The sequence below is a fragment of the Abramis brama genome, assembly GCF_963993115.1.
Source record: "Abramis brama genome assembly, chromosome: 16".
In the NCBI taxonomy this organism is placed as follows: domain Eukaryota; kingdom Metazoa; phylum Chordata; class Actinopteri; order Cypriniformes; family Leuciscidae; genus Abramis; species Abramis brama.
In genome coordinates, this window is record NC_139978.1 from 18,884,579 (window position 1) to 19,028,757 (window position 144,179).

The 144,179-nt window shown below is 39.4% G+C and overlaps 4 protein-coding genes, 1 long non-coding RNA gene and 1 pseudogene across 10 annotated transcripts; 4 read left to right on the top strand and 2 right to left on the bottom strand.

The window, feature by feature from the left end:
• The first annotated feature begins 11,632 nt into the window (after positions 1-11,632).
• LOC311066142 (beta-1,4-galactosyltransferase galt-1-like) lies at positions 11,633-16,343 on the top strand. The gene is made up of 2 exons (XM_084087152.1): positions 11,633-11,841; positions 14,409-16,343. Exon 2 carries the CDS (start codon positions 14,409-14,411, stop codon positions 15,771-15,773), a length of 1,365 nt encoding a protein of 454 aa, XP_083943278.1. The 5' UTR covers positions 11,633-11,841; the 3' UTR covers positions 15,774-16,343.
• LOC311098516 (hemicentin-2-like) lies at positions 15,818-83,219 on the bottom strand (annotated as a pseudogene). The gene is made up of 44 exons (XR_014609515.1): positions 83,206-83,219; positions 82,948-83,107; positions 79,445-79,544; positions 79,064-79,311; positions 77,341-77,356; positions 76,773-76,960; positions 76,505-76,597; positions 69,109-69,190; positions 68,886-68,986; positions 66,371-66,401; positions 66,132-66,275; positions 65,859-66,016; positions 64,960-65,084; positions 64,752-64,880; positions 64,528-64,625; positions 63,849-64,127; positions 63,511-63,704; positions 63,321-63,402; positions 41,812-41,948; positions 41,591-41,732; positions 39,971-40,113; positions 39,752-39,879; positions 39,490-39,646; positions 39,149-39,270; positions 38,714-38,878; positions 38,495-38,602; positions 38,252-38,386; positions 33,486-33,620; positions 33,097-33,366; positions 32,410-32,600; positions 32,071-32,321; positions 31,388-31,469; positions 30,240-30,410; positions 29,289-29,441; positions 22,025-22,162; positions 21,767-21,888; positions 20,576-20,816; positions 20,408-20,467; positions 20,159-20,286; positions 19,820-19,898; positions 19,350-19,674; positions 19,102-19,221; positions 18,847-18,973; positions 15,818-17,555 (listed from the first exon to the last, which is right to left on the bottom strand). The product of XR_014609515.1 is annotated as a hemicentin-2-like (transcript).
• A 4,361-nt stretch (positions 83,220-87,580) lies between these two features.
• Positions 87,581-100,174, top strand: LOC311066255 (ras-specific guanine nucleotide-releasing factor RalGPS1-like). Its single transcript, XM_084087311.1, has 6 exons — positions 87,581-87,718; positions 87,913-88,018; positions 88,932-89,024; positions 94,623-94,791; positions 97,720-99,315; positions 99,596-100,174. Exons 1-4 carry the CDS (start codon positions 87,621-87,623, stop codon positions 94,758-94,760), a joined length of 435 nt encoding a protein of 144 aa, XP_083943437.1. The 5' UTR covers positions 87,581-87,620; the 3' UTR covers positions 94,761-94,791; positions 97,720-99,315; positions 99,596-100,174.
• On the bottom strand, positions 95,281-107,642 carry LOC311066256. The gene is made up of 4 exons (XR_014603047.1): positions 107,479-107,642; positions 106,402-106,569; positions 97,734-97,774; positions 95,281-97,644 (listed from the first exon to the last, which is right to left on the bottom strand). It is a non-coding gene; the product is annotated as an uncharacterized lncRNA (long non-coding RNA).
• A 181-nt stretch (positions 107,643-107,823) lies between these two features.
• Positions 107,824-118,476, top strand: LOC311066253 (uncharacterized protein). Of its 5 annotated transcripts, none has more exons than XM_084087307.1 (4): positions 107,943-107,960; positions 108,389-108,470; positions 111,981-112,030; positions 112,284-118,472. In XM_084087307.1, exon 4 carries the CDS (start codon positions 112,284-112,286, stop codon positions 113,613-113,615), a length of 1,332 nt encoding a protein of 443 aa, XP_083943433.1. In that variant the 5' UTR covers positions 107,943-107,960; positions 108,389-108,470; positions 111,981-112,030; the 3' UTR covers positions 113,616-118,472. The 5 variants fall into 5 exon arrangements, 3 of the variants coding, with proteins under 3 accessions (XP_083943434.1, XP_083943433.1, XP_083943435.1); XR_014603045.1 differs by lacking the exon at positions 107,943-107,960 and having other exon boundaries at positions 108,343-108,470; positions 112,284-113,720; positions 114,266-118,476; XR_014603046.1 differs by lacking the exon at positions 107,943-107,960 and having other exon boundaries at positions 108,348-108,470; positions 112,284-113,830; positions 114,266-118,476.
• Positions 118,477-120,947: 2,471 nt separating this feature from the next.
• On the top strand, positions 120,948-129,185 carry LOC311066254 (beta-1,4-galactosyltransferase galt-1-like). The gene is made up of 2 exons (XM_084087310.1): positions 120,948-121,385; positions 124,611-129,185. The coding sequence occupies exon 2, from the start codon at positions 124,611-124,613 to the stop codon at positions 125,916-125,918; it is 1,308 nt and encodes a 435-aa protein (XP_083943436.1). The 5' UTR covers positions 120,948-121,385; the 3' UTR covers positions 125,919-129,185.
• Positions 129,186-144,179: the final 14,994 nt, after the last annotated feature.

A 144,179-nucleotide genomic window follows, 5' to 3' on the forward strand; every position in this document is an offset into this window, starting at 1 on the left:
AATCTCCTTTTGGACGCGGTCAGCCAGCCCATGCAGGAACATGTCCCACTGCGCTTCCTCGTTCCACTGGCTCTCCACCGCTAAGGTTCGAAACTTGATCGGAAAATCCGATACAGATCTTTCTCCTTGACGTAAATCGGCCAGCATCCTTGCGGCTTCTCTCCCGGCGACAGCGCGGTCGAACACTCTCTTCATTTCTGCGGAGAGCTCCTGGAACGAGGAACAACACAGGTCTTGATTCTCCCACACCGCCGTTCCCCATAATGCCGCTTTCCCAGTCAGGAGGGTGAGGACAAAGACGACCTTGGAACGTTCATTATTGAAGGTTTTGGGCTGGAGGGAGAAATGCATGGAACACCGGGTTAGAAAAGCTCTGCAAAAATTGGGTTCACCTGAGTAGGGTTCTGGAACTGGTAGGCGGGGCTCTGACTGGGATGGGCCTTCCGATGGTGTGGGGGGAGCGGCTGGTGTGGGCGGCGCAGTGGGAGCTCGCATTTGTTGGATCTGCCGGGTGAGCTCGGACACCTGCGCCACTAAAGCCTGAACAGCAAAACCAGTATCGTTGAGGTTCTTTTCTTGAATGTCCATACGCGCCATGCTGTTGCTGATGTAATCCTCCATCGATGGTGCTGTATTACTCGCTGTTTCCATGTTAGGTCAGATCGTTCTGTCACAACAGAACCGAGGAAACAGTATGCAAGTAAAAACTCTTTATTTGGATAAAGTGATGATGATGATGATGATGATGAAAGTCCGAGATGATGCGGCGCAGGGACTTCGATGGCCAGACACGGTGTGTAGACAGAAGTGCAGGGTGCTCTGAAGTGCCGACAAAATCCTGACTTGAAACGATATCCACAAGACGGTGACCGGAACACAGGAACTCAGATAGGAGACGATGAACAGGAACAGGATCAGACACAACACGAGGACTTCATACAACGATCTGACAGGGGAGATGAGAAAGTGGTGAGTTTATATATTGTTGATGAGATGGGCTGCAGCTGATGATGGGTGATTGCAGCTGGATCGCTGATCAGTGATAACAAGCCGGACACACCCACTCACGCGCTCACACACATGTAAACAAACAAAGCACGGGACGAGAGAGAGACATTGGATCTATGAACCGTGACAGTTTCACTACAACCAATGATATCAAAACTTTTTCCTGTGCTAGCAAGAAGTGCAACAAGATCGTCATGATGCTTTTTAAGATTTCTAATATTTAGATGCATTACAGAAAAGGAAAATTCATTATTTTGTTTCAGATCTTTAGGGTTGTAATAATCACAGCTTGTATTGGTAGAGGTACAAAGGTAATGTTCAAATTTTTCATATTCAGTACTACAATTTATGTCTATCACACCCATTGTTTTATACTAAAATTATATTTTCGGTTGCAAAAATACATTCCATACAGAAAACCTAGGACCATACTCTTCTTTTTTATTGAGGCACCCTGTGTATATGAGAAAAAACAAAACAAAACAAAAAATAAAAAACAACAACATGAAAATAAACAAAACAAAAAAAGTTGGACATCCATCCAAACATTCACAATGTCCAGTTACCAACTCTCCATTTAGGATGTAACATATATTGTATAACACCCACTGTGCCCCATTCACGCATAATTGTCCGTAATGAACTTAAATGGGGCAATAGAGCACTCATAGTCACATTAATAAAGTAGAGGCTACTTTACCAGTCAAGTGAGGGTTGAAAGAAAAGCTTCAGCCTTGTTTGGGTCCTTGAATGACTTCTGCGCTTCGTTTGCCTTAAAGAACAGGGTAGCTGGATAAGCCATCCTGAAGCGTATGTTCCTTCTAATAAGTTCAGCGCAGACCGTGTTGAACGCCCGTCTTGAAGTGCCCGTGTTGAAGTGCCCATCTGGCACAATGCGCAGTGGCCGACCCTCATACTGGAGATTCCCAAGGTGTTTCACTGCTGCCGTTATCTTCAAGACGTCTCTGGAGTGTTGGAGTTTAATGACCACAGCACACGGGCGATCCTCTTTAGGTACTCCAAGGCCCCGATGGGCACAGTCAATGGATATAGTCTGGACGGGTAGCTTCGGGAGCTTGGGAATAAACGCCTCGAAAAATGCGACCGGGTCACTCCCTTCAATAGACTCCTTCAGATTTAACAGCCTGATCTTCTTCCGTCTTTGCCGACATTCAAGTTCAGATACTTTGTCTTTCAGCTCCTTGATCGCTTTCTCCAACGCGTCCAGTCGATCTTTTATCGGAACGATGTCGTCCTCCAGCTGGGAGATGCGCGTTTCAGCCTCGGCTTGGTAAGCAACAAGTGCCGCTGTCGTAGCCGCGACATCATTAATGCGCTTCATCATGTTATCCACTTTAGTCTCAAGTTTCCCAAGCGACTCGTTTACAGACCGTAGGATGCGCTGTCCCTCCTCTGCAACCGCCGCAGAAATACTCTTTAGCAGAGCCTCAGTCATCAAGAGAGGAGTTCCTTCAGGGCTAGCGTTAGCATTAGCACCTACAGCCTGGCTGGCTGGTAGCACTATAGTTCTCTGAAGCATCGCGGTCTTTGGGCAGTTGTTTTGGTGGTTTGGGCATTTTTGCAAAATACCTTAGTTAATTTCCTTGGCACTTAAGGTTAGAGTGCAATCAGTAGGTAAATAAAGTTAGATGAGTAAAGTTTTGGGTGGAGAGAGGTATCTGGCGTCTTACTCACGCCGCCATCTTTAATCTCTTTTAATCTCCAGATTTGAATCTCTTAATCTTCTGACCAGCATCCATAATACTGCCACATTTGTTTTATACTTTGTTTTATAGTTCATGTTTATAAGTCAAGAATGTCTCTAGGTTTCACTGTTGCAAAACAGTGGCGGGCATCCATCGACCATTTGCTTGTTGAAATTGAACATTATCCCCTTGTGCCAACATTGACAATGGCTTTGCAGTGCGATCATAGTTCGGTCTCTGTGTTCCTTGTTTTAGCTTTCTTTTTGCATTCACCAGTTTTTGATCCACAACCTGAGGCTGTAGCTGTTTTTCTGACGTGGGCAGGATGGAGCAAAGACGTCTACTCATCAGCAACTGTGAGGGAGACTTAAATCCGTCAACAGGGGTGTTCCTGTGTTCAAGTAAGCTGAGGTAAAGGTCCTTCTTCTCAGCCTGTGCTTTGCTCAGTATGGCCTTTGCTGTCTGCACAGTCTTTTCAGCGAGACCATTGCTTTGCGGATAGTGTGGGCTAGATGTTATATGCGCAAAGTCCCATTGAATTGCAAAGTCTTTGAAGTCATGTGAGCTGTAGGCTTACTGTGGGCCATTATCTGAAATAATTTTATCAGGTACACCGTCCCTGGCGAAGATGGCCTTCAGCTTACGGATGACTGTTGATGATGTGGTCGAGTGGAGTCTCTCCAGCTCAAAGAATCTGCTATAGTAGTCTACAGCTATTATATAGTCATCTCCATTCCACATGAACAAGTCTGTTGCAACGATCTACCAGGGACATTTTGTGTGAATTTGTGCATCCATATCCTCATCCAGTAATCCTTGTTCAGATCATTCTCTGAAGGCGTGGAGGCGCGGCTGCAAGAGGCTTTCTCAGGATGGGTTCTAAAGGTTTGTGATCAGACTTGACAATAACCCTTCTGCTATAGACATGCGTGAAAACGTTTGCATCCAAACACCACAGCGTACAGCTCCTTTTCGATCTGTACGTAGTTTTATTCTGCTGGTGTGAGGGATTTTGAAGCATACGCAATTGGCTTTTCGTTCTGGAGCAGCACGGCGCCTATTTGACGCATCGACCTGCAGGCGGAGCTCTTTACCAGAGTCATAATAAGACAGGACGGGGCCAGGCTCTTGTGTGAATGCTTTCATCTGAGTAGCGTCCCACACAAACTCACTACTCTGTTTCAGGAGCTGCCTCAGAGGTGCGTTTATTTCAGACAGATTTGGTGCAAATCTGGACAAATAATTAACCATACCTAAAATGGTTTCCAGTTCTGACTTATTCTTTGGAGGGCTCATGTCTCTTATTGCGCTGATTTTTTCTGGATCAGGTTTGATACCTTCTCACGTTAGCTTGTGCCCGAAATAACTGACTTCAAAAATCACACTTTTGTCTGGGTTGAGGCGTACTTCTTTTTCACTGGTCCTTGTTAGCACAGCGCGCAAGTTTGCATCATGTTCCTCTTTTGTTTTCCCAAAGACGAGTATGTCGTCTACAATGGCTGCAACATCTTCATAGATCTCATCTATCTTTCTCTGAAACTCGTTTTGAGCAGAGATCAGTCCAAAAGGTAGACAGAGAAATCTGCCCACTACAGTATTGAATGTTGTCGAACATGAGCTGAGCATGCTGACGAAATCTCCGCCATGCATCCAGCAACTTTACTGAGTACCAATCCATTTTCGGCGTAGGAACCCCCGCCGAATCCATCATGCCACAGTAAATAAAGTTCTGAACACCATGTATCGTTCTTGTGCAGTCACTAAAAGTAGTGTCGTACCAAAAAATAATTAAGAGCACACACTTTACTGGATCAACACTGCTGTCTCATTCAGAGAGATAACAACCAATCAGCATTCAGTATGCAAATCACCACACGTGGACCGATAACATTACACCCACAATAAAGTGTCTTACCTCGTAGGTGAAATTCTTAGACTACAGTGAGCTTTATGCTATCTGCGCTCACCACTTCACGCACACAACATCCCTTATGACAAACATATATTTAGACCGTGATCTGTGACTGTGAGAAAAAGCAATAAATCAAGCGATTCACCAGGGAAAAGCAACTAATAAAAATATAAACCCCGATGACTTGTTTTTATAAAGCCTCTAAAACCTAATGCGCCTCAGTAATTGCGCTGCACAGGTGTGCTAAATGTCAAGACGCTGCACAACCATCATGTTTACACAGCGCACGCCGCACACAAACCTGTGCACCTCACTACCGATTTCTCTCACCATGGGGGCAGAAGAGTTGGTAGTCAATAAATGGGAAAACAAAGTAACTTGCATTACTTATTTTAGAAAAAGTAGCAGATATTGTGTTGTAAATTTAAAAGTAATGTGTAACCACTTGTTACAACCGAGGTCTGCAGAAGAGCATCTCTGAACACACAACACATCGAACCTTAATGCAGCTGGGCTACAGCAGCAAAAGACCACACCAGGTGCCACTCCTGTCAGCTAAGAACAGGAAACTAAGGCTACAATTCGCACAAGCTCACCACAAATGGACAAATAATACCCAATAACACATAATTTGTTGCCGCCTGCCCAACACGAGTGTGTTCAAAGGTGTGCTTATGACAAATGACTTATTATTCTGCAAAATAAAAATAAATAAACTGGTGACTGCGATACAAAAGATTATTGAATTTACACTATGTGTACTGTCACTGAATTTGGGGAAAATTAAAATATATTATATGGATTTGTCAAAAGAAAATATTATAATACTCCGATATCAGATCTCAATAATAATAAAAAATCCAATGAAAAAGTATCTGTGAAACAGTACACTGTGAAAGCAAATACATAGCAAAGTTCACTCATCAACACTTGGAGGAATGTTTTCCACGTGGGCCTCCAGGGTGCTGGTGCCCTCCACGGCATTCTCTGTAATATTGGCCTCTAGAAATGCCACTCCAAATTCTTTCTCATTAACCATGCCTATCAAACTGCCCTGTGTACGCCGCGGAGATTCCCCTACTTGACAGAGAAGAAAGACAGTGTATCAGGATTCTTGAAGTCTGTAAATAAAATGGATTTTTATTCGTTTTTCAATCTGCTTAAGTTACGATGAGTAACGGCATATGCTACAGTGAGTGCTTTTGAATATTGTTTGATTCTGACAACAATGGTATTTTTCCACAGGCTTTTGCATTATTCTAGAAAATAAGGGTAACAATTTAGTTTAGGGTCCAATTCTCACTATTAATTAGTTGTTTATTATTACATTTTCCCTGAAAATTTGAGTTTGAATAGTTTGCAAGAGTGTGATTATAAACACAACAAGGCTGTGAAAACTACTGATGATGTTCTTAATGACTACTGTGCCATTTAACCACTTGTTAGCAACCCGCCTTATGCAAAATCACAAGTAGGGTATTACCGATGCATCGTAGAATAAAGCCTCCTGGGACTGCAACAGTACAGAATAGGAATTACTCAACAACAACAACAACAACAACAAAATATATATATACACACATTTATCTTTCAAACACATTTCTATTATCAGAATTTGCAGTGGTGAGCTGGTCAAGAAGCATTTAAAACCTTGAAAAGCCATTAAAATATTATTCAAGCATTTTAACATTGTACCAACATGGTTGACAGATTGTCTGACAACATGGTGAAACATAGATGTTCCTGCTTAATTCTGTGTTAAAAAGTACCGTAGACTTTAAGGTCCATGCCCCGATGGTCTGACCCTGCCTGATTAGATACACTGCAATAATAACGCCCAGCGTCGGACAGCTGCACTGTCGCAATACGCAAAGAGCCCTCTGACAGCAAGGTGAATCTGTGTGCAGGCAAAGATTGAATTCAGTTGGTGGCACTTTGAGATCCAATAAATTAAGGCCAGGATTAAATGCTGATGTTCACAAACTTGCCTAACATTGTGAAGTGGGACTGGACCTCCATCTTCCCTCCATAAGACAGAGGAGGAAGGCCCTCCCTCCACCTCACACGGCAGCACTGTATCCTGATTGAAATGTGCTATGATCAGTGAGCTGCCCTCTCTGATGACCGGCGGCACGGCAAGTGAACATGATGAATACGATATTTATTTCCTGACTGACTCATTAAGAATTAAAGGTGCAGTATGTAATATTGACAGCTAGTGTTTGAAATGGGTACTGCTGTCTAAATTCTAAATATCGAAGATGGTTGTTTCCCTCCGCCCCCTTCTCCTCAGACTCAACGCTCACACGGCTTGCCAGTTTGAGAGCACACAACAGGAACTAGCGCAATGGACAATGGAAGGCGATGAGCAATTACACTGTAAATTCATGAGATGATTAATCCATGTTTTAATATGCCTCTGGACATAGAGCTTTTTAGATGGATGCCAAGGCTTTTTAGGTCAGGTAGAATCTGCAATCTTTGACCTAGTTCCTTTGCTGGCTTCCGTGGCTACAATACGCTGTGTTTTCCACCAGCTGGCAACCTGGGGTGTCGAAATACTATTTGGTAAATTGCCAGTGGGCGGGACCACACAGACCAAAAAAAAAAACCCCGGACATTCTGACACGGAACGCATATTTCAATGCGTTCTTATATTTCTTTCTTATATGTGAACTTAGCATGTTTCCTAAATATCTTAAACATATTATGGTATTTTTCATATTACTAAGATATCTAAGGATATTACTCTCTCCCAGTTGAGCTGAGGACCCAACTGGCTATGGAGCACTCGAAGGGTAGGACTCTGTACTGATACTTCGAACCCTCAAACGCAACACGCAGGATGGCCTGTGGTGCGGAAGGCTAGAGATCTGAAGTACATGTCATTCAGGTCAAACGCTGCAGACAAAGTTTGGGGGCGGGGCATTCTGAAAAATGCCTTTCTGTGTAGCAACTTGGACAGAGGCTTTCGAGAAAGGGCCCGTTTCAAGTGACACAGGACCGAGATGGTCACGACCCACCACATACTAGGTACATGAAGAACGAGTTTATAAAACCTGGCCTTCATATCGGCTGGGAGGACTATATCGCATCCTTCACCAGTAGGACAGCGACATGCGAGCACAAGACCGGAGCACTGCTCAACACTAGGTGTGATGAATATCACTGAGCTTGAGCAGGCGCTGAGCGATAATGAGGTGGGGCAGCGAGGTGGAGGACAGGGACCCGGCTAGGAAGGCCCGGAGGTGGCCCGAAGCGGGGTCTGAGTGTGCGGTGCAACACTTAACTGTCAGGGTCGCACACCGCCAGCTTTGACTTCTTACGACCCAGGGACGGAGGAATTTGCTCTCTTAACAATTCAGGTACCACTGGACTCCGGGGAGCCAGTGACGGAACACAGTAACCATCTGAAGAGCTCGTCCCCCCATCCCTGGGTGGCCTGTCTCAGGGACACTACATCTGACACTTGCCCCCTGGCTTGGCAGCGCCTGAGACAGACCGGGCGGCCTGCCTGCTGCTGGCTCTATGCTGGGGCCTGGGTGGAGGCTGCTGCGGGGGCCCCACGGAACCGGAGGCAGCGGCAGGGGACGCAAAACTGCAAAAATGTTTTTCTTAATGGAGAACTCCGGTCAATTTTTTAAAAAAAAATTTAAATTTGGAGTGCTGTCAGTACAGAGAACAACGACAAAAATCGGTGTTACCTACACCGTGTTATCCTCTTTTTAAAATTTGCACCCTGTTGACTTAAATGGGGCAAGTTTTAAATCTGCTTTTAGCCTCTTAACATCCTTGATGTGTCATTACAAGTGCACAGCCAATGTGAGTGATTCCTTCAGAGTGAACACGGTGAATCTGACTGCAGTAGATGTGAAAGATATGAATAAAAATGAAGTTAATTCAGCCAGCGCTCATACCTGTATTTACTTCCTGTTTTCGGTCGAAGTCCACAGTAGTTGATTGTCGAGTTCACGCAGTTAGTTAGTTACCTATGATCACGCGTGTGAACTCGACAATCGAATACTGTGGTCGATTTTTTACCTTTACAAATACCTTTATAAAATAAATAATGTTTTAAATAAAGAAATGTTCAATAGAGAAATATGCAATGATTGTAAAAACGAAGTGATGCTTTTAAATATTAAATTAAATCCACCAGTAGGTGGCAGTACGTTACTGTCTTTATGATCGAGTCATCGATTCATTCATTAAGTAATGAAGCAAATGGCTGTAATTATAAATGAATCATTGACTCACGATTTGTTCAAAGCTGCAGATTCGTTCACAAACACTGATGTAGCTTTCATTGGAGCTATTGTTTTGTTGCAAAAAATATGGATAATACCGTGTTTAAAATGAACATCACTTAATATTAATACCTATCGTTTATTGAACTGTTGTATAAAATCAATGTCACATTTGAAAACGTGTGGATATTCGTATAATGTGATCAACATTAAACACAGGAACTCACACAGGGTATGTTTTTTTTTTTATTGAAGAGAGTTTGAATCTTAAATCAATCTCTATGCACAGAGATCTGTGTCTCTGTCTATATTTGTTCTTCGTGCTAGTGCTAAATACCCACTTTCAAAAAGGTACATGGTCGAGAACGGCAATACAACGCGTTTTACCAAGACAGCAAAAGATGAGGTAATTTGATCGGATGTCACTATTTACGGCATTTTTGCGTAACCTTACCCCAGTTTGAGAGCTACTGCCTTAACCCATATTTGTAAAGCAACCTTTGGTGTTGGAAAGGTGCTATATAAATAAAAATCATTATTATTATATTATTATTATTAATGACCACTGTGCTCTGTGAAAAAGTCAGTAATTATTTAATGGCAATTTTAAAAGGTTGAGGTATTCTTACACAAAAACAAACTTTGCATTTGAAATTGAACTCAAACTGTTTAGTTACCTTCTCAGATAGGTGCTTCATATCCCTCACTTCTGCCTATGCTGGATCTGTCCATGTTGTTTTAAAAAGTAAGAATGGAAAGCAAAATAAGGCATTAGCATGAGTGCATGACCGCATCCAGCTAGCCAGACCTTTCTAGTGTACCAGCTCCGAGAGAAGCCTCGCAGGCTCATGCGCACTGCTTCCCTTTATCGCTAGCCTGCTGTCTGAGGCCCTGTCCCAAATGGCCCTGTCCCTCCGGACTTGTGGACTTCCTCAGAGTCCACACTTTGGTGACGTCATGTAGTGCAGACCTATAGGGCCCTTGGTGCGAGTCCACGAGGGCGCATTGAGAGGTATTTTTGGGACAGACTTGATCGTCGCGCCGGAAATAACGGTCTGGTTGTTGTTGGACAGGAGAAATCCAGGGGGCCAATGTTTCGTAAAAATTTGAAGCTTCCCCGGGCGCCGCCATTGATTAGCGGACCCCCACCTGCTGTTAGCATTCCATTGACTCCCATTCATTTTGGCGTCACTTTGACAGCGAATAACTTTACATCTGAGGCGTTTAAAGACTCCATTTGTCTTTGGACATTTGTCTCCATTTGAGACATTTGTCTCCCGTAGAAGCAGTTTTTTTAAAAATAGGCTAACGATTGCGTCATAACCATGCGACTCTCTGTCGCACAGTAGAGAGATTACCGTATAGACAGGAGGAGAAGCTCGCGGGCAATCGGGGGGACGTGGAGGCAAAATGACAAAATAATTAATCAGAATACTTAGCAAAAGTTTCTCCTGCTCCTAGCTCGTGGACACCTCCTACTCACACTCTCCGTCTCTGCAAGTTTCGGAAGGGAATGATTCAGATTTCTCTTGGCACAGCTACTAGAAGACAGAGGGGTTGCTCACGTCACATCTACATCATCAAGCTCAGTTTGAGTCTGCGCAGTACGGTCAGCCATCAGGAAGTGAGAGCTTATAATTTGCTTCACCTTTCTCCATTGAAACCTATGGGGTCGCTGTGTCCATTTTATATACTGTCTATGGAGAAATCACATTTTTGCTCTCCGACGTCTTATCTCCATGTCAGCTACACAGCCTACTTTTACAGTTCTATATTTTGATATTGTGTAAGCCACTTGGGCATTAGACAATAGATACATCATGCTTATTTGAATGATGTATACAGTTGTACATAATAATACATAATGTTCCATTTGAACTAAGCCTACAATTTCACATACTGAAAATGTGCATGCATTTCAGATGAATTTACAGGTTTCAATATTCATACTATATGTTTACATATGACTCAGTAAAGCCCTGACATTCAGTTCTATTTATTTGATGAATCATAATGCGATAGTATTATTCAACGCGCTATTATTATGTTTGAGACATCAACCACTGGTCGATGACCATAATGTTTGTATAAACTGTAGGTAACAACTGGTCAAATGTACATCTAGGTCATAAAATGTACATCTCCTCCCATCCGTTGTCTGATTGGCCTTTCGCAAGGATTCCTGGGTAGTTAAAGTGTGTGGAGTCTGCAAGGGTACAAAGGGGGCGCTGCTGGGCACACTTCAGAGCATTAAAATGCTGAATGGGACGGCCTACGGACTCGTAGACTCAGCGAGCACACGCAATTTAAGTCCACGAGACCGAAAGTCCACATGTGCGCCATTTGGGACAGGGCCTGATAGAGATGGGCACCCATGGGAATCACCCATAGCTGACTAGATTTGAGCTCGCTGATTGGCTACAGATTATGTCAAACATTTATTTCTTAAATCAGCAATTGGCTAAGCTGCTCCACAGACCCGCCTCTCTGGGGCGATTTCTCTAGCGCCCCAGAGCTGATGAGATGTGCAGCAGGTGGAGGAGACGTGTAGAAAAAGCAGACATTTTTAATTTCTATCATATTTTTCACATATACTGGGAGGGTGCATTTAATATCTCAAACACACAAATATTGCCAATTTGTATACATGATATATGTATGTATTTACTTATTTAGCCTACTTATTTATTGCTTGTGGCTCTTAAACTGTGGGTGGCGCCCTAGCTTTAATGTGCATTGTGTACTTTTCAATCTAAGGTACTAAAGGGCTGTTGCATCAAATGAACAAGTCACAGATTCCTAAAGGCTCTTTGGTTTCAGATTACGTGCAGTACAAGAGTTATGTGGATCTGTAACTCAGAAACCGGTTTTGTTTTTCCAGATTGTTGTACCGAATTGTGTTTATTCAATTTTCGTACCTCTACAGAATACATCCTAGGGTACAGGACAACGTTTCCATATCGTAAAGGTACTGTTACTATTTCGTCTATTTTTCTATTTTAGTTTATGAGTAGCCTAATTATCATCACGAGGGATAATTCTGCAATTTTGTTGACTTCGGTGAGGGAAGTCAAACAAACCTTAGATTAAGGATGCAACTAATGTTTACAGCGTATTGAAACGTGTTTATTTTTTATGTAGGCTTATATAGGGGAGAGCGGGGCACAAAGTAACGCTTTTTGACTTTCTCAGTTTGTGTAAATCTACTTATGGTTCAGAGTATTTATTTTTTCCCACATTAATTTCCCACGTCTAGTACAATTATGTGTTTTTGTTTTATTAATACAGTATATACTTTTTTCTTGATATGAGATGACATATGACAGCTTAAAATTGTATCTGATCTAATAAAAAAAATATACAAAACAAACTAAAATATTTTCTAAATAAAATACAATTAAAAAACTTTTTCATATAAAATAATGGCAATTTTTAAGAATTAAATATAAACTCATTTTTGAGTTTTGACTACGAACACATACAACATAATTCAAAACAAATAAATAATTAGTAATTTCTGAACATTGACTCTCAGTCTTTATTCAACTTTTTCTCACGTTTTCTCAATAAAATTAATAAAAGTATAGAATATAATAGCATATTTCTAATAGGGGCACTTTGTAACACAGTGTTACAACAAGCCCCCGCCTGCACAACTGGGATTTAAACCCTGCTAGTGTCTTCTGCTAGTTAGCGAAGCATTAAAGTATTAACTTTTCTTGCTGTTAATACAAATGTCCATGTTCATGTTAGTTCACAGTTAATGAACTGTTATATGTTATTTAACAGTTCTGTTAAATAACATATTGGAGATTAAAATAATATCAGATTTGTCTTATTTTAAATAAACACAAAAAATAGAGATGAAAAATTAACTTAAGAAATTTACTTTTGCTATGGTTTAATAAATGTCTATGGATATCTTCCACAAAAAAAAAAAAAAAAAAAAAAATTGGCGGAATTTTTTTTTTTATATATAGTGTTGATATGGCAACTAGTAAATACACAAAGTTTCGTCATCCAAGCATGTGCGGAAGTATTTAAAACAAGCGTGTTAAAAAAGATATCATAAAAAAAAAACAAAAAAAAAACAAAAAAACAAGCGTGTTACAACTAGCCCCGCGTTAGGTTGTGCCCCGCGCTCCCCTAAATATATTTTGATTAATGAAGTGTGAGGTGATAAAAACCTTTTAAAGAGAAATCGGCAACACTTTACAATAAGGTCTCATAATAAATGCATCAGGAAACATGAATTATAACCTGAAACAAACTATTTTTACAGCATTTATTAACTTTTCTTGCTGTTAATACAAATGGCCATGTTCATGTTAGTTCACAGTTAATTAATGTTAACAAATAACATTTTTGATTTGTAAAACACTTGTAGTTAATGTTGAGATTAACATTAACTAAATTTAATAAATGCTGTAGAAGTGTTGTTAATTGTTAGTTCATATTAAATAATGTTAAATGATGAAACCTTATTGTAAAGTGTTACTGAGACATATATATTTTTTAAATCTACTTGTAAATGTACTGTTTGTATTCATTTTGGTTTTAAACCAACGTCTATATAGTTTTCTATAAAATGAATGAAGCTAAAATGTGACATTTACCATCAAGTAAAAAATACTTGAGTTAGAGTTGAATTTTGAGATGATTATTAAGATGTGCTATTCTATCTGATCTGAACAAAACTTGTCTGTCTTCTCAAGTTCAGCCTCTGGGTTTCTTGTCACATGACCTCAAAATAGCTTCCTTGTTACATATGAACTATATTTTAAACATAATTGCTTTACTGTTTATTACATTTTTTAACTAATAATAATCATAATAATAAATTACCACTTTTTTTGCAATAGTTTACAGACAGTTAAACCACCTACACATTTTTTATCTCGAAATGATCAAAATTTCTTTATTTTTTCTTCTTCGTCTTCAAAAAAAATACATTCCTCTGTAAGTGTACCTCTTGAATAGCCTTGCAGATTAACGTACCGTGGAAGTAACAATGACATAAACCACTGTAGAATCCATAATGAGAGAACAGTGTCTTCAGGAAGTTCTTTGTTGTTTATCATCAGTCTTCATCAGTTGTTTTACGCAAGATTTTTTTTTTGTACTTGTTTATTGTTGATAGTACGATGCAAGACCATGACACTACATACTTTAATCATTTTTGGTGAAAATAAAACTTAAAATATGTTGCTTCATTGACGCCCCATTGTGATGCTCCTCCTCCTGTAGCCTAAAGGTGATGATACACAGGGCAACTTTTTGAGCAATGTTGCTGGGCAATGTTGCCGTCAACGAGCAACCAGATGAGACACAAGGCCCATGACTGATAAAAATTATCCAGATAGAAATGTATTGTCTATTTTCAATGGGAAAGTGCCCAAGCAACAATCGCTCGGCAAGATTGCCCAGCAACATTGCTCAAAAAGTTGCCCTGTGTATCATCACCTTAAGAGTTTTTGTGTGTTTGTTTTTAACATTTTGCATTTTTTTGACACATTTTTTTGCTTTTTTCTACAGATGGAAAAATACAGATTTAAGGCACTTCTTTCACTATCATTTATTGTCATTGTTTTTGGCATGCTGGTTTTGGTGTACAAGAACAGTCCTACAAATTACATACACTACACTCCTCCAAAAATAAGAGCTCCTCCAACAAATAACAAATTCAAAATCCCGGAGGTTTCAAATTCGATAACGCCCATCAATGGCTCAAAGCATTTCATGGTGTCTGCGTTTATCGACCACAGACTGGACGGGGTCATTCGAGTCATCAGCATAATCAACAGAAACAGTCTTCAGCCACTTTACTGTGTTTACTGCAGCACTGAACATGTCTGCAGAACTGTTCAGGCAGATGTCCAGATACACACTGACCATTTTAGCTTTCCGTATGGTGCCTCAGATGTGATTTGTAAAGGTAAACACATGCAAAATTCAACACATGTCCTCATACTGTCTCAACTGACCACTGTCCTCAATCTGTCCTCAACTGACGAGAAAGATTCAGTTGACCCCAAGATGGAGTATCTGCCAATTCGAAATAAGGTGGCAAGAGAGACTTTCAAGTTTAACTTCACGATTTGCATCTCCAGCCTTTTTGGTGAATACAACAATGTACTGCAGTTTGCTCAATCTATGGAGATGTACAAGCTTCTGGGTGTACAGCATGTGGTCATCTATAAAACAACATGTGGACCAGACCTGGAAAAGCTCTTAAAACATTATGAAACAGAGGGGATACTGGAGATTGTTTCATGGCCTATCGACAAGTTTCTAAACCCGTCAGCGGGCTGGAACATCCAGACGCACAACGGCGATGTCCAATATTATGGTCAGATAGTAACACTCAACGAGTGCATTTACAGGCAAATGTATCAATCCAGGTACGTTCTCCTGAACGATATTGATGAGATCATCATGCCGTACAAACACACCAATTTACCATCTCTTATGGAGGATCTTCAGTCTGCTCATCCCAGTGTTGGGGTGTTCCACATAGAGAACCACATATTCCCCAAAACACAGTTTGAGGACAGTGGGAAGTTCAAACGAGCAGAATGGAATAATATTCCTGGTGTCAATATCATGGAGCACATTTACAGAGAACCTGATCGAAAGAACATGTTCAATCCCAAAAAGATGATTGTCAACCCAAGGAAGGTGGAGCAAACCTCAGTGCATTCCACTTTGAAAGAGATTGGAGGTTATTACCATGTACCGTTTGATGTATGTAGGATTGTTCATGTGAGAGACCCACTGCAGGGGCATCTTACCAAAGACCAACTGTTTGTAGACCAAAGAGTCTGGGACTTTGAGCAAGAACTGATACCGAACGTTGACCAGACGTTGAAGCTGTCGGGTCTTCTGAAGATTTCCAGTTGAAATGTGTGTATTAATGTAAATAAGACCTAGGGCCCTATTTTAACGATCTGAAATGCAAGTATCAAACGCGAAACACAAGTAACTTTGTGGGCGGATCTCGGACGCAAATCTAAAATGGGTTGGTCTGAAGAAGCTACATTACTCATAGGTGTGGTTTGGGGCGTAACGTGAAATAAACCAATCAGAGCATTATCTCACATTCCCTTTAAGAGCAGGCGCGCTTGTTCCATGTCGGGTTGCTATTATAACTGCGGATTTGCGGAGAAAGAAAAAAAGGCTGCTTCTGTAAAAAGTGGCAACATGTTAAATATTTGAAATTTGCATGTGATTATGTGGTAAAACTGTAATGTCGAATGAGTATGTCTTTAGTAGGCTTGAGTAGACTTTATTGCAAATGTGATTCAAGTGGATTTTTTTCTAATGTTCATAAACAACAACATTGAAAAATATAGCCTGCAAGGTATAACTTGTGCACATTTTTGTTTCTTGTGATCTTAAAAACCCTTTCATCGCAATGCCTGTGCATGCTTGTAATTCATTTTTGTAGAGAAATAAAATGCTAATGTGCTTATGTATGACTTTTTTTTTGCAAGAATTTTTCCCACCCATGAGTTGGATCAAATAGTTAAAGGAAAGCAACCACCAAGAACACTGGAAAAGCACACTTGTTTGATACTTGATCTAGAACAAATGTGGCTATTAAATTAAAAACATACCCTTTTTTAAAGCAGGAATATCCTAACATATTTTGTGCAACGATTAAAAAGGGATGATGTTTAGGGGTGGTCTGCTTGACTAAAATATATATATATTTTTTAAAGAATTTCATAATCTACATTAAAGTTTCAAGGAATCATGAGCAGCAACCATATTCATGTTCACATACACATCACAAACACACTTGCAGTGATTCATACGCACACACACTCGCTTACATATAAGAGTACTCTCATTAATGTACAAGAACATACCAATACAACGTATGAAAAATATTGTTAGGTAAATACATCTAAACATACCAGTAATTCATTTTAATACAAGAAATTAGCCAGTGATCACGTAACGCTGAAACTGAAGTCTAGCCAAAATGTCAGAAATGTTTTTTTTTTCTTCTGCTTATTTTTGCAGCAGATTTAATACTGGATGCATGACTAATATCACCAAAATGCAGAAATAACTGCACAACAGTGAAAACAAAAGATTTGAAAGCTACTAAAATATTTTTTAAATAATAGTAATATTAAAAGGTGCAATGTATTTATTATCTTAATGATAATTCATGAATCCAACATTCCACTCCACAACAGGACACATAAATAGGTGGGAATTGAGTTCATTTACAAATGCTTCTCCTATGTCCCATAAAGCAACAGTACATCAGGGACTGAGTATGCAATATCGCACACTCAGTAGGGGTATTTAGAAATGGAGATGTAGATAATAAAGATACTCTGGTAGGTTATGCGCCCCTGGTCTGACAGCGTAGTGGCTTGTACTCGAAGTCGCACCAGGCCGGGCCAGTCTAAAGGCTTTACTGTGAAAATTATGCCTCTTCCTGCTTCGTCCTTGATGCCAAATGGCCTCTCTCCATTTTCTCCTCCTTGCTCCAGGATAGTGAAGGAGAGGTCTTGGAGAACGCCTGACTCAGAGAAAGCTGACAGACGGGCCACGTTGTGGTGAGCTGGTATGCCCAGAGGAAGAGTGAGGAGCTTGTACTGGAGCAGAGGAAAAGAGCCTGCGGAGCCACAGTCCAGTCTGGAAGTGCAAGGTCTGTAGCAGGTGCTGGGGTTAAAGCAAGACAGCAAATGGTCAATAAGAGTGTCCATGATAAAAAAAGGAAACATCTTGTGATATAGCATGTGGCAAGTACTTAGAATTGTTCTCTTTTTATTCATGGTCGGTTTTAATATAGTTTTAAAAACATTTACTATTTTTAAGGAAAACTTAATGACTAAATGACTAGTGTGTATACAACCATTCCTTAAAAATATTTTTCAAAGTTTTTTCATTGTTAGATCATAAATATCAGTTTTTTGGGGAACCACTATTACTACTACTACTATTAATTACTACTACAGTGACAAATCGAAAAGGCAATGGTATCTCCTTTGCCAATGATCTGAATTTATTTTTTTACACGCTTTGAGAAGCCAATTTTAAGCCAGTTATTGCAGGTTTTAAACAAACACTGAGTCCATCTGCCTCTGAAATTGTATGTTCTTAATGTGACTAAACAGCTGAAAGCTACACCTTTTATCAAAGCTCCTGGACAAGATGGCATCAGTAGTAGAACCCTTAGACCTGGTTTCAAAGACAGGGCTTAGATTAAGCCAGGATTAGATCTAAGTTCAATTAAAGCATTTAAGTAGCTTTTTAAACGTGCCTTAGAAAAAACAAAAAACATTACTGGTGTGCATCTTGAGACAAAACAATGGCACTGACACATTTTATGATATGCTTTTAGTTAAAACAGCTCAAACATGCATTTTAGTCTGGGACTGGGCTTAAGCCTTGTCTGTGAAACTGGGTGTAAATCTCTGTGCGGAGTAACTCAAGTGTTTCAAGCTGCATTGGATCAGGGTCCTCAGCTATGGAAAACCATATAGTCCCCCATCCCTAAGTGTCTCACTCTATTAATGATTCCCGGCCAATTGCATTAACCTCATTAGTAATGAAAGCCTTGGAAAGGGAGGTTAAGTTAAACAAGTAAAGTTAGACCCATTCCAGTTTGCATATTGTGCTAAAAGAGGCATGGATGATGCAAAACTGTTCCTGATGATATGGGAGGCACTTTTGCCAGACTGTTTGTTGATTTCTCCTCAGCGTTTAACAAATCCCATTATTTTAGCAAAAAAACAACAACAACTTGATAATGAATTTAATGTCAATCATGGATGAATGGTTATAGATTTTGACTTTTTGACAGGAAGGCAGCAAAGGGTCAGGGTAAATGGAGACTTATTGAACACTTTATACATTTATATGGCATACATTTATATACATTTATTCATCTTTTCAATAATTTCATACTTTTACTCTGGCTTTGAGTAATTACATTTCAAACAGTTCTCACCCTGGATTGCGTCCTCTTTGGTAGCTGGTGGGGCAGGGTGTGTCAAGACACTGGTAACCCCCCCGTGTGTTAAAGCACATTTGATTTGGTCCACACTGGACACCTTGCACAGTGCACTCATCAACATCTGCAAGGAAATGAGATTTTCAGGCTGTTTATTGCATGTAAAAAGCGTTATAAATCGGAATATGTCTGAGTTTATGAAAGCCATCATTTATCAGTATCATCAAGCATAAAAAAATGTTAAAGACTCACCTTTGCATGTTCGGCCATTGGATAAAAGTTGGTATCCTGGCGGACAGGTGCATTGGTAGCTTCCTATTGTGTTTCTGCACTCATGCTGGCAAGGCTTTCTAAATGCACATTCATCGATATCTTTGAAAAAGACTTTTTTTTTTTTAATTCTGTTAAATTAGTCTTAAATATATGAATTAAAAATGAAGCATAAATAAACCAATAAAATTAAATAAATAAAACTAAATAAAAGTTATTATGTTACACACCTATGCAAGTCCCATCCTTGCTGGTATATCCAACTGGGCATTCATGCCTGGGACGACGTGAAGATCCGAGGTGCTCTGGTAAGACTGAGAGGCGAGTGAGGTCTCTCTAAAGTGGATACCAGCTGGGGCCGCAGCCTGGCTTGTACCCGAGTACTGTTGGTAAAGATGTGCCCTCTCTCAAGCCCAGCACAAGAGCGACCATCACCCAGAAGAACAGACCCTGGTGGGCACAGACAGCGGAAGCTGCCTGGAACATTACGACACTGAAAAGCACAAGGGCCAGGCACCTGCGCACATTCGTCAATATTTGCAAAGCCAAAAATGACTTGAATTAGTCTTACTTCAACAAAGCTGGACATGTGAGTGTCAGTGAGTGTCAGCCAATTCACTGACTTCCACTTCTTTGGTAATATCACATTGCACTGTTAATGTATATGTGTGGCATTCCTTGATTATTTTATGAACTTCACCTAAGCAAGGTCGACCCAATCCTTGAGAGCGGTAGCCTCGAGGACAAACACATCCATACCCACCAAAATTCATCAATATCTGAATCCAAACAAAATCATTCAGTACATAACTATTCTATTTAAAAAAAGAAAAGAAAATAAGTATTCCATAACATTCCAGTTTATTTTGCTGATATCATCTAGGAACCTTTTAGCTTTATTATGGATAGTGCCATCAAAATACTGAGTTTAAGTTAAGCTCAACAGACAGTACAGATGCTTATTTTGTACTGAACCGGAACATCTCCTTAACAGATAATTTACATGTGAATTTGACTAAAAGTCTAATATAAATTAGACCATCTGACCTTGGCAGGTGTTTGACTCGGTAGAGATGGTGAATCCAGACGGACACGCGCAGGAGAAACTGCCCATGATATTATTACATGAGTGTGAGCAGGGAGAATCAACAGCACATTCATCCTCATCTAAGAAGAAAAAAAAAATCATTCTGATCACATTCTGTAACAAGTTTTGTATTAATATAGGTGAAAGAATGTGGACTTTTATAGCTAGTATGCAGCAGCATATGATTTTTTGGGAACATACCGGCACAGTAAGATGCTGTGTCCAAGACAAAACCTTTTGGACATGTCTCTCCATCGCCCTCTACACAGAAATGAAACATTGATTATGTAATTTTGAATTGAGCTATGATTTATTAAAAAAAGTGTATATTATGAAAACATATTATGAAAAAATGTACCATGAACTGACCTGGTATGAGTAAGCTGGCAGTCATCTTGAACTCCAGGCTGAGAGTGAAGAGACTGTAGGTGCCACTAATTCCTGTCAGTCTGAGGAGCTGCAGCAGGGGCCCCTGACGATTCTCTGGCCCCTCAAAAACCACAGAATGATTGCAGCGCAGGGTCATGGGAGCCCCGTCCCATATGTGATTCTGTGAGGACCAGGAATAAAGCTGCCCAGAGCCTGTCTGCACATACGACTCGTCAAACTCCTAATGAAAAGAAGAAAATAAAACAAACTTCATTTTTGGTTAACTATCCCTTTAAAGGCCAATTCACACCGCACAGACAAACGCCAACAAACACGCTTGTTGGGTTTTGTTGGATCGGTGTTACCCCTGTTGGTGTCTGTTGCCCTTGGTCAGGGAATGTTTTCACCCAACTGAACATGTTCAATCAGTGTTTGTTGGCATCTGTTGGGGCAGTGTGAACATTACAGTTATTTTTCATACAATTCTAATCTAATGACCAACTTGATTGTTCTTTTGTCAAACAAGAACAAACTTGTTTGTCTTTGCGATGTGAATTGGCTTCAAGAGTGTTTCTAACTACACCCAGGTATTTAGTTCATTATTATGAACTACTTTTCCAACTATATAATGTACATACACTACCGTTCGAAAGTTTAGGGTCAGTAAAAAAATGTTTTTTCTGTTTGAAAGAATGAAATTGATGCTTCAATTTAGCAAGGATGCAAATGTATCAAAGTGACAGTAAAAGACATAACATTACAAAAAGATTGTTTATAAAAAAAAAAAAGCTGTTTATTTAGAAATTTTATATCCATTAAAAAAATGATCATGACTTCCACAAGTCTTAAGCAGCACAATTTCAATATTGACAATAATAATAAATGTTTCTTGAGCACCAAATCAGCATATAAGAATGATTTCTGAAGGATCATGTGACACTGAAGACTGGAGTAATGATGCTGGAAATTCAGTTGTGCTATCACAGAAATAAATTACATTTTAAAATATATTAAAATAGAAAACATTATTATCTTAAATTATAAAAATATTTCACAATATTATACAATATTTCACAAAATACTGTTATACAGTTCAAATAAGTCAAATAAATGCATAAGAAAAACTCTTTAAACGGTTTTGTACCTAAATAAAGTCTGAAAATCTTACGTCCGTGAGTGTGAAAAACCAACCTGTAGATTGAGATTAGAAGTCAAAAGCATAGGAGGAACAAAGCCGTTGATAACAATGTCCACTAAAAGAGTCCCCTCTGCATCCAGACCTCTGGCCACATGAGTCAGCTTTAAGACCTCTCCTGTCATTCCAAGGCAGAAGACACATTCAGTGGGTGGAATCCGAAATGCAGTCCCCTTAGCAGTAATTCTGTCCCATTTACAACCACAGATATGTTAATTAGGCTCTTCAAAGTAGCATGTATGGAAAGCTGTAACCTGTGTCAAACTCCAGTTGAGATTCCTGTCTGAACTGCCCTTCAGTGAGGGAGAAGCCGTTCTGGGTCTCCGGTGACTGATACACAGTCGTCCAGTAAATAGGGGCAAATACAGACACCAGTACTCGCAACAAAGGACCTGTAATACAGGAAGAGTTTAAATAATAGATTCAAAAATAAAAAAAGTGTTTTATTGCATTAATGTAACATGTTTATGGCAGAGAAACAACAATGGCAATTCAAAGTTGCTGAAAACAGAAATGCTGGTACTTCTTGGATTTCCTTTTCATGTTATCAAGGACCAGGTTCTGCTTACAAAAACATTTCATGTTCTTTAGTTCTTAAGGCAATACTTTTTTAATGGCTTGTCAACTTTCCATTCCTCCACTGCGTGATTCTAGGATTGTTGTCAGCGCGAAACACATTTTTGAGCATGTGGATGCTGATTCTTGTCAGCGCTGGATTCTAGTCAGTGCCATTCTAGTCGTTGCAAAAGAAACGATACATAGCAGCTGCTTACATGTCGCATTAAACTAGCAGATTTTAGAATGTTGTAGGCAATTATTTTACAAGTAATTACGTTTAATCTAGTCTTGCCTGGATCTTTGGTGTAAACTCGTGAACGCCCCCCATGAACACCTGAACGTTCACCCTTTCAAAAATCTTGCTTCCAGCGCCCCCCGTTGTTCTCTGAACGCCCCTGTTGAGAATCACTAGATTAGAGTTTGGTTTGGGTTTAGCTTGTACTTATGCATAATTTACTGTTATTACTATAGTAAGTACATGTAACAAGGCCACTGTAAAATAAAAGTGTTACCAGTTTTTGTTCTAGAAACGGAACAATTAACAAGACGATTACGGGCTATTCATGTATCTGTTGTGACAACACTTCCACAAAACCGAAATTAATTTTTACCAACACACCTTCATGATAATTTGTAACTATTTTACATTATGGTGAATTGGGATTCATTTCTACAATTCTGTCAGGACCACTATCGTCAAATACGATTGACAATTAGCATACAGTTAGGATTGGCGGTATGGTTCTATTCTGGGCAAGAACTCCCTGCGCATCCATGCAGCCTAGCATGAATAAGAGCAGGGAAAGCAGCAGTAACCACTCTTAGGGTAAACAGAGCACAACCAACATGAATGTATTGCAGATATCATTAATTCAAGGTTTTAAAGTACAACATAATTCGAGAATTTATTCTGATTCAAAGGGCACTCAGAAGGCCAAATACAGACTGCACAAGAGGTGGAGCTGGGGATGGAGGAGGGTAAATCGCTCCTGAGAAACGCGATAGCTGCTGATAATACTGAAGGAGCTTATATATGTATACAGTGATAGGCGTCATATTACTATAGGTTGTGGTGGATTTTTAATAGATAAAATTGTAAACTGTATATTAAACTAACCATGTTTCTAACATCTAACCGTATTTCTCTTTTTAGGCCTAACATGATAACACTTTGAAACACAATGTACTAAAACGTTCTGTCCTGTGTTTTTGAATGTTGTATGTTGTGTTGCCATACCCCTTTGACTTTGGTTGTGTGAGTGTAAAAATAACAAATTTGGGAAGTGTAAAAATAACAAATTTGGGAAATGAAACTAGACAGATGACTAAGTTTGAACCTTGTGATTAACAATGAAGTAATCATTAAAACTGTAATCTGTTACCTAGTAACAGAAGGTTCTGCATATGAAGAACCAATCAAATTCAAATCATTTTGCCATAACTTCCTATTCTATAAAAACTGTTGTACTCGTGTTAGCTCGTGGGATTCTCAATGGAATTTATCTGAGATCCTCCGGCCTTGCTTCTTCTTGGGGGAGATTCTCTGAGAACTGATCGAGAGATCCTCCGGCCGTGATTAAAGCATTTAGAGGACATTTGCTGAAGTCTGTTTGTCAAGTCAAGTCAAGTCAAAGTCAAGTTTATTTATATAGCGCTTTTCACAATACAGATTGTATCAAAGCAGCTTCACAGTATTAAATTTAAATAATACATCAATGCTTGTTTCTAGTGGAAAATGTCCACGTTTGGTAATGCTGATCAATAGTATTGTTGATTGATTAATTAAATTAAATATCCCAAATATCCCCAACTGAGCAAGCCAAAGGCAACAGTGGCAAGGAACCGAAAAACTCCATCAGGTGACCCAATGGAGAAAAAAAAACAACCTTGGGAGAACCCAGGCTCAGTCGGGGGCCAGTTCTCCTCTGGCGTTTATGAACTAGAGGTTGGATTTAACTGTAAGATTAAAAGTATTAAATGAATGCCTGGCTGAAGAGATGCGTCTTTAATCTAGTTTTAAACTGGGAGAGCGAGTCTGAGCAACGAACAGTATCAGAAAGACTATTCCAGAGTTTTGGAGCTAAATGTGAAAATGCTCTCCCTCCTTTGGTGGATCTGGATATCCTAGGTATGACCAAAAGCCTCGAATTTAGTGATCTTAAAGAGCGCGATGGATTATAGGGCGATAGAAGATCCGTTAAATAGACTGGAGCTAAACCGTTTAGGGCTTTATAAGTCAGTAGCAATACCTTGTAATTAATACGGAACTTTATAGGTAACCAATGTAGTGATGATAAAATTGGTGTTATATGATCATATTTTCTTGATCTAGTAAGAACTCTATCGGCGGCATTTTGGACTAACTGTAGCTTGTTTATTGAGGATGCAGGACAACCGGCTAATAAAGCATTACAGTAATCTAGTCTCGAGGTCATGAATGCATGAACTAATTTTTCTGCATTAGAAACTGATAGCATGTTACGTAGCTTAGCAATTATTCTAAGGTGGAAAAAGGCTGTTCTTGTAACATATGAAATATGATTTTCAAAAGACAGGTTGCAGTCTAGTAGGTCTTTTACTGTAGAGGATAAAGTAACAGGACATCCTACTATGTTAAAGTTGTAGTGTGAGAGGTTTTGTGGGCGGTTTTTTAAACCGATGATTAGTACCTCTGTCTTGTCTGGATTTAATAAAAGAAAATTGTGCGTCATCCAATCTTTTATATCTTTAACACACTCTGTCAAATTGAATAATTTAGCGTTTTCATCTGGCCGTGATGAAATATAGATTTGAGTGTCATCAGCATAACAATGGAAACTAATTCCATGTTTCCTTATAATATTTCCAAGTGGCAGGATATATATTGAGAATAATAGAGGGCCTAACACAGATCCCTGCGGCACTCCATAGTTTACTGGAGTTATGATCGATTTTTCTCCATTTAAATAGACAAAATGGTAGCGGTCAGATAAGTATGATCTGAACCAACTTAATGCTTGTCCTTGAACACCAGTATAATTTTGTAGTCGATCTAAGAGTATTGTGTGATCTATAGTATCGAACGCAGCACTAAGATCAAGTAAAACTAGTATTGAGATACAGCCTTGGTCAGATGCTAAAAGTAAGTAATTTGTAATTTTAACGAGCGCAGTTTCAGTGCTATGGTGCGGTCTGAATCCAGACTGAAACTTTTCATAGATGTCATTTTCTTGCAAGAAAGAGCCCAGTTGAGCGGACACCACTTTTTCTAGTATTTTAGACATAAAAGGAAGATTTGAAATGGGTCTATAATTTGCTAGATTATGCGGTCTAATTGTGGTTTCTTAATGAGAGGTTTTATAACTGCCAGTTTAAATGTTCTTGGAACTTGACCTAAAGATAAAGATGAGTTTATAATATTGAGGAGAGGCTCTTCCACTATAGGTAACACTTCTTTCAGTAGTTTAGTTGGTATAGGATCTAATAAACATGTTGTTGTTTTAGATGAAGTGATAAGTTTATTTAACTCTTTTTGTTCTATAGTTGTAAAGCACTGTAATTGTTCTTGCGTCGTGATAATTGAGGCTGATTATAAGGCGCGATTGAGGATTGAACGTTTACATTTGTGGTTCTGATGTTTTCTATTTTCTCAGTGAAGAAATTCATGAAATCATTACTACTAAACTGTAACGGAATATTTTGTTCAGGTGACATCTGTTTATTTGTTAGTCTAGCCACGGTGCTAAATAAAAACCTAGGATTGTTTTGGTTGTTTTCTATTAGTTTGCGGAGGTGCTCAGCCCTGGCCGCTTTAAGGGCTTTTTTATAACGTGACATACTGTCTTTCCATGCGATTCTAAAGACATCTAAATTAGTTTGTTTCCATTTACGCTCTAAATTACGGGTTAGTAGTATTATTGTACCATGGTGCTTTACTTTTCTCTCTGACCTTTTTTAATCTAATGGGTGCAACAATATCCAATGTTCCAGAGAGAATGGTGCTCATAGTGCTAGTTAATTCCTCTAGTTCATTTGTTTGTTTGGGTTCACTGAGCAGCTGAGACAGATCAGATAAGCAATTTGAAAAATTATCTACGGTGGATGGAAGGATTGTTCTGCCTGATCGATAACGCGGCGCAGCATGATATATTACAGGAGTACGTAATATGCAAGTTACCATGTAATGGTCAGTGACAGCATCACTTTGTGGAATGATATCTATATCGGTTGGATCGGTTCCATGTGATAATCGAGTGTATGATTAAAACGATGAGTTGGTCCGGTAACGTTTTGCTTGACCCCAAAGGAGTTTAATAAATCTGTAAACGCAGCCCCTAACGCATCATTTGGATTATCTACGTGTATGTTAAAATCTCCAACAATTAATGCTTTATCGACATTGACTAATAGGTCTGAGAGAAAATCTGCAAACTCTTTTAGGAAATCAGCGTAAGGCCCAGGCGGTCTATATACGGTAGCCAATGCTAGAGATAATAGGGAAGTTTTTCTAACATCTAATAGTGTAACATTTAGTACAAGTACTTCAAACGAAATAAACTTATAACCCGTTTTCTGACTAACATTGAGAATATCTCTATAGATTGTTGCAACACCGCCGCCACGACCAATCAGACGGGGCTCATGCTTATAGGAGTATCCTGCTGGGGTAGACTCATTTAGGCCGAAATAATCATTTGGTTTAAGCCATGTTTCAGTAAGGTAAAGTACATCGAAGCTATTATCTGTGACTATTTAATTTACAATAACTGCCTTAGGTGTGAGTGATCTAATGTTTAGAAGACCTAGCTTTAGAAATTGTTTTTGTTTACTAATAGCAACATTTTCTGTTTTAATAACAATTAGATTTTTCCTAGATCCTGCAGTAAATTTATTATTTGATCTCACTAAACGAGGAATAGACACAGTTGCCACGTTCTACACTAGAATTTATATCAGTTAAATTGGAGCAGCAAAGACTATGATTTGGACTTTTGGTTACTAGTCAAAAGGTATTTAACATTTTGGAGATGTTATCCGACAGAAGATCCGCTCCGAATCTGCTTGGGTGTAAGCCATCAACACGGAAAAGCCTAGGACGCTCCCAAAACAGATTCCAATTATTTACAAAGAGCAGTTTGTGCTCACTGCACCATGACATTAACCATTCATTTAGCGCGAATAATTTACTAAACTTTTCTTGTCCTAGTCAGTACGTGGGAAGCGGTCCTGACACAATAATCGTTGTTTCAGGCGATGTGCTGCGTACCGTATCGATCAGATTCCTGAAGTCTTTCTTCAGAACCTCCGTCTGGCGCAGCCTGATGTCGTTCACTCCTGCGTGCAGGACCACAGTTCCGACGCGCTTGTCACCATTCAGAATCTCGGGAACGCGAGCAGCGATTTCAGAAACACGAGCAGCAGGAAAGCAGTGACTATACACCTTACTTTTACCTAACGTAGCGTGTACGTGCCGAACGATGGAATCGCCGATGATCACAGCATCGTGTTCAGTTTCGCGAAGAGGGGAGAAGCGGTTTTGGGTGGATATCTCGAAAACCGGGAGGGTTGGAGAGAGTCTTCTTGGTCTAGACCTGACTCGCGTCTTCCGCTGCGGAACCATCCAGGCTTCGTGGTGGCGTGTTGGAGCCGGAGTGAACGAGACCATGGCTGATCGCGACCTCGGCGCTCGGGACCGATGTTGAGAAACGTACGGAGTAGACGAGGTCGGAGTTAGCGGGTTAGTAACGTTAATCACTGATTTGTGTGCATCGGCGCGTGATGTTTCAAGAGCTTAACGCCGGTCTATCAGCTCGGCTTGTCTCACTAAAAGGTCGTGGATCTGTTTCTCAACAGCTTCCAGCTCAGACTGTAATGCGTGAAGCTCAAATGTGTCCTCACCTGCACCAAAAGGTTATACTTACATCTGATATATTCGCCATTTTAACAGATGGTCAGTAAGTTAGCAACGACGCTACCAGTGATGCTATCAATATTAATACTAATTTATGACTGAAGTCTTGGATATAATCCGTCTTTTTAGTGGTACGGGTGTAGAGTAGACGCACGATAGGCGAAAAAATGTTTGTTTGTAAGTGAGTGTGGAGAAGACGCGTTCAGCCGTGATCCCCAGGAGTAACCTTTAAGAGTATCCGGCGTTGGATCACTAAAAGGCTTGAGACGCATCTGCTCAATAGTCTGCGTTGTGACTATGAGGTTTGAGCAGCAGTGCTTCTCAGTGAGGAAAAGTAGAAAATGTTCGTTGTATGTGAGTTTAAAGAGAAAATCAAGAATTATAAATCAAATCGATGGAGCTCCAAAGACAACAACAATGCGTTCAGACGCGACGCATGCGCATTCGTCAACCGAATTCGTCAACCGCATTCGTCAACCGCAGGAATAATTGTCGATTATTCCTGCGCAGGAAGTAAGATAGTTAGGGGAACAGGGATTAGCATCCAGCTGATGTCGATGTGTAGACGCGCTAGCTAGGGCATAGGGTTAGACTCGGCCGACATCAACTGTAGACGCGCTAGAGTATAAATATTATAGGACGTAGTTACATTTAGGGAAAAATCTACGACAAGGTAGACGTGGATCAGCTGAGAGTCAACTGATGCGAGCTTGACTAATGTGACCTGCCAGAACTGACGCTACGCTTGATTATCATTTGTACATTTTTGTAGAATCTGCTTACAGTATGTCCCATTGATGGTTAAGTTTAGGGGAGGGACTATCATGCTTATTTTTCCTAATTCTTTTTTAGTTTTTATTCAAATCAAATTGGACAAATTTATATAAAACATAAAATTGTTATGTTTTCTTCATGGGGTTGCTTTTACTGTTGTCTGAATGACAGTTTCTGCTGTTCTTGTAAGCTTTGATTGAACATTGCATTGATTAAGCGTGACTGATTGCTTTAGTACACTCAGGCACATGGCCAGGCTACACTGTGAAAGCAAATACATAGCAAAGTTCACTCACCAACACTTGGAGGAATGTTTTCCACGTGGGCCTCCAGTGTGCTGGTGCCCTCCACGGCATTCTCTGTAATATTGGCCTCTAGAAACGCCACTCCAAATTCCTTCTCATTAACCATGCCTATCAAACTGCCCCGTGTACGCCGCGGAGACTCCCCTACTCGACAGAGAAGACAGACAGTGTGTCAGGATTCTTGTAGTCTGTAAATAAAATGGCTTTTTATTTGTTTTTCAATCTGCTTAAGCTACGCTGAGTAACGGCATATGCTACAGTGAGTACTTTTGAATATTGTTTGATTCTGACAACAATGGTATTATAAACTACATTTTGGTAGCGTTTTGTGGTTGGATCACTGAAAAAAACACCTACTCGCCACCCACTCACCAAACACATGATCGTTCTGGGACGCGTTATGATGAAAGTGCATCAAAACAAGTGATTCAAATGTGCTGCATTGTACCAAACACACAGATTTATTGCTGTTATCCTTTAATCCCTTAATTAGCTGTACGGAATCTGATCGAAAGTGGTCACATGAGACACATTTGAAACATATTCTAATATCAGCTGGAAATGGTAATCTGTCTCGGCTGACCACTTGTGATCTGATGACAAAACACATGTTACTGCAAGGTATAAATTGGATCTAGGAACATCAGGTTCCCTCAACAAAAACCCAATGGGATTTTTCCACAGGCTTTTGGATTATTCTAGAAAATAAGGGTAACACTTTAGTTTAGGGTCCAATTCTCATTATTAACTAGTTGCTCATTAGCATGTATATTACTAGGATATTAGCTGTTTATTAGAACTTATAAAGCACATATTAATGCCTTATTGTGGGTAAAATCGTTTCTGGGTTTTGGTCTACAAAAATACATGGTCCCTGCAGCAGTCTATTAGGATTTAGAAGTACATGGTTTATTATTGTTATTTCCATAAACAGAAATGCACCTGGACATAGTGACGCCTGACATTTCCTGGAATCCATGTTTGGAACCTCACATAAAAGGCCGCCATTGGCTGGTGGTGGGTTGTTACAGAATCTGATTCTTTCTTGGATGCCTTGTCCACAGGTGACACTGCACGGGCCCCACTCCTCCCAGTTTGAGTAGCCTCCTGGGACTGCAACAGTACAGAATACGAAAAAAAAAAAAAATAAAAAAAAAAAATATATATATATATATATATATATTGTTTTATGGTGTGTACTTTACTCTTAACACCTTTTACCTATTTATTTATTATTCTCAGGTAAGGTAAAGAAAGTCAAATCTGACCTAAACCGTAAGCATTCAAAAGGTACTTACAATTTGGTCAGAAGACTCCCCTGTGGTATGTTCGCATTAAAAGTCTTCCAGCATCATAAATCTAAGTCTCGGTAGGCAGATTTTGTAATCAATTAAATTTAATTTAATTGGTTACTTTTCTTTTATAATAAACAAAAATATAAAGGCAAATAAAACTTCATCGTTTAAGTATAAAATACAATAATCACATCTTGAATCAAAGGTGTAGTAAGCTCTGGGCTTCTTCTCTTCTGCTTGGGGTTTCTTGTCCTCAGCTCTGGGCTTCTAGGCGTCGGGGGCACACTGGCGTATCAGTATCCCCCCGGGCAAATCAGTTCTTCAGTCTTTTATACTTCTGTTGTTTATAACAGGCGTTGGGTTGTCACTCCTCCAAAGTTTCCCAGATCCTTCTCCAGGCAGGTGCAAGCGGTCCACCTCTTCATGTCCTTGAACTACAGTAAACTCAGCTAAGATGGCTGAGTTCATTTAAAGTTCTAGGAGTCTAGCGCACACACATAATCGCACTTTTCTGCTCCTCTTAACATGGGTTGGCACAGTCACATATACATACATAACCAATTACTGTACATCTATGCCAAAACAATATAAGCCATCTTTTACAAACAAAATAAATAACAACATTGAATGCAATGCATTATATCCAATACATTGGCTAAATATGTGTAACAATAAAGGCATCTATAATAAACAAGGAGGCAGGTAATTGCATTTTCTTGATATTATACAACAATATATATATATGAACATAATAATATGGATAAACATGACATAGGCTCTAATAAAATCATTTACCTTGTACTTTCAGAGATATTGTTCTTTCCGCAGTACCTGCCTCACTTTCAGCAACACATCTGTACTCTCCTGAATCTCCAATCTGGAAAACACACACTTATCTCTCAAACACATTTCTATTATCAAAATTTGCAGTGGTGAGCTGGTCAAGAAGCATTTAAAACCTTGAAAAGCCATTCAAGTATTATTCAAGCATTTTAACATTGTACCAACATGGTTGACGGATTGATTTTGCTCCTCTTTTGTAAGATGCTTTGGATAAAAGCAATAGGCTGTGTGTCCATAAAAGCATTTTTTCCCTAAGGCTAGTGTATTTTTCCAATTGTTCCAGCAGTGTGACAAGGCGCTGAGCATATATTTCATGCTGAGTGCTGGCCGTTTTTTGAAAAAAAAAAAACGAAGTTGAAAAATGTTCGACTTTGGGTAAAACGCAATGCTCGTCACTGTTACTTTTTACCCAGCCATCCAATCACAGGAGGAGAGGCGGAACAAATACCACACCGACCAACCGCCACATCCTGCTTGTACAACGGCAACAGACGACATCAGAAGTGCGCCTGCCGTTTTCAGCTGGCTAAAAAATCTTTGTTGGACACGCAGCCTTAGTGCAATGAAATACAATGTAAATGTACCAGAAGTACTAAATAATGTAGCCATTGTTCACAAAGATAATGGGTGGTTACCGCAGCACTGTAAAGAGCCAGAGAGCCATTACGGAGGGGATGAGGGGCCTGTTGTTGGCAGTCCAGGATATGGCAGGGGTTGGAGTTCCCTGAGCATGGCAGGATAGGGTGAGACTTTGACCTTTATTCAACGTCACATCACCAGGTAACTCTTTAAAAGCAGGTCTCATGTTGACAGACAGGCGAATATCCCGTCGAGCTGTTCCAGCAGTGTTGGTGGCTACACAGGTGAACAGACCTGTATCACCAGGCTGCAAACAGAATGTAACATTATGACTTCAAGGGTTATTTTAAATGGGCATGCTGGTCATTTATACCTAATTTAAAACATATACTGACCTCTGCCCTTTCAATAATCAGTTCTCCTGACCTCAGCAAAGTGAACTTGCCAGGCAGGTTTTGCACAAGGATTCCCTGTTTCTCCCAGCTCACCCTGGGCTCTGGAAGACCCTGTGCTGCACATGGCAGCAGTGCTTGAAATCCCTGGATGACGGACATCTCTGACTGACCAACAGAAATATGCGGTGGGGCTAAGTGAAGAAGCACATAAAGATATTTATGACCAAAATGTACAATATATCATCAACAGGTTTAAAAGCGTAATATATTTAAGCATATATATATATAAATATAGATTACAGTGCCAAAAACATTTTCTTAATGAATACTTTTGTCTATTTATATATATTTTTTAATGTCGTATAATGTTAATACTGGTTGATTTTCCACATTTACAAAATGTGTTTTGGTTGTTTTAAGCATAAATCTCAAAACACTGCAATTAGCATTAATTACTAATGCTTAAAACAAAAAGATTAGTTCAAAAAAGTTAGTTCAACTTAGTTCAAGGTATATTTCTTATGCAGTTTTGTATAAAGTAAATGTATCTTGTTGTAAGTGTATCAATACCACAAGTGAGAAAGCATGAGGCAAATAAACAAATTAAAGGGAAAAACCCTGTCATGGACTTCATGTGATAGAAAGATATCACAAACAATGATTCTCTTTGTATTGTGCGGAACTCACTTTGCAGAATGAGTCTGACGTCATGGCTGGCTCTACCAACGTTGTTTCGAGCCGAGCAGGTGTAGATTCTTGCATCACTGCGTTGAGTGGCAGTAATGTGCAAGGTCCCATTGGAGAACAATCTCAAGTGTGTACCTTCCACCACTGGCCTACGCTCCCTGTGCCACGTCACATCTGGCTTTGGCTGACCGTCCGCAGTACAATCCAGACTGACCGGCTGGCCAAGAACTGCCGTGTACTCCAGACGAGGCACAGACAACACTGGAGGAACTGTCATTGAAACAGTGAGATAGTCATTACACAAAGACATTGACTAAAACACATGAACATGTAGCTGAATCTTTAGTTTGAGGCATAAAGGCAGACTTCCTCCAATAAATGTGACGTACCTTGTAAAATGAGGTGGGTCCTTCCCATAGCTGTTCCTGCTTCATTCTGTGCTAAACACTGATACGTCCCAGCATCTCCAAGAGTGACCCGTGAGAACTTCAAAGCTCCATTGGAGAGCACCGTCAGTCTATGACCTTAAAAAAAATCAACACTAAAATATCATGCTAGATCATTTGTTTAGCAGATGATCTTTTACTATTATTCTTATCTTCTATTACTATGCATCACACTTTATTTCTTCCTCACAGTATTAATATGACGTGATCAGAGGCGGACAGAGTACACAGCTTCATTACTTGAGTAAAAGTACAGATACCCCTTGCTAAATTTTACTCAAGTACAAGTAAAAGTACTACAGTCAGATGTCTACTTAAGTAAAAGTACTAAAGTACTTGTTTTTAAAAGTACTTGAGTATCAAGAGTACAAGAGTACATTTTCTAAATATTGCATTACTACTGCCACAGTGCTTACATTGGTAAACACAGCAAACACTTGAAGCGAAAACTATCATTAACTTGTTCAGAAAATTGAAATAGTCTGGCGAGGTGGGGCCACGGGTTCGGGATGCGATATTTTTTTTCCCAGGATGGTAGGGGAAGACTCATGAATATTCATTAGCGAAGTCATCCCTGATTGGTCTGATGACCTACCCCTAACCCCACCCCTAAACCTACCCATCACTGGGGTTAAGACCAATCAGGGATGACTTCCCTAATGAATATTCATGAGTATTCCCCTACCATCCTGGGGAAAAAAAATACTCCCGGGATGGACCTGCTGCGTCATCGTGTTTTCATCCATTGTTTTGTCCATGGTTTCATCTCTTATCTAAATCTGACCATGGAGTTGACTTTGGCGGAAAGCTGAAAAGTTTTTGGCGGTGATTGCTGATAGGCTGTCCCAATCAGTGGCGCCTGCACAATCCAATCACGTTTGAGAGGGAACCAACAAATTGAGAGTTTCCGAGATTTTTCTTTTTTCCTTTTTTTTTTTTTAGAAGAAGTAACGGGTACTCACGGTTATGGATAGAAATGTAGTGGAGTAAAGAGTACAATATTTGCCTCTCAAATGTACTTGAGTAAAGTCATGAGTACTCCCCAAAAATGATACTCGAGTAAAGTACAGATCCCTCAAAATTGTACTTAAGTACTGTACTCAAGTAAATGTACTCCGTTACTGTCCGGCTCTGGACGTGATGTAAAATGGAATGACAGAATGTTGTCTTAGGAAATATTAATGTTCATGAGCAGAAGGTCTGTGTCATGATTCTGCCTTCTAGTCTTTGATTTCCCTGGTCTTGAGGCAGGATCATGACAGAGTCAGACCCATGTTTTATGTTCACACACATGGCCTTTTGCTGGGCCATGTGCTTGTGTTGTCTCGTTCCTCGCCCCGCCCCCTTGTTATCCTCGTTTAGTCATCATTGCTTTACCCTTGTCACCGGTTTCCCTCATTAGTTTCTCCCTATTTAATCCCCTTGTGTTTGCTGTCCTGTGCCGGTTCATTGTCATTCATTGTGTGAAACAATCTGTGAGTAACCTGTTGAAAGTCTTGTCTAGAAAGAAGAGTTTGATCCTGTCTTAGCTGTTAGTTTTTTGTCTGAGTCTTAGTCTAGTCTTGTCAGTCCAAATTAGTCTATCCTGTCTTGTTTTGCCCCCTCGTGGGTTTTGTTTTCCTGTTTATTCTGTCTAGTTGTATCAATAAACCGTGTATATTGCATACTGTCTGCATTTGGGTTCATCTCCTCCGCATCACCATAACAGTCTGTTTTATAATGCCATTGATAACTTCCTTTTGTGTTCCCTTTTAAAGATAGTCAAGGCTAAATGTATAAAAAAAAATATTAGCTCTATTATATAATATTGTTATATTGGCTTCTCCGTACTATAAGAAATTATGTTCTGTTCCCAATAACTTCCACTCCAATATATATATCAAAATGTTCCTTCACTTAAAAGAGCTTAATTATCATATAGAGACAATTACATATAATCTCAGTAATATGTAAATAGTATCACAGAGGGCAACCAACAACCATCTTGATTACAAGGACTTAAAATAGCTTGTCACCTTAAACATTTGACCGTTTTGTTTTAACAGAAGATCCACTTCAGATAGATTTTATCACCTTAACCTTTTGCTGTTCTGACTTCACAGAACATCAAAGATGTGGGCACAGAGGAAAGATCCTCAATTTACATTTAAGAAAAAATGAAGTGGACGTCGAAGATCTCAAAAAAAATATTTATTACAGCATAGCAGTGGCAAGGTACACAAAGCACCTTGGATTCAGCGGAGTCAAACAGAATGAATCTCATCATCTCAGCTCAAACATTTATCCTCCATTTCGTTTGTCTTCCCCCTCTACATGTAAATGAAGCTCTGTTTTTATGTGTAATTTAAGAATAACAGATTTGTCTTCCCTCTCAACATGAGGCTGAAACTCTGTCTTAAATGTAAATTGAGGATCTTTCCTCTGTGCCCACATCTTTGATGTTCTGTGAAGTCAGAACAGCAAAAGGTTAAGGTGATAAAAAAATCTGAAGTGGATTTTCTGTTAAAACAAAACGGTCAAATGTTTAAGGTGACAAGCTATTTGAAGTCCTTGTAATCAAGATGGTTGTTGGTTGCCCTCTGTGATACTATTTACATATTACTGAGATTAGATGTAATTGTCTCTATATGATAATTAAGCTCTTTTAAGTGAAGGAACATTTTGATATATATATTGGAGTGGAAGTTATTGGGAACAGAACATAATTTCTTATAGTACATACACAGCCACAATGTGCATAATTTGGTTTAACAGATATGGTTTGATTTTCTATTGTGAAGCTTATAACAGCTTTTTGGAATGTACTACAAATGCATCTCACAGTGTGAGAAGTAAATACTAACTGCGTTATGGAAGATGATCAGATTTCATTTTGGCAGCCAGGCAACAGACAAGTCATAGGCCGTTTCTCAATATGCGTTCTTGTCTGTAGTTGTGTTCTTGTGGACTTGTAAAACGTCATCAGTCGCTGCCCAAGTACTGTTCCAATTCAAAGTTCACATCTAGCCAAGTCCAGTTCAAATCCCCGGATGTGTTCTTGATCCGCCCCTTTTACCGAGGATGCATCAAGAGGTGACTTGTGCGGACTTGAGACAGCCAGGTATCCCAGAATGCATGTCGCACCAACCAGCAAGCGTCAATAGCAGAGGAGAAACCCCGCGTAATTTAAAAATACTGCTGTTATTGTGTCACAAAATGTAATTTTAAGAGTGTTTCAGGCGAGAATGTAGTTGTTTAAAGCTCATATCTGTGGTTTATTTATAAAGATAGCGCCTATTTGAAAAATGCATCTGACGTTTTCAGAGTTGTGAGATCCAGGCGAACACCGGGCGTTCAACACTCATTAACCCCGACTGGAACAGCTTTTCCTCGGCTAGTCCTTCTGATGTTTGCCGCTGGCTCTGATGTCTCTAGTCTATTGGTTAAACATGAGATATAATTCGTCTTGTGTATAAGTCGATCTTTGGTCTCATTAATCTATAGTTTGTTCGGTAACACTTTACAATAAGGTTCCTTTATTAAACATTAGTAAATGTATTAACTAACATGAACTAACAATGAGCAATACATTTACTACTGTTTTTGTTAATCTTTGTTAATGTTAGTTAATAAAAATAAAACTGTTCATTGTTTGTTCATGTTAGTTCACAGTGCATTAACTAATGTTAACAAGATTTTAATAAAGTATTAGTAAATGTTGAAATTAACATTAACAAAGATGAACAAATGCTGTATAAGTGCAGTTCATTATTAATTAATGTTAACTAATGTAGTTAACTAATGAACCTTATTGTAAAGTGTTACCGTTTGTTCCATGGTAAATCGTTTTGGCAAAGTTTCACAACTTTATATATTTAGGCTATTTAACTTTAACTTTGTAGCCTATTAGAGAACTGACTTATGTTTGACTGAATTGTTTGCTTTATTTCTCATTGTATAGCTTCTTGTATCTTTTAGGCTTATACTTTTATACTGGATATTATTGATCATTAAAACTGACATTTAACAAAAAGAGCAGGGTTGTGCAATTTAATTTTATATATTTTTAAATATATAGAATATTTTTTTATATTTATTTTAGTACATTCTCTCCACTGTAGGCTATGTACATGTATAATAAAATAAAATGACACAACCCTGTCTCTGTTTGTTAAATGCCAGTTTTAATGATCAATACGTTTCATATTTTTAAAATGAAAACAAAAAGAAGCAGGGTTGTGTTTTATATTTCGTGTTGTTATAAATATATGCAGTGAAGATAATCAATGTACGCGTTTTCCTGAACCACATTTATGTGGCCATTAATATGTTTAAGATTTTTTTTTTAAATTAAAAGAGGCAGAGTGGTGTTTTATAACATATTTCGTTTTATTGTTGACGAAAAGAGGCAGAGTTATATTTTATACCATATTTCGTTTTATTGTTGCCTAAAATATACATAAAGAGATGACCGGAGTAGCCAGAGCGAGCTGAGTGACGCGATCAAGAACACTGCTGTTCCATTTGCAGAATAACCGGACTTGCGTCCTCTCGTCCTCGGGAGTTCGTTCTCCTGAGTCGAACTTGGCAAGTTCGAACTACCAAGGACACAAGTCCGAAGTTTGCGTACTTGGTATTGAGAAGCGGCCATAGTCTCAAGTCACCATTGTTTGATGTCAAACTTGTCACAAATCCAGTTTTAATTACTAGGCTACAACCTAGTAACTAACCGGTTGCCACAGGAATGCCTTCTCGCTGCCATGTAATGGTGGGTCTTGGGAATCCTTGTACTTCACAGGGCAGAACTACCGAGTGATGTAGTACCACCTGGACTTCCTCTGCCATGGGCCTGATCTCTGGGGGCTCTAAGAACACAAACCAAATCAAACCATATATATTCTGGTAATCGCATTTACTAAGTGTACTTTTTATTCATCGGATGATTTCATGATTTCACTAGTTCTGGATCTAACCTTGCACAGTAAGAGTAACGTGTTTGTAAGCCACTCCAACTGAATTGCGGGCAGAACAGGTATATTTTCCAGCATGACTGGGTGTTGCAGCCAAGATCTCCAGTGCACCTACATCAGGATGAAACAACTACAATTACAAACTACTACACTTTATAGGTTTAGGAATATCAGTAATAGCTGGAACGTGTAGATTATGGTGGAAGTTTGACTCAGATTCACCTGTGGGCAGCACACGGTAACTGCCACCCCGAGCTCCCAGCTGCATCCAGTTCTTGTTCCAGCTGATGATAGGCTCTGGACGTCCCTTGGCATGACAGGGCAACACAACAGGGGACATTTTAACAGCAGTGACACTGCTGACATCATCTTTAATTACAGGAGGAACTAGAAAAAAAAAAAAGAAAAAAAAAATTGGTTAATGAATTTGCACAGATATACTGTAAAGTTCACAATATGCTACAGTGCTCAAAAAGAACTTAATTTTGTAAACAGTTTTACTTAAAAAGATCATTCTTTTATTACAATAAATGCCACTTGGTTAGATTTTTTGTTTGTTATATAATGTACAAATAGTATCCAAATAGTTTTTGGAGCCATAGTATACGAGTATTAACATGTATTTTATGTCTTATCCATGAACCTGTTACATAGTACCTTGCAGAATGACCTCTATGACCCTTCGCCCTTCTCCAACCTCATTGGTCACTGTACACTCAAAGTAGCCCTCATCCTCAACAGACGGTGAGGTAATGATCAGAGAGCCAGAAGACATTAACCTTCAAAACAAAATCATGTTGTAAAGATATATTATTATATATTATAAATAAACTGTCAGTGATTAAATTAAATTTGTATTAGTCAATAAATAAATGCTAACTAAAAATAATGAAAATAAAACAAGTGGAATATCATAGAAACTATTTTTAAATAAAAAATAAAATATTTTTTGTATAAATAAACTAAATAAAAAAACCGCAAACAATAGCATTTCAAACCTGTAAGCTCCAGACTGAAGATCCATATTGAGGGGTGAGCTGTTCCTTTTCCAGCTCACCTGAGGAGCAGGTATGCCTGTGCTCTCACAACTCAACACTGCCCTCTGACCTGTGACCACTGTCACATTAAAGGGGCCAGGGCTGATCGAGGGCCCAACTGACAGGATAAATAAGGACAAAAAAGGCAGAGTTAGTCATGTAGGAGGTTGATGAAAATGTCATTATGTCTCTTTAGTGCAACCCAAAGAAAGTAAAAAAGTACCGTAGACTTTAAGGTCCATGCCCCGATGGTCTGATCCTGCCTGATTAGATACACTGCAATAGTAACGCCCAGTGTCGGACAGCTGCACTGTCGCAATACGCAAAGAGCCCTCTGACAGCAAGGTGAATCTGTGTGCAGGCAGAGATTGAATTGAGTTGGTGGCACTTTGAGATCCAATAAATTAAGGCCAGGATTAAATGCTGATGTTCACAAACTTGCCTGCCATTGTGAAGTGGGACTGGACCTCCATCGTTCCTCCATAAGACAGACGAGGAAGGCCCTCCCTCCACCTCACACGGCAGCACTGTATCCTGATTGACGTGCTATGATCAGTGAGCTGCCCTCTCTGATGACCGGCGGCACTAAGTGAACATGATCAATAAGATATTTATTTCCTGACTGAATCATTAAGAATTAAAGGTGCAGTATGTAATATTGACAGCTAGTGTTTGAAATGGGTACTGCTGTCTAAATTCAAAATATTGGAGAGGGTTGTTTCTCCCTCCTCCTCAGACTCGATGCTCACGCGGGCGCAATGGACAATGGAAGGCGAAAAGCACTTACACTGTAAGTTCATGAGTTGATTAATCCACGTTTTAATATGCCTCTGGACATAGAGCTTTTTAGATGGATGCCGAAGCTTTTTAGGACAGGTAGAATCTGCGATCTTTGACCTAGTTTCTTTGCTGGATTCCGTGACTACAATACGCTTGTGTTTTCTGCCAGCAGGCAACCCAGGGTTTACTATTTGGTAAATTGACAGTGGGCGGGATCACACAGACCAAAAAAAAACAAAAAAACACAGACATTCCAACACGGAACGCATATTTCAAAGTAGAATAACTGGCAGTAGCATTGTTTTTCAGAGAAACGAGTATGTGAACTTAGCATGTTTCATAAATATCTGCAAACATATAATTTATGGTATTTTTGTGCTTTAGTACAATCAAAAAGTTACATATAGCACCTGAAATGAAAGCATAATGAAAATGCTTATGTCCATGTCCACTATAGTCTGATTGACTATTTTTCACAAAACTTTTTGGAGCTTGACAGCATCTGGACACTACACTACCATTCAGAAGTTTGGAGTCAGTAAGATTTTGTTTTTAATAAATTAATATTTTTATTCAGCAAGGATCCATTAAATTGATCAAAAGTGACAGTGAAAAGATTTATAATGCTACAAAAGATTTATAATTCAAATAAATACTGTTCTTTTGAACTTTCTATTCATCAAAAAATCCTTAAAAATGTATCACACTTTCCACAAAAATATAAGGCAGCACAAATGTTTTCAACATTGATGATAAGAAGAAATGTTTCTTGAGCACCAAATCAGCATATTAGAATGATTTCTAAATGACAATTTGACACTGAGGCCTGGAGGAATGGATGCTGAAAATTCAGCTTAACCATCACAGGAATAAATGACCATTTAAAATCTATTGAAATAAAAAAACAATAAGTTGTAATAGTTTTTCTTTTTACATCAAATAAATGCAGCCTAAGAGATTTCTTTCAAAAACATTAAAAAAACTCACTAACTTATTATTATTCACTGATTTCTTATTATTACCAATGTTGAAAACAGTAGTGTTGCTTAATATTTTTTGTTGAAATGAAACTCAGATGAAATTCAGTTTTTTGATGAAATTCAATAGAACCACATTTATTTGAAACAGAAATCTTTTACTGTGACTTGATCAATTTAATGCACCCTTGCTGAATAAATGCATTTCGTACCCAGTCTTTTGCATGGTAGTGTATATGCTTTTTTTTTTTTTTTATCGTTCATATGTGCTTGGTACATCATGAGTGTGAGTGGCACAAACTTACAGAGAATCTCTACAGTGAAGAATAGACTGGTGCTTCCAGCAATGTTGGTGACCACACAGCTGTACTGTCCACTATCATGGGTCCGGACATCTTGAATTTCCAGATACTGTCCACCAGCAATGGACTGAATTCGACCTCCCAACTGAGAGAGACAGAAAAGGAAGATTAATGTGATGTAGTAGTTATAAATACATCCAGGATGTACATTTATTTGCTCTCACCTGTAGTTTGACATCATCCTTGTACCACTCAATCTCTGGTAGAGGGTCACTGTCGGTTTGACATTCCAGTGTCAAGTGACCTTTGGCTGGAACTGATACAGTTCTGATGTCATTAGAGCCAAGAAGAGTGGGTGGAACTGAAAGTGATCAGACCAAACAAATGATTCAGCCTTGTTAGTTCTAGTCTGCACTGAAAATTTTTTTTTTCTTAATCAGCATTTCTGTCTTGTTATTTGTATTTCTTAAGTGTAAATATATTAAGATTTGTTTTCAAAGAATATAAGCTACCATTAAAAATGTCTCATGTCAAAAAAACAAACAAACAAACAAACAAACAAACAAACAAACAGTTAAAACTGTAACATCATGAAATATTACCATTTTAAATAATGGTTCCCTTTCAATATGGTTCACTAGCATTGTGTCAGAGGTTTTCTCTGTACACTATGGGAAACTGATTGTTTCACATCTGTGAATTTCACAGACAATTGGCTTTTCAGCCCGCCAGAATGGGTGGGGCTAACTACGTATTTAAGACGCACAGAAATGGCCACCTAGTCAGATTTTATCGCCTTTTGCACGAATACACATCTCCTTGCTGACTCTGATGACGCTCCTCCTCTGCGGCTATCAGGTGAGTCTAAGAGAGCATAATTATTTCTAAAAAAATATTTTTTCACCGGTGATTGTTTCAAAATGCTACACATCTGAGCATGTTTCTGGCCGAGGCTGTGTCCATGCCAAGCCGCGTTCATCAAAGACGGGTACTCTCACTGCAAGTCTCGCCTCGTTGCGTTCACGGACCCCTCCCCTCGACGCAGGGCTGATGGGACTAAGTGAGCTCAGGCCAGTCCATATCCCACGTGTCTCACTCTCCCTGCAGCAAGCAGATTCCCCAGTGCTGCTCGCACTGCAAGAAAGAGATCAGCGCTGACAGGACTGCAGTAGGGGTGTGCCATATCATACCGTCCACGATAATACCGGTATAAATTTTGATAAAAAAAAGTGTCATATCGCGATATCACTGATATAGCAACACAATGACGTATGGCGCATTACGTTCCCTAACACGCACAATAACAACACCTGTCTGAGCGTGAGAGCAGCAAGTCAGCCTCCAATGACGATTTAGTACTTCAGTACTTCAGATTTAGTACTTTTAGCTACTTCAATAGTATTTTAATAATTCCCGCAGGTATACCACTTATAATGCGGGAAATTCCCCCCAAACATTGATTTTACCAACCGCGTGAGTGTTCAGAGGTGCCGCGTCTTCTCTCTCTCTCGCTCTCAAAATGGGTTGCACAAGTCAAGCGTCGATACCACACTCTTGTGTTTAGCAGTCAGGACATGACGGAATTGTCTTTTGTCACTTGCATCGTAACTAAAGTTTATCATTTTCACTTCTTTTTAAGTCTTCTTATCAGTTTAAACATTTGCGATTTTAAACTATTCAGTACTTTCGCGCGCTCTCTGAGAGATGTTTACTCTGCGTGCATACATACAGTAAAGCCGTCTCACAAACAGCTCGCGAGTAACAAAAGTTATTTTTCGCGTATTATATCGCTTTAACGGGGGAAAAAACACGCAAAATTGTGTAATTCGTAAACAGTCGGTTATGTCTGAAATAACCATAAAACGCGCGTGACAGTGTGACAGACAGTAACAGTAATGGATCCGGGCACTAGCTCTAAAAGTGACAGCAGCCATATGTGTCTGTCATTAATGTTGTCGTCAAAACAACAAAATATAGCTTTCATTGTAAGGAATCAGAATTAATAGCCTATGTATTTAATTTAGTCAGGACTCAGGACTATATAGTGTTATTTTACATTTGATTACCTTATTCAGTTTCTGTAGTATTTCTGAATAGTGTTAGACCTACCCAAAAAGTTTTCTCTTTATTTGTATCTTTATTATTTTGTATATATTTGTTGCTACTTTTTTCAATTTAATTAAAAGATTGAAATCAAGCTTTTAAGTGTAAACTCTTAAAAACAAAATTACCCAATTGTAAAAACACAATGAGTGAGCAAACATTTAGGTGAGATATGTAATAAAAAAATTGTCTACATTTTTTTTTATATCATTTTATATCGTATCATAAATATCATTATCGCAAATATTCTTGAAATATCGTGATATAATTTTGAGGCTATATCGCCCACCCCTAGACTGCAGCTGGGCACAGCTCTGATAGCTCGGCAATTGAGAATGACATTCTCTCCTGTGACTATCAGGTGAGAATCAGAGCATATTTCTCTCTAAAATAGCATCTTTTCAGGGCCGTGCCCACGGTAAGCCACATTCAAAAATGAGCGTTCTCAATGCGAGAGCACGAGTCTCGCCTTTCTGTGCTCGCGAACCGCGACTCAGCAGCGACCCAGGCCACCCTCAGTGCCCATCCAGCCCCAGCCGAAAGCGGAGTCGGAAGTCAAGCCTCCGCCCGGCCAAACGCTACCCATTTCTGAAGCGTCAAGGGCCTTGCCCCAACCAAGAGCTGGACCCTGTGCAGCCGAAGCAGTCCTGATGCTTGAGGATAAAGGAGGAAAGGGTTAAGTCTCGTCGAGGCCGGAACACCCTCAAAGCGTGCCTGTTCTGCCAGTCCCCTCTTCAGTTCTGGGTGCTGGAGACGTTGTGTTTGTTGCTGGTTCTGGGCCCGCCCTACCAGTTACGCACCCAAACCTCTTCTCACAAAAAGATCATTCATCCTCTTCTCAATGCTGTACCATTTGTTGTTCTCATGCCTCAGTGCGAGACGCAGCCTGTAATACTTAAACCATTTGCCACTGGACTCAGGAAATGGCAGGCCAGTGTCGAGTTGGATTTTGGGGATAATAGAATGAGGTTACCTGCTCCAATTCGCTCACAGACCAACCCCGTTTCATGAGCGTGATGCACACTTTGGTCCTAGACGACAGTTCTCATGTCCTCAGAGCCGAAGTACAGAAGAAAATGCCATGGAGAAAATTCCTATGGAATGCAGCGAGTCAGGTTTTTCCAGGCGCTACTTCTCGTCCCCAAGAATAATGGCGGCCTCAGGCCCACCCTCGATCTGAGATGTCTGAATTGCGCCCTCATGAGACGGCCTTTTAGAAAGTTAACTGATTTGCGTTCGAGGGGGCTTACCAATATACAGTCATGCACCTTTATGAAATGAGTGGCTGCAGCTCTCTCCCCACTAAGACAGAGGGGAGTTTGCATCCTGAATTACCTTGACGATTGGAAAAGGACAGAGCCCTTGTCGAGCTGGCCTGGAGATGATGGCAGTGTCCCTGGCTTTTAAGGATTTTCAGCAGGAGCTCAGGGGGCACCATGTCCTGGTCCGGTCAGACAATGTGAGCCTATAGCCTATATAAATTTCCAGGGCGGTCTCAGGTCCCGTTTTTTTAACAGACTGGTACACTGCCTCCTGCTGTGGGCACAGGACAATCTCCGCTCAATACGAGCTTTGCATGTGCTGGGCTCCATGAACATGGGAGCAGATATGGCCTCTTTTACTAAAGACCGCTCTCCTGCTGAAGCAGTCAAGCAAATTGGTGACCTGCAGGCTGTCTCAGTGGATGCTTCCGGCCTCGAGTTTGGGCCTAACGACAGCAAAGTGGTCCTTAAACCCAGACGAGGCTACTTAAACCTCAGGACTCCAACACCTGATCGGAGCAACAGGGAATCTCCACCATCAGCTGACGTCACCTATGACGACACACCATTCACAAAATTCTTACCCGACATTGCAAAACAAAAGCAAAAACAACACGACACCCACTCCAAAACTTAATAAAATAACAATTAAGCGATATAACGGATCAAAACCAATCGACGAGCCCCCACTTTGTCATGACCTGGCTCTAAAGCCATGACAAAAATAGAAGGACGCAGTTTTAAACCACAAAAAATTAAATTTATTAACTAAACAAAAACACCATTACAACTACTAACGTAACATAATACAACCATGAAGTGTGAAAGTCAGTAAGGTCAGTAGAGTGAGGTGCATGTTTGGATGAATGGAATGTATGCTGTTGCGTGTTGCATGAACAAAACAATTAATGCACGGGAGAGAAGGGCTCTACTTGAACAAGGAGAGTGGTAGGTTTATGAAGACGTGAAACACCTGGACCCAGGTGTCCCCAATCTCACTGACAAGCTATAGCCACGCCCCCTGCAACACAGAACAAACTAGACACAAGGAAACAGGCCAGACCAACAGGCCGTCACAGTGCCTAAAGTGCTCTCCACGCCCTTTAGAGCATAGGTTACATTGCTCTCTGCTCTCACCCTCAGGGTGATCAGACACCACACCCATTATGCACGGTATGGGCTCCTAGGGTGTACATTGAGCGCTCCACCCAATTCAGGCAATCGGAGCAGCTAATTGTGTGCCTCGGAAGCCGCTCTAAAGGGCTGTCAGTTACGAAGCAGAGACTGTCCAATTGGACAGAAACTTCCTGCTGAGCTACTGTTCGGACGCCCTTGCTTACTATTATAACCTTTATTTTACCAGGAAAGAAGCACATTGAGATTAAGAATCTCTTTTACAAGAGCGTCCTGGCCAAGACTGACAGACACAGCACGTTTGAGTTTAACAAACATCCAACAATACATGCACATATACACACACACAAGCAAATCCAATCAAATTTCAATATCACTACATAGCTAGCTAAAACATCTACAGCCTGATGTTTCCTTCTCCAAATCATTTAAAAATACTTTAAAAGTGTCCAACGAAACCAGTTTATTCAGTTTCAATGTACTTTGTAAACAATTCCAGGCAGAGGGAGCAGCAAATTTAAATGCCTTTTTCCCAAATTCTGTACGTGCCACTGGAACAGACAGTAATAATAATTCCTGTGACCGGAGGCTATAGCTACAAGCATACTTTTTACAAATGTATGAACAAAGATATGAAGGAAGAAAACCGAGAATAGATTTGTAAATAAAAACATGCCAGTGTTTTTGTCTTCGGATGGACAACGCAGACCAGCCAACCCGAGCATACAACACACAATGATGAGTGAGGGTTTTAAGATTTGTTATGAACCTCAGTGCACCATGATAAACAGTGTCTAAAGCATGTAAACACTGTGAAGATGCATGCATATATATAACATCACCGTAGTCCAGTACAGACATAAAAGTCGCTGCAACAAGCCTCTTTTTTGCCTCAAAGGAAAGACAGGATTTGATTCTAAAGTAAAAAACCCAATTTTACTTTCAATCTTTTCACCAGTTGCTGGACATGAGGGCCAAAGGAGAGAGCATCATCAATTAAAATCCCCAGATACCTATACTGAGACACAAACTCAATTTCTGAACCTTGGGACGTAGTAATAGGCAGAAGATTATTATGAGGGATTGATTTGGATTTAGAAAACAACTTGAATTTTGTTTTATCAACATTTAAAACTAATTTTAATTCAAATAAGTTACGCTGAACAATATCAAATGCAAGCTGTAACTGAGAGAGAGCCAGATTGGGTGTGGATGCTGAACTATATATGACTGTATCATCAGCGTAATAGTGAAACTTTACATTATGAACATATTATTTATATATAGAGTAAATAGGAGTGGTCCAAGGACTGACCCCTGTGGCACACCTTTAGTGACATTGAGTGAACCAGAAATAAAACCTTCTGCCTGTACACATTGAGTTCTGTTTGAAAGATAGTCATTAAACCAACCGATCGTATGTTTAGATAATCCAATACTGACAAGTCGTTGTATCAGTAAAGTATGATCAACAGTATCAAATGCTTTTGATAGATCGATGAATAAGGCTGCACAGTGTTTCTTGTTATCAACAGATTCGATAAAATCATTTAGTACCTTTAGGGCTGCCGTAGTTGTACTATGTTGTTTTCTAAAACCAGATTGAAAATCAGCCAGGGTATTATTAACAGACAGAAATTCTTTTAATTGATTGTTGACCAATGTTTCAAGGACTTTGGCCAAGACTGACAGCTTGGAAATGGGCCGGTAATTATTTGGGTGTGTAGGATCTCCGCCTTTAAACAGAGGAAGAACAAAAGCTGATTTCCATATAAGTGAAATTTCATTTAAGTCAAGTGAAAGGTTAAAAATATGAGTCAAAGGTGGGGCAATAAAATCAGCTGCTAGCTTTAAAAAGTAAGGTTCTAAATTATCCGGACCTGCCGATTTCAAAACATCTAAAGATTTAAGGGCTTTGCACACCTCAGAGATTGCAATTGGTGAAAAGTTGAATGATTGACTAGACACTAAGCTCTCTGACTGAACAGTCGAAGGGTTCACATGAGCACCATTAACTGAATCAAACAAAAAACCAGAAGCAATGAAGTGTTCATTAAAACAATTAAGCATATTTACTTTATCAATGATTGTATCAGAGCCCTTATTAATACATGATGGAAGTTCTATACCTTTATTATTTTCAGTTAATGATTTAACACTTTTCCAAAATTTTGATGAATTGTTTAGATTGTGAGATGTTTCTATAAGAAAATGTTCAGCTTTAGCTTTTCTGACTGCAACCGTGCATGCATTGCGCAATCGCCTAAAATCAAGCCAGTCTGAATTTAAATCGGTTTTCCTTGCTTTTGCCCATGCCAGGTTGCGCTCATGAAGCATATTTGATAAATGATGAGAAATGTTTCATGTCACGCTTGGTTATGATGTTTGGTTTAGTTTTAGGAATTTTTGTGTTTCTAACTGTTGCGATGACACAGTGATCACTGATGTCATTCGCAAATATGGATGCAGTTGAATACTTATGGGGAGTGTTTGTTAAGATTAGATCTATTAGTGATGATTTTTCTGGACATTTTAGGTTCGGTCTAGTGGGCTTGTCGACAATCTGAAAAATATTCAATGCATCGCAATAGGTTTTAAATTCATCAGTTGCTGAATGCAACCAATTCCAATTTAAATCACCTAAAACTACCAATTCTTTAACATCAAGAGCTGAGAATAGCTGGAATAAAGAAGGGAGCGCACTACTATCAGCAGATGTCAATACTATCAGCAGTGTCCTATAGCAACCAACAACTGTTATGCTGAGAGATTTAGAAACCTCAAGATCGAGAGCTAAAAATTCAAATTGTTTACTCACTGATTTAAAAAGCAGTACTTTAACATGAAACCTTTTTTTTATAAATATTGCTACGCCCCCACCCCTTTTTGGTCGGTCAGACCTATATACATTAGAACCATTAATACAAATATCCTTGTCTAGAACAGATTTACTTAGCCAAGTTTCAGTTAGAACAATTACATCCGCATCAGTGGACTGTGCCCAAATACGAACCATATCCATTTTAGAAATTAAGCTCCGAACATTCAAATGAATAAAACCAAGTCCGCACCTTGATTTAAAATCTGCAGGTGTTTCTAAGCTTGATGCAGAGTCAGAAACTGGGCCTGGATTAGGTTGAACGTTTCCCGAAATCAAAAGTAATAAAACAATCAAGCACCTCAGCCTAAATGATTTAATATTATAATATTTAGAATTTGTCTCTACTATTTTAAAATTCCAGTGGGCACTTATAGAGATTGTAAAATTATCCTGAAGAGCCATAACACTGGACAGACAGACCAGGTCTTCGGTGCAAAAACAGGACTGGAGTATAGAAGACAGTCTGGCACACGGCACCTCTAGTGCAAAGCCAGATGCAGACGTTCCTCTGTGTGCTGTGAACGTAAGTGGAGTCGCTAAATATGGTTTGTCATACCCGTGAAAACCACCTTCAGTATTGTAATGGCTAGATAGGCACAGTAAAATGAAAAAACACAGCATTCGAGTCAGGCCCTTCATCTTTTCTCCAAAAGCACCAATAAAGCCCTTCATAGTAAAGTAGCGGTAGGCGAGTGCAGCAGTGGAATCCAAATCCACTTTGTGGGTAATCCACTCCAGTTATTCGCTCTCCTGGGACGGATGAAAAGCGGTACTTGACGTCAGATGTAAACAGGAAAATGGGCACAGTGAAGTTACGCGATGCTATGGAAAATAAGATAAAATCAAGAACAGCAAGGTCTAAAACAATAAGAATAAAAATAAAACCACATCAGAGGCAGAAAGAAGCACTTCCCTTCATCTTGAAGGATTCATATCCATAAAGACCACACGGACAGCTTCTACAGACAACTTCTCCAAGACAGCTTCCACAGTCCAGCCAGGTAGGATAATCCAAATCCTTTTGTCCGACTAGAGAACGAGAAGTTCACACTGATGAAACAACTCAGATAGCTCACAGATAACTCACAACACACACGCACTCAAACGACTTAGTCTTCCATCTTGGGATGTGGAATTAACTCCGGAGCTTACTGCTCCGCGCTTTGCTCTATCGCTTTTACATTTTATCTCCTATATTTTTATATTTTATTTCCTTTTATCACCTAATTTTAACTTCAGCAAATCAGCACAGTGCTCATACGACAAAGTTTGGATTACTACAAAAACGCAGAACTACAAAAACACAACTGCCTACAAGGATAAGAGAAAATGCCTCTTCTGATTCAAGAATCTACTTGCTGCACCAACTGCTACAGACTTTTACAAAGGATTGCAGTTCTTGAAACAAAGTTACTTACGGGACCACCAAACCAGACGGAGCGCACAACAGAGCTTCGTCATGGACACCCTCAGCATACCGGTGAGTCCCATGAAACTAGTGCTCCTCGACAGGTAGAGAAACAGAGGGCCCAGCTCGCCCTCCCCCTCCTGTGAGAGCTCTTCGGCCTCTGCCACAACGCCAGGGCCCACACCCTCCTCCATCTGCTCGAGGTGAACCAAAAACAACTGATACCAGCTCTCAGTGATATGTGTCGGGTCCCCGCTATGATAACAGTAACTTTCTCAAATGTTTACAGAACAAGCAGGAACCCAGTGTGCCTGTATCTTTCTCTATTGCTGTTCTATTACAAGATAGAAAGTCTAAGGCCTTCAATATCTGTACAGCAAACCAAACTAATCTGGTACCTATTACACGTCAAACTAAGATTTATGTGGGGACAAAAAGTAAGACTGTTAAGTTAGCACTTTTAAACATTCGTTCACTTAAAAATAAATCACTTCTAGTCAATGACTTAATCACAAACAACCTGGATTTTATGCTTCTAAATGAAACCTGGCTAGAAGACAGCTGCAGTGCAACAATCCTCAATGAAGCAGCCCCTCCTAACTTTACTTTTATGAGTGTCTGCAGAGCTGTTAAGAGAGGTGGGGGTCTAGCTGCTCTTTTTAAAGATATCTATCAATGTAAGCAAATATCATTTGGGAATTACCCTTCTTTCGAATATCTGGGTATTGTGTTAAAAGGTGCTCCACGCATTTTACTTATTATTTACAGGCCTCCAAAATACTCTCCAGCCTTTGCTGAGGACTTTACAGAACTGTTATCAACAATTACCTCAGAGTTTGACTGTTTTGCCATTGCTGGAGATTTTAACATCCACATGCAGAAAACAATATGGCAAAAGAAATCAATACTGTTTTAAAAACTTTTGATCTGACTCAGCATGTACATGGACCCACACACAATCGCGGACACACTCTAGATTTACTTATCAGTAAGGGTCTAAACATTTCACTGATTGTTATTAAGGATGTAGCACTGTCTGATCATTTCTGTATTTTCTTTGATATATTGATCTCTCCTGCCACTGAAGCTAGATCTGTGTCTGTCAAGAAGAGATGCTTAAACGAGAACACTAGTGTACTATTTATGAAGTCTGTGAGGGACCGAGAAGCCAAGAACAAGGAACACAAGCTTTGCACAAAAAATGGGTCTTTATTTGAACCCAAGAAAAAAATTAACTTTACAAACTCATAACTTTCATACAACAAAAATAAACCAACAGAAAATGAGATCAAAACAGCTAGACAAAAAAACAACCAAACAAACTAAAACTGACCTGCTCAAATGAACAAAGCAACAGTTTATAAAGGAAAAGATGGGCCCATTACAAATTAAGAGGGGAAACAATTCAACTTTACACTCAACATATAACCATAAGTAAATCAAAATCAAATCAAACAAATGTATATAGTACATAAAGATAAGAAAAGCAAAATATAATCAAATATCATAAATATACAACTAAATAAATCAATTGATAAAGACATTAACGTTTCTTCCTCCCCCGGGCAATTCCAGCAAATGGTATGTTCGGGCGGAACCAATAACGCTTAAATTCTCTGTTCCTGCCCGGACTCTAATCCTTGTTACGCCAGGATGCGGCTGCAGCGGACCATGTCTGAAGTTCATCATGGTAAACTTAACTCAAAATAGAAACAAATATAAGTAACATATACAATGTAACTAATTTGTGTGCACTTCAAATCAGTAACAATGTATATAAAATGTGCTGTAAACGTAAACATGTGAAAACTTAACAATAAAGAAATAATTAATATTGTTTGTTTTGTGTGATTATTATGATCCAACATTATACTGAAACAAATGAATATGAATGACAAAATAAGTTTAAATAAAGAGTATTCTTAAATGTATAGCCTTTGTGTAAATGTATGCATGTTGGCGTGTGTGCATGTGTGTGCGTGTATGCATTCACATTACCGCTCTTGTGCGGCCACCACTCGGGCCGTCACATTTCCCCCCCCTTCAGGAATCTCGCCAGTAGAGCGGGAGAGATAATCAGCAGTAGCGTTGACTTTACCAGAAACGTGTTGTATCTTGAATCTGAAGGGCTGCATGGCGAGATACCATCTTGTAATCCTTCCATTAGAATCCTTCATTTTCTCCAACCACTGCAATGCTTTATGATCAGTCTCCAAGGTAAACTCACGGCCTAATAGATAGTATCGTAAGGAATCCAATGCCCACTTTATGGCTAAACACTCCTTTTCCACCGTTGAATAACGTACTTCTCTTGGAAACAGTTTACGACTGATGTAAGCCACGGGCTGTCGGCTCTCTGGTGGTCCTTGCAATAGAACGGCTCCCACTCCCCTCTCAGAGGCATCAGTCTGTACAATGAAAGGACGACTAAAATCAGGATTATGTAGCACAGCACTAGTTGTCAAAGCTCCCTGGATGTCCCGGAAGGCTTTTGATCTCTCCTCAGTCCACTGCAATTGGTTCGGGCAACGTGCCCCCACCATGTCAGTTAATGGAGCAGCCCTGCTGGAAAAGTTAGGGACAAAGCGATGGTAAAATCCAGCCATACCCAGAAATGAGCGCAGGTCTTTACGTGTCTGGGGCACCACACACTTCTCCAAGGCTTGAACTTTCTTCACCTGTGGTCGCACAACACCCTGGCCAATGACATAGCCCAAGTATTCGGTCTCTTGTTTAGCTATAGCACACTTGGTGGGGTTGACAGTTAGGCCGGCATTCTGAAGACGCTGCAAGACTTCTCTGAGATGCTGCACATGTTCCTCCCAGGTGTTGCTGTAAATGACAATATCGTCAAGATATGCAGCAGCAAAAGGTAAACCACGTAATACTTGATCTATTAACCTCTGAAACGTCGCCACGGCCCCATGAAGGCCGAAAGGTAACACCTTAAAATGGAAAAGGCCCCTTGGTGTTCTGAATGCAGTCAAGGGCCGCGAGGATGGAGTCAGTGGAATTTGCCAATAGCCTTTGGAAAGGTCCATTGTTGTGAGATATTTGGATTGGCCCAACCGATCAATTAGGTCACTTATGCGAGGAGTAGGGTAGGAATCAAACTGTGATACTGAATTCAGATATCGAAAATCAATACAGAACCTATTATAAGGTACCTTATACTCCCATCCTTCTTTGGCACAAGGACTATGGGGTGACACCACTCACTGTTCGAAGGCTCAATAATGCCCAAGCGGAGCATAAGGTCTACCTCTTCCTGCAAGGTCACCTGGAATCTTTCAGGTATCCTATAGCTCTGGCGTTTCACGACAGCATCAGGTTTCAGTACTACACCATGTTCAATCAAGTTGGTAAACCCAGGATATTCAGAAAATACCTTCGAAGTGAAGAGAACTTGTACCTGTGACCGCTGGGAAGCTGTTAGATGATCTAACCCTATGTCCCCAGGAACTGGCTGCGGCAGATACTGCTCATCGGATTCTTCCTCTTCAATACAGCGAATCATCAGTGACTGTGACTTTTCAGGACGAGGAACCCACTCTTTCAACAGGTTAACGTGCAAGATCCGACTAGATCGATCTTGACCCGGCATACTGATTTCATAAGTCGTAGGACCCAGGCGTTTCTTGATCTCGTAAGGACCCTGCCATTTTGCTAGCAGTTTACTCTCTCGACTAGGCAACATGACAAGTACCTTTTTACCGACCTCCAGATCTCTTTCTCGAGCCAGGGGGTCATACCAGGTTTTCTGCTTTCCGCTGGCTTCCGCCAAGTGATTCTGAGCCAAAACAGTCATCTTCTGTAACCGTTCCCTCATTTGCAGAACATAGGCGACAACACTGGTGGGCTCTTTCTTTTCAGGACTCCCTTCCCACATCTCCTGGAGCAGAGCCAATGGGCCCCTGACATCACGGCCATACAACAGCTCGAAAGGAGAAAAAGCCTGTAGAAGCTTGAGGGACTTCCCGATAAGCGAATAGAAGATAGGGCAACCATTGATCCCAGTCTTGACCAGTCTCACTGACAAACTTCCTTAACATCTGCTTCAAAGTCTGGTTGAATCGCTCAGTCAACCCATCCGTTTGGGGATGATAGGGAGTAGTACGCAGACTCTTAATTCCTAAGAGCTGGTAGACCTGCTTCAACAAGGTAGACATGAAATTAGTGCCCTGGTCGGTTAGAATTTCTGCTGGAAATCCGACCCTGGAAAATAACTGGACCAAGGAAGTAGCTACAGGTTTCGCCTTCACAGATCTTAACGGAAATACCTCTGGGTATCTGGTGGAGTAATCCGTTATTACCAGCATGAAACGGTTCCCTGAGCGACTCCTCTCCACTGGACCAACGGCATCCATTCCAAGGCTCTCAAACGGAGTACCAATGATAGGAAGTGGTTGTAGTGGTGCTCTTGACGGACGTCTGAGGGAAACCTTCTGACAAACAGGACAGCTTTTACAAAATTGGGCCACATCTACTTTCAAACCGGGCCAGAAAAACCATTTATTGATTCTTGCAGTAGTCTTGTTTTTCCCCAGGTGGCCAGCCCAAGGAATCGAGTGACTTAGATGTAACACCATCTCTCGAACACACTGTGGAACCACAAGTTGTTTCTGGACCCCGATCTCTCGATAGAGTATTCCCTTCGTTATCACATATCTGGCTGTACTGTCCTCTAGAGGCTTCTCTCTTACCTCTGCAGCTCTAGCAAAGCACCCTGTGAGAGTAGCATCTTCCTGCTGCATCTGAATGATGTTGGTGGGCACCTGGAAGTTCACAGGTAAGTCACAGGCCATATTTTCAGACACTGTATGAGCGGCATATTTTACCTTTTCTTGTCTTTTTTCTCTTCTAGTCTTTCTCCTCTTCAACACCCCGGTCTCAATCTCTGCATTGAAGAAAGGTAAAGTACTTAGTTGGTGCTCAATCCCCTCTGACTGGTTGGCCTTTGCTCTGGTCACCACCACGTTACACTGTCGAGTCGGGTGCAACAACTCCAACAGCACTGGTATATCTCGGCCCAGAATCACAGGAAAAGACAAGTTATTAGCCACCCCCACCTTCACCAGGTAAGTCTGTTCTTCTATTTTGACATAAACATTGGCGGTAGGTAACAGTCTCTCATCTCCATGTACACAGCAAATAGGTAATTTGTTGACTGTGCTGATCAAAGAGGGTGATATGAACTTTCTTCTTACCAGAGTCTGATCACTGCCGGTGTCAATCAAAGCAGTCAATTTCTCACCATTTATCTCCACATTTGTAGTTCTCAAAGAGCTTGGGGATTTGGATACATCCCTCCTTGGTACAAAACATAGCTGGGTAAGCTGAACTGAGATCTTTGGACAATTCGGTTTAGTGTGCCCTTCTTGACCACACAGGTAACATATGGGAGGTCGTTTAGGTGAAAAATTTAGTTTGGCTGAAGCAGGTTTCCCCATGTAGGGCTTACCAGACCCCTCCACCTTCCTTTGCTGAAAGTGAGGCATGTCAAGAGAACGGCGGTCATTGACAGATTTCCAAGCCCACGGCTTACTCTTTCCTCTGGCTGCAACAAACACATCCGCCAAAGACGCTGCTTCTGCTGCGGTTCTGGGATCTCTCTCTCGAATCCACACCTGGAGTTCAGGGGACAGCATTCTAAGATATTGCTCCAGAATGATCATCTCACTCACCTCCTCCACCTGTTTCCTCTTAGGCTGGACCCACTTTCCAAAGAGTTCTTTGAGCCGGTTATAAAGCTCTATGGGACTTTCCGATGGATCTACTGATAAGGAACGGAACTTTTGTCGATAAGTTTCAGCATTAACATCATATTTCTTTAGAATAGCATACTTCACTTTGTCATAGTCAGTAGACTCATTCACATCCATATTGACATAAGCTGCTCTTGCTTTACCCGTCAGCAAAGGGATTAAATGCCAAACCCAATCAGTTTTAGTCCACCTACAAGCAACAGCAATCCTTTCAAAAGTCACAAGGAAGTGTTCTACATCATCAGCGTCACTCAGCTTCTCCAATCGAGGTATCTGAGATAATGGTGGGCCTATATTGTTCCCAACCTGATTAAAACTCTGCTGATGAGCTGAAGTCACGGAGTTTCCATCAGAATCTAAAGGATCCACATTAGGCCTTTCCCGGGACTCCCGGTCAACATCAGATAAGTGAAGATTCGGAGAGGTGCGTGCTTGGACTTCTATTTGCAAAAGCCCGAACTGGTGCTGGAGAGCCTTAAACCGTCGCTCCTGATCCGCCTGCTCCTGCTGTCTTACAGTCTCCCGGCCTTCCGTCCTGGCCATATGGGCTCGAAGCAGATTTGCCAACTCAGTCACCGAAACTTCTCTGTCTCCCACTGCCTCGCCTCCTTCAGCTCCTTCAACCATGTCCTGGTCCTCCTCACCCTTTTCTTCCTCTTGCTGCAAGGGAGGAGCCTTAGGACCACCTTTCTTTAAGGTACGACTCATATTAACAGGGGAAAAAAAACACAGCCTCGAGGGGCAGAAAAAACAAAACACAGCTTTGTGTCCTTGACTGACTGAAAGATCCCACCGCTGCCACCATATGTGAGGGACCGAGAAGCCAAGAACAAGGAACACAAGCTTTGCACAAAAAATGGGTCTTTATTTGAACCCAAGAAAAAAATTAACTTTACAAACTCATAACTTTCATACAACAAAAATAAACCAACAGAAAATGAGATCAAAACAGCTAGACAAAAAAACAACCAAACAAACTAAAACTGACCTGCTCAAATGAACAAAGCAACAGTTTATAAAGGAAAAGATGGGCCCATTACAAATTAAGAGGGGAAACAATTCAACTTTACACTCAACATATAACCATAAGTAAATCAAAATCAAATCAAACAAATGTATATAGTACATAAAGATAAGAAAAGCAAAATATAATCAAATATCATAAATATACAACTAAATAAATCAATTGATAAAGACATTAACGTTTCTTCCTCCCCCGGGCAATTCCAGCAAATGGTATGTTCGGGCGGAACCAATAACGCTTAAATTCTCTGTTCCTGCCCGGACTCTAATCCTTGTTACGCCAGGATGCGGCTGCAGCGGACCATGTCTGAAGTTCATCATGGTAAACTTAACTCAAAATAGAAACAAATATAAGTAACATATACAATGTAACTAATTTGTGTGCACTTCAAATCAGTAACAATGTATATAAAATGTGCTGTAAACGTAAACATGTGAAAACTTAACAATAAAGAAATAATTAATATTGTTTGTTTTGTGTGATTATTATGATCCAACATTATACTGAAACAAATGAATATGAATGACAAAATAAGTTTAAATAAAGAGTATTCTTAAATGTATAGCCTTTGTGTAAATGTATGCATGTTGGCGTGTGTGCATGTGTGTGCGTGTATGCATCCACATTACCGCTCTTGTGCGGCCACCACTCGGGCCGTCACAAAGGCTATATCCTTAACGCCAAGCATATCTGCAGACTCTGTTGATTTTCTCCTTGATTCTTTTAACTCAAAAGTTAAAAGTGTAATTGATGATATTGCTCCTGTGAAAGTCAGGAAGAAGAGTGGCAGACAAAAAACACCTTGGAGAAACTCAACAGCAGTGCAAAATATGAAAAGACAATGCAGAAAAGTAGAGCGCATGTGGCGGAAGACAAAACTTGTAGTCCATTATAACATCTACAAAGACAGCCTTCATGCTTTCAATATGGAACTAGGCAAAGCTACACAGACTTTCTTCTCAAATATTATAAACAGCAATTTAAACAACACACGCATTCTTTTTGCTACTGTAGAGAGACTGACAAACCCCCCAAGCCAGATTCCCAGTGAAATGCTGTCAGACAACAAGTGCAGTGAGTTTGCTTCTTTCTTCTCTGAGAAAATCAATAATATCAGAAAGGTGATCAGTACATCCTTGAGTTGCACTGAGGTCAGACAGATCAGACCACCTGAGAAAGTAGTTACTATGTCTGATTTCAAAGAAATTGATGGCAAAATTTTGGAAGAAACCGTACAGCACCTTAAAACATCAACCTGCGCTCTTGACACACTTCCCACATCTTTTTTCAAAAGTGTGTTAAACAGTTTAGAAGCAGATCTTCTAGAAGTGGTAAATGCCTCACTTCTCTCTGGGAGTTTTCCAAGCTCCCTGAAAACTGCAGTTGTCAAGCCCCTCCTGAAAAAGAGCAATCTGGATAAGACCATATTAAGCAACTATAGACCGATCTCAAATCTTCCTTTCATGGGCAAGATCATTGAAAAAGTTTGACAATTTTCAATCTGGTTTCCGACCACACCACAGCACAGAGACAGCGCTTATAAAGATAATAAACAATATTCGCTTAAATACTGATACAGGCAAATTATCGGTGCTGGTACTACTCGACCTCAGTGCTGCATTTGACACTGTCGATCATAACATACTTCTTGACAGGCTGGAAAACTGGGTGGGGCTTTCTGGGATAGTCCTAAAATGGTTCAGGTCATACTTAGATGGGAGAGGTTATTATATGAGTATAGGAGACCATAAGTCTGAGTGGACATCCATGACATGCGGAGTCCCTCAAAGCTCAATTCTTGCGCCACTCCTGTTCAACCTGTATATGCTCCCAATGAGCCAAATAATGAGAAAGAACCAAATTGCTTACCACAGCTATGCAGACGACACACAGCTCTACTTAGCCCTATCGCCTAATGACTATAGCCCCATTGATTCCCTGTGCCAATGCATTGACGAAGTCAACAGTTGGATGTGTCAAAACTTTCTTCAGTTAAACAAAGACAAAACTGAAGTCATTGCATTTGGAAACAAAGATGCGTTTGGAAACAAAGATGAAGTTCTCAAGGTGAACGCATACCTTCACTCTAGGGGTCAAACAACTAAACATCAAGTCAGGAATCTTGATGTGACACTAGAGTCAGACCTTAGTTTCAGTAGTCATGTCAAAGCAATAACTAAATCAGCATACTATCATCTGAAAAATATTGCAAGAATAAGATGCTTTGTTTCCAGACAAGACTTAGAGAAACTTGTGCATGCTTTCATCACCAGCAGAGGGTGGATTATTGTAATGGACTCCTCACTGGCCTTCCCAAAAAGACCATAAGACAGTTGCAGCTCATACAGAACGCTGCTGCCAGGATTCTGAGCAGAACCAGAAAATATGAACATATCACACCAGTCCTCAGGTCTTTACACTGGCTCCCAGTTAAATTTAGGATTGATTTTAAAGTATTATTACTGGTATATAAATCATTCAATGGCCTAGGACCTCAATATATTGTAGATATGCTCACTGAATATAAACCCAACAGATTACTCAGATCATTAGGATCATATCAGCTAGAAATACCAAGGGTTCACTCTAAGCATGGCGAGTCCGCTTTTAGCTATTATGCCAGCCGCAGCTGGAACCAGTTTCCAGAAGAGATCAGACGTGCTCCTACAGTAGTCACATTCAAATCCAGACTCAAAACACTTCTGTTTAGCTATGCATTTACTGATTGAGCACTGTGCCGCTGTTCGTCCGACTGTTTGTACTGTACTGTATTTTATATTATTTTTCTAAACCGTTTTAATTATTCTTATTTCTTTTTATTATTTTAATTTCTTCTATGTAAAGCACTTTGAATTGCCATTGTGTATGAAATGTGCTATATAAATAAACTTGCCTTGCCTTGCCTTGCCTTGATAGCACTAACCTAAACATCCCTGGACTTGCAGTGCCCCATTGGAGTAAGGGGCCACTCCACCAGAGGAATGGCCTCCTCTTGGGCGTGGTCTAGCGGAATATCCATGGCCGACATCTGTGCAGATGGTCCTCTCCATTCGGGTTCTACAACTTGGATGTCCCAGCCCTTTAGGCACGGGTTCTGTCGGCCTAGACCGGGCTTCACCCACAGGGGTTTTTCTAAGATAGCAATATCTTTAGACTCCGGTCACCGAACCTGAGCCTGCCATTTCTGGACATTCTAAGTCCTTGCCCCTTTTCACTGACTGTCCCCGGACTACGGCTACACAGGACGGCTTCTGTTCTGTGCTGGTAACATGGCATTTTGCAGCCGTTTCCCATAGTGTACAGAGAAAATCTCAGACGCAATACAAGTGAACGGAATTGAAAGGGAATGCTCCGCTAACTAACGTAACCTTGGTTCCCTGAAATAATGGGAACGACCATTGCGTATTATCCCGTGCTACTGTGCATAAGCAACGTGTAGCATCTACTTGGATGATGCGATTGCAGCCATATTGCGCCAGAACGCCCACCACACACTAGCTTGGATCATTCTAATATGCTGATTTGGTGCTCAAGAAACATTTCTTATTATTATCAATGTTGAAAATGGTTGTGCTGCTTCATATTTTTGTGGGAACTGCTAATTACTTTTTTTCAGGATTATTTGATGAATAGAAAGTTCAAAAGAACAGCATTGATTAAAAATATACATCTTTTGTAACATGTAAATGTCTTTACTGTCACTTTTGATCAATTTAATGCATCCTTGCTGAATAACAGTATTAATTTCCTAAAAATAAAGAAAAAAAAAATCTTACTGACCTCAAAACTGCAGTGTATCTGTCACATTTTGAGTTTGTTTTTGCTCTGTTTTTCCTGTTTTGTTCATGTCTGTGTTTCTAGGTTAGCTTTCCAGTTTGTTAATTAGTTCAGTTTTCCTCCATTCCCTGCCTGTTTGTTTCAATGGTTTCTGATTAATTTGAGTGTTCTGTTCAGGTGTGTCTTGTTAATTTACTCATCAGCTCCTTTTTTGCCCTCATGTAACTATCATGGATAGTTGGGGATATTTAATTAAATTAATCAATCAACAATACTATTGATCAGCATTACCAAACGTGGACGTTTTCCACTAGAAACAAGCATTGATGTATTATTTTAATTTAATACTGTGAAGCTGCTTTGATACAATCTGTATTGTGATAAGCGCTATATAAATAAACTTAAACTTGATGTATTTAAGCCCCCTGTTTGAGTGCGTCCGTTCCACTGAGATAAATTCCTATGTCCGTGTCTGGGAGAGCGGGTGGCTCGGGGAAGGCCCCTGAGTCCGCTCCAGTGTCGGCTCCAGTCCCTGAGTGCGCTCCAGCCCCAGAGCTAAGCCCAAAGAGTTGGGCAACTCTGACCATGATGGCCATGGCTATCTTGTGTGTGTGGTTGACACACATCCCCAAAGCTTTCGGGGGAGCTACCGGTCCATGGCCACAGAGGCCATCCCAGAGCCACCAGCTCTCCCAGACAAGGCCACGGAGGCCATCCCAGAGCAGCCCAATCTCCCAGAAATGGCCATGGGAATTTTACCCATCCACGGCCATAGAGGCCGTCCCAGAGCCGCCCGTTCTCAGACTCAAACAGGGGGCTTAAACACATGAGGGCAAACAAAGGAGATGATGAGTAAATTACCGAGACACACCTGAACAGAATACTCAAATCAATCAGAAACCATAGAAACAAACAGGCAGGGAACGGAGGAGAACAGAATTAATTAACAAAACTGGAAAGCTAACCTAGAAACACAGACATGAACAGAACAGGAAAAACAGAGCAAAAACAAACTATAAATGTGACGGTATTTTAAATTAATTGTATTTTTTCCACCATATTTTTATTGTGTGATGCATACAAATTGTAATCTATTTAGTGCTTAAAAAAAACATTTTTCGTGTAAAAAAAAAAAAACAGGGTTTCGTGCTTTTCACAGTGTTGAAACTGCACTTGTAAAGATTTCTAATGATCTATTAATAGCGGCTGATGCTGGTCTTCTATCAATACTTATACTTCTTGACCTTAGTGCAGCATTTGACATCATTTCACATCCCATACTTTTGAGCAGGCTGGAATCTATTGGAATTACTGGTATGGCTTTAAGCTGGTTTCGTTCTTATCTCACAGATCGCATTCAATTTGTACAACTTAAACAGTTTAAATCAAAACCCACTTATGTTGTCACTGGTGTTCCCCAGGGCTCGTTTTTGGACCTCTTCTGTTTATTATCTTTTACCTATTGGCAGCATTTTTAGGAAATATGATATCCATTTTCATTGTTATGCCGACGACACCCAACTTTACCTGCCTTCTAAACCTTCTTCAAAGTTTCCCTCTTCTGCTCTTGGTGAGTGCTTAAGTGAATTAAAAAATTGGTTTTCAAGTAATTTTCTAAAATTGAACAGCAGTAAAACAGAAATTCTTCTTGTTGGTTCAAAAAATACAATAAGTAAGTCGAATATTTCTGTTCCTCTATCGAATCAGGTCAAAAGTCTGGGTGTCATTTTTGACACAACTCTGTTTTGAATCTCACATTAATAGAGTTACCCGTTGTACGCTTGTGCATGCTCTTGTAACATCAAGAATCGACTATTGTAATGCTTTGTTTTATGGGCTTCCTTCTAAATCTCTTCATAAATTACAGTTAGTACAAAATGCTGCAGCTCGAGTCATTACCAAAACTTCCACTTTTGAACACATTTCTCCTGTTTTACAGAAGTTGCATTGGCTCCCAGTTAAATTCCGTGTGAATTTTAAAATTTTACTTTTAACTTACAAAGCACTTAACAATTTGGCTCCTTCATATCTTCAAGATCTTCTTCATATACACACTCCTTCCCGCACTCTAAGATCTGCTTCTGCACTTTCACTTGTTCTGCCACGCACTCGGACAACTTCTATGGGGTCACAAGCTTTTGGCTATGCTGCTCCCCATTTATGGAACTCTCTTCTTGTAGAAGTTCGCAACAGTTCTCTCAGTTTTTAAATCTCATCTTAAAACGTATCTGTTTAGGCAGGCTTTTATGTGATTTAATGTTTGTTGCTGTACTGGTTTGATTGTTTAATGTCTTTTTTATGAATTTTGTAAGGTGTCCTTGAGTGCCATGAAAGGAGCCTTTAAATAAAATGTATTATTATTATTATTATTTTACTCACGCTGTACGCGCACCCAGTGGTTTCTACCATCCTCTCCCGCTGGGCTACTAGCAAGACAGGTATACAGACCTGCATCCTCCACCTATTCCAAAACATGACAGAACATATTTAATTGGCACAATCACAAAGCCACACACAAATGCAAAACAAGCTAAACACCTTCATTTTGAATTAGCCTTAAATTCAGCACCTGGACTTTTTTGATTCTGAGTAGCTGCCCATCTCTCTCTATTATTGCCACGTTGTCCTGTAGTGGACGCCCATCTTTCAGCCAGCTGAGAGTAGGAGGGGGGAGACCGGTAGCGATACACTCCAGCTCCAGCACACTGTCCACTGCAACCAGCTGCTCCTCAGGGGTTGAAGAGCCGGATATCTTGGGGGGCTCTAATATGTGCAAATACATCATCAGATTTAATGCTTACATCAGATTTTATGTATTTTTGCTCCTAAAAGTATTATTGTTTTGGACCCAAAAACCTTCTCTAGTCTCTCATGTTTACATTCATACATCATTTCGATTGCAAATACCTAGGACAGTCAGGTTGAAAGTCTTGGTACTGCTTCCTGCCTGGTTGCTCGCCACACAGCTGTAGAGGCCTCCATCGCTGGGACCCACATCAGAGAGCAGGAAGCGGGTTTCCTGTCCATCGAGGAGAAGATTGCGGTGCAGTGAGAGAGGTTGGCCAGCTTTCATCCACAACAAAGTAGGAGGGGGCACACCGCGGGCTTCACAGGTCAGCGTTACCGAAGAGCCCTGGACTACGGCCACCTGCTCAGTCGGCTCTGTGCGCTCAACAGCAGGGGGAGCTGATGAGGGAGACAAACAGCAATGGCTAAAAACATGTAGCTAATTGCTAAATGGAAGTTGCGATCATCTTTTTTCCCTATTGTTACTCAAATCTGAGTGAAATATAACAAAAACAGGACATGATTTTGAATATTGATTGGATCGTTGTTGTATGCTTTTGCTGCAATCTCATGTGCGAGACGCTAGAGGGAGGGGAAGTAATTTTGATGAAAGATAATGGGGGCACATAAACTAATGATGTGCACGGATAAATGATTTATAATAAATATTGCAATATTTCATAACAAATAAGAATGTCCATTTTGATTTCATGGTGACTTTAAAGTGTTTATTGTGATTAAGTTGTTTCTTTATTCATTTTATTTATATTATTTATATTTATCAATTAAAAAGATCTACCTTGCACTTGGAGGTCGAAGTTGAGTTCAGCTAATCCAGCTCGGCTACGTGCCACACAAGTGTAGATGCCAGAATCAGACAGCTGCACCGATGCAATCCTGTGCCGACACAAGGATACAGGACATGTAAAACTAATGTAACTAATGAAAATATCAGATGAATAAAAAAACTAATGAAAATATCAGAAATCACAGCATTGTCTTTATTCTGTTTGCAAAACTGACCTAAGAACAGAATCTGCAGAGAGCAGGCGCATGCGTGGTGATAGGAGTAAAGGATGACCGTCCCACAGCTGTGCTGGGTGGTGTGCACCTCACGGGGGACACTGGTCTCCCCACTTATGGAGGGAGGAACTGTAGTGCAAAAAATATGAAAATCAATTCACAGATTTGTGTTGTGCACAATAAACTATACAAAGACAAGTGCTCTCACCCAATACAAACAAGGCATAGATTTTGCTCTCTTGGCCAGCGGAGCTGACAGCCAGGCAGGTGTATGTTCCTGAGTCCTCTGGTTTTATATTCAGAAGTGTTAGAGTGCTGCCATCTGGAGAGATACTGAAATACATGCACACATCAGCAAATCAGTTAGTGCTACTGTGAATCATAAAACAAACATTGTTTTATTATTTATAAAAACTATTGATTTAAGTACAATTTAACAGAAAAATACAAATAATTGTTCTAAGCAAATAATATTATAAGCATGTAAGCATATAAGATGTAAGAATTGAAAAATGTAATTAGTTTTTATAAAGATACATTTTTCTGATATTAATCTAGATATAAATCTATTTTATTACATATTATATCATATGACATTACATTACATTATACATTGGGATCAAAAAGTCCCATTAGTGATTTGTGTCTATTTTAGATTTAATTTTTAAACAAAACAAATAATATATAAGATTAACAATCGGAGTGAAAGGTGTAAGAAAAGTGTAATTAAACAATTTAATTCTTTCTTTCTTTTCAGATTGTTCTAAATTAATTCCTTATTTTTATATTTATAAAAAAAGAAAGAAATCAACTCTGTGTGAGAGTTACTCTATATCCTCTTTATATACAGTAAATACATTATATTATATTATATTATATTATATTATATTATATTATATTATATCATATTATATTATATCATAAGACTCATTTTTAGGCAGGCTTTTAAGTGATTGTATTTGTATCCATTCAGTTAAGGTTGTAATGATGATCATTGTTATTTAATGTTGATTGTTTTATTATGTTTGTAAAGTGTCCTTGAGTATCATGACATAATATTATATTATTAAAATGAAGAGATTAATGAATCAGATTTAAGAGTCTTACTCTATATGCTGTTTGTCCATTCTCAAGAGTCTTTCCATTCTTCAGCCAGCTCACTTTGGGAGTCGGTTTACCCATCACCCGACATTCAAGAGTCAGTTCCTCCCCAACAGGTGCACTGACCTCTGATGGGTGACCAGAATCTACAATGGTGGGTGACGCTGATGGTTCCAAATACATTTGGTTATTTAGAGTTTGACATATCACACACAGTGTGAATCAAGAAACAAGACTGAGATTATTTGAAACAGAGATTATTGATTAAGGCAGTTTTACCATATATAGTAAGTGAGTAGTCTTTTTGTGTCTGCCCTTCACTGTTTTTGGCGATGCAGGTGTAAGTGCCAGCATGAGAAAGCTGCAGAGGGCCTAACTCCAGTCTGTTTCCTCTCAGTGACCAATTCCATTGCAAACTGCTTTCTACACATAGAAACAAACAACAAAAACAGCAGCAACATAAATAGAAGCACACCAACAACACAGTGACATCTGAAAGTGTGCGGTATTTAACTGACCAATAGGAGAGCCATCTTTCAGCCAAACAATGTTTGGTACAGGTCAGTGGTGTAGTCTACGTGATACGCAGGTATACGCCGTATACCCACTAGAAAAGGCCAAGGATTTCCGTATACCCACTTAAAAAATCGCGAGGATACGTAACAACTTCGTTTTGTGTCAGAACTTTCACACTTTCATTCATAAATTCACCCCGTAAGTGTTTGCGAAGCGACACCGAATCGCGGAATCCAGTCACAAATGGAGCTTGCTAAGCAGAACGTCATCACGGAATTTGGCTATTTTTGAATGAATAAATCAAAAGTAGGGATATGATATGGACCAGTGTCTGTGAATATTAAAGTTAAAAGAGACTGCAATTGTTCTACGCGTCTCTGGGAATGAGCGCTCAGTGTGTGCTCCACTACGCACACACACACACACACTGAAGCACGCGTGACTCACGCACGCTCGTGGTGTTTTCAGCGTTTCACTGTATTGAGACATGATGTAGGATAGGATACACATGTGCACTTTCATCGCAGAGCTGCTATGAGAGTCACTGCACGAGAATTTCACCATTTAATTTGACAAAACTATCGTCATTCATTCGTTTCATATAGCCTACACATAGAAACTGTAATGTCTTCAAAACAACCTGTCAAAATAAAAGTTCGGTATAACTTGAAGAAATGATAACAGAAATATATTACTATTGCACAGTAGAGTATACTTCAAGTAGGCCTAATAATAATAATAATAATAATTATAGTTTATTAAAACACACAGAAACTCAAATGTCTACAACCCACCAAAATAAAAGTTTGGTCTAACTCAAAGAAATTAGAAAGAAATTGCACAGTAAAATGAATTTTAAAATAATAATAATAATAGGGCTGACTTCTAATAGTCGAGGATTCGACGATTCGATTCGGAGAGGTCTGATTCGACTATGAACCTCATAGTCGAATGCATGGGCGTCAGTTTGGTTTGAAATGTGCTGGGGACAGAGACGCATTCGCATTTTCAGAAGGGCTGGGTACAAAAAAATATTTTCCGCTTTCGCGCAGGTCATGTTTTGAAAGACGATGTCCTGTAGCTTACTAATGTAAATAAATAAAAATGTATTCAAAAATCTGCTTCACATTTTCAGCAGGGCTGCGGAGCGGCTGTGGGTTGACTCCACACGGTTCTCATGGGCTTTATATATAGGCTAAGTCCTAACGTGAAAAAAGCTTTACGTGGTTTAATGTACCTAAACAATGATTACCAAATTTCCCTCTCATATTGCTCCTCATAACCACTGAAAATGGTCAAAAAATCGAACCCAGAGTCCAATTATTATGGACGTTATCTGATATTCAGCAGGGCAGCGGAGCGGCTGTGAGTTGACTCCACACGGTTCTCATGGGCGTGAAAAAGCTTTACGTGGTTTAATGCTACCTAAACAACGATCACCAAATTTCCCTCTCATATTGCTCCTCATAACCACTGAAAATGGTCAAAAAATCGAACCCAGAGTCCAATTATTATGGACGTTATCTGATATTAAGCGTTTCTGCTTCACATTTTCAGCAGGGCAGCGGAGCGGCTGTGAGTTGACTCCACACGGTTCTCATGGGCGTGAAAAAGCTTTACGTGGTTTAATGCTACCTAAACAACGATCACCAAATTTCTCTCTCATATTGCTCCTTATGAAATGTTATGATATATGTGTGATATGTTTTGTTCATCTGGCTTTAAATGAATAAAAGGTATTTGTTACACACCATGTTTTTCTTTTAGTTTTTTTTAGCTCTTTTGTTTGAAATGGAAAAAATCTAGCTGCTATCTTAAAAAAAAAAAAAAAAAAAGGTTCGACTATCAGTCGACTACGGCAAAATCTAACGAATCAGATTCGACTATGAAAATCCTTAGTCGAAAACAGCCCTAAATAATAATAATAATAATAATAATAATAATAATAATAAAATCTATTAAAACGCTATTTTAAGGGAATATCACACAAGTTTTCATACATGTTATAATTTAAACAGTAAACTTGCCAAAACAATAACACCTTTTTTTTTTTTCTTTTTTTTTAAACACCATTTCTAAAAGTAAATTTGTATTTGTGCCTATAATGTTTCATTATTATTTTTATTTTATTTTTTTGGGAAAATTGTCAGCTGATAAAACCTGTGCTTCAGGGACCATATTCATATAACATCTAAGGCTAAATGTAGCTCTTAACTGGCTAAATTAGATGGTGATTAACACTAAACAGTAGAAAATCAGTCCAGTCTCCCCAGCTGTAAATGTCATTGGCTGTTAAAGTCTTGTGTTGCTTATAATAAATTGACATGTTGATAACACCTAATATTTCATAATGCTCTCAATTTCATGTCGATGCATACTGTATGCATTAGTGAGTGTGGTGGTGCTTATGGGGTGACGCTCTGGGATGGGTGAGTATGAGGGGGGGGGGGGGGGGGGGGGGGGGGGGGGGGGGGGGGGTATATTACAGTATACTCACTACAAAAAACTAGACTACACCACTGGTACAGGTACACCAGAGGCCTCACAGATGAGGGTGATATGGGAGCCCAAGTTCGGAGTGAGGGTCTCATGAAGAGGGCCCTCCATCACAGGAGGCACTAAAAATTAAAGTTAGAAAAACATCTGAAATTGCTTACAGCACCTTTAACTGTTGTAATGCATATGCAAACAGGGAATATTTGCATAAAGGTTGCAGTTATGCTGGGTTTTTAGGACTCACCATGGACTGTGACTCTAAAGGTGCGCTCTACTTGACCCGCAATGTTGGACACCTTACAGGAGTACACCCCTCCATCAGCCACCTAAAGAAAAAGTCAGAAACCATGTCAACAAAGCATTAATTATAAATCAATCACTTATACCACTTACAGCGGGGGAAATAAGTATTGAACACGTCAATTTTTCTCAGTAAATATATTTCCAAAGGTGCTATTGACATGAAATTTTCACCAGATGTTGGTAACAACCCAAGTAAGCCATACATACAAAGAAACAAACAAAAATAAGTTCAGAAATTAAGTTATGTGTAATAATGTGAAATGACACAGGGAAAAAGTATTGAACACATGAAGAAAGGGAGGCGCAAAAAGGCATGGAAAGCCAAGACAACTGCTGAAAACTTACAGTAATTAAAAAGCAATCCAGCCCCCTGTCAGTGGAAATTAATAACAGCTGGTTCAGTCCCAAATGATGGCCTACAAAAAGGTCTCATTGCCAAGGTGTCACACAAGACACATCTCATGATGAGTAAAAGCAAAGAGCTGTCTCAAGACCTTCGCAACCTAATTGTTGCAAAACATAATGATGGCATTGGTTATAGGCGCCATTCTAAGCTTCTGAATGGTCCAGTGAGCACTTTTGGGGCCATAATACGGAAGTGGAAAGACAATAATTTCACCATAAATTTGCCTCGACCAGTGCTCCTCGCAAGATTTCTGATAGAGGAGTGAAAAGAATAATCAGAAGAGTTGTCCAAGAGCCAAGGATCACTTGTGGAGAGCTTCAAAAAGACCTGCAGATAGCAGGTACTGTTGTCTCAAAGAAAACAGTAAGTAATGCACTCCACCGCCATGGCCTGTATGCACGCTCACCACGCAAGACTCCATTACTGAAAAAAAAGCATGTTGAAGCTCATTTAAAGTTTGCTGCACAACATTTGGAAAAGCCAGTGAAATACTGGGAGAATATAGTGTGGTCACATGAGAGCAAAATTGAACTGTTTGGATGCCATAATACACACCATATTTGGAGGAGAAATGGCAGTGCACATTACCCTAAAAACCGTACTCGGTTACTAACGTAACCTCGGTTCTCTCTAGAAGAGGGAACGAGTACTGCGTCTTAGCTAAGACGCTGCGGGGAAAAGTCTCTTTTCACGAAATACTGAAGCAAAAAAAAAAATTATCCTTAATTTTGTAATATTGTAAAGCGCATTTGCAGCAGCATACAGCCATAGGCGAGACGGCTCGCTCGCTCATTGGCTGCTCTGCGGCAACTGCATAAGCCTATCGAGCGAGGGCTGATGCAACATCAGACCAATGAGGGCGCTTCGCGCCCTCCTTGCCACTTCCCGCCGAAACGGGCGTGGCCTAGCCTTATAAAGGTAGCTCGAAAAGGCTGACTCACTTGATTTATTTCATCGCCGAAGCGAACCAGAGTGAATCGTACGCACGGCGGGGAACGCAGTACTCGTTCCCTCTTCTAGAGAGAACCGAGGTTACGTTAGTAACCGAGTACGTTCTCTTACGAGAGTTCTCTCGTACTGCGTCTTAGCTAAGACGCTGCGGGAACCCAATGTAAAACGCCGTGCGTGCAGGGATGAAACACCAATAAACCTGGAAGCGAAGCCCAGGATTTACAGTGCACAATCACTAGAGGGACTCACAGAGAGTCCTAGAACAGGAGGGGGAACCCTCCGTCCCCATATATAGCAGCGTCCGCAGACGCGATAATATGACATCACATAGTCAAGGCAAGAGCCTGACTAATGTGGGAATGTGGGTCTTACGCAATACTGCCCATATGACAGTCGGCAGCGCGCTGCGCTTGCGATCTCAGTGTTCCAATCAGACTACTGATTCAGCTACACCGACAACAGCTTAGCCTGTAAGGCGGGAACCTCTAGGTTATAAAACCTGATAAATGTAGACGGCGAGGCCCAACCTGCCGCCATACATATATCCTGTAAGGATATCCCACTAGACCAGGCCCACGACGAGGCAACGCCTCTCGTGGAGTGCGCTCTGACACCCAGTGGGCACTGAAGACCCCTGGAAGTGTAAGCTAACGCTATGGCGTCAACTATCCATCTGGATAGGCTTTGTTTCGAAACAGCCATTCCCTTGGAACGTCCACTGAACGAGACAAACAGCTGCTCAGTCTGTCTGAAGACAGCAGAGCGAGACACATAAGCTCTTAAAGCCCTAACAGGGCAAAGAGAACTTAAGTCTCCTTCCTCTTCCGACACCGGCAGGGCAGACAGGGAAATAACCTGAGCCCGAAACGGTGTGTTGAGGTTTGAGTATGACTCCTGAGTCATTAGGCCCAAACTCCAAGCACGTCGGGCTCACCGAGAGCGCGTGCAGGTCACCTATGCGCTTCACTGAAGCGAGAGCCAGCAAGAACACTGTCTTAAATGACAGATGTTTGAGGCTAATCGTCTGGATGGGCTCGAAAGGGGAACCTTTCATGGCCTCCAAAACCGTAGAGAGGTCCCATACAGGGACTGAGGGAGGTCTGGGAGGATTCAGCCTCCTAGCTCCCCTGAAGAAGCGGATGACCAAATCGTTCCTTCCTATTGACTGACCATGCGTTGTTTCAGAGAACGCTGCGATAGCCGCCACATAAACTTTGAGCGTGGAGGGGGCTCTGCCCTTATCCAACAGCTCCTGTAGGAAGGAGAGAACCTCCGTCACCTCACAATCGAGGGGTGAACATCCCCGAGCTGTGCACCAACTGGAGAATACCGACCACTTTGAAGCATAGAGCCGTCGAGTCGACGGAGCTCTAGCCTGAGTGATAGTATTTAGCACTCCCACTGAGAGATCAGCGGGTAACCGTTGAGCGCCCACACGTGGAGGGACCACAACTCTGGTCGAGGGTGCCAAATCGAGCCCCTGGCCTGCGAGAGGGGGTCCCTCCTCAACGGCACTGGCCACGGGGCAGTGTCTGCTAACTGCATCAAATCTGGAAACCATGGTTGGTTCTTCCAAAGTGGTGCTACAAGCAGCACTGAGCATTTCGTTTCCCTCACCCGTTCTATCACCTGAGGAAGGAGGGAGACGGGGGGAAAAGCATAGAGTGGACAGCGAGGCCACCTTTGGGACAGCGCGCTTTCGTTCTTTGAAAAGAACACGGGGCAGTGAGCGTTTTCGTGGGACGCGAAGAGGTCCACTTCCGCTCTGCCAAATCTCTCCCACAGCAGCTGGACTGTTTGTGGGTGTAAAGACCATTCGCTCGTGGGAATGTTGTCTCTGGACAGTCTGTCTGGACCCAGATTCTGTAGCCCAGGCACATGAACTGCTCTCAGCGAGCGCAAGTTGTGCTGAGCCCAAACCAGGAGGCGTTCCGCCAACCTGTACAGGTCTCGGGATCTGAGACCGCCCTGGTGATTTATGTAGGACACCACAGACATGTTGTCCGAACGGACTAAGACGTGATGGTCCTTGATTCGGGGACGAAAGCGTGTCAGCGCGTTTTCCACTGCCAGCATTTCCAGACAGTTGATATGTCGGAGCTTTTCTCGTTCTGACCACAGGCCAAAGAACGGTCTGCCCTCGAGCAGCGCTCCCCATCCCGAGGTGGAGGCGTCCGTCGACACCACTTTCACTCTCGAGGAAGTCCCCAGGCTTACACCTGATTGGTACCAGTCGTTCGCTGTCCAAGGTTTTAGAGCTGTAACACAGCTCTGATTGACCTTGAGACGCAGCCGACCGGATACCCACGCTCTGCACGGTACCCGCGCTTTCAGCCAGAACTGCAAGGGGCGCATGCGGAGCAGGCCCAACTGAAGAACTGGTGATGCTGAGGCCATGAGACCTAGCATCTTCTGAAATTCCCTGAGCGGGAAGGTCGCGCCGCAGCGGAGAGAGCTCGCTGTGCGCTGAATGTCCATCATAGACTGTGAGTCCAGAACTATACCCAAAAACGGGATCGTTTGACTGGGGTTCAGTGAACTCTTCGTCCAGTTGACTCTGAGACCAAGTTTCTCGAGGTGATCGAGTAAAATGGCCCTGTGCTCCACGAGCTCTGATCGTGATTGAGCCAGAATCAGCCAGTCGTCCAAATAGTTCAGCACTCGCATGCCTCTGAGTCTGAGAGGAGCGAGCGCTGCGTCCATGCACCTCGTAAATGTACGAGGCACCAGGGACAGGCCGAACGGCAGGACTGTTATACTGGTATGTCTGGCCCTCGAAGGCGAATCTCAAGTATTGCCTGTGACATGACGCTATCTGTATTTGAAAATACGCGTCCTTCAGATCTATTGACATGAACCAGCCTCCTCTGCGAATATGCGCGAGGATTTTTCTGGTTGTAAGCATTCTGAAACTGCGTTTCGCTAATGCTTCGTTCAGCTGTCTTAGATCCAGTATGGGTCTGAAACCCCCGTCTTTCTTGCCAGACAGTATCTGCTGTATAGCCCCCCTTCGCTTTGAGCTTGAGATACAGGCTCTATAGCCCCTTTGCTCATCAGTTTTGATATTTCGGCACGAAGTAGGTGTGCTACTTCTGAATTCACCGTAGTTTCGACGCGCGCTGTGAAGCGGGGAGGGCGTCGACAAAACTGTAGCGAGTAGCCTTTCTTATAATGTCTAGCACCCATTCCGAAACCTCTGGGCGACAGAGGTGCTTCGGGCGTGCTGTAACGTAGGCGTTATGCCTGTGACATTCGAGGCGGGGAGCGCGCTGATCACAGCGGGCAGAGCGCTCGTCCTCGACCCCCCTACGGTGCTTAACCGAGAGAGGGAGGGCTGAGCGAGTCTCGTGGGACTCGTTGTCTGTGAGTAAGTGTGGGCGGGAAGCGGGCACATTTACTGCTTTTGACGCGCTGTCTGCCTGAGCAGAGCGAGCGTGCACAGGTTTCGTTTTACAGAAACCACGTGACACGTGTGACATAGTGTTTGTGGCACTGGGGAATGTGCACATTTACTATGTTGGGTGCGCGATCGACCTGAGTCGAATTTATGGGCGCAAGCCCCGTGTGAGGGGCTGTGCTTGTGTGTAGCGATGGGCACTGGGCATCAGCACTACATTTATAGCACCATCGGCCGTGGCCGGGACACCAGAAAATACATCCATATGGGATATTTCTGGGTAGCCGTAAAACGGCTTTTGTGTGCAGGCAAACAGGCACGGGTTGTACCACGTGGTCGTCGGCTGCAAAATACATATCTGCAGTCGCCTCTCAGGGCACTGGCAGAGCGATTTGTATTTGGCGGCATAAAAACTTTTTGCCGTCAGACCTGGGAATCGAACCCGGGTCGCCCGCGCGAAAGATTTAGAATCTACCACTGGACCACAGTGGAAGACACATTAACTTTCAGTTAAACGCGAGTATTTGTTTGCAAGCATGCGGGTAGCATAACATGCAATATCGACATTTTCAGACGCACTCGACTTCGCCACGGTGTTTAACCGAGTGAGGGAGGGCTGGGCGAGTCCCGTAGGACATGTAATGTCTGTGAGTGAATGTGGGCTCGGAAGAGCGGACACATTTACTGCATTGAGCGCACTGTCTGCCTGAGCAGAGCGAATGCGGACAGGCTTCTTTTATAGAAAAACCATGAGGCATGCAAAACATAGTGTTTGTGGGCACCCAATGGAATTTTTCTAGGTAGCCGTAGAACGGCTTTCGTGTGCAGACAAGCGGGCACGGGTTGTACCACGTGCTCGTCGGCTGCAAAAATTCACATCTGCAGTCGCCTTTCAGGGGACTGATAGAGCGAATTGTATGTGACGGCATAAATTTTTCTGCCGTCGGACCTGGGAATCGAACCCGGGTCGACTGCGCGAAAGGCTATGAATCTACCACTGGACCACAGAGGAAGACACATAGGCTTTCAGTTACCGCGAGTATTAACCACACTAGCGTTTGTTGCAGGCATGTGTGTAGTACAACATGCAATACTGACATTTTCAGACGCCTGAAAAGTGTCAGAATGTGAGAAGAGTGGATATCGCCCGGTTTCAGCGGGGCTAAAACACTCCATTCTCTTTTCGCCAGTGACGCACGGGAACCGTAGAAACGGTGTTCGGTTGCAGGCAAGCGGGTACTACGCGCTTGCTGGCTGCAAAAATACACCTCTGCAGTCGCCCCCGGGGGACTGACAGAGCGGAGCATTGGCGGCATAAATATATGCCGCAAGACCGGGAAACGAACTCCGGTCTCCCATGCGTTAAAACCTATCATTCCACCACTGAGCCACAGGGGGATACAGGCTTTTGGTATGCGTTGAGCGTCAAAATGTATTCTTCGGCGTTTGCTGGCAGGCGTGCGCTTGCTGCAAATGACATTTCCAGTCGCCGACAGGGAACTGGGAAATGTAAGAGAAAAGGGGCCAGTAACTACGAACACACTTTTCTCCTTTCGCCGGTGAATGACGCGCAGAGGCAGGGTAGTTTTTCTTGTAACGTAAAGAAAAACTAACCCCGACCGTCCGCTTCCAGGAGGAGCAGCCTCGGAGAAGGATGCCAGGTGAGTCCTCAGAGTCACCATAGGCAATCGGCTCGGAGTGAGGGCGGTCGCCGTCAGCGAGCGCGAGAGCTGCGAGATCCTCTAGGAAAGGGGGGCGTCTTGAAAAAGACGCCCGGCTCTTTTAGTGTAAAATGTACATACATAATACACATTATACACAGAAAATATATAGAAGGATATAGGCGCCGGAATGCGCAGCAGGTACGGCAGTGGAAGGCGGCGCTGGCCAGCGGCTTCAAGTGGCTCGTCCCGCTGAATTGCTTCTCAGACGACGCGTTGCTTCTCTCGTGATCCAACGATGCGTGAGCTTCGCTGAAGAGATGAAAAATCAAGTGAGTCAGCCTTTTCGAGCTACCTTTATAAGGCTAGGCCACGCCCGTTTCGGCGGGAAGTGGCAAGGAGGGCGCGAAGCGCCCTCATTGGTCTGATGTTGCATCAGCCCTCGCTCGATAGGCTTATGCAGTTGCCGCAGAGCAGCCAATGAGCGAGCGAGCCGTCTCGCCTATGGCTGTATGCTGCTGCAAATGCGCTTTACAATATTACAAAATTAAGGATAATTTTTTTTTTTGCTTCAGTATTTCGTGAAAAGAGACTTTTCCCCGCAGCGTCTTAGCTAAGACGCAGTACGAGAGAACTCTCGTAAGAGAAACCATACAACTTGGTGTTGGCTCTTGGACAACTCTTCTGATTATTCTTTTCACTCCTCTATCAGAAATCTTGCGAGAAATCTAGTGATGAAGGTGATGAATTTTTATGTTGGGTAATTCAAATATTTAGCCTATAAAATATTTTAGAGCAGAATATAATTCATCATTAATTACATTTCCATTATGTTTGCAGGACTGTAAGATTTTATTAATTTCTATGATACTTTCAGGCCCTGATTTTTCATGACTGTGGAAACTCCGTCAATTGCTCCTACCTTGAATAGACAAGCTGTAGAGTCTCTCGACAGCTCCAGCCTTATTCTCCGCCAAACACCGATAACTGGCTGCATCTGACACTTGTACAGTATCTACAGAAAAGCACAGGTGAGTTATACAAGATGTCTTGTAGCAAAGCAGCAAAATCTTTTAATTAACCATGTAAGATTCATTCATGATCCTTTTAAATGCACATACAAACATAATTCCCTGATATTATTATTAAAAAGGGGAGAATTGGGGTAAAACTGGGCTCATGAACATCACCTCCAGCAGTTTCCCATCCTCAAGTATCTGATGGTGAGGGCCGCTGTAGAGGGGCAGACCATCCTTCAGCCAAGATACAGCTGGAGTGGGGTTTCCTGTGACATCACACCGTAGTGATACAGTGGTGTTGACCACGGCATCCACTTCCTGCATGAACTCGTCAGTCTGACCATCAATCACAGGAGGAACTGTGTAAAATGCACAGTCACGTTTATGAAGATCTTTCATTCTGATTATTAATAAAGCTAAGGCCTAAAAAAAAAAAAGTTTGGTTCCTGTTGGTTGTCAGTTGAGGTCATGGGTCGGTAGGGATTTATTTTTTTATTTTTTTTATTTTTTTATTTTTTTTTCAGTGGCAGCAAGAGAGAGGTAGGAAATTATTATAATATTTTTACTTTACAGTAGCGATGGATACTCTATTTTTTCATAACATAGCCTACCTATATGTACATGTACCTATCCCACCTTGTGTGTCCCAGCATGTTACACACACACATGCTGATTTTAAATGTATGTACTTTTTTCTACTCCAAAAAACCAGACATCTCAAGCAATGTTTCATCTATACCTTTAATTGTATTAACCTCAATACAAACGGGGGAAACACGGGTTTAAAACAATCACATGCAAACGTAAAAAATATATGCATATTTTTAGGAACACATCTACAAAAATATGCCTGTATTTCAAGTTGATAAAATAATTTAAAATCCACATCAGTTTATTTGTGTCCACGCGCCATGCCCTCCCAGTATCTATAACGTTACCTAGGCTTTTCACTTTTAAAAATTCATCATAACCGCGCGCGCGCGATCTACTTGCAGTCGTCGAGATGGATGCTGAGGAGTTGAAGAAAAGAATAGCTAGTGGAGATTGTAAAGTTGTCGACAATACGTCATCAAAAATCAAGTCCAGTGTGTGGGAGAAATTTGGAGTTATCTGAAGAAAATATTGTGAAAGGCATATGTTGTTTTCGTGTTGGATAGCCGCAAATGTGGAACTGCATTACTGAGGAAGCACGCAGATAACTGTGGTAACAAAGCAGTTCTATCGAACAGTATTTTCACGTGTGCAGGGCGTGTTTGAACCCAAAATTTATGTAGGCTAGACGAAATTGCGTGGCAGATATTGTAGCCGCGTCTGTTCGATTGGTAAAATGTTAAGGCTACTCAGTTTTGTGGTAACGTTAGCCATGTTCTTCATGTAACTTACCGGCCTTTTGACAGCTTCGACTGAAGTTGTCCTTGTGTTAATTGTCGTGTAATAACTTCTGTATGACCTGGGGCCTGTTTCAATAAGGAGGTTCAACCAACTCTGAGTTAAAACTTGAACTCTTGAGTTGACTTACCCTGAGATGGGAAACTCGGAGTTTTTGGTTTCAGAACAGCTGAAATGAGTTAGTTCAATCAACTCTGAGTTGACTGACTCTGAGTTAAGCGCGTGCACCACAACTATAAAAAGCCATTATCAATGGAGTACAGATATTATGAGTCACCATGGCAACAGCGCCAGACAAAAAGAGGTCTTCATATTTCTTCACATTTTAATTACTGTTAAACAGTGATGGGTGTAATTAATTACTAAGTAATCTAAATACTGTAATTTAATTAAAGGGATAACTCTTAATTCTTCTGTAATTTAAAGTTAAATCTGATGTAATTGTATTAGACTATAGAACAATTCTGTATAGGCTATTTAACATACATTTTTAAAAGTTATATTTTTAATGTAACCTTCTCCCTCTACACACTTTGGTCAATTCAAGAATAATTCATGCAATTGTATATTGTTTATTTGAAAGCATTAAAAGTGCAGTTTCTTGTCTCTCCTTGTATTGTTCAAGTGGTTGAGGTTGACATGGGATTTAGTAATTAGTAATAAGTAGATCAATAATTTCTAAAGATAGTCATTATTACATTAATCTAATTACACTGTTGAAGATGTCATTTGTAGTTAGTAATACAAGTAACTTGCCCAACTGTTATAATATCAGAATTTAATTTTCATGTAAGAAAATTCTTAAATATAGTTGCAATCCTGCAGGCATTAAAAGAACATGGCAGCAGCTGAAATTTAAATATAAAAACATAATTTAGTCAAGTAAGGCTTGAGCCTATCATGGGTGTATAGGCTACCTGACTTTACAAACATGTGACATATTAAATAACTAAAGCATCCAGTGTCAGTGCAGCAGCATTTACGGCTGAGGGAATTCCTGGACGGACTTCAGAGCCAGTCCCAAAGATCCAAGGGCCTTCATAAAATGTAAGAGGTTTACATATGTGTTATTTTTTATATAGGCTATTTTTGATATTTCCATTTATTTTACTTTGGGTTAGGATTTTTGTTGGTCCCAATAGATTCTGATGGTAATATCTGTCTTTTGGAGCCTCCTGTCCCAACAGAACCCCAGGCAGTTGTAAGTCCAACACCTCCAGGTCATAATGCATTTTGTCTTCTCCAGCTTCATTCACAGCCTGGCAGGTGTATTTCCCAGCATCCTCAATCTGTACTTGTGGGATCTGCAGGACATGCCCTCCTGAAGAGTGACACACAAACAAACAAAAATACTTTATATACTGTATATGTTATATTCTCATTTTCCCGCCACTGGTTTGTTTCCATGGTTACTAATTAGTTCCCCACACCTGTTCTGTTTCTACATTGATTACCCAGTTTGTATATAAGCCCTGAGTTATTCTTAGTTCTTTGTTCTGTATCGTTTATGGTAGCATGGTTGTGTTTTTCTTCCTGAAGTGCTCCTATGTGTTTCTGTTGGATTTATTATTGAAGACGATTTCATTTGATTCCTCAGCTTTGCATGCATCTGTCAGGGTTGTTGCAGGATGCTGAAGACGAGGACACAGGAACTTCAATGTAGTTGATTTATTTACAAACTAAGCTTCCAGAAACATACAGGAACAAAGGAAAAACTCCATGAATTCAGTACACACAACCATACATGGACGACAACCAACAAACACTGAGGGAAAACACAGGGTTTAAATGTACTGGGGCTAACGGGACAATTAACAAGACACAGGGAATATCTAATTAAACAGACAGGGAATATCTAATTAAACAGACAGGGAAAAACTAACAGGATTAAACCAAAATCACAAAGACAGGGGAAAACAAGATCACAGATCAGGGGCTCGTTCTTCGTACGTTGCTTATTACATCCGAGATCAAATGACACATCCAAGATGATATCATCGTGCTAATCATGATCCGGCTAATTGGGTTCTTCGAACACACCTGTTGTTTATGATTAGTATCGCTGGATTGAGTTATCTGAGATAACTGCGCGTTCATGCGCTGGTTTAAAAGGGGATATGTATCGATAGTAGAAACATTGATCAGCAACGCTGCTATTGGCTGTTCAGCGTGGCCAAAGAGCGCGCACAGTTTTTCTCCTCAGCAGAGCAAGAACTAATAGTCGAAGTTTATTCGGAATTTTAATGTTTAATCAAAACGCCAGGGAACACCTCAAAGTCTGCAAAAGCCAGGAGAGAGGGCTGGCAAAAAGTAGCAGACAATTTAAATCCGTTAGAAGTGGCCATGTTAGATGTTTTTATCTCTTATTAGCCTTATTTGTATTTTAATAATTGCATAATTACTTTGTTCATTGTAATGTCAGAGTCACCACACTAGAACATGGGAACAAATAAAAGTGAAGAACAAAAATATTCTACATAATGGTAATTTTTAGTTAAATTATAGTCTCTTCTCTTCTATAAAAGGCACTGTTAAATAAATGGTTGTCTGTTTATAAAAGCAACCAAGAAAAAGGCTGAGAAAAAAAGAAAGAAAAGATCTTAGTAGCCTACACTGTAACATAATTTTTGCTGCATTAAATTAAGGCCTTATAGTCATTTCAACTGTTAAATCTTGAGTAATGATGAATTGCTTTGACTTGTGAAAGTGAAAACTGATAAACTTATGTTAATGTAAAAATATTTTGCCATGAGTTATTGATCACATGTTTCCCAAGTGTAGTTCATTGTAATGACATTGTGTTTTCCTCTTTTGTGCAATTTTACATAATACACCAACACTTGTATCTGTTCCCAAGAAAGTGGCTGAAATATGTGCAGTAAGTGGACATTTTCTAACTTTCCAAAAGAAAGAAAGTATAAGACTCTGTAATGTCCATTTGTTTCCATTGCACTGGACAGTGAATAAACCCTCTCAGATAACTGTCATATGGAGGAACTAGCCTACCTGCAAGTGCATAAAGAGCTTTACTTAATTTATACTTGTATGCTTTATGGCTGCATTATAAGTTGCAGGATTCCACATCTACAGAAAGGCCTACAGAAGAGTCTGCGCAGACAGAGGAGACATAGGCCTACAGGTGGGCAGTGTATAGCCAACTTTTCCTTTTTATTTGTTGAATGAGGCATGTGTCTAATATCTCTTGTTGCAGGCACTTGACCACTGGCTTTTCTTTACAAAGAACAATTGAAATAAAACTCAAGGAACTAAGCATATTTGTCTTTTATTAAACATTTAATGAAAAGTGTGTTTTTTGTGTAATATGGCACATGCAACAATGTCACAGGCCCTGTCAGGTGTGCAACCCTCAGACTTTTCACACTGAAATCTTCCCTTTAGTGAGCCAAAGTTCATTTCATTGTGTGCCCTTGTGCAATGAGCTAGAGCTGCATTGTAACTGGTTTGGGTCAGGGAATGGGGTCATAAAACACCTGTCTGCAGGCAGGAACATGTCATAATCACCTATGAAAAAATGCAGTTCTGTTAGGATCAGCATAAGTGTATGTAATACAGTGAGCTTGATATTTAATTGTGGAACTTTCCTTACCACTTTCAAATAATGTGCATAAATGTGAATCTCTGAAAATTCTTAAGTCATGCACAGATCCTGGCCATTTTGCTTTCACATTTGTGATATGGAAGATTTGTCAACTGCCTTTTTTTTTTTATTTGATATATTATTAATCTGGAATATTAAGAATCACAATAGTAACTGGGCTGCACATTTACATTGTGAACCCCCTTTCTGTTCACATAATCCCCTTCATTGAGGCCTTGATGGCAGTCTATGGTCTAGCCTATAAGCCTGAGTGACATATATACTGTAATCAGCATGGTCATGATTGCATGATCTTCATAAAAAATTATGATAGCCTAAAAAAAATAAAAAAAATAAAACTGCTTAAAAAAAACTGCTTTACAACATTGGGTCTTAAGTGGCTTGGAAATGCCACAAAAAAAAAAAAAAAAAAAAAAAAACTAAAACTGTTTTTTAAACCTAAATCGCCAGGTAAACTCCGAATGACACGACAGACAGCACTTTCCATCAAGTTCTCCACATCTCCAATGGTGTAAAGGAAAGAGCCACTCGCAAATAATCTTAGGGTACAGTTTGTGCTGTAGCCTAGTTAAAGCCCGACTCCGACAAGTCGAAAATAAATGTGCGTTTCCAACAAATTAATAATGTAAACGACAATCTCACGAGTCACGAGAAAAAAATATATCTCTCAGAAAGTGCATTACCGCGCTTCCCGTATCAGCTCCGCTTATGAAGCCGGGATCTAATCTTGTTTACATGAAATAAGCCTGCTCCCGAGCAGGTTTAAGCTTGCGCACCTGTTGCTATGACAGCAAGTCCAGGATGAGCTTCGAAGAACCAAACAATCCAAGATCATGCCAAATCGTCAACAATCAAATCCAGCTAACTGAGTTAGCGACGTACGAAGAACGGGCCCCTGGCCACTTCATGCGTTTTCTCAGATTGGATAGCTATCTGATTTATCAAAACGATTCCATTTACACCTGGTCACATAAATGTGTTTTCACAAAACGGATATAAATCCGATCTTCAATTCCAAGAGTTCACGTCATCGAAAGCAACAGATATGAGCTGCATTTTATTTTAAGTCTTTTTTGATTATTAATTAAACCAATTCATTCACAATTGCTGATTTGTTTTGGACCCACTACTGTTTGTTGTTCAGAGATGCACAACAGTTGATTCTGCTTTAAATTCGTTTGGAACCATTTTAGTTGGAGGAACAAAAAGTAAGTGACTCAATATTATCTTCTTGTTGTTCATTAACAGCTGAATAAAAGAAATATCATATTCACTATTATGCAGTGTGGTCTAGAAAGAGCTATGGAAGAACCTGAGAGATACTAAACAGATACAGACCTGTCCATCTTTGAACCATTGTGTGACAGGTTCTGGAAATCCTTTGGCCAGGCATGACAAGATCAATGTCCCATTAATTCGTACTTTCTCTTCTCTTCTGCCAAAGCTGAGAGTCGTAGAATCCCCCTCTATCTGTGGAGGTACTGAGGAAATGGCACAGCATTAATCTCTGACAAAAACAAACAACATTCAGCCATGAGTCCCATGCCTACCTACTAGGGGTGGAACGGTACACAGAAGTCACGGTTCGGTTCATACCTCAGTTCAGACATCACGGCTCGGTACGAGTTCGGTACAATGGAGGGAAAAGCAAAACAAAAATGCAGAAGCTTGTGCATGTCTCAGGCTGTACCACCAAAGGAAAATGAATGTCAAGCCTTGTATTTTTTAAAATAAGATGTAGGCTATTAATAAAGTAAAGGCATAGAACCAGTTTATTTGTAGTGCACTGACAATAGTTTTATATAATTATTAATTAAATTATAAAAAGACAAAAATACATTGAGATATGTTTGGTAATTGTACCTGAATGAATTGAAAATTAATTTGCTACATTTCAGATTAATATATTTGTTTTCCTTAAAATTGTAATTAACATTAATCACTTTGCAGTTTAAATGATGTCCTGCATAAACAAAATGACGGAGTATGTTTTTATGTTTACACACACACAGACTTTTCGATCGCGCCTCTCTCTCTCTTTATCTCTCTCTCTCACACACACACACACTCACACAACATAGCCTATTCCAGAATTGCAAATTGCAATCTTTACCTCGCAGCCTGCTTCAGAGCTAAGGCGTGGCTACAGATTAGGTGTCCCTAAAGAACCCGCTTATCTAACAGTAGTTCCGCATTACATTAATTAATTTGCACGCGAGTTTTATTTATTTTTATACCGTGTATTCTCCGTGTAAATTTATGTACCGAACCGTGACGCCCGTACCGTTTCGGTTCAATAGGAATACGGCTTCATCCTTTCAGTTCAATCTTCTCAAAAACTCCTCCTGGAAGTGGTTAACTCTAGTCTTTTTTTCCTGAGTTATGATCACCAGTGGAAAAATGGAGGATCGTCAGTAATTTAGCTGAAGTATTTCAGCTGTATCTGACAGGAGAGGTGCTGGTATTCTGCAGTATGTCTGGAAATCACTGTTGGTTGGAGGGATTCTGAAGATGTGTGTGTTGGAGGGACAATAAAAGAGTAAGACTCATGTAACCTAGCATTCATGAACCTAGATCAGCCCCACAGACGCTTGTTTAAAAAGAGGGACTTTTCTTCAATTCTCCCATGAGCTTATTCTTTTCTGTCTGGCGGATAACATCCAGCTGCCGTCTGTAGAGTGGCTCTGAAGGAGCCGTCTTTCTGGATCATGGTGGTCTTTGGTAAATTTCAGATAGACCTTTGTAGGTTAAAGCTAAATCTTGACTTAAAATGCATAAGCTTTAAGATTTTTCTCTTTTCAGTCCTGCAACCATTAAGTTTAAAACCCAATGTGGTATCAAAGACTACATAAACACCCAGAATATAAAAACACAAATTGTGTATAAAAACATATTGAATGAGTAAAATTTATCTGTGCCTGGGAAAGACACATTTTTATTTATTTTAAAACATATTTTTATTACATTTTTATTACTGTAACTTGGTTAGTTTGTGTAGTAAATAATAAAATAAATAAAATATAAAAATAGCCCATTAGTGCCTCCCATTTACCTTAACAGAAATGACGTTATGTTGTTTAACATCCATTGTGCTAGTATAGTTTTCACTTTCATACCCTTAATCACACAAATTTCACTCATGGAGGAACACAGCACTACAGAGTAGAAATATGTTTAATAAACCTTTTTGTTCCTTGTACGTCAAGACAAGGAACTGAAGTTAGTGAAGAGTTTGAATTAGATCATGGTGTATGGTAGTTCCTCTCAAGAGAGGCTGAGCAATTAGGATGTTTCCTATTTTTGACTGTCAGATATTTGAGTTGGAAATCAAATTACATTGAGCATTTTATGGTTGTAACAGCTGTGTCAGAACTGGCTAAACTCGTGGAGAAATCTAGGTTGAGATTGGATATGGAAAGAATATGTTTTGTATCAAGCATTGTCAAAATCAAGATATTTTTTTTTAATTCAGGGATGTCAGGTTTAATTCATTTGGATTTTTCTACATGAACTCACTCGTTCAACTTTTTGTGTTACAGTAAATTGTTTCTAAAAGCATGCATGCATTTTAAGAGGAGACGTTTCCAAGGTGCATTTTATACTCAAATGCATTGTTTGTGACGATTTATTTAAATTATTTTTATTTAGTTTCATATTATATGTTAATTATTAATTATTAGGGGTGAATTCCAATCGGAAGTGAGTGTCCCTATGCCCTACAGAGCCCTTGAAGTGGGGACTTTGGAGGGAGCAGGGAACTTGTGTGTCCTAATGAAGCTGTTTGGAACGCAGCACTTGTTTCCTTATTAGCTTCACATGGAATGTTACTACGACAAAGCTAGTCAGCGACAACAGGAATATCTGATTATTGCTGTTAATATGATACAAAAAAATGCAAATACATTTATAATGAAGTTTTTAAAATATGCTTTGCATGTGTGTTCCCGATCAGGGCTGCGTTTCCCAAAAGCATCGTTAGCCAACTATGGTCTCAAGTTCCATTGAACTCTATTGGTAACGACAGAACTTGCGACAATAGTTAGTTTTGGGAAACGCACCCCTGCTCTTAACTTTATAAGTTAATCATTAAAAATTAAGCTTAAACACATTTCTTATCTATAAATATTGCATAAATATTAATAAGTTCAATCAAATTGTCTCAAAATACTAAATTAAAAAGAATAAATATTATAGAACAAAAATAAATTGCATTGGTTTTTACTGGGATGGAGGAAGTTTCATTTTTAGGTGTCCGGTCACTTCTGACCGGGAAGGCCCTGAGTGTGACTGCTAAACAAAGACCATCTGAGGGTTAAATAAAAAAGAAAATAACTTTGCTCCAAAATGGAGATAAAGAGCAGTTGCCTTTAACCTTTTTAAAATTTAGCATCGTTTTAAAAAGAGTACTTATTACAGGAATGATGAAATAAGAAATAATGTATTATATTTTAAATTTATATTAAATGCAATTAGCTGACCTGTAGTGTGCTTTTTTACCCACTTATGCACATCTTTATATGTCATTTCACAGGTCTATTTTCTTTGGAAATATGGTTTAAGTTTACTAATGAATGTACTGATGAGCATTTATGGTAATATAAATTAAGTTGCATTTTAGTGCTTTCAAATATGTTAACTTTAAATGTAATATTGAATAACACACTAAACCTATAATCAAGTACCTTGGATGTGTTTTAGTATGTTAGTCAACACATCAAAATAAGTGTATTTTTTTAAAAGAATGACAAAAGAGTAAAACAATGATTTAAAATAATTTTAAAGTAAAACTTTTATTTTGACATTTTTACAAAGTGCACTTTTTTAACAAGTACTTAAGTGTGTTAAGAAACATAGTCATAAAAGTGTACTCTCTTCAAGTACACTTAAGTGGCCATTTATTTCATTAGTATTATATTATCTGCAAGTACACATTCAATACAACTGCACAGCTTTTTCACAAGGGAACACATTTCTTAATCTGACTGCCTCTCTCTGTTTCACTTCACCCGTCTCGTCACAGTATGATGTGCCAGTTTGGTGTAGTGGAGAGTAAAAGTACGACATTCCCTGCAAAAGAAAAAACTCGACACCTACTGGATGACAGCTTCTTAGAGTCTCACAGTCCTGTCAGAAACCACACACATGATTCAGTATTTACCAACGGCATCTCACTGGGTACTGCAGTTTATTCCTATTGTACACATCTCAGTCTTTGTTCCACTAACACAGGATTAGTGCAAGGATTTATGTGTCCTAATTTAGGAGTGTTCCACCATTACCACCATCAAATATTACTGCTGTGTTGGAATTGTGTTTGTCTTTGATTTTTCACCACTAGATGGGAGTGGTGTTCAAGATTTTGTGCAGTGGGTTTTTGCCTTTTGAAAACTTAACATTAATTTATTCCTAAATAGACCTGTCATCTTCATTCTTGATTTTTTTTTCTGTTACCACCTTTCATGAATTTATTTTAAGAAAAAAAGATAATGAGTTTGTTTTTCTTGACATTCAAGTACTGTTGAGAGGTAAGGCTAATTACATATCATTATTATTCATTAGAATAGAATAGAATATAGATTGCAATTAGTGTTTTCTGTTTTGTTGCGTGTGTGTGTCTGTCTGTGTCTGTCTCTCTGTGTTCTTGTATATATGGTTTTGAGGACGCAAATGTGTATAATGATATTATTTACAACGTAATTACAACATAATCATGGCTCACGAGGGCACATTCTAAATGTTTTTTTGTTTTTTTTAATCCAAAATAATGGCAATAGATTTCTATGATGGTTGGTTTAGGGATAAGAGACACAATATACAGTTTGTACAGTATAAAAAGCATTATGCCTATGAAGAGTCCCTATTAACCACATATTCAAGTGTGTGTGTATATTTTGTCCTTTTTCCCTCTTAAAGTTCTACACATTTTGCTGTTTTACGTGGCAATGTTCAGAATGTCAGCTGTCAACATGTTTGTTATTTATTTGTGACTATTTTCTTAATACAAATGAAAAATGAAATTCACTTTCAGAGGCCGTATGTACGCAACACTTGGTCCAAACTGGCGAGTCCCAATCTGTAACTCTCCTAGAAGCAGAAGTTATATTTATAGGTAGGAAACCTTGTAGCTGTTAATTTTGTGTCCATAAGCACACAACTCAAATGCATACTATTGTCTTTTTAAATATTCAAATAAAACAGGTTTTTCATGTATAGCTGCCTTTTTTGCAAACGATTTGCGCAACCTCATTACTTCATGCTTAGGCAAGCAGTGAGGTAAATATGATCCTCTTACTTCCTCATCAGCACCCCAGGGTCCGTATCCAGCTATGAATGCAGTTCTTTGAGCAGCATAACCATTGAAGGACCCCTGCGGAGAAAGACACTGATGAAGGAGGGTAAAAAACCAACTGTAAGTGTGCAGTCAAATGTGCAGTCAAATTTATTTTACAGATAACATTAAACATGACCAGGTATTTTTATCCCATATTTCAATGGACTACTTGCACAACTACTTCCGCGTTCTAGTTAGTACTGTACATATCGGGAGTTTCAGAGCGTTCAGCGCACCTACATACAATGAGAATGCAGATTAGCACTATGTTAAATAGCTGCCAATAGATTAAAACAAAGAATAATGATCTCTGTATTAATTATCTGTGCTGAAATGTTCCTATAAATATATTTTCTTTCCAACTGTGCATGCTAAATATATTTATTCACTAATTCATTCAGCAGTCCTATATGCCCATCTTCTCATTAACAGTTTTTTTCTCTTTCTGATATTTCATACCTGTTGGGTTTACATTTTTAAATGAAATTTACTATTAAAAGGAGTGCTTGTGTGTGCTGGTGTTCATTCCAGTCTTTTAAAATAGGTGAATGAATTAATGCTTTTGAATGCTTAATCTTGTGTGTGTGTGGCTAAGGCATTTCCCAAATGTCTTTTATAATTGCACACAGAATGTTTTGCCAAATCTGAATGAGCCTAGTTACACCTGATAGCAGTAAATGCTTCAAAATCTTGACATGAAAGACTGAAACAGGAACTGAAATTTGAAACTGGTCATTTCAGGCACTTTCAACATAATGTTCAACATCTACATTTACAATAAACTTTTGGGTAGACTATCCTGTCATTTGCCAGATTTAATGTCCAAGAAAACATGACACTTATTGGGTTACATTTTAAGGATGCAGTGATCATACCTGTCCAGAAAGTTCAATAAACGGTCAACAAAATAGTCATGTCTGTTAGAGTTAATAGAGAAGAGAACTTAATCTGTCTCTTAAGTTGATTTTCACTTTTGTTTTCTTTACGCCAGCTTTCATCCTGGAAGCGCTACTGGATTGTCTTATCCGGCTCCATTCTCATCTATTTTGGTTCTAAAGCTCTAAGAGCAAATGAGCGAAGACATGTAAGTGATTAATTATTCCTTCAATCCAGTGAGAAAACATAGAGTTCAGTTCAATTCAATTCAGTTCAGTTCAGTTCAGTTCAATTCACATTTATTTGTATAGCGCTTTTTAAAATACATATTGTTTCAAAGCAGCTTAACAGAAAATGCATGCATCTGCATTACAATTTAGTTATTAAGAGCTTTGTTACTTTTTGCAACCTTTTGCCAAGATAATAGCTCTTCTATAGTCTTCTTCTATAATGCCTGATGAGTTTGGAGAACATCTGACAAGAGATCAAAGACAATTCTCCAGATTCCCAGATCCATGTTGTGCTGCTTCTCCTCAGTTCAGCCCACTCATCTTCTATAGGGTTCAGGTCTGGGGACTGGGACGGTCATTGCAGAAGCTTCATTTTGTGCTCAGTGACAACACATTTTTGTGTTGATTTTATGTTTGTTTTGTATAAAAAAAGATCCAACCACGGCCCATTATAACATTTCTAGCAGAAGTGATCAGGTTTTTTTTTTTTTTATCTGTTGGTATTTGCTAGAATCCATGATGCCATGTATCTGAACAAGATGTTCAGGACCTCCAGCAAAAAAATAGGCCCACAACATTAAAGATTCAGCAATATATTTAACCATAGGCATGGGTTACTTTTTATCCCTGTTTGCACCAAACACATCTGGCGGGTTTGCTGCCAAAAAGCTCTTTCTTTTGTTTCGTCTGACAATAGAAGCTGGTCCCATTTGAAGTTCCAGTCGTGTCTGACAACTGAATATGCTGGAGTTTATTTTTGGAAGAGCGAGGAGGATTTTTCTTGAAACCCTCCCAAACAAAATGTGCTGATGTAGAGGTTGTTTATTTATTTTTTAGGCTCTCTGACCCCCAAGACTCAACTTATCTCTGCAATTCTCCATCTGTGATCCTTGTAGAGTCTTTGGCCACTCAGACTTTCCTCCTCACTGTGCATTAAAGGAGAACTCCGGTCAATTTTAACATTGAGCTCATTTTTTTTGTAAATTTGGAGTGCTGTCAGTACAGAGAACAGTATTTGATTGTCGAGTTCACGTGCGTGATCATAGGTAACTAAGCAACAGTGGAGAACTCGACAATCAACTACTGTGGACTTCGACCGAAAACAGGAAGTAAATACAGGTATGTGCGCTGGCTGAATTAACATCATTTTTATTCATATCTTTCACATCTACTGCAGTAAGATTCACCCGTGTTCACTCTGAAGGAATCATCTAACATGGCTGTGCACTTGTAATGACACATCAAGGATGTTAAGAGGCTAAAAGCAGGTTTAAAACTTGCCCCATTTAAATCAGCAGGGTGCAAATTTTAAAAAGAGGATAACAAGGTGTAGGCAACACCGATTTTTGTCGTTGTTCTCTGTACTGACAGCACTCCAAATTTACAAAAAAATTAGCTCAATGTTAAAATTGACTGGAGTTCTCCTTTAAGACAATATGGACGCACGTCCTCTTCCAGGCAGATTCATAACATCTTTAGTTGTCATAACATCTTGCCGTGTTGGTGGAAATGGAGATTTTCAATGTTTTAGCTATTTTCTTACAGACACTTTCTATTTTGTGAAGCTCAACAATCTTTTGCTGCACATCAGAACTATATTCTTTGGGTTTACTCAGTGTGATTAATGATTTAGGGAATTTGGCCTTTGTGTTTCCTCATATTTATACTCCTGTGGAGTCACAACTAAGTCATAGCTAGAAAATTGTATGTTCCTAGTCACCCTGGTGTGTTAAAAAAAATGTAAATATTAATGGGAATAAACTTCAGAGATATTTTACTCGTAAAAAAAATCTTGGAGTGCCAATAATTATGGCCAATGTGTTTTGGAGAAAAACATCCCCCCCCCCTTGAACTTGAGATGCCAGGCGAACTAAATCGCAAAGCCGAGTCTGATGGTCTGAATGAGCCAGCGAGACTGTCTGGGATGCGCTAGCCAGGCCTCCAGAGGTCATACAAGTGGGGTCAGAGGGACCACAGATGTACCTGCAGTGGGGCAGCGAGGTACAGCACAGGGGCCCGACCCGCAATGCAGAGTGTCCCGGAGGGGTGTCTGAGTGTGCGGTGCAACACTATCCTGGCTCCATGGTTTGGCTGTGCGTTAGAAGACATCTCGTTCTCGAACCGCATACTGTTGCCAGCTGGCAATAGAAAAGGGATATGAGAGTGGAAAGGCATAGCATTGCACACTGCCGTCCGCACCCTCTTGGGACCCAGAGATAGAGGAAACTTCTCTTTTTTTAAACTCATTAAACTCAACAAAAGATTCTTCACCAGGAGTGGTGTGGTAACCATCTTCTGAAGAGCTGTTCCCTCCATCACTAGGTCACCCGTCTCAGGAGCGCCGCTTGGCCTGACGCTTGGAGGATCTGGCAGGGGCTGTGCCGCTATCCTGCGGCCGTCTCCATGAGGCTGCTGATGTGGCCGTGCGGGAGCGGAGGTGGAAGCCGCTTGGGCGCCCTCGGCAACGAGCAGGAGGGGGAGCTGTAGCCAGTGGCGGGGGGAGACAGCAGCTGGCCGCCGGGGCAGGATGTGCTTAATGGCCTCCGTCTGCATCTGTCCAGCTGATAACTGCTGGGCGAAGTTCTCGACCGCATCGCCAAAGAGGCCAGCCTGGGAGATCGGGGAGTAGAGAAATTTATATTTGTCGGTCTCCCTCATATTTGCCAGGTTCAGCCATAGATGGCGTTCCTGGACCTCAAGTGTGGACAGTCTGCACAAGGAACCGCGCAGTGACTTCCGTTGCACGTAGGGCGAGGTCCATCACTGTGCGCAGTACCTGACCCAGAGTCAGAACTACCCTCGTACAGCTCTTTGAGTGCCTTGACCCTGCCATGGCTTGCAGGGTGGAGGCGACATGTCCAGCGGCTCTGAAAGCCTTGGCCGTAAGCACATACGAGAATTTACAGGCCTTGGATGGGAGACGCGAATAACCTGTCAGGCTGCAGCGATTTGTGGATACAATTGCATCACAACCGCGCTTTCCACCGGGGGGGATCTCCACATACCCCTTGGCCACTCCACTTTATGATATGTCAGTGCATGTTGCTTTCAGTTAAAACAGCTCAAACATGCATTTTAGTCTGGGGAGGAAACTTGCACAGCAATCACACACAGAATATGCACAAAAGTCAGATCATTGGGTTACTTGTTCAGTGGTGGTTTGGATCTCCCGATCGCTCCTCTCACTTTCATGAGGATCTTCGTTGCCCATTGAGTCCCTGCGCTGCCAAGGCACAGACTGTCCTATCTGACGAGATGAAAAGGGTCTTTGATCATGCAGTGGCGGGACGCGAGGTGGCCCGAATACTCGTGTATCTTCCCCAGGGGAATAGGCTGGTATCGGACTGAATTTAGGACCTTAGCAGCAGAGTGCCAATGGAACAAAGAGGCGCAGTGGGACATGTTTCTGCATGGGCTGGCTGACCGTATCTAAAGAGAGATCTATACGCTGGACCTTTCAAGGAACTTGGATGGAATCATCAAGTTGGCTTTATGGGTTGACGCTCGCTTACACCGATTGGAGCAACGAACACACCAAACCTCGGTTCCAGCGAGACTCGAGAGTCAGCCGTCAACCAAGCAGTGATACGGTCAGTCCCGTCTTCCATCACGAGCCCATGCAGGTGGGAAGAGCTCGGCTTTCCTGGGAGGAGAGGCAACGACAGAGAACCAGAGGACTATGTTTATATTGCAGAGGCACATTTTCTGAATGATTGTCCGGTAAAAGATCAAGCCCGATAGTAAGTATGAGGCTACTATCAGGTGGGCTCTCCATGGATAAGCCCTCATCTTCAACCCTCCTCCCGGTAAGACTGCAATGGGAGACCCGTTTCCACCACTTCCAGGCCTTATTGGACTCGAGGGGCCGAAGGTAATTTTATGGGCCTGAATCTAGCTCAACAACTCCAAATTCCTATCACTTCTCTTACACACCAGATTACTGTTAATGCACTCAATGGACAACTCAACTCCCTAACATCCATCTGCACTGAACTAATAACACTCATCACTTCCGGTAACCATACGGAGGAGATCTCCTTTTTGCTTATGAGAGCCCATTATCCCCATAGTACTCGGCCATCCCTGGCTAGTGAAGCATAGTCCCAGGGTGGACTGTAGGGGTGTTGAAATTAATCGTTTCTACGATGCATCGCGATGCAGACGAGGACGATTCGGTATCGTTTCAGTAATAGATCATAACCGATTATAATGTACTGACGCTTTTCTGACGTCATTTGTTGCGTACGTGCTTTGTCGCCGTAGCATAAAATGGCAGAGGGACGTGAGACGCGAGTGCGAGAAAATTAAAAATGCTCCAACTACTTTAAAACTACATCTGGGCACATTTCGGCTTTTATGAACAACCTGGTAAGCACGACCTGCAGAAGACACGCGCTGTGTGCGCTCATGTCACGCACAAATAGAATATGCAGGAGGTAATACCACTAACTTGATAAACCACGTTAGCCATTTTTACCCCGAGCTGTTAACACCTGGCAAAGTCTGACTGCTTTAGGGTAAGCGGATGAGCTCCAACGTCACCCGAATCCGCAGCCAAAAACAAATCATCCACCCGCCCCAATAATTTTCTCTGATTTATGTATCCGCACCCGATGGTCAAATTACAATTATTCTGTGTTGTTATGCGTGATTATAAATGGATAATCGTCACCTTCAACAGCGGACTCGGCGACGGTTGATGCGCGCATCTTTAATGGTAACATAATACCCTGCTTAATGAGCGCTGCTTTTAAATGAACATTTCTTTAAAACAAATTTATTTGACAGATTGTCCTTTTCTTAATGGCATAAACAAGCTTTACTCCCTTGAAACTTAAATTGGAATGTCACTGTTTCTGTCACTGCGACTTCCCGAACAGGCGAGCACACGCACACACACACGCACACACACACACACACTTCTCTGCCTCCGCACCGTCCCTATGACTGTGCTATAGAGTTATTGCCAGGTATGTCTCCGCCTAAGGGCAAGTTATACTCACTTTCTGCTCCAGAAAGGGAGGCCATGGAGAAATACATTTCTAATTCTCTAGCATTTCTGTTCATCCGCCCTTCCGCTTCTCCGGCGGGGGCAAGGTTCTTTTTTGTGGGTAAGAAGGATGGTTCTCTGCAACCTTGTATTGATTACAGAGAGCTGAACAACATCACGGTAAAGAATACTTATCCTTTGCCGTTGATGTCTTCAGCCTTTTAGAGGTTGCAGGGAGCATCAATCTTCACAAAACTGGATTTACGCAATGCTTATCATTTGGTTGGCATAAGGGAGGGGGATGAGTGGAAGACCGCATTTAATACCCCCAGGAGCCATTTTTAATATTTGTTCATGCCTTTCGGTCTGTCTAATCCCCTACGGTCTTCCAGGTACTCATCAATGATGTGCTGAGAGACATGGTAGATCAGTTCATTTATGTCTATCTGGATGACATACTGATATTTTCATCTTCTCTCCAGCAACGTTCAGCACGTCAGACGAGTGCTCCAGAGGTTACTAGAGAATGGGCTTTTTGTCAAGGCATAGAAATGCAAATTTCATGCACAGTCTGTTCTTTTCCTAGTCCGAGGGAATGCGCATGGATCCCGACAAGGTTAAGGCTGTGGTGGATTGGCCAAGTCCAGATTCCCTTTGGATTTGCCAGCACCAGAGTATTCCCCTATGGTACCAGCCCCTTCCTCTCTACTGCCTCTTCATGTAAAGGAGACTAGGAGTATAATGACTGCAAAAAGGTATCGTTTTTAAGTAACATTCAAAATGCCTTCTTACTAGGGCAGCATGATTTGGTCAAAAATGTATATTATGATTCAGTGTTTCCCACAGGAGTTTATATATTAAAAGAAGTCAGAATTTCTCAGCCTTCATATTTTCAGCCTTTTTTCTCTTTCGGCCAAAAACCGAAAATGGCATTTTACATGAGACATGATACAGATTCCGGTATGTAAAATGGACAGAATTGTAAATCTGAGACTTTTTTATATCAAAAATATATATATTTTTTTAAATACTACTTTTGCCAGTGCTTTGCAGCAAGCTTTATGCAGTACAAGGCTCTTTTTTTTTTTTTAGCTCATATGAAAGTGGCATGTGACTGAGCAACACTGTAGAGCAAAGACGAGTGGCTTTACAGTTATGGGAGACTTTTGATTAAAGCCAGATGGTCTAAACAGCTGTAGCCTGCTGTGAACAAACACAAGTGGCACACTGGAGCAAAAGCAAAATGTGTAAGAACTGTTAACTCTTTCCCCGCAATTGACGGAACTTTCCGGCTTTCCGTGTTTTCACTGTTATACGGTAAGGGGCGCTATGACACATATTCTCAAAAATTACAGAATCTCCTGATCAAAACACAGGAGAAGAAAAAGCGGTCCTGGAGAGAGCTGCTGTCCTGCAGAGTTTAGCTCCAACCCTAGTCAAACACACCTGAACAAAATAATCATTATCTTCAGGATTACCAAGGCTACAGGCAGATGAGGGTTTTTTCAGGGATGGAGCCAACTCTGCATGACAGCGGCTTTCTAGGACAACTTGTCTATCCCTATAGCCTATGTAAGCAGCAGTAAGTAGATGCATATGTAAAATAACAATCATCAACATCAAACAGCATATAAATCAAAACTGCCTAACATTACCAAATGAAATGTTGACCCAGGACGAGCTATGGGACTGTGAAGCTTTGGGGTGTAGATCATACGCAGCGTCAGTCGATTTTCCCGGGGCTTCAGCCCCGAATGTTTTGAGTGTGGCCCAGAATGAATCTGCTTGACAAATAATTTATGCTACTGCCCACTGACATGCTTTTAAAGCTATTGTTATCCAATTTTTTGGCCTTCAAACACCTTAAAATGCACATATGTAGGTCAGAGAAATCCAAATTTTAGAACGCCCCTAATACCTCACATTTCAATGCGCGTGTTTGTGTGGTAATGTGGGCTGGTGTGGCTACAGTGCCAGGGCTGAATTTTCAAACCAGTCTGCCCCCTGCATATAGGCCTACAATATTATTCTCTGTATCGAATCATGTTATCTTATAACCCCAGCCCCTGACATTTCGGGCTCAGCCCCTGATGTTTTTAAAACCTAGAAACGCCCCTGGTGTAGATGGACTCGATCTATGGTTTGATCATCGTTCTGAATCCCATTAGTAGGCTAATCTTTGACAAAAAACGTGATTTTCTCAGCTTTTTGCTGAAAATGTTGCCTTTTTTAATGAAACACCCACATTCAAGTGTTGATAAAAAAAAGGAATGCATGAAGCTAGAATAAAACGGTTTTCGTTTGTTTAAAAGTAGAGGCTCTGTTTTTTCTTTTCATATATTGCATGTTCAGATATTCATATAACAAAATATTCTGGGGGCCATGTAAGTTTTGTGAAAATGATCAAAAATGCTTTAAAAAAAAATGTTTTTTTAAAAACCTCGCTGGGAAAGAGTAAAAAAAAAGAATAATAATGATATAGCTACAATGTATGTGGCAGTTGTGCACAACACAACGAAATTTAAATGGCAAACCTAAATTAACAACACAGTGGAATCAAGCCACAATCTAATCGGCGGCTTCAGCGCTTCGGGTTTTTTTCTTTCTTTCTTTCTTTCTTTCTTTCTTTCTTTTTTTCTTCCTTTTTTATTAAGTGCTGTGTTTGAACAGTTTTTACAGTAGGCCTACCAAAATATTTCCATGAACCCGTGACATTCCTATGGGCCAATACAGAGTGGTTAATTTCATTTTTCAGCATTGCCTACAGGCTCAAGACTCCTACTAGTGGCAATGGACTAACGAAATCCAAATTTTGCCCCTTGAACTTTGCGCATCATATTGTTACTTTTGAATCGGCCTTGAGTGGTTTCACGGTCACACTCACACACACACATATATATATGATGCGTCCAGCAGGGGAGTATATACGGCGAAATAACATCATTAAATCGACGCTCGAAATTTACACATTAATAACAGTCCCGTCCATTGACTAATTTAGTGTTTTTTTGGTAATTATAGACGTTACAGTGTAGACAGTGTATCAATAGACAGTGGAATGATCTGCACTACAGATTAAAATATTCAGTTGGGCTTCACTCTCTTCACTCAGCCTACAGAAGATATTTGTTTTTGTGAATTGAAAAATGAAAAATACACACAGTTGGATCAGATGGACAAGGTAATGATATATGACCTTCTGTAGAATAGTTATATTCACCGTAGGTTTTTATATATAGGAGACTGAGTGATATATGTTGTTGTGAATTTATATAAAGTTACATTTAGATATTAACCATATTTAGCCCAATAGACATACCGTGTAATCATATGGACATACTATTATCATAATCATACTATTCACTATTGGTCACCATTGGCACTACAGCTACAGAACAGTGTCCTACATTTTATTAAGACAAACACATTTGATCCCTTTTCTAAAATTTCAAGGGCCATTTAGAAGAAAGAGACAATATTTTTGTTCACAAAAAAGTTATTTATTAACACCATTTATGAATTAGGATGACTTGTGTAGTTGACTCCCTTATGGCTTGCCTCTCTTCTTTAACTGTTTTTCTATCCTCCTGTCAAAGTGATCCTGCTCACTGATAAAAAAAGAAGCAAAAGTTGGATAGTGTAATGGCATGATGTCATGTTTGACCATTTTTTTTCCTTTATAGGATCCTTGCAGTACCGTATGTCAATGACAGGTCCTTGCAGAAATTTCTCCTCAGCCTCCAAGACGGACAAATGTCCCACAAAAGCCAGGGCACAGATGATGGACCACCAGAGAAAGAATTGAGATTGATCACACCGCAAATAAGCCAAGCATGTTTAGTTTTTTACAACAAAATCAAAAGTGCCTTTTCTATATTAACCACAAAAAAACAAGGAAATCCCACACACCAGAGTGGTAGAGAAAACAGAGTGGCGACAGTCCCATAGGACTACTTCCGGGGTATGCAGCCTCGTAAAGTTCCCGGAAGTTCGAAACAATTCATTCAACGCGTGGAGATTTCCATTGCTGGCCGTGGAGTAGGCTAACTTCTGAGGTAAGTTTATTAAATTACTAACAATGTTGAATGGTCCACTGTCTATATTTTATCAGAGGCCCTTTATAATGCATATACTTATCTTATTTGTATATGCAAAACTTAATTCTATATATTTTTTTTATCTTGGTAGACGACTGATTGATCCGGCTAACATTTTGTGGTTAGCTAGCGAGATTATATCTACGTTATATTTTAATGTGCAACAATTGACGTTGGAAACAAGCAGTAATGTGCTCAACAACAATTTATATAGCTAATTATAAAAAATGAACCAGTTCCCTGGAGGAGATCTATCAAATCGAAAACTAAAGGAGAAAAACAGACTTGGCCCACGGCCTAAAAAGCTTTTTTTGGCCTTTAATATGGTCGCCGTCATTAAAACATCCACACGCGATTTGCAGGAAAACCTTTGCTCATTTTCAAGAAGTTACAGTAAGAATAACATTTCTATTGTTACTAATTGTTTCAAATGAATAGTTTCTGTAATGAAACAATACATAATTACCTAACAATTCATTCTCTATATTACAGTTTAATCAAGCAAAAAATGTGTGTATCAAATTTGATACTGCAGGTTTATGGGTGCTTTATCCCTGAACTTTCATGTAACATTTCTGTAATGAAATCTACATATTTCCCACCACAATACAACCACACACTATTTTGATGATTTAATTAATGCCTGAAATGCCATCTTAAAATACATTTTGGGTATTCTTTCAATAAATCAATCCAACAGCATCCCATAAATGGCCAAGCTGCAGTGTGATTTTATTTTTTATTTTTTTATGTAAGATGGGGTGGCATTGATCATTTTCCAACATTGGAGACCTGACATATGCAAGCACTGCACCAACAATCTCTTCTCACATGTCTACTGTGAAAAGTGTAAGGTGCATCTTTGCCTGAACAAAGCCAGAAACTTTTCACAAAGTGAAATAAAAGACTGTAAAATATTTTATTTAAAAAAAAAAAAGAGAAACTGCCTGAAATCTTCTATAGGATCATTAAGGTTGAATAAAATGTTTATTAAACAGTGTGACTAATTTCTTCTATGAGTAGGGAAACGCATTGACCTACAATACAGCGCTTGTCTACTGATTTGTGCTCTGCTGCATGTGGTGGCGGCTGGTGCTGGCGATGGCTGCTGAAATGAGAGGAGACTGGAGGCTGTGGACGGTGTGCCGGGAATGGAGAGGCCAAATACATCCATGGCAACCAGTAAGGTTAAATTTTTTTCTCACAGGGTAATTTTTATTTTGGGTGAACTATCCACGATACATATTGTTGCATTTTTGTCTTGCGATATATTGTGACATGATATATTGTTACACCCCTAACATTTTGTATGCAAATCCTCGGAGAATCCCTGCCCACTGGTTGTTTTGAAGCTGGATTTACTAATATGAATAATCATTGAATTATATGAAATGGAGAATATTGTTCGCTGCATGTACTATACTGAATTTTAATTTTTTGTAATATGTGTGGTCCATTGTAGTTTTGATTGGTGCTGGAGGCACCCTCACTGAAGGGGATTTCCTTCTCTTCGGCTTAGGCCGGTGAATGAATATGGTTGGCACAGCATGGTATGGTAGGCTTGTAAGGTCGGTTTCCATTGTACTTCAAATATCATTGAAAAGTCTTAATTCTCTACATTTACAAATATGATGCCCTTTGAAATGCTAGTAAGTTATGTCACCTGTGTGAACATTACTTACATGACATAGTTTTCTGTAGCTGGACCCTGTCATTTGCAGGTTTTGACGGCTGACCATTGCCATCCATTTTTTCCTGCGCTCTTGGTCTTTGGGGAAGCCATACATTTGGTAACCCTTCTCAGAACGATTGGAGCATCCAAAAGCTGCACAGCAAACCATGGTATGACCACTGATCTATAAAATATTAGTTGTAACCAATGAACATGACACCATTGAACATCACAGAGAGTGGTTGTGATGTTCTTCAACTTCTCCTGAAATTCATAAACTTGATGACCACACACACTTTTTCTTGTTGTCTTTTTCTTGTTGTCTCACTCATTGTTTAATAAAAAAAAAAATACTATTGCATTCATTCATCCAAGCGTAATGAGTTGTTATTCTTACATATATTTGATACTTTGTGTATGGGTTAGTCTTAAAATTACCTTGGTTTGTGGTCAACTCATGCCTCATCAGAAGAAAAGGACTGGACACTAAATGCTGAATGGACTGTTGCTAGCTACTCTTAGGGTGACCACCCGCCCTGCTTTGCGTTGTCCCGCACAGCATTTTCACCCCTTGTCCCACACGCCGCATATTGAGAATATGTCCCGCATTTTCATCCGTCTATTGGTTTTTAATTATTATATTAAGAAAACGTGCATGCATTCTTTTGCCTTTTTAAGAAAGCATTTTATTTCTTCTTTTTGCAGTGTATTTTTTCACCTATAGGCTATTTAACAGCGCTTCGTCAGAAGTACAAATACAACAGCCTTTTTTAAAATCCTATACAATGGTTGAAAGGAAAGGAGTAAACGTGTTTCCTGTCAGAAAACATTAAATAAAATAATGTTAAATAATTAATAATTAATTAAATTAAACTATTTAATTCAACAGAATTTATCAACTTGTTGTGGTGGTTTTAATTCACATCCTTTCTAAAAATATGAAAGTTTTGGTTTAATATATTCTTAATATATAAGACTGTCAATGATCTAATTTCATGTTTTATATTTTATTTGTTCATTGTTTATTTTGTTGGATTTTAATTGGACTTGGTCAGATCTGTTTATAAAATAGTGATCTGCCTTTGGGCTCAGTGATGTTGAATTTAAATGACATGTCAAATAAAGACATGTTATGTTACATTGTGATGTAGGCTAATGGTGTTTTCTGGAAAGGACTAAAGAACAAAGAATTTTTATCAGCTGAAAGGCAGAATTCAAATGTTTTTATTAAGTTAGACATTATATAATAATAATAATAACTAGATGCGAAAGTTCGTCGAGACAAACTTTAAGTTGGCTTGAGAAAGTTTGGACCATAAAGTTTGAAAAAGTTTAAAGTAGTTTAAAGTTTAAAGTAGTTTAAAGTTTAAAGTAGTTTAAAGTTTAATTTAGTTTAAAGTGTAAATTAGTTTAAAGTTTAAAATAGTTTGAAGTTTAATTTAGTTTAAAGTTTAAATTAGTTGAAAGTTTAAAATAGTTTGAAGTTTAATTTAGTTTAAAGTTTAAAATAGTTGAAAGTTTAAAGTAGTTTGAAGTTTAATTTAGTTTAAAGTTTAAATTAGTTGAAAGTTTAAAATAGTTTGAAGTTTAATTTAGTTTAGTTTAGGGTGTTCTGGGTGGTTGCTATGGTGTTGCTAGGCGGTTGCTAGGGTATTATGGGTGGTTGCTAGGGTGTTGCTAAGCGGTTGCTAGGGTATTTTGGGTGGTTGCTAGGGTGTTGCTAGGCGGTTGCTAAGGTATTTTAGGTGGTTGCTAGGGTGTTCTGGGTGGTTGCTAGGCGGTTGCTATGGTATTTTGGGTGGTTGCTAGGGTGTTGCTAGGCGGTTGCTAGGGTGTTCTGGGTGGTTGCTATGGTGTTGCTAGACGTTGCTAAGGTATTTTGGGTGGTTGCTAGGCGGTTGCTAGGGTGTTATGGGTGGTTGCTAGGGTATTCTGGTTGGTTGCTAGGGTGTTCTGGGTGGTTGCTAGGCGGTTGCTATGGTGTTTTGGGTGGTTGCTAGGGTGTTGCTAGGCGGTTGCTAAGGTATTTTGGGTGGTTGCTAGGCGGTTACTAGGGTGTTCTGGGTGGTTGCTAGGCGGTTGCTAGGGTTTTTTAGTGGTTGCTATGGTGTTGCTAGGCGGTTGCTAGGGTGTTCTGGGTGGTTGCTAGGGTGTTGCTAGGCGGTTGCTAGGGTATTCTGGGTGGTTGCTAGGCGGTTGCTAGGGTGTTCTGGGTGGTTGCTATGCTGTTGCTAGACGGTTGCTAGGGTATTCTGGGTGGTTGCTAGGTGGTTGCTAGGGTGTTTTGGGTGGTTGCTAGGCGGTTGCTAGGGTGTTCTGGGTGGTTGCTATGGTGTTGCTAGGCGGTTGCTAAGGTATTCTGGGTGGTTGCTAGGCAGTTGCTAGGGTGTTCTGAGTGGTTGCTATGCTGTTGCTAAGGTGTTCTGGGTGGTTGCTAGGCGGTTGCTAGGGTGTTCTGGGTGGTTGCTATGGTGTTGCTAGGCGGTTGCTAGGGTATTCTGGGTGGTTGCTAGGCGGTTGCTAGGGTGTTCTGGGTGGTTGCTATGGTGTTGCTAGGCGGTTGCTAGGGTGTTCTGGGTGGTTGCTATGATGTTGCTAGGCGGTTGCTAAGGTATTCTGGGCGGTTGCTAGGCAGTTGCTAGGGTGTTCTGGGCGGTTGCTATGGTGTTGCTAGGTGGTTGGTAGTTGTCATAGATGGTTACTATGGAGTTTTTATAGAGTCCTTAGCATGATCTTGGTATGATTTAGCACTTAACTAATTGATATTAGCATGTAGCTATTCACTGCTAGCATGTGTAGCATGTTGGAAGTGCTGTTTGCTAGCATGAGTCAAAAGAGCCAAACCTCATCTCTATACGATGTTCTGATACAGAGATATAGGTCTTGCAAAACGGTTGCTAGGGTACTCAAGTTTGGTTGCTATGGAGTTGCTTGGGAGCTTGAAGCTTTAAACTTAAAACGTTTAAAGTGGTTTGAAGTTTAAAGTAGTTTACGAGTTTTGAGTTTACAAGTTTAAATGAGTTTAGAGTTTAAGTTTAAATGAGTTTAGTGTGTGTGTGTGTGTGTGTGTGTGTGTGTTCACACACACACACACACACACACACACACACACTCAGAGTTTATGAGTTTAGAGTTTATAAGTGTATAAATTGATGAGTTTATAAGTGTTAGAGTTTTTGAGTTTAGAGTTTATAAGTTTTAAATGAGTTTAGAGTTTATAAGTTTTAATGAGTTTAGAGTTTATAAGTTTAAATGAGTTTAAGAGTTCAGAGTTTATTAATTTATGAGTTTAAGAGTTCATAAGTCTATGAATTCATGAGTTTATAAGTTAATTAGTTTATAAGTGTATGAGTTTAGAGTTCATTAGTTTAAATGAGTCTCATTGGCTAATATAGTATATAGAACGGCAGTTTGGTTTAGTCTTCAAGGTATTTTGATTTGAATTTTTGTCGGTTGGTGAGTTTGAATCTGGATTTGAATTTTTTAGAACTCCCCAATGTAAGTCAATGGGAGTTTTTCCGAGTTTTGATCGTCATTTTTAGGAAAACCGTAAGTCCGATCAGTCTGAAAAGATATAGCACACTAAGTCAGAACAGTTTGAGTGTCTGAGCCGAGTTTGGAGTATGTAGAGTTAAAGCTCTAGGAGGAGTTTGAGTCAGATTTTTTTCCGCTCAGAAGAATAACTAGATGCGAAAGTTCGTCGAGACAAACTTTAAGTTGGCTTGAGAAAGTTTGGACCGCAAAGGTTGCTAGGGTGTTCTGGGTGGTTCCTAAGGTCTTTTTGGTGGTTGCTAGGGTGTTCTGAGTGGTTGCTATGGTGTTGCTAGGGTGTTCTATGGTATTTTGGGTGGTTGCTAGGGTGTTCTGGGTGGTTGTTAGGCAGTTGCTACGGTGTTCTGAGTGGTTGCTATGGTGTTGCTAGGGTGTCCTAAGGTATTTTGGGTGGTTCCTAGGGTGTTCTGAGTGGTTGCTATGGTGTTGCTAGGGTGTCCTAAGGTATTTTGGGTGGTTGCTAGGGTGTTCTGAGTGGTTGCTATGGTGTTACTAGGGTTTTCTAAGGTATTTTGGGTGGTTGCTAGGGTGTTCTGAGTGGTTGCTATGGTGTTGCTAGGGTGTCCTAAGGTATTTTGGGTGGTTCCTAGGGTGTTCTGAGTGGTTGCTATGGTGTTGCTAGGGTGTTCTAAGGCATTTTGGGTGGTTGCTAGGGTGTTCTGGGTGGTTGTTAGGCAGTTGCTACGGTGTTCTGAGTGGTTGCTATGGTGTTGCTAGGGTGTTCTAAGGTATTTTGGGTGGTTTCTAGGGTGTTCTGGGTAGTTGTTAGGCAGTTGCTAGGGTGTTCTAAGGTATTTTGGGTGGTTTCTAGGGTGTTCTGGGTGGTTGTTAGGCAGTTGCTAGGGTGTTCTGAGTGGTTGCTATGGTGTTGCTAGGGTGTCCTAAGGTATTTTGGGTGGTTGCTAGGGTGTTCTGAGTGGTTGCTATGGTGTTACTAGGGTTTTCTAAGGTATTTTGGGTGGTTGCTAGGGTGTTCTGAGTGGTTGCTATGGTGTTGCTATGGTGTTCTAAGGTATTTTGGGTGGTTGCTAGGGTGTTCTGGGTGGTTGCTATGGTGTTGCTAGGGTGTTCTAAGTGGTTGCTATGGTGTTGCTAGGGTGTCCTAAGGTATTTTGGGTGGTTCCTAGGGTGTTCTGAGTGGTTGCTATGGTGTTGCTAGGGTGTTCTAAGTTATTTTGGGTGGTTGCTAGGGTGTTCTGGGTGGTTGTTAGGCAGTTGCTACGGTGTTCTGAGTGGTTGCTATGGTGTTGCTAGGGTGTTCTAAGGCATTTTGTGTGGTTGCTAGGGTGTTCTGGGTGGTTGTTAGGCAGTTGCTACGGTGTTCTGAGTGGTTGCTATGGTGTTGCTAGGGTGTTCTAAGTTATTTTGGGTGGTTGCTAGGGTGTTCTGAGTGGTTGCTATGGTGTTGCTAGGGTGTTCTAGGGTATTTTGGGTGGTTGTTAAGGTTTTCTGGGTGGTTGTTAGGCAGTTGCTAGGGTGTTTTGAGTGGTTGCTACGGTATTCTGGGTGGTTGCTAGGGTGTTCTGGGTGGTTGCTATGGTGTCCTGGGTGGTTGCTAGGTGGTTGCAAAGGTATTTTGGGTGGTTGCTAGGGTGTTCTGGGTGGTTTCTAGGCGGTTGCTAGGGTGTTCTCAGTGGTTGCTATGGTGTTCTAGGCGGTTACACACACACACACACACACACACATACATTAACTCACATACACTCACACACACACACACTAACTCGATAACACTTACACACTCAGAGTTTACATGCGTTTAGAGTTTATAAGTTAAAATGAAGTAAATTCAGTAGTTTGAAGTTTAAAGTTTATATAAGTTTGACGTTTAAAAAGTTTTAATTAGTTTAAAGTTTAATTTAGTTTGAAGTTTAAAGTAGTTTGAAGATTAAAATAGTTTGAAGTAGATAGATAGATGAGTTTATTAGTTTAAATTAGTCTCAATGGCTTTTATATGATATAGAATGGCAGTTTGATTTAGTCTAGGGTTTCAAGGAGTTTAGATTTGAATTTTTGGCAGTTTGATTTAGTTTAGGGTTTCAAGGGATTTAAATTTGAATTTTTGGCAGTTTGGCAGTTTAAAAAACCTGAACATTCCGCAATTTTAATTCAAATGGTTTTTTCCGAGTTTTGATCGTCATTTTTAGGAAAACCGTAAGTCCGATCAGTTAGAAAAGATATAGCATACCGAGTCAGAACAGTCTGAGTGTCTGAGCCGAGTTTGGAGTATGTAGAGTTAAAGCTCTAGGCTGCATTCAAATTGTAAATTTTAAGGGTCAGAAGAAGAAGAAGAAGAATAATAAGTTTAAGTACAATATCAGTAAGTTGGCTTTCTCAAGCCAACTTAATAATAATAATAAGTTTAAGTACAATATCAGTAAGTTGGCTCTCTCAAGCCAACTTAATAAAACTATCTTTAAAGGTAATCAGTCTGAAGGGTGCAGAAACACAGGGGTGGTTTATGTTTTAGTGTTGGTAAAATGTTCCACATCGTCCCACATTTGGTTTGTTTCATGGTGGTCACCCTAGCTACCCTGCTTTCTTAATCCCTCTCTGTTCTCCAAAACGTATCTAAGTAATACTTACCGTATATAGGCTATATAGCTTTCAGTTGTCACCCTACCACTCCAAATGTAAAACTGACATTTAAAAATATGCAATAATAGTCAAACAAGGACTTGTGTATGTGTTTTATTTATATTTACCATTCAATTTCGCAATCGCTGCTGTCAGTCCCATAGAAGAACATGACAGCGCGACCTGTGTGTGGAACTTTACAGGCTTACATGAACCACGTGACCACCCCGCTAGTGAGTTCAACGAGTGTCGCAACTCTTCTCTCTCTATGGCTCTGCCACACACTATCAGTACTTGCAAACAAGTATCTGAATTTTATTAGCAACATTTCGGTCTCATGACCTTCACAAAAACTATTATTTTTAGAGTTTTTTATTATTATTTTAGAACTATTTGACATTAAAAACGTGACACGTAAAAATGTTAATCTGACACGATGCAGAGCACAGCTAACACACAATACTTACCTCTGGACAAGGGACATAGTGAACTTGATCTTGTCACTGTAGGTTTGCTGCCCAGAATTGATGTCAGGTGAGTGTGTATTGCATCAACTTGCTCCCGATCTTGATCTTTGTGGAACACTTGGAAAAAGTGTCAAGCCACTTTGATTTATTTTGGCCACTGTTGATGGACTGTGCAGAGGAAATTGAAAATTACATTAAAAACATGTCCATGCATGTCTCTGGAAGTCATTTATTTACTATACAAGCTATTGTTTTGGAATGCAGTTAAAACAAAGAGTGGGTGTTTATGGTTTATACAAGTTTAGAGAGAGAGAGAGAGAGAGATTTTCATTACCTTAAGGAGGTAAAGAAAACACACCTTTAGAGGTGTGCGACCAAAGTACGATAAAACTCGCATTAAGACAAGTGCACTGCATATACATTTTAGTCCAGATCAGTAGGCTATTTTAAGAAAATATATATATTAAGATATAAATTAAATAATTTGATCATCTCATTTATAAGAAACAACTCAAACCAAAGTCTACAGTAGGCCTACATTCAAACCATATGGGACCAAAAAAACAAGTTCCAATATTTACTAGGGGAGCGCCAAATAAACACCCACTCAACGTAACACGGGGCTAGTTGTAACACACTTGTTTTAAATACTTCCACACATGCTAGCATGACGAAACTTGGTGTAGCCTATTTAAATTTGCGCCTTTTTTTTTTTTTTGGAAGATATCCATATACATTTATTAAACCATAGCAAAAGTACATTTCTTAAGTTAATTTTGCATCTCTATTTTTTGTGTTTATTTAAAATTAGACAAATCTGATATTATTTTAATCTCCAATATGTTATTTAACAGAAGAGGCCATCTCACGCAAACTAAAGACAGACAACACAATAAAATTAAAAATAAAATTATTTTTGAAAGTGGGTGAGACAGAGCGGGTAAAGAGGGGCAGCTAAACTAGCTAACTTTGAGACAGACAGAACATCAACCTGACCGTCAAGTAGCCTACTTTTATTGTCTCTCGAAATAAATAATAGAACCATCTATTGACATATAGAAATGAATTGATACCTACCTTTAGCTAATCGTTTATAAATAATAAATGTTGTATCATTGCTAAACAACAAGTTAATTATTTAACATAGGCTACCTCAATTTGTGTCGCTTGTAGCCTACAGCCTCCTCCTGACGCATCAGGAACAACAGGGGCGTAAAACTGCCTGGGGCGTATATAAACCGGCTAACGTTACAGGTCTGCAGCCTCCCCCTACTCTTTCACGGCATAGATAGAGATTATAGGCTATTCGTTAGATAAATTATCAAAATATTATTATGGAAAAAGAGAAGGTGGGAATGTGTTCACGCGGCTTAGCTTCAAGTAGCCTATAGCACTGAAGAGCTGCACTGTCCTCAGTGTATAGGCTACTATTTGGGGAAGCTGGGCGCATCTCATTCTGCACAGTCATTGAACTTCACCGCTGCACCGTCATTTACTTGGACTTCAGCCATATCTGTAGGGGAATAATGTAACGTTTTAAAAGTCGCACGCAGTTACAGGTAGGCTATTGTTTGCAGATATTAACAATTATAAGTGTGCATGTAATGTTAGCGACGTAGCCTATGCCATTTGTATTTAGCGAATTTTGCCTATAAGTGCTTTAATGTGTATCGTGTAGCATACTTTTCAATCAGTAGGCTATAAGGAACTAAAGGACTGTTGCATGTTCATCTCATTAAACGACAAATTAAACCCCATGTAGCCTACTATTTAAATCGATTGCTGGACGTCGTAATGTTATTGTACATATATCTGATTTAGCATTTTATTAGCAACCCCCACCCCACCTGTCCCACCCACTTTTTAAAACAAAGTTACGCCACTGGTTGCATCAAATGAACGAGTTTCACCAGATTCCCGATGGCTCTTTGGCTTCAGATGACGTGGATCTTTATGGAACCTGTTTTGTTTTTCTATCTTGTTGTAGATACCGAATTGTGTTTGTTCATTTTTCATACCTCTGTACAGAATACATCATATAGGCTTCACAACGTTTCCATATCGTAAAGGTACTGTTACTATTTCGTCTATTTTTCAATTTTAATTTATGATTATGATTATCATCACCAGGGATAATTCTGCGATTTTGTTGACTTCGGTGAGGCAAGTCAAACAAAACTTAGATTAAGGATGCAACTGTTTAGCCTGCACAGCGTAATGATACGTTTTGAACACTGTTTATTTTTTATTTATTTATTATGTAGGCTTATATAAATATATTTTGATTAATGACAAATAATGAAGTGTGAGATGATAAAAAATGTTCGGGTCTCATATGCATCAGGAAACACGAACTAGCCTATAACATCAAACTATTTTTTACAGCATTTATTAACTTTTCTTGCTGTCAGTGTATTAATTAATGTTAAATAAAATGTTTGATTTTAAAAACACTTGAAGTTAATGTTGAGATTAAAATTAACTAAGATTAATAAATGACGTAGAAGTGTTGTTTATTGTTAGTTCATATTAAATAATGTTAAATGATGAAACCTTATTGTAAAGTGTTGCTGGGAAATATTTTTTTGGAAAATAGCCAAAAATTTGTTTGGAGAATAACAAGAATTAACACGTGCAGTACACTTACAGTTTTTTTTTTATTCGCTTTGGTAGGCTACTATTTTCACAAGTTAGGTGTACATTTTTCAAAACTCTTAGTACAAAAATCCAAACTGATCACACTTGTAACACAGCTAGTCATTCTTTCAAAACCTGATGTAATGCTTTCATTCAGTTGCACATGTTTTCAGTCCACATAATCATTGTTTCAAACACAAGATTATTGTAATATGTAATGAGAACATTTGGTTTAATCACAGAAACACAACAGTAGGCTATGATCTTATTTCAATTTAGTACTTTTAACAATCAGCTCATTCAACAGCAAACAAAGCAAGATACATGTTTCAAATCACTGTTGTTGCTGAATTACAGTTTTTTTTATTCGCTTTGGTCCAGGGTTCTCAAGTCTCACGCATTGGCCGTGAGACACACGCAATTCAACCAGTTCACACGCTCACACGCCACACCGTGTATTTCTCACGCTGAAAAGGCAATGCCAACCAAGTTGTCCTGCAAGCTTTATATATAACGTTGTATACGAGGCGCGGGCACACAAAGTGAAGTTTCCTGCTGCCAGCACGTATCTCGGCCAGATTGCGTTCGTTAATAGGCAAAATAGATGCGCGAACACACGGAAGTTGACGGAACATTCTCGGCCACCGTACGTTCGTTACTAGGTAACCAACAACATTGCGCGAACACACGTCGTGAATGATGGAGAAGGTAAGTTGGAAGAAAGCTTGTCTAACATTTTTAGGCTAGAACATTTAATATATGATACATTATTACTGATGCAGTCAAAAACTCTACAACTACTTTGCAACCAGGCCAGAAGCTTTGGCTCAGTTTGGCTAGCTTGCCTTATCTGAAACTAAGGGAAATGTGGGTGTGGGAAGGAATGAAGATGTATTTCTTCATTTTATTTTAAATAAATTTAAATGTATTTATTTTATTTTATTTTAAATGATATATTATACTGTATTATAGTCTTTCTAGTTACATTAAGACTACATGTAGGCTATTAAAGCAGAGTGCTCTGGGTAACATTTTATATCCTGTCAAAACATACATTGATCATTGCCATTGCATTTGTATTTTTCAAACACTTACAACACAAAACACATTTCATAAGCTGGAGTGTGTACTCTTGTGTACACAAACACACACACACCTTAATAATTCTCTAATATGTCATTTGTTCACAATGTCCCACCACACAATAAATCATTATACCATTTCACCTAGACACATTCAAAATGCAAAAAGATTTGTTTTTCCAAACTGTTTGGAGCAATTTGTTATATTTTTGTAATTTTTGTATAACTTATTTGTAATTATGAAATATAACATTAAAGAGTATATTTGATGTGATGAATTGCTCTGTCATTTATCAGATTTACCAATTGTTATAATTTCAATTTGTGCTGGTTAATTATGAACAATGGGTAAAATTGGGGGGCGGGGACAGTTGGGGGCGGGGCACCATTAGGGCTCCTCCCCCAACCGCATGTGATCTCACTCCAAGCTTTTGATCAAACTTGAGAACCCTCATGGTGGTTATTATCTATAAATCACTTATGTAAAAATAATTCATTACATTTAGTTATCCATATCAGAAATTGCAAACAAGTTCTATAGAAATTGTGTATTGAATCAATATTCATAGAAATCTATAGGTGTACCAAATGATTCATTGATTAACCATTAAGATCATTTGGATTAAATCATAGACATGTATTAAACTGAACAAGAAGAGATGCAAATCAAAAGTTTGATAGTAAGAGCTTTATGAAAGGCAGTTACTGTGAATGAAACATTTATAGATGAAACACTTATTTTGTGTTGTGAAAAGAATACTTTGTGATTTTGAGTATTGTACTTACACAACTGAAAACATGATGAGATGTTTGAAAAAAGTGCACTTTTGATGATCTGTTGTGATATAGCACTAAGAGTTTTGAAAATGTACACCTAACTTGTGAAAATAGTACCAAAGCGAATAAAAAAAACTGTTCTGCTGTTAAGTGTACTGCACGTGTTAAGTGTATTATTTACATTGCAATAAGATGGTAAGATGCACGTAAATTGTTGCGTCCAACATTGTTGAAATGTACAACTTTCTTTGCGGGGACACCGCCTTCACCTGCCATGTAGCCTACTGTATATCGGCTCGCTTTCGGGTTAAACTTTCCGCGACTGGGCAACTGGGTTAGGCTATAGGTTGCCAGGTTGAGGTGACAAACGGGTTGAAATTGTATGGTGTGTGGATTGTGTGAATATAATGCATTTAATACAAGATCTGGCAACTGGTCAACATTAGACAAACATATTGGTCCGATTATTCATAAAGGAGTTTGGGCCATGCAAATTACGGGAGGTTCCCGGGATAAATAACAAACCGGGGAGGGGTCCGGGAGATAGGGGTAAAAAAAACGGGAGAAACCCGGGAAAAACGGGAGTGTTGACAGTTATGCTTCTCAGCCTTGTGGTTTTCTTGTCACATGACAACAAAAATGCTTCATATATTTTTTGCAAACCACCTACACATTTTTAACTCGAAATTATCAAAATTTCTTTCTTTTTTTCTTCAAAAAAATAAATAAATAATAATTCCTACCTCTTGAATAGCCTTCAGTAGAAGTAACAATGACATAAGCCACTGTAGAATCCATAATGAGAGAACAGTGTCTTCAGGAAGTTATTCTTTGTTGTTTATCATCAGTCTTCATCAGTTGTTTTACATGAGATTTTTTTGTTGTACTTGTTGATAGTACCATGCAAGACCATGACGTACACTATACTTTCATCTCATAAGAGTGGTTAGTTCAGTTGTGTTTGAACATGAAAATCCAGTTTGATGACCCATTAAAAGAAAAGAAGTGAAATCCCAAGCTTTTATTTAATCTTTAAATTGTCATAAAGCATCATAAATGTTGTGCTTTTTTGTTGTTTATTAGTCTGAGGGATGAAATAAGAGACTTGAATTCAACAAGGAAACACATACAAGGTCATTATACCTTTGTTTATTCATATTATTTGTGTTTTTAAGTTAAGAAACCAGTCTGATGCACCTATGAAATTAACAATATGGTCATTTTTGGTGAAAATAAAACTTAAAATGGATGTTGCTTCATTGATGCCCCATTTTGATTCTCCTCCTGCAAATTAGCAGTAACCTAAGAGTTTTTGTTTGTTTGTTTGTTTGTTTGTTTTTAACATTTTGGATTGTTTTTGACTAATTTCTTTGCTTTTTTCTACAGATGGAAAAATACATATTTAAGGCACTTCTCTCACTATCATTTATTGTCATTGTTTTTGGCATGCTGGTTTTGGTGTACAAGGACAATCCTACAAATTACATACACTTCACTCCTCCAACAATAAGAGCTTCTCCAACTAATAATAAGCTAAAAATCCTGGAAACTTCCAATTTGATAACGCCCATCAATGGCTCAAAGCATTTAATGGTGTCTGCGTTTATCGACCACAGACTGGACGGGGTCATTCGAGTCATCAGCATAATCAACAGAAACAGTCTTCAGCCACTTTACTGTGTTTACTGCAGCACTGAACATGACTGCAGAACTGTTCAGGCAGATGTCCAGATACACACTGACCATTTTAGCTTTCCGTATGGTGCCTCAGATGTGATTTGTAAAGGTAAACACATGCAAAATTCAACACACGTCCTCATAACAACTGACGAGAAAGATTCAGTTGACCCCAAGATGGAGTATCTGCCAATTCGAAATAAGGTGACAAGAGAAACTTTCAAGTTTAACTTCACGATTTGCATCTCCAACCTTTTTGGCGACTACAACAATGTACTGCAGTTTGCTCAAACTATGGAGATGTACAAGCTTCTGGGTGTACAGCATGTGGTCATTTATAAAACAAAATGTGGTCCAGACCTGGAAAAGCTCTTAAAACATTATGAAACAGAGGGGATACTGGAGATTGTTTCATGGCCTATCGACAAGTTTCTACACCCGTCCTCAGGCTGGAACATCCAGACGCACAAGGGCGATGTCCATTATTATGGTCAGTTAGTAACACTCAACGAGTGCATTTACAGGCACATGTATCAATCCAGGTACGTTCTCCTGAACGATATTGATGAGATCATCATGCCGTACAAACACACCAATTTACCATCTCTTATGGAGGATCTTCAGTCTGCTCATCCCAGTGTTGGGGTGTTCCTCATAGAGAACCACATATTCCCCAAAACACAATTTGAGGACAGTGGGAAGTTCAAACGAGCAGAATGGAATAATATTCCTGGTGTCAATATCATGGAGCACATTTACAGAGAGCCTGATCGAAAGAACATTTACAATCCCACAAAGATGATTGTCAACCCAAGGAAGGTGCAGCAAACCTCAGTGCATTCCACTCTGAAAGAAATTGGAGATTGTTACCATGTACCGTTTGATGTATGTAGGATTGTTCATGTGAGAGTCCCACTGCAGGGGCATCTTACCAAAGACCAACTGTTTGTAGACAAAAGAGTCTGGGACTTTGAGGAAGAACTGATACCGAACATTGACCAGACGTTGAAGCTGTCGGGTCTTCTGAAGGTTTCCAGTTGAAATGTTTGTATTAATGTAAATAAAGCCTTTAACTGTATTGAAATGTTATATTTTCAAATAGGCCTAACTGTAGGCCTATTGAAGCTTTCACTTAATATAAACCCAGTCACATGACATTCAGAAACATTTTTCTCTTTGCTGGGAAATATATTTTTTTAAATCTACTGGTAAATTGTAATGGAACATTTTGATTTTCATTGATCTTCAACATATATGTGACCCTGGATCACAAAACCAGTCTTATGTTGCACGGGTTTATTTGTGGCAATAGCCAACAAAACATTGTATGGGACAAAATTATAGATTTTTCTTTTATGCCAAAAATCATTAGGATATTAAGTAAAGATCATGTTCCATGAAGATATTTTGTAAATTTCCCACCTTAAATATATAAAACATTTATTTTTGTGAATGGATGCAGCACTATTGCCAATAGAAATGGACAACTTTAAAGGCAATTTTCTCAATATTTCGATTTTTCTGTACCCTCAGATTCCAGATTTACAAATAGTTGTATCTCGGCCAAATATTATCCTATCCTAACAAACCATACATCATTGGAAAGATTATGTATTCAACTTTCAGATGATGTATAAATCTCAATTTAAAAAAAAAAAACACAAAAACATAAGACTGGTTTTGTGGTCCAGGGTCACATATTGCAAAGTAATGTGTCACATGTTTCTATTGTATTGTGGTGTGAACATGATAATAAATTACTTTAAAAGACAGTCTGACTCAGTGTCTCTTTCGCAGTGATGATGTTCAAGAACTTTTTGCCACAACAATTTGGTGTTTGTATTCATTTTGGTTTTGTGCATTTTTTTAAACCAACGTTTAAACAGTTTTGTATAACAAATTAATGAAGCTAAATGTGACATTTACCATCAAGTAAAAAATACTTGAGTTAGAGTTGAATTTTGAGATGATTATTAAGATCCGGAAATCCAGACCTAAATCTAAACTCGCTGAGCAAATTCAACTTGTGGTTTCGCGAGAACTCTGGATTTCCAGGGTGCTATGATCTTTACAAAACTTGTCTTTCTTCTCAGACTTCCTTGTCACATGACAACAAAAATGCTCTACATTTTTTTACAATAGTTTACAGACAGTTAAACCACCTACACATTTTTTAACTCTAAATTATCAAAATGTCTTTCTTTTTTCTTCTTCTTCAAAAAAAAAATGCATTCCTTCCTCTTGAATAGCCTTCAGTAGAAGTAACAATGACATAAACCACTGAATCCATAATGAGAGAACAGTGTCTTCAGGAAGTTATTGTTTATCATCAGTCTTATGTGAGATCATTTTTGTTGTACTTGTTTATTGTTGATAGTGCAAGACTATGACGTATACTATACTTTTTATCTCATAAGAGTGGTTAGTTCAGTTGTGTTTGAACATGAAAATCCGGTTTGATGACCCATGAAAAAAAAAGAAGAAGTGAAATCCCAAGCTTTTATTTCATTTTTAAATTGTCGCATTATAAATGTTGTGCTTTTGTTGTTGTTTATTAGTCTGAGGGATGAAATAAGAGAGTTGAATTCAACAAGAAAACACGTACATGTCTTTATACCTTTGTTTATTCGTATTCTTTGTGTATTTAAGTTAAGAAACCCGTCTGATGCACCTATGAAATGAACAATGTGGTCATTTTTTGTGAAAATAAAACTTAAAATGGCTGTTGGAGTCCAAGATGGAGTATCTGGTAATTCAAAATAAGGTGGCAAGAGAAACTTTCAAGTTTAAGTTCAAGTTTAAGCTTGAGTTACAAAAAGGCCCCAAACCCTTTGCTACATTCCATTATATAGACAGACCTCTTTCACATGGAAACATGTACTAACAATGGAAATTTGCATTCAGAGGTTACACCTTTGGGTATAGGGAGACTATTTGTCTAGAGACCAACCCCTCCTTGTGTGCCAGTTATCCCTAAACTCTTAAAAACATTATTACCTTTTGTTTTACTTATTTGGGAATGAGACATTTGTACCAGTCGCAATGAGACATTTCAAATGATACTAAATATGTATAATACTCAGTGTTAATCATTCACAAAAAAACATATATTCTTGGGCGAGTCCTTGGTGATCTTCGCATGGGGGAGAAGGAGAGGGGGATGAGGGAAAGAGATGTAGATTAGGATGACTCTGAGGTGAGACTTTCGTCTGAAAAGTGCACAAGGAGGAGTTCAAATGTTAATTTCCAGAGAGGTCCTTTGCCCTCTCAGCATCTGGTCGCTCTTCAACCAGACTGTCCGGCATCTCCTAATTTCTCAATTCTTACATTAGATTCTAGGCCTAGTAGTTATTTATTAGGTACTAGTACTTATTTTTTAGATACTAGTACCTATTACTAGAAACTAGTATTTATTCAATAAATACTAGTCCTTAGTCATTAGATACTAGTACCTATTAAATAGATACTAGTACCTACTAAATAGATACTAGTACTTATTAATTAGCTACTACTATTACTTATTCAATAGATACTACCTATTTATTAGATACTAGTATTTATTCCAAATGTTACTAGTAAGATTTTTTATTTTACTAGTAAGATTTTTAATTGAACTCTCCAGTGGCCATCCATACACGCAGAGCTGATGTTGTTATGGCAATAGACGTTTTTTCTTTTTAACTTACCAGCAAATTCAGATGGGTTGTACTCTTCAGCAGCTTTGCAGTGAATGTAGTAGCCATAGACTGTAAAAAGTAGCCTAGTCTGCCAGTCGATCTTGTAACGTTACAGATAGCTGAGGCTGCTTGGCTGAAGAGGCGGGTCCACCGGCCGGCTCAGTCTCACACAAAGCCCGCCCTTTTACCCATATATGGATTGTTCAGAAGGTGGGCGGGGTTAGGATTTCCCAAGATGGCGTTGCCCATACCCCCCATAAACGGCCTAAAAACCGTTCTTCAGAAAGTCTATGGGTGACGTCTTATAGACGCTTTGTCCATATTTTTTACAGTCTGTTTTAACACACGCGCTGTACACGGTAAACCAATCACAACAGACTGCACTGTCTGGCCAATCAGAGCAGAATATCTCACGTAAAGGAGGGATTTAGAGAGATTGATTCATCTGACGAGTCGTTTGAGAATCATTGAAAATGTGCTGATGTGCAAATGTATATTATGAGAAAATTAAACTGTTTTTTGACCTTTGATGCATGTAAACTAGTAGTAGGAGTCTCCAAAACAACATTAGCAAACTTTAAAATAGCATAATGGGGGCAATTTAACTAACAATAAGCGTAAGATTGGCGACAAGACACTCAGGGCCAGATATAATAATAAACAAACCTTTCAGCTGTGCTGCCATTCTGGATTGCAGGGGAATAGAATGCAGGAGAAGAAAGTGCAACACTCTTACTTCAGCAACAAAAGTAACACAGAATTACTACTAAATTATTACTACTAAAAGTAAACATATACTAACATTTACTAAAGTAAACGTATAGTTGAAGCGAACCATCAAAAGTCAGCTGCAAAGACATTGGCTAATAAAGTGAGATTAAATACATAAAGTATATTTGTATTATTTAACATAATTATTGCAGGTTTGTGAAATATTCTGAGTTTGCATTTCACTGTTTTTATTAATTTTAAGGAATCCTGAATCTGTTTTTGTGATTAGCAAATGCATGCTTATGTAACCTTTGACAAAATAGTAAAGAAACCCGACTATGCCACCTAGGTTATTTCTCCACCCAGGAAAATAAAATAAAAATACCCCAAAAAGAATTAAACCAAAAGGAATTACAATAATATGAAGGACCCTGCTGGTTCGGATTGGATTAAAGAGACGTGACTTTCCAAAATGATACAAATTTATTTCATACACACACACACAAAAAAAATCATTAATCTAAAACATTCTAAAAATGAATCTCTTGCCCAGTTTACCAATTAAATACCCAGTTAATAAGAGACTATAATAAACCCAACTTTAACAGAAGGGACAAACCAAAAATAAAGTAAATAAAGCTTCTTAAAGCAAGTGATAAACAAAATAAAGGAACAATACCAAATACATAAATAAATAAATAAATAAACCCTCCCCTTCTGTTAAGCTTCAGTATCACAGTCATCGAGCATTCACATGTGGACATACACTGGCAAAGAAACTCGCCATACCAACAAAAAAAAACCAAACAAACAAAAAAAACAAAGGAGAAAAGAATACAGAAACAATCAAAACGACTATATTTGAATCACAATTAATAGTATTTAAAATCCTTTAAGCTGTTTTAAGGAACCAGACTACAGGCGTTTTAGTTTCATATAATAGCCCAGAAGACAAAAATGTCCAATAGCCTACTTCATCACATATCATACTAACCGGTAGGGTATATTTGTCTGAAAAACCCTCTGTATTTCAGCGGTTCAAAACAGCAACGTCCACTGCAGTCGGACACAGTCAGTCGTACGAACAGGATGGTGAAACAGCAGGAGGCTACACACACGGGTAGGCCTATATAGCAGCTAGTGCTCTTGGGCCACACCTGAAATAGAAGTACAATAAAAGCACGAATAGTGCATCAATTTCCAATGATTTCACCCCTCCCAAACAAAGAGAAAACCCACTGTATCGTTCTTGTGCAGTCACTCAAAGTAGTGCCAAGAAATAATTAAGAGCACACACTTTTGCATCTGACTTCAGTATTTTACTGGATCAACACTGCTATCTCATTCAGAGAGCTAACAACCAATCAGCAGTATGCAAATCACCACACGTGGACCAATAACATTACATCCCCCTCTTTATGAAGTATTGTGTTACCACATAAGTCTAATATGGCAGATTTGAAACTTCCCTTAAACATATCGGTTCACATCGGGGACAATATACTTAAAGGGATAGTTCACCCAAAAATGAAAATTCTGTCATCATTTACTCACCCTCAAGTTGTTCCAAACCTGTATGAGTTTCTTTGTTACTGAACACAAAGGAAGATATTGGGAAGAATGTTTGTAACCAAACAGATCTCGGTCCCCATTGACTACCGTAGTATATTTTTTTCCTACTATGGAAGTCAATGGGGACCGAGATCTGTTGATTACAAACATTCTTCCAAATATCTTCCTTTGTGTTTAGCAGAACAAAGAAAGTCATACAGGTTTGGAACAACTTGAGGGTGAGTAAATGATGACAGAATTTTCATTTTTGGGTGAACTATCCCTTTAACATTGCATTTATAGAACAAATGAACCAATCTGTCATAACCAATGACATGAAGAACATGCATCTGACCAGCATCCATAATACTGCCACATTTGTTTTCTACTTTACCAAATGTCAGAAGTTCATTTTTATAAGTAAAGAATGTCTCTAGGTTTCACCATGCGACCAGAGTGTGAAAACCGAGGGGTTGCTGCTTGCTGCTGCATGCTACAAGTGTTTTCTCTCACATGCTACAAGTCCTTCTGTATCCACAGGTGCATGGTTTATTACCTCGTAGGTGAAATTCTTAGACTACTGTGAGCTTTATGCTACCTGCGCTCACCACTTCACACACACAACATCCCTAATGACAAACATATATTTAGACCGTGACCTGCTACTGTGAGAAAAAGCAATAAATCAAGCGACTCACCAGGAAAAAGCAACTGGAAATATAAACCCTGATGGACCACAGAACACGTAGAGGGAGAATGACATGATCACACTTAAACATATTTTTATAAAGCATCTAAAACCTAACGCGCCTCACAGGTGTGCTAAATGTCAAGACGCTGCGCAGCGCATGACTGATTTTATGGATTACATGCACACTTTAGTTTCGTTTTTTAACCAATTAGACTTTAAAATGTAGATGTTTGAAAACCGCCGAACTGACCCCAAACCCGCCCAAACCCTGTTTTACCCGCACAATAGTGATGGGCGGATCGATCCTTAAGTATCGATACTTCGATACTGACGTGGTATCGAAAAGGATCGATCCTCACATAAAAATATCGATCCAAATGTGTGTTTTTTTACCAGTAATTTTTTATTAATTTAGCACGCAATTCAGTGCATAAAATAAGCTTCTAAGTGGGAAAATAATCGAATGTTAGCGGATAATTGTGTAGGATCATTTATATAGGCTACTGTCTATGTGTAGGATAGAACTTTTTCTCCTAGTCATCTGGATACAAGACGAAACCAATCAATCACAGAGAGCGTTCGATGCTGGTGCTTCGCTGAGCTCACAGGCCCAGTGCGTTTGGGAAACGAAGCCTTGCTTAGATGACAGAGAAACAATCAGGTTATTTCGCAATAAACAAACCAAAAGTGTACATAACGGTTCAAAATGTTGACGTCAGTAAGATTTTTTTAATGAAATTAATATTTTTATTCAACAAGGATCGATGCATTAATTTGATCAAAAGTGACAGTCAAGGTAGACTGTTAAAAAAAAATCTACTTCATATAAATGCTGTTCTTTCAACTTTGTTCATCAAATATTTCTGTATAAATGTATCATGGTTTCCACAAAATTATGAAACTGTTTTCAACATTGATAATAATAAGAAATGTTTCCTGAGCAACAAATCAGCATATTAAAATGAAATATCATCATGACTGGATTAATGATGCAGAAAATTCAGCTTTGATCACATGGATAAATTACAGTTTACTATGGCATAGAAAACAGATAGCCTATGTTAAATTGTAATATTACAGTTTTTACTGTAGGCTATTTTTGATCAAATAAATGCAGAAGATAATTAAAAATCTTACAGACCCCAAACTTTTGAACAGTAGGCTAGTACTATAATTAGGGTAGTTTTGTAAAAGTCACTGACTAATTACAGGCGAGTTGAGAGCACAAATCACAAAATATTTAGGGCTAGTAGTTATGAAAACGTATTCAGATTTAGCATATTAATGATGCATTCACCTCATAAATCATGACACACGGCTCTAGCACAGGAAAGTGCATACAAGTTCAAGTGCATGCTTTTAAAATAAAAAAGTATTGGTATCGGTATCGATATCGGCGATACTGGCCCTGTATTTAATTGGTATCGGATCGATACCGAAATTTGCAGTATCGCCCATCACTACCGCACAATCAAATTCAAAACCGCCCAATCTGGCAACACTGACGGCTAGCATTGACATCAGCACAACCCACCTGTCACTCAAGTCGCCACACCCTTAAATGCAGAAATTTAAATATTAATCAACTAAACGGATGAGTTATAAAAAAAATGCACCCCCCTCACAGTTGTTATGAAGGGCAAAATTAGCTGTATAGACCAAAGCTACATAGAGATCCAGGCTGTAAACATGTTTTTTTTTCTGCTGTAAAGTTGGTAATTTTAACATGGGGGAGATACAGATTTGACTCACTTCTGCAGCCAGGCCAAGCGGCCAGTTAATGAATAACTCACTTCCGTGTTGGTTTCAAGAGAGAGAAGGGGAGGTTGCCACTTGGGTGCGACGTACCCCTTCTCTCACGTAAAAGTACACGACTGTCACCTTCGGAAGGTTATCCGTGGCACAATCCACTCGTAATATTGTCCTCTTAACCATGCTCTTAACCATCAGGAATCAACGGTGAGGGGCATGGTGTACTTTTCAATCTAAGGAACTGAAGGGCTGTTGCATCAAATTAATGAGTAACAGATTCTTAAATACTCTTTGGCTTCAAATTACGTGCAGTACAAGGGTTACGTGGATCTTTATCACAGGAACCTATTTTGTTTTTCCATCTTGCTCATTTTTCGTACCTCTGTACAGAAGACATCCGCTGCACGACAACGTTTCCATATCGTAAAGGTACTGTTACTATTTCGTCTATTTTTCTATTTTAATTGAGTAATTATCATCACCAGGGATAATTCTGCAATTTTGTTGACTTAGGTGAGATTAAGGATGCAACTAATGTTTACAGTGTATTGAATTTGTGGCGGTGGCGGAGCCAGGATTTTTTCATAGGGGTGGCCAGGCAAGGGCCAGCAACCAGTCTGGGGTGGCACGGAAATCTTAATTATTTTATCATAAAAAATAATTCGATAATGTATCGGACTGTTTTAGTGCCTACACAACTGAATAAAGTTAATTTGTACTTAATTGTAATTGGGAATCATGGAATACTGAGTGAATTGTTTATTATTACCATGCACCACCTCATATTAAAATTAATTAAATAGTAATAAAAGGGCACACACTATAGCTAAAGTTCGCTCAGTTATTGGTTCTGGTTCTCAAAATATCCAATAGCTTGTTCTACATTGTTGCATCTTCGTGGATGAGATAACATGCAGATAAATACTGTAGTCCAAAGATTATTCAACTTTCAATGCGTTTTATATAATTAATGAACTCTTCAACCAATTCTGAGTTTGTAAAAAAAAAGTTAAACTTTCTATATTAGTTGTCAAAATAAATAATTGCAACAGTTATATCTACCGAAATTAAAAAGGTTCTCTTTTGAATCCCCATGTGCAAGAATGTGAACAAGGCGGAAGTCAACAGCACATAATGTAAAATGTTATGTTTTTCATAATGTAATGTTGCCAGAATGTAAAATTAGTTATTTTATGGATTTAAAAATTATCCATTTTTGTTTGTCCTTTACAAATTAACGCAAAATGAATGCCTATCGTCTAGTAGGCTACAAATGCACAGTGCTCATTTATTTGGACATTAAAACATTACATATCAGTTTTGTGATCTCACATAGCAGAATATTTTAATCCAGACACATGTGACGCATATATAACAAATACATGCATGCAGTTTTGACAGCTTTAGTCGCCTTTTTGATTCTTACATAAGTTAATTGACGACAACTACGGCTACAGCACGCCGCATTTGCGCGTGATGTGCGTACCGCAAGCACAGTACAACGGCTGTCAGCCGTACGTATGGCAGAAAAGTTAGTTTTACTGACATTTGGCCTGACAAGATCTCATCTTACTGAAGATTGCCAACTGAATAAGAACAACGCTCTTTTCTCAGCATCTGACAGAAGTGTCACAAGCTTTCACACATCTTCTAAAATAAAAGTAGCATCAGAAAAAAAGAGAATTACGTTTGTTGTTGACTGCACACTATTCAACTTACTCAAAACTGCAACCCACCGGTTGAGAAAGACTGACTCTATATTTAGCCTACTATGTGCATATCACTATCTGATGTTCTGCTGAAGCTCATTCGGCACTTGCTCATGTTCGCACTCGTTTGGCTTGCGCCTGGCAAGTTGGAATGTGCGTCTGAAAAGTCTCATGTTTTTTGTGGTCTTAAAGAGACGGTTCAGCGTTTTAAAAAACGCAATTTTTGTCAATAAAAAAGAGACAGAAACAGCAGTTGTGAGAGGGGTGGCCAAAGGGGTGGCCAAGCTTAGACCAAGGGCCACCCCCTAGCTCCGCCAGCTGTTTATTTTTTATTTTTATGTAGGCTTATATAAAGATATTTTGATTAATGAAGTGTGAGATGATCAAATCCTTTTAAAGAGAAATCGGCAACACTTTACAATAAGGTCTCATAATAAATGCATCAGGAAACATGAATTATAACCTGAAACAAACTATTTTTACAGCATTTATTAACTTTTCTTGCTGTTAATACAAATGGCCATGTTCATGTTAGTTCACAGTTAATTAATGTTAACAAATAACATTTTTGATTTGTAAAACACTTGTAGTTAATTAACATTAACTAAGTTTAATAAATGCTGTAGAAGTGTTGTTAATTGTTCATATTAAATAATGTTAAATGATGAAACCTTATTGTAAAGTGATACTGAGACATATATTTTTTTAAATCTACTTGTAAATGTAGCCTACTGTTTGTATTCATTTTGGTTTTAAACCAACGTCTATATAGTTTTCTATAAAATGAATGAAGCTAACATGTGACATTAACCATCAAGTAACAAATACTTGAGTTACAGTTGAATTTTGAGATGATTATTAAGATGGGATATTCTATTAGCTTGGAAATCCAGACCTAAATCTAAACTCGCTGAGCAAATTCAACTTCAGTGCGAGAACTCTGGATTTCCTGTCTTTGTCTTTCTTCTCAGCCTCTGGTTTTGTTGTCACATGACAACAAAATAGCTTCCTGTTTACATGAACTATATTTTAAACATAATTGCTTTACTGTTTATTACATTATTTATTTAACTAATAATCATAATAATAAATTATTGGGCCACTTTTTTTTGCAATAGTACAGTTAAACCACCTACACATTTTTGATTAAAAATATATATATATATACATTCGTCTGTAAGTGTACCTCTTGAATAGCCTTGTAGATTAACGTATCCTGGAAGTAACAATGACATAAACCACTGTAGAATCCATAATGAGAGAACAGTGTCTTCAGGAAGTTATTTTATCATCAGTCTTCATCAGTTGTTTTATGTGAGTTTTTTTTTTTTTTTTGTACTTGTTTATTGTTGATAGTACAATGCAAGACCATGACACTACTTTAATCTCATAAGAGTGGTTAGTTCAGTTGTGTTTGAACATGAAAATCCGGTTTGATGACCCATGAAAGTGAAATCCCAAGCTTTTATTTATTTATTTATTTATTTATTTATTTGTACAACATATACAAACATAACCAGGGGAAAAAACATGGTCGAATCTATAAGAAAAAAACATTTACAATAACAAAAAATATTTGTGTACACAGATAGAGAAGCACTATATTAAGGTTAAATCATTACTTTAATTGTCATAAAGCATCATGTTGTGCTTTTTTGTTATTTATTAGTCTAAGGGATGAAATAAGAGAGTTGAATTCAACAAGGAAACACGTGCATGTCTTTATACCTTTGTTTATTCATATTCTTCGTGTATTTAAGTTAAGAAACCAGTCTGATGCACCTATGAAATGAACAATATGGTCATTTTTGGTGAAAATAAAACTTAAAATAGATGTTGCTTCATTGACGCCCCATTGTGATGCTCCTCCTCCTGTAGCCTAAGAGTTTCTGTTTGTTTGTTTATTTGTTTTTAACATTTTGCATTTTTTTGCTTTTTTCTACAGATGGAAAAATACAGATTGAAGGCACTTCTTTCATTTATTATAACTTTTTTTGGCATGCTGGTTTTGGTGTACAAGGACAATCTTACAAATTACATATACTACACTTCTCCAACAAATATCAAATTCAAAATCCTGGAGGCTTCAAATTCGATAACGCCCATCAATGGCTCAAAGCATTTAATGGTGTCTGCGTTTATCGACCACAGACTGGACGGGGTCATTCGAGTCATCAGCATAATCAACAGAAACAGTCTTCAGCCACTTTACTGTGTTTACTGCAGCACTGAACATGACTGCAGAACTGTTCAGGCAGATGTCCAGATACACACTGACCATTTTAGCTTTCCGTATGGTGCCTCAGATGTGATTTGTAAAGGTAAAGGCATGCAAAATTCAACACACGTCCTCATAACAACTGACAAGAAAGATTCAGTTGACCCCAAGATGGAGTATCTGCCAATTCGAAATAAGGTGGCAAGAGAGACTTTCAAGTTTAACTTCACGATTTGCATCTCCAGCCTTTTTGGCGACTACAACAATGTACTGCAGTTTGCTCAAACTATGGAGATGTACAAGCTTCTGGGTGTACAGCATGTGGTCATCTATAAAACAACATGTGGACCAGACCTGGAAAAGCTCTTAAAACATTATGAAACAGAGGGGATACTGGAGATTGTTTCATGGCCTATCGACAAGTTTCTACACCCGTCCTCAGGCTGGAACATCCAGACGCACAAGGGCGATGTCCATTATTATGGTCAGTTAGTAACACTCAATGAGTGCATTTACAGGCAAATGTATCAATCCAGGTACGTTCTCCTGAACGATATTGATGAGATCATCATGCCGTACAAACACACCAATTTACCATCTCTTATGGAGGATCTTCAGTCTGCTCATCCCAATGTTGGGGTGTTCCTCATAGAGAACCACATATTCCCCAAAACACAGTTTGAGGACAGTGGGAAGTTCAAACGAGCAGAATGGAATAATATTCCTGGTGTCAATATCATGGAGCACATTTACAGAGAACCTGATCGAAAGAACATTTACAATCCCACAAAGATGATTGTCAACCCAAGGAAGGTGCAGCAAACCTCAGTGCATTCCACTTTGAAAGAAATGGGAGATTGTTACCATGTACCATTTGATGTATGTAGGATTGTTCATGTGAGAGTCCCACTGCAGGGGCATCTTACCAAAGACCAACTGTTTGTAGACAAAAGAGTCTGGGACTTTGAGCAAGAACTGATACCGAACGTTGACCAGACATTGAAGCTGTCGGGTCTTCTGAAGATTTCCAGTTGAAATGTGTGTATTAATGTAAATAAGACCTAGAGCCCTATTTTAACGATCTGAAATGCAAGTATCAAACGCGAAACGCAAGTAACTTTGTGGGCGGATCTAAGGTGCTGTTGCTATTATACCGGCGGGATAAATGACTCTTGCGCCCAATGCAAATCTAAAATGGGTTGGTCTGAAGTAGCTACATTACTCATAGGTGTGGTTTGGACGTAACGTGAAATAAACCAGTCAGAGCATCATCTCACATTCCCTTTAAGAGCAGGCGCGCTTGTTCCAATGGCGGATTGCTATTATAACGGCGGATTTGCCAGGCGCATGCCAGGAGTGGTTCACAGTCGAGGAGACCAACGTTCTCGTCAGGACCGTAAAAGACAGAAAAGTGACATTGTATGGGGACGGGAGAAACCCACACAAATTAGCTTCGGTTAAACAGGCGTATAATAATTTTGGTAAATGTGTAAGCTAGATTTATTTTTTCACATCTTCATGGACACCATTAGGGATGTCCCGATCCGATCCACGTCATCGGTATCGTGCCGATACTGGCCCAGAACGCTAGATCGGAGATTGGAGGGGAGAAAAAAATATGATCCGATACCTAGGGGTGGAACGGTAGGCCTACATGTATTCGTATTGAACTGAAACGGTACGTACGTCACGGTTCGGTGCATGGATTTACACAGAGAATACACGGTATAAAAATAAATAAAACATCGCGTGCACATAATGCAGAACTACTGTTAGATACGCGCATAGACATATGCAGGTTCTTTATGCTGAGTTCAGACTGCACGATTTTAGCCCCGATTTTGGCTCAACGATAGGTTTTGAGAATTTGCCGACAAATGCCCGAAATCACAGGCAAATCGGTGCTTGTTCACGCGAGTGACAATCACGCAGTGTGAGTGAGCAAAGACGCGATCTGAGAGAATCGCAGACGAGTCGTGAGATATTTGGCATGCTAAATATCTGGACCTGTCGGCGATTCAAAATCCTGCTGTGTGAAAAGTGTTCTGACTGAAAACTACATCGGCGATGACCAACAGCCAATGAGAGAGCAAGATACAGAGCAACGGGGAGTTCGGGGAGGAGTTATAGGCCACAATATCAGTATTTTAATAGATATATTTACAATTATATCAAACAGAAACAAAGCACAAACATTTTTAATCGGGGATATGAACACAAATGTGTCAGGCTGTGCCCATCCTTACGGCAAAATACTGGAGGACCTGTGTCACTGTTTTGGTCTTGCACAGCTGGTAAAACAATCCACGAGAATAAGTAAGACTTGTGAGAGTATTATAGATCTGATCTTAGTATCAGACAAAACTAAAATATCTCAAAGTGGTACTATTACTTATGGTATAAGTGACCATAATATAATTTTTTGCACAAGAAAAATTGTTAAAAAAAACTTTTACTCTCTCTGTACTATCCAGATCATTTAAACATTATTCCCAGGAAACTTCCAGGATGCTGGTTGATGAGGTGGATTGGTCCCCTGTTGTAAATTGTTCATGTGTTAACATAGCATGGTCACAATTTAAAGATATATTTTTAAAAACCATCAACAGAGTGACCCCTCTTAGACAGATCAGAGTCAAACAGCGTTCTAGTGCATGGTTTGACAAAGGTATACATGATGCTATTAAAACCAGGGAAAAAGCACTTAAAATTTTTCATAGAACTAAAAATCATGCTGATTTTATTTTATATAAACAAGCAAGAAATAAGACTCAGGAACTTATTAGAGATGCTAAATCAACCCACTATAAGAATGATATATCAAATAATAAAGATAACCCAAAAAAGTTATGGAAGACTTTAAAGGAATTGGGGGCGGCTAAGACAAATACTATGAAACCAAGAAGCACAGGACTAACAATTAAGGGTGTCCTAAATTTCAATAAGAAATAGGTTGCTAATTATTTTAATATTTATTTCACTTCTATAGCAGAACAGCTGGTCTCAAATCTTCAACCTTCCTATGGGTTTTTTAATATTGATAGGGTGAAATCATTCTACAATAAACTTGGAGCATTGCCAAACTCATTTTCCTTACGGAAGGTTGAGGTAGGGGAGATGGAAAAAAAAGCTATTACAGTTAGACTGCTCTAAGGGACCTGGGTTAGATGGGTTATCTCCACGGTTTTTACGAGATACCGCTGCCCAAATAGCCCAAATGACTCTGCACTTTTAATGTCTCATAAACAACAATCCACTCTAGAGAGTAACCTGAGCTCTGAGCTATCTTCTGTAAACAACTGGCTGATTGACAATATGCTGTCTCTACATTTTGAAAAGACAGAGGCCATTTTGTTTGGCTCAAAATATAAATTAAATAGATGCTCGAAATTTAGGGTTATTTTGAATAATGTTGAGGTCAGTACAAAAACGTCAGTAAAATACCTGGGTTGCATCCTAGAAAACAACTTGGATGGCAGGAAGATGGCCAATAAGGTTCTGAGTAAAGTCACCGGGCTTACAAAGTTTTTAGCCAGAAATTCTACATTTTTAGATAGGTCAACAATGATCATTTTAGCTAACGCCTTAATTTTAAACCAGTTTGAATATGCATGCACTTCCTGGTTTGAAGGCCTAACAAAACGACTTAAAGGGAGGCTGCAAGCAGCACAAAATAAATTAATAAGAGTAATTCTAAACATGGGCCATAGGTCTCATATAGGTAGGTCACAATTTGTTGAGCTTAACTGGCTTCCTGTTGAGTCGCGTGTTATTATGTCAAGACTGACCATGACCCATAAAATATTGTATGGTAATGTCCCAAATTATTTGTTGTGTCTTATTACTAAGGTGAAGGACACACACACTATTTACACTCGTGGCAGTATATCAGACCTCTGTACTTATGCATTCAAGACAATGTTAGGGAAAAAAACATTTGCCTATATAGGGGCAGTTCAGTGGAACAAGTTAGACCGGCAAATAAAAGTGATTTCAAGCATGAACTCTTTTAAAAAGAGGACCAAGGACTGGTTATTAAAGAGGGTAGCGGAATAGGACCAGGGGCCAGTTAACGTCTATATTTTTGCTTATTTAAGGAAAATGTTTGTACAGTATGTTATGTCATTGATTATTGTGTAAGTGTCATGTCCTGATGTTATGTGTTGAGGACCACAATGGAAATAAGTCCTGGACTTTATTGTGTTTTTATCCTCGATTGTATCTGATGCCTTTTTGTTTTATGTTTAAGGCTTTCTTTATATAATTAAATAAATCAAATCAAAAAAATTTGCTTGACCAGCAGCAACAGCAGCACATTGCAAAATTATTTATTTACCCCCAACTCTCTTTGCAGGGTTCACAGTTCTTGCTCCCTTGTCTTCCCAGCCATTTCCTCATGCATCATTTTCCCAGGTAGCAGACCGATGTCGAGTCAATGTTGATTTTTAGTTGTAAAGGTTAGTATCAGTCGTCTGTCAAATTTCAACGTTGAATCAACGTTCACTATTTGGTCGGTATATCAGAACGTTATTACGTCGAAAATAAAACATCGAAATGCGGTTGACTCGTCAACATATACTGCGCCGACACATTTGGTCGAAATCATAACGTCTAATATATTTTTGAAACTTGGTTAGAGGTATCAGAGATCAACTGAATAAAGCATGAGATCATGTTTTGAATGACTAACTGTGTTACCAGTGTGATCATTTTGGTTTTTGTACTAAGAGATTGGAAAATGTAGGCTATACCAAAACGAATAAAAAATAAAAAAAAACTGTAATTAGGCTATGTAAACATCACTGCTCTCGCTGATATTCGTGTTTGTGTGAGTGTGAGTCACATCTGCAATATGCTGGCAATATGGATGATATCTAGGATCTTTTAAAGTCAACTAGTCAGTAATATGTCACTTTACTGTGGCGCAAATGCAAAAAGGGTAGCCTACAACAAAGTGTGAATCGAGGCGTTGGGCAAGCAAATGCGGAGTGTGGAGCACGCTTACTGCTTGACATGTAGGGAAGTGGCATGTTGTTATAGTGTTATTCTTTTAAATGTAATAATTATTGTAATTAAGGGGGTTATTATTTCATATTTTCATGAATTAGGCGTAGCCTACATCTCAGACATCTTGGCTTTCATTAAACCTATAGGTAAACTGAGTAAATCATTACATTTTACATTACATTTTTGATTTTGAAATGAGCATACGATGCTATTGAGTTAAATTTGAGTTTCCAGGATTTTTCTAGGATATAGCCTTAGAAAAGAAGAGTCAGAAGAGAGAAAAATGTTAAATTTGCAGTTTCTCCCTCAGCATATAGCATATCTATTAAACCCCTAGCAGTATAAGCTTTTCTTTTTTCAGACACTTGCATATTCCATATCAACAGTGGAAAATCTTTAGTCAGGGGAAACTCTAATCAATACATTTAGGCCTACTTAGTTTACATTATTTAATTAGAGATTAGTGTCCATCTCTTCTACATTAAATTAGTTGAGTTAACATAATTAGTTAATGAAATAATAAAATAATAAAAATAAAGATTCAATTAAGATGTTAAACATATTTCTATATACCATTGATTGTTCCACCACACAAAAGGACTGTTTTTAAGGTGACAATCCATTAGACCCTTCCGGAACCCAGAAACACAGAAAACCCACAGAGACCCCCAGTGTTTTTTTTGTTTTTTTTTCTCATCTCAGTAATTCATCTTATGAAATAAATGTGATCTGCTGTCAAGGTTTAAGTTTAAGAATGATCGCAACAGGAAAACAATTTTCTGTTATGAAATTTATTTATTTTATGTCTCTGTGTGTGCACAGTAGCCTATTATAACTTTAAATTCTGTGATTTCTGAGAGCAGTAGGCAAGGAATCGTACTCGGTTACCTAATGTAACCTCGGTTCTCTCTAGAAGAGGGAACGAGTACGAGGTACGTGGGAACGGGAACGAGGTTCTTTCGTATTGCGTAAGTTAGCTTACGCTACGGGAACCCTTTGTCAACGCCGTGCGCGCCGAGCATCCAGTGCATGAGTCCCAGGGAAACCGGGGAAAACCACATGCTGGTAATAAGCACTTCATATAAAATAGAGCGGCACTGCCGGTCTATGTATCAATGTATGCAATGCGGCCAGCAGCGCGGGCCAGCACAGTACATAAGCACATCACAGGGGAAAATAGAGCTGTCCCACCGGTCTATGTGTAGAGAGAATAATCCCCAGCGCAACTAAGTGGAGGATGGGCGGCCAGCGGTGCGGGCCAGCACCGGTACACAAGCGCGTAATGGGGACAAAAAGACAGAGCGGCTCAGCCGGTCTGTGTACAGAAAAGCTCTTCCCTTGGTGCCATTACCAGAAATATTAACAGTACATGAACGTAGTCTGCACATGAGCGACTGGGCAGAACATACACATCACTTATACTGATAACAGTTTAGCCTGCAAGGCGGGAACTTCCAGGTTATAAAACCTCAAGAATGTAGATGGGGAGGCCCAGCTCGCCGCCATGCAAATATCTGTTGTATAATATCAAGAAAATGCAATTACCTGCCTCCTTGTTTATTATAAATGTCTTTATTGTTATACATATTTAGCCAATGTATTGGATATAATGCATTGCATTCAATGTTGTTATTTATTTTGTTTGTAAAAGATGGCTTATATTGTTTTGGCATAGATGTACAGTAATTGGTTATGTGACTGTGCCAACCCATGTTAAGAGGAGCAGAAAAGTGCGATTATGTGTGTGCGCTAGACTCCTAGAGCTGTAAATGAACTCAGCCATCTTAGTTGAGTTTACTGGAGTTCAAGGACATGAAGAGGTGGACCGCTTGCACCTGCCTGGAGAAGGATCTGGGAAACTTTGGAGGAGTGTCAACCTAACGCCTGTTAAAAACAACAGAAGTATAAAAGACTGATGAACTGACTGCCTCTGGGGATACTGATACGCCAGTGTGCCCCCGACGCCTAGAAGCCCAGAGCTGAGGACAAGAAACCCCAAGCAGAAGAGAAGAAGCCCAGAGCTTACTACACCTTTGATTCAAGATGTGATTATTGTATTTTATACTTAAACGATGAAGTTTTATTTGCCTTTATATTTTTGTTTATTATAAAAGAAAAGTAACCAATTAAAATAAATTTAATTGATTACAAAATCTGCCTACTGAGACTTAGATTTATGATGCTGGAAGACTTTCAATGCGAACATACCACAGGGGAGTCTTCTGACCAAATTGTAAGTACCTTTTGAATGCTTACGGTTTAGGTCAGATTTGACTTTCTTTACCTTACCTGAGAATAATAAATAAATAGGTAAAAGGTGTTAAGAGTACAGTACACACCGTAAAACATGGCGCCCAACGTTTTAGGGGCATTGATCCATCGACCCCTGGCCACGGTCGATCAAGCAATGCTTGCCCATTCGCTTCCGCACTCGTACGCTTGAGTATATAAGTACGAACTTTGAAAGTTAGTAAATTACCAACTAAAAGGCAACCTGTAAGACCCCAAAAATAGTAGTAGTAAAAATAGTAATAATCTAGAAAAGATTATTTAAAGGAACAACCCAGAAAGGGTTAAAATAAAAGACGTCTAAGAGAAACTTCTGGAAAAGATAGTATTTAAAAATACAACCCAGAAAGGGAGAATATTACTGTTATAATAAAGCCCAGAAAGAGCAAAGATTAATATAAAAATAAAATTCCGTGAGAGTGGAAAATATAAAAATTAAATTCCGTGAGAGTGGAAAAATTAATGCTATAATGCATGGGCAAAGATTAATGTAATAATAATAAAACCCAGAAGGGTTAAAACAAAAGTCGACTAAGAGAAATTTAGCCAGAAAGTAATAATCTAGAAAAGATTATTTAAAGGAAAATCCCATTAAGGGTTGAACAGAGATTATTTATAGACAGCCCAGAAAGGGTTGAACGTGCGTAGAACAAATAACTTTATGAGCGAGAGAGCCGTAAAGATTGAGAAAGCGGTGAAAAGGTGAGACAGAAAGTCTCAAACGGCTAGCCTCAGAGAGTAAGAGGCAGAGACTGGCTAAAAGATAAGACCTGTTAGTGTCTTATCTTTCTTTACCCGCTTCGCTTATGACAGGGCAAGCAGTAAAATCCAGCAATCTAGATATTTAACATGAGGAGATTCTCGTGAAAACTAGCCTTCCAGGCAGACACAACGGTTCTAGAAAATGGAACGAGGCCCCTCTATAGAGGTAGACCAAAATGGTTAAAACTTAAAGACTGAGGTAGGTCTAACATGAAGTGGAAAAATGTGTACATGTAATAACATTACAGAATTAAAGCTGCAAGCAGCGATGAAAGGGCCCTCGCACCCGTGCCATCGTCACTCGGTGGCTTTAGGAAGACAGAGCATGGTTGGGCAATGTGCATTTAAGGAGGTATAGTAGTTGCTAGCATGTTTAGTATGTTTCTAGCATGCTTAGTACACAATAGTTATGTGGTTAGTTCTGCATTACTGTGTTAACCATGTCAGTTTTTGTTGCCAGTAGGTGGGGCTATGTCTATATCTGAATATCGCTATGTAGATGTGTTCAGTGCAGGACTTTTATTAAACGTGTGAAGTTTGGGGCAGATTGGACATTGTATGCTTGAGTTACAGCAAATTCCTATTTAATTGCAGTAATAGCATGCTTTAGCACTTAGCTAAGTGTTTGCTAGCATGTTTTAGCATGTTTCTAGTATGTTGTTAGCATGTTTAGCACTTGCTGGCACTTTTTTATATGTTATCAGGAGTTCACAACAGGGTTAAACATGCCACTTCCTGTTGCCAGCAGGTGGCGCTATGACTGTAACTGAATATGTGCATGGTCATGAGTTCAGGACAAAACGCTTATCAAAAGTGTGAAGTTTGGCGCAGATTGGACATTGCCTTCTTGAGTAACAACAACATCCTGTTTCATTGAATTAGCATGCTTTAGCACTTAGCTAAGTATTGCTAGCATGTTTTAACATGTTTCTAGCATGTTTATAAGACAATGGCATTTTTAACATGTTGCTAGAACGGCATCAACGTGTTAAACATGACACTTCCTGTTACCAGAAGGTGGTGCTATTACTATAACTGAATATTCTCATGTAGATGTGTTTAGGCCATGACTCTTATCAAACGTGTGAAGTTTCGGGCAGATTGGACATTCCGTGCCTGAGTTACAGCCAATTCCTATTTAATTGCAGTAATAGCGAGCTTTAGCACTTAGCTAAGTGTTTGCTAGCATGTTTTAGCATGTTTCTAGTATGTTGTTAGCATGTTTAGCACTTGCTGGCACTTTATTATATGTTATCAGGAGTTCACAACAGTGTTAAACATGCCACTTCCTGTTGCCAGCAGGTGGCGCTATGACTGTAACTGAATATGAGCATGGTCATGTGTTTAGGACAGAACGCTTATCAAAAATGTGAAGTTTGGCGCAGATTGGACATTGCCTTCTTGAGTAACAACAACATCCTGTTTCATTGAATTAGCATGCTTTAGCACTTAGCTAAGTATTGCTAGCATGTTTTAACATGTTTCTAGCATGTTTAGAAGTCAATGGCATTTTTAACATGTTGCTAGAACGGCATTAACGTGTTAAACACTAGGTGGCGCTATTACTATAACTGAATATTATCATGTAGATGTGTTCAGGCCTTGACTCTTATCAAATGTGTGAAGTTTGGGGCAGATTGGACATTCCGTGCCTGAGTTACAGCAAATTCCTATTTAATTGCAGTAATAGCATGCTTTAGCACTTAGTTAAGTGTTTGCTAGCATGTTTTAGCTTCTAGTATGTTGTTAGCATGTTTAGCACTTGCTGGCACTTTTTTATATGTTATCAGGAGTCCACAACAGTGTTTAACATGTCACTTCCTGTTGCCAGCAGGTGGCGCTATAAATGTAACTGAATATGAGCATGGTCATGTGTTCAGGACAGAACGCTTATCAAAAGTGTGAAGTTTGGCGCAGATTGGACATTGCCTTCTTGAGTAACAACAACATCCTGTTTCATTGAATTAGCATGCTTTAGCACTTAGCTAAGTATTGCTAGCATGTTTTAACATGTTTCTAGCATTTTTAGAACTCAATGGCATTTTTAACATGTTGCTAGAACAGCATCAACGTGTTAAACATGTCACTTCCTGTTGCCAGTAGGTGGCGCTATTACAATAACTGAATTTGAGCATGGACATGTGTTCAGGCCATGATTCTTATCAAACGTGTGAAGTTTGGGGCAGATTGGACATTCCATGCCTGAGTTACAGCAAATTCCTATTCAATTGCAGTAATAGCATGCTTTAACACTTAGCTAAGTGTTTGCTAGCATGTTTTAGCATGTTTCTAGTATGTTGTTAGCATGTTTAGCACTTGCTGGCACTTTTTTATATGTTATTAGGAGTCCACAACAGTGTTAAACATGTCACTTCCTGTTGCCAGCAGGTGGCGCTATGACTATAAATGAATATGAGCATGGTCATGTGTTCAGGACAGAATGCTTATCAAACGTGTGAAGTTTGGGCCAGATTGGACATTCCATGCCTGAGTTACAGCAACTTCCTGTTTCATGGCGAAACATCGAAATTTGTCAGGCCGCCGAGGACCCGCCCTTTGACGAAAACTCAAGATCTTCGCAATTTAACGTCGCAAAGGCCTTAAGATTATACTCACCAAATTTGAAGATGATCAGATTAAAACTGTAGGAGGAGTTCGTTAAAGTACAAGGCCTGAAAATGGCAAAAACTGCACAAAAATCTGAGAGGAAGTTCAAAATGGCTGACTTCCTGTTGTGTTTAGGGCTATGCTCCAAGAGACTTTTTTGTAGGTATTAGGTCATTACATGTATGTACCGAATTTCGTGCACGTACGTGGAACGTTGCGGGAGGCGCACTCCGTTGAACTTTTATAGGTGGCGCTATCGAGCCATTTTGCCCCGTCCAATTCTGAAACCTGTATCAGATGTAAATTTTCGCCAGTTCTGACGCGTGTGCAAAGTTTTGTGAGTTTTCGAGCATGTTTAGGCCCTCAAAAATGCAATTAAATGCGGAGAAGAATAATAATAAATATAGCTGCGAGCAGCGATTACGGGCCCAAGCCGGTGGCACCGCAACCCCGGTGCCTTTAGTTACCTAAAGGCACCGGGTTGGCGGTACCGCCGGCTTTGGCCCTCCATCGCTGCTCGCAGCTATATTTATGTATATATATATATATATATATATATATATATATATATATATATTACCGTTCAAAAGTTTGGGGTCAGTAAGATTTTTAATGTTTTTAGGAGAAGTCTCTTCTGCTTACCAAGGCTGCATTTATTTGATTAAAAATACAAACAAAAACTGTAATATTGTGAAATATTATTCCAATTTAAAACAGCTATTTTCAATTTTAAAATATTTTACATAGTAATTAATTTCTGTGATCAAAGTTGAGTTTTCAGCATCATTACTCCAGTCTTCAGTGTCACATGATCCTTCAGAAATCATTCTAATATGATGATTGATGCTCAATAAATATTCATTATTATTTTCAATGTTGAAAACAGTTGTGTACAGATTTTTTTTATCAAAATGCTTTGATGAATGTAAAGTTCAAAAGAACAGCATTTATTTCAAATATAATTTTTTTAACATTATAAATATCTTTACTGTAACTGTTGATCAGTTTAACTCATCCTTCATAAATAAAAGTATTGATTTATTTTATTTCTTTCCCCCAAAAATAAAATTTAAATTATTACTAACCCCAAACTTTTGAGCGGTAGTGTTATGTTACAAAAGCTTTAGATTTCAGATAAATGCTGTTCTTTTGAACTTTCTATTCATCAAAGACTGTACACAACTGTTTTCGACATTTAAAATAATAATGAATGTTTCTTGAGCATCAATCATCATATTAGAATAATTTCTGAAGGATCATGTGACAGTGACTCCGCTTTGATCACAGGAATAAATAACAGTTTAAAATATATTAAAATAGAAAGCAGCTGTTTTAAATTGGAATAATATTTTACAATATTACTGTTTTTGTTTGTATTTTTAATCAAATAAATGCAGCCTTGGTGAGCAGAAGAAACTTCTCTGTTATGTGCGCGCCACAGACTGCACGCACGTCCGCTTAAGAGTTCCGCCTTTTGCGTTCCGTCAATATTACGTTATTAGAAAAATATTTTTTTAGAGAATCGATTTTTTGACATTTGTGAATTGATTCAGAATCGTCCACGTCCGCATCGCGATGCATCTAAGAATCAATTTTTTCTCCCACCCCTAGATTTCATACAACAGGTTAATAAACAGTTACAATTAAGTCACTTACATTTTAGATGCAGTATTGACTGTTTTTGTTCTGTTTCAGCAGCGAAAATAGTTAAAGATCACAGCAGAACCATCACGCATCACGTGTTTTCTCATAACTGAACGATTCAGCATTTTTAAGGAATCGGTTGACTCAAAGTTTGAATGATCAATCCATAAACATCTGTCTTAATCATGATCGACTCATTCGAACGAATCGTTTGAACGACTGAATCAATGACTCGCTTATTAAGATGGATGCCTGGCGACACCTAATGGCGGTTTAGTGTTGTTTAAAAGCATCATTCTTTCCAACGTGTGTGTGATTTGTGTGTGCAACATTATCAATGTCAGTGTGGAAGTCTGTATTTTTCTTTCACTTTTATATTAGCAATTTAAAAGCACCCGCTTGTGTCACACGTCGAATAACCGGTGGGAAAATATCCTCAGACACATACCTAATAAATGTATCTTTAAATAGAATATTGGCCTACCTGGTAAAAAGTTTTATATACTATTTTGATGTGCTTTTGGACACAAGAGGGCAGTATAGCCCTATGTATGACTTGTTTTTTTTTTTTTTTTAATTTACTGTTTTTAATTTTAGAATAAAATTAGAATAAAATTCTTTTTAAAAACAGGATAAAATGGGTTTAGTTGTGATATTTGTATACTTTTATATAGAAATAAATGGTATATAATTACATTTTTAGAAGATTTTAGGCTTTTAGTGTTTCCTTTTTGGACATTATTTTAATCCCTCGCCATAGCAAAACCGTTTGAGATATTTATTATTCTTTCACAATTTAGCATATTTAATGTATTTTCATCACGTTGAAAAAGTCTGGTGGGAATAAAATAAATAGTGTAAGAGGAGTGGCTAAAAATTCAGAGGCTGATTTTGCAAAAAAAATCCACATTCAGACCAAAATATCTGACTTCCTGATGGCCGGAGCTAATGAATGTAAATTAGAAAGTTGTCCGGCTTGATGAGAACAATATAAAAACTATTTTTTTTTTACTGTACTTAAAACTAACCCCCCCATTTTGTCAAAAGCATTTTGAAAGTGACACAGTTCCTGTTGCCAGTTGGTGGCGCTATAACTTTGACTCACAATAGTTGCATCCATCTGACCGGCCTCTTACCACGAACACACTGCTGAAGTTTCATCAAGATCAGTTAATGTCTGCAGAAGTTATAACACTTCGTGTCTCTCTTTTCTCGCCATAAATTTGTTTCCTCGCCACGGCCAAACCGTTCGAGATATCAAAAATCTGTCCGCAATTTAGCATCCTCAATGTCTTGACTTCATGCACACCGAGTTTGGTGGGGATGGGATGAATTTTCTAGGAGGAGTATTTCACATTCCACAGCAAGCGTTTTCCAAACAACCCATAATAGCTGACTTCCTGTTGGGCTGGCGTGAAACTTGACAGAGGGAAAGTTGTTCGGCCCGATGAGATCTATATGTGTACCGAGTTTCATATTAATTCATGCAAGCGTGTTTGATATATGGACCAAGTTTTCAGACCCCGTTCAAGGGGGCGCTGTTGAGCCCCCCTGGCACGCCCGTTTCTGAAACTTTTCACATGTCTACTGGCTAATAAATGGGATGTATCTGTCGAGTTTCATCCAATTTCATGCATGCTAAGAGTCTCAAACGCATCCGAAAAGAATATTAAAGTTTGATGCGTTGCCACGGCAACAGTATCTAAGATATCAATAATCCTTTCACAGGTCTACATCTGCCGTGTGTCTACATTATACACATAAAGTTTGAAGCAAATCGGGTAAACATAAGAGGGTGACTTCAAAGAATTTTGAAAGTGACACACTTCCTGCTGCCAGTTGGTGGCGCTATAACTTTGACTCACAATAGTCACATCAATGTGATCGGCCTCTGAAAACGAACACACTGCTGAAGTTTTATCAAGATCAGTTAATGTATGCAGAAGTTATAACACACTTCCTGTTTCTCTTTTCTCGCCATAAATTCGTTTCCTCGCCACGGCCAAACCGTTCAAGATATCAAAAATCCGTCCGCAATTTAGCATCTTCAATGTCTTGACTTCACGTTGACCGAGTTTGGTGGGGATCGGATGAATTCTGTAGGAGGAGTACATTAAATTCCACAGCATGCGTTTTTCAAACAACGCATAATAGCTGACTTCCTGTTGGGCGGAGCTAATAACATAGAGCGCGGAAGTTGTTCGGCCCGATGAGATCTATAAGTGTACCGAGTTTCATATTAATTCATCCAAGCGTGTTTGATATATGGACCAAGTTTTCGGACCCCATTCAAGGGGGCGCTGTTGAGCCCCCCTGCCACGCCCGGGTACCAGCTTCAGCCCGGCCCTGATGGCCGCGGGTTCTGACCTGTGTGCAAAGTTTGAAGAGTTTTCGAGCATGTTAAGGCCCCCAAAAGTGCCAGAGAAGTAGAAAAAAAATAATAATAATAAAAAATATAGCTGCGAGCAGCGATTACGGGCCCAAGCCGGTGGCACCGCCACCCCGATGCCTTTAGTTACCTAAAGGCACCGGGGGTGGCGGTGCCGCCGGCTTGGGCCCTCCATCGCTGCTCGCAGCTATATTTATATATATATATATATATATATATATATATATATATATATATATACAGTATATATATAACAAAAGATATATACATTATATATCAGACAAGTAATATTCTCTGTCTTGTCACTTCACAAAAAAATGGTACAAATTGTACTACTGACTATTTAAACAGAGCAGTGTAATTTTGATAAGTTAGGTTGACTATTTTATAATTATATTTTATTAGGGCTATAATGAACAGGCTGCGATGTCAAGATTGCAATGCTGGTGTGTGTGTGTGTGTGTGTGTGTGTGTGTGTGTGTGTGTGTGTGTGTCGTGGGCGTGATTGAACAGTGGAGACATAAAAATATACTTTATGGTGCTAACTTTAAAACTGAAATAAAATGCTCACGGCTGCACGGGAATTCATTCCTACTTCCATAGGAATTCATTGAAAAAGCTCGCTCTGCTCCCAACCATAATCAATGTCAGTGCGGACGAACATATTTTACTTTCGTTTTTAAGTTAGCGATTCAAAAGCCCCCAGCGGTGTCACACGTCAATTAACCGGTGGTAAAATTATATTCTCACTGTCACATACATAGTATAGGCCGCCTACCTGAAAGAGAGTTTAGCTTGCCCGACCATAGTAGCCTGATTAGAACGTCAATGACAAAAAAATAACTTGGGAATCACTAAAACGAGAGATTATTCTAATTATATTACATTAATTTTAAGTTGCAATCAACAGTTGATAATAAATGTATTACTGATCAATGGTAACAAGGTTGCGCTGCTGAGGCTCGTGCAGCTTCTCCAGGAGAAACGTAAACAACTGAGCGCAGCACACAAAAAAGAAACCCAGTTAACAACATACTGACTATAAAAATTACAAATATGGAGTTTTTATATATTTTATAACATATGATAAGAGCAACCTCACTTGACGAGTAGGCTGTGTTTCCTATCACGATTGAAAATGCGACATTGATTTCATCAACAGGTTAATAAACAGTTACAATTAAGTCACTTACATTTAAGATGCAATATTGACTGTTTTTGTTCTGTTTCAGCAGCAAAAATAGTTAAACCAAGATCACAGCAGAACAATCGCGCATCTCACAGCAACTTGTTTTCTCATTTCTGAATGATTCAGCATTTTGAACGAATCGGTTGACTCAAAGATTCAATGACCAATCCATAAACATCTGTCTCAATCATGAATGACTCAGTCATTCGAACAAATCGTCTGAACGAATTAATTAATGACTCGCTCATTAAGACGATCGCCTGGCGACACCTAATGGCGGTTTAGTGTTATGTTTAAAAGTATCATTCTTTCCAACGTGTGTGCACCATTATCAATGTCTGTGCGGACGTCTTTACTTTCACTTTTATATTAGCGATTTAAAAGCACCCGCTCGTGTCACACATCGATTAACCAATGGGAAAATATCCTCACAGTCATATACATAATAAATTTATATTTAAATACAATAGGCCTACCTAGTAAAACGTTTTATATACTATTTGGATATCCTTTTGGACACAAGAGGGCAGTATAGCCCTATGTTTGCTTTTTTGTTGAACCAAATAGCACTAAATAGCCTGTTCATAACTTTTTCATACTTCTTGAATTGCAAAAACAGAATAAAATGGGTTTAGTTCTAATATTTGTATAATTTTATATAAAAATAAATGGTGTATAATTACATTTTTAGAAGTTATGAGATGTTTCCTGCTTCCTTTTTGACATTAATTTAATCCCTCGCCATAGCAAAACCGTTTGAGATATTCAATATCCGTTCACAATTTAGCATCTTTAATGTATTTTCATCATGTTGAAAAATTTTGGTGGGAATAAAATAAATATTTTAAGAGGAGTGGCTAAAAATTCAGAGGCTGATTTTGCAAAAAAATCCACATTCAGACCAAAATATCTGACTTCCTCATGGCCGGAGCTAATGAATGTAAATTAGAAAGTTGTCCGGCTTGATGAGAACAATATACAAACTATTTTTTTTTACTGTAGTTAAAACTAACCCCCCCACTTTTGTCAAAAGCATGTTGAAAGTGACACACTTCCTGCTGCCAGGTGGTGGCGCTATAACTTTGACTCACAATAGTTACATCCATCTGATCGGCCTCTTACCACAAACACACTGCTGAAGTTTCATCAAGATCAGTTAATGTATGCAGAAGTTATAACACTTCGTGTCTCTCTTTTCTCGCCATAAATTCATTTCCTCGCCACGGCCAAACCGTTCAAGATATCAAAGATCCGTCCGCAATTTAGCATCCTCAATGTCTTGACTTCATGCACACCGAGTTTGGTGGGGATGGGATGAATTTTCTAGGAGGAGTATTTCACATTCCACAGCAAGCATTTTCCAAACAACCCATAATAGCTGACTTCCTGTTGGGCTGGCGTGAAACTTGACAGAGGGAAAGTTGTTCGGCCCGATGAGATCTATATGTGTACAGAGTTTCATATTAATTCATGCAAGCGTGTTTGATTTATGGACCAAGTTTTCAGACCCCGTTCAAGGGGGCGCTGTTGAGCCCCCCTGCCACGCCCGTTTCTGAAACTTTTCACATGTCTACTGGCTAATAAATGGGATGTATCTGTCGAGTTTCATCCAATTTCAAGCATGTTAAGAGTCTCAAACGCATCCGAAAAGAATATTAAAGTTTAATGCGTTGCCACGGCAACAGTATCGAAGATATCAATAATCCTTTCACGGGTCTACATCTGCCCTGTGTCTACATTATACACATAAAGTTTGAAGCAAATCGGGTAAACATAAGAGGGTGACTTCAAAGAATTTTGAAAGTGACACTCTTTCTGCTGCCAGTTGGTGGCGCTATAACTTTGACTCACAATAGTCACATCAATGTGATCGGCCTCTGAAAACGAACACACTGCTGAAGTTTTATCAAGATCAGTTAATGTATGTAGAAGTTATAACACACTTCCTGTTTCTCTTTACTCGCCATAAATTCGTTTCCTCGCCACGGCCAAACCGTTCGAGATATCAAAAATCCGTCCGCAATTTAGCATCCTCAATGTCTTGACTTCACGCTGACCGAGTTTGGTGGGGATCGGATGAATTCTGTAGGAGGAGTACATTAAATTCCACAGCATGAGTTTTTCAAACAACGCATAATAGCTGACTTCCTGTTGGGCGGAGCTAATAACATAGAGTGCGGAAGTTGTTCGGCCCGATGAGATCTATATGTGTACCGAGTTTCATATTAATTCATCCAAGCCTGTTTGATATATGGACCAAGTTTTCTGACCCCATTCAAGGGGGCGCTGTTGAGCCCCCCTGCCACGCCCGGGTACCAGCTTCAGCCCGGCCCTGATGGCCGCGGGTTCTGACCTGTGTGCAAAGTTTCAAGAGTTTTCGAGCATGTTAAGGCCCCCAAAAGTGCCCGAGAAGTAGAAAAAAAAAAATAATAATAAAAATAATCCTAACGAAAACAATAGGGCCTTCGCCCTTTCAGGGCTTGGGCCCTAATAATCCTAACGAAAACAATAGGGCCTTCGCCCTTTCAGGGCTTGGGCCCTAATAATAATAATAAACAGAGCAATTCCAAGAGGGTCCTCACACCATCGGTGCTCGGGCCCTAATAAGACTTCTAGACAAGGAATAATGGTTAATACTGATTAATGACTGTTAACAAACAGCTAAGAAATGTTTTTCTAAATATTACGAATGATAGAGTGCGAATTTAAACCACCAGACCTGGATAGACAGGCTATATCAAATTGATGATAATGTCTTTAAACTAACAGGAAATGCACCTAACATTGTCAGAAGACAGTTTTATGAAGTGGAAATATGCAGGCTAAAAGGAGGACTTATAATCTGTAACAATATGTGTTGAGAAAAATGGGATGTTATCTGGCATATTAAAATAAAAATAAAAAGTGTAATGAAAGTATAATTATTGGTCCTGGAACAGCCAGGATGATTTTATTGTAAAATAGGTGTACCGGTTAAAGAGACAGAGTCTGTGAGCATAGCTCAGACTCGAAAAGCCAACAGTGGTGCGTGCCAGATCGTCTCCCACACTGTATTACAGAGAAGAGCTCGTACTTCAGAACGCTAGAGGCTGAAAGACCTGTAAAACGATAATTATGAAAATTTAAGGGAGGCACTGACAACAAAATAAGTCAGGTAAACTTTATTTTAATATAAAGTTAAATAATAGTTTAGGATGGAGTGAAAATGGTAATTGAAGGAATATAATTGCAAATAACAGACAATGAAGACAATGGGAGATAAACTATTAACAATAAACTTGTTAACAATGCAAAGAGTAACAACTTTAGAAACGGGAAAAGATGTCCCATAAGGACTCTCTCGGCCGTCCACGCCTCCATATGAGAGTTTTACAACAGAGTCAGGGTGAGTTAGAGTCCAATACCTCTG

Coding starts and splice junctions, on each gene's coding strand:
- LOC311066142 (XM_084087152.1), top strand. CDS start 14,409: ATGGAAAAATACAGATTTAAGGCACTTCTTTCACTATCATTTATTGTC.
- LOC311066255 (XM_084087311.1), top strand. CDS start 87,621: ATGAAATTCACTTTCAGAGGCCGTATGTACGCAACACTTGGTCCAAAC. Junction 87,719..87,912: donor AGCAGAAGTTATATTTATAG/GTAGGAAACCTT, acceptor CTTCCTCATCAG/CACCCCAGGGTCCGTATCCA. Junction 89,025..94,622: donor GAGCAAATGAGCGAAGACAT/GTAAGTGATTAA, acceptor TTCTTTTCCTAG/TCCGAGGGAATGCGCATGGA.
- LOC311066253 (XM_084087308.1), top strand. CDS start 112,284: ATGGAAAAATACATATTTAAGGCACTTCTCTCACTATCATTTATTGTC.
- LOC311066254 (XM_084087310.1), top strand. CDS start 124,611: ATGGAAAAATACAGATTGAAGGCACTTCTTTCATTTATTATAACTTTT.